The sequence below is a fragment of the Cyprinodon tularosa genome, unplaced genomic scaffold (genome assembly GCF_016077235.1).
Source record: "Cyprinodon tularosa strain WSP-4 unplaced genomic scaffold, ASM1607723v1 ctg244, whole genome shotgun sequence".
NCBI classification, from domain to species: domain Eukaryota; kingdom Metazoa; phylum Chordata; class Actinopteri; order Cyprinodontiformes; family Cyprinodontidae; genus Cyprinodon; species Cyprinodon tularosa.
In genome coordinates, this window is record NW_024038906.1 from 242,539 (window position 1) to 385,907 (window position 143,369).

General features: G+C 39.4%; 1 protein-coding gene across 1 annotated transcript; it reads right to left on the minus strand.

Annotated features, from left to right (window-relative positions):
- Window positions 1-21,496: 21,496 nt before the first annotated feature.
- kcng2 (potassium voltage-gated channel, subfamily G, member 2) lies at window positions 21,497-110,847 on the minus strand. Its single transcript, XM_038287729.1, has 3 exons — window positions 110,443-110,847; window positions 86,603-87,465; window positions 21,497-23,632 (listed from the first exon to the last, which is right to left on the minus strand). The coding sequence occupies exons 2-3, from the start codon at window positions 87,368-87,370 to the stop codon at window positions 22,805-22,807; spliced, it is 1,596 nt and encodes a 531-aa protein (XP_038143657.1). The 5' UTR covers window positions 87,371-87,465; window positions 110,443-110,847; the 3' UTR covers window positions 21,497-22,804.
- Window positions 110,848-143,369: the final 32,522 nt, after the last annotated feature.

Here is a 143,369-nt window from a genome sequence, read left to right on the forward strand (position 1 = left end):
TCATGAGCTTCGTAGCTATATTGGGATAAAGTCACCTAGCTTTACCACAGTTATTGTAATTATGATTTATTTTCATTTTTTTTACAACTATAAATTGGATAATAAGATGACAAAGTTTGACATAGTTTTTCTAATATTGCGTTAAACTTAGCATAGATTTTACACAAATGAAGAGAAGGAAACATTAAAGCTACAGTGTGTAACTTTTAGCGACATCTAGCGGTCAGACTGCAACAACATGAACATTTCCCCCCCACCGCTTCTCCCTCCCAACAGTACGGCGAGCGTCACGGGACAAAATGTCTTCCACGACGTCCGCATCACCTACCTTCTCAAGTGATGAGGTTTGTTTACATAGATAATTTTACAGATAGTATTTCATTAGTCTGTGTAGGGTATAGATTTCATGTAGAATTAAGATAATAAATATACCTGTTATTTTTTCTACATCGTTGTGACATTTTGGCGATCTCGCAATCACTAGTTTGTTGGCTCTGCGCTGCCGTAGCGCAAAGATGTCTGCCTCCATGGCTGCGAGACCCGCTCCTATGTAATTATAAATAACGAATTCTAAGGCAACGCAAATATTAAGGTTAAGAGGCTGAGCTCGTAGATGATGATAAATAACATAGTTATGTATAATATATTACATTTCTGACTGTATATCCCTGTAATTATTACACACTGTAGCTTTAAGTCACATTTACATCAATGTAAAAATAAGAACTATGACTGTAAGCATATTTTATGTTGGTCAATTAATCACAATTAAAAGTGCCAACCATTCTCCATCCTTCCATTTTGGTATCAAGGTTGGAATAGATTATAATTTAAATGGGAATGGTAAATTCAGGCTAATTCTTCGTTCTGTTTTATATATATTTATATATATATATATATATATATATATATTTATATATATATATATTTATATATATATATATATATATATATATATATATATATTTATATATATATATATATATATATATATATATATTTATATATATATATATATATATATATATATATATATATATATATATATATATATATATATATATATATATATATATATATACATATAATGGTGTATAATAATAAAAGGAATTAAAGTCACAAGCACAAGTCGACCATGGGAGCCACGCACCACTGCCCCCATGCTTACACCAATATCGCCCAAATCCGACCTTCACGACAGCAGTGGCTGCAATTTCCTAATCCATAGGGGGCGCAGTGAAAAGAAAGGACGTCCATTGGTTAAACTTGAAATTTCCTATTTTTTGTAGGGGGCGGGGCTAAAGTGATGTCATTAAGCTTCTTTGTATAATAAGTGCTGGTCTCAGATGCCACACAAAAAAAATTATATTCTTCTGATCTGACCTATTAAAGTTATAACACCCTGATGTTGTTTTGCAAGCGAACAGATTTTGATGCCCTGCTACACTCGCATGCTTTGATGCAGAATATATATATATTTTTTTAGATAACTTTTGATTCCCAATGCCCTGAGTTTTTCAACAGTGAAATTTTAATCTATAACTCAAAAGCTGTAAGAGGATTTCCCTTTTATGACATGAGTAAATAAAAGGAAAAGGCCATAGATTCTGCTTTTTCTTTAACATAATGGGTTATAACAATAATATGAGTGATTACCAGAGTTTAAGTTGTTGAACTATTTTGACAAAAGATAAATATGTCATCTTGCAGCGAGACGTGAATGTTCTGCCAGTGGATAGTACAGACAGAAAAGTTAAATTATTTATTTTAGATCTATCAGCATCAATTATATCCTCCATGGCTTTGGTTTATAGTATCTTTATGGTCATTGGTTCCTTTTCACACTAACTGAGGATCTTCTATGTAAGTCTATCTGTTGTATCTTTTTTGTTGCTGTGGAGAGATAAAGCCAAACCAGGGGAAGCACACTGTCAGCACTTCAGTGAACTGTGCACCAGGAGAGACCTCATTCTGTCCTCTTTTCCAGTATCAAGAAACAGAAACTTCTCTCCACATGGACCAGCAAAACGCTTGAATAGAAAAAAAAAAAAAAATCAGAAACTTCGGCCACTCTGAGGGAAACGCTGAAGTCTTTGCTTTTTTTTTTTACAATTGTAGTTTTCCATGTATTTTCTTATGCTTTTGTATTATTTTCTAATTGTAATGTGAAATGCTGTACAGCTCTTACTAACGTAAGGTGTCTCTTATGGGAGCAACATTGCTGCTAAATTATTTGCACGTGTTTGGAGAGTTGTGTGTCTGTATCTTGATTTGTGTGAGTGCAGCAGGCTTTGAAAATGTGTAAATAAATCTGGAAATGTGTGAGATTTGTGTGTCTGAGCAACAATCTGCAAATGTGTAAAACTATGCATTTGCAGGTTTCACATGGCAGAAATGCAGCTAAAATCACGTGTGTAAAGAGAGCCAACCGAAAAAAAGCTTGACTTGTAACAAATGATTTGTCTATATTTCTGGGTCTTGAAGTGAAAACACTTTAGACATAAGTGTCTCTGAGTGCTCACAGATTGAAACACACATTTGCAGATCTTAGTGCACATTTGCAGATCTTAGCGTGCATTTTCAGATCTTTGTGCACATTTGCAGATCTTAGTGCAAATTTGTGTTAGTGCACATTTGCAAATCTTAGTGTGCATTTGCATATCTTAGTGCACATTTGCAAATCTTAGTGAACATTTGTGTTAGTGCACATTTGCAAATCTTAGAGTGCATTTGCATATCTTAGTGCACATTTGCAAATCTTAGTGTGCATTTGCATATCTTAGTGCACATTTGCAAATCTTAGTGCATATTTGCAAATCTTAGTGAACATTTTTGTTAGCGCACATTTGCAAATCTTAGTACACAATTGCAGATCTTAGTGCACGTTTGCAGATCTTAGTGTACATTTGCAAATCTTGGTACAAATGTGCAAATCTTAGTACACGTTTATAGGTCTGAATACAGATTTGTGGATTGTTTTTACACATTTGCAAATTTGATTACACACACAAGTAGTTTTACACATTTGCAGATTGTTGTTCAGACACACAAATCTTCTCACTTATTTCCAGATTTATTTACACATTTTCCAAATCCCACTACAGACACACAAATCGAGATACAGACACACACACCTCTCAACACACGTGCAAATAATTTTGCAACAATATTGCTCCCAAAGTCTCTTGTTTCTTTCAAGTTGAGGTCAGAAACCAATCTTTTGTTTTTTTTTTATGTATCATAAAGATATAATTTACTGTTTGGTCTATATTCATCTGCTGTTGCTTCATTTTCTTTTAAACTCTTTGCCTAGCTCAATAACTCATAACTCATAAACAACCAGGGCTGTTTAAACACTGTAATCAAATGTAGTGTGGCATTACCTTCTAATAAAGACGACAATGGGGACGGCTGCACCTTGACTTTTTTATTATTTTTATTCCTCAGCATGCTGGATATTTATTTTTTTATTTTTTTTTTTTCATTTTGGCCACACATGCAGAGTTGCTCTGGGAGACATCAGTTGTCAAAGGTGGAATGAGCCCACCAGGCATGGTCTCTTTGGGTTCTGGGCATATGCCATCTGAGGCAGAGAATAGCACATAAATTATAATGAGCCTCTTCACATGCTGCAGACGGGAGACAATAAGACAAAAATAATCCAGTTGAGTCACAGAAACATAAAGGAGGGACATTTTCCAAATAAAGTGAACACTTTTATAATGTATTCCCTTCAAAACTTACGGGGCTCATTAATTGCATTAATGCAGCAAAGTAGGTTCCTTTTTCGTGCTCATTGGTCTAAAGCTAATCAGTACAGTTTCTTTGTCTCACCCAAACTCACATTTACTGCAAATTTCACAGATGGCTTCTTATATCTAGGGGGGAAAAAAGTTGCTGTGGTGAAAGACAGTTTAAGAAAAATGATCAAATGAAATGAACAAAAGAAAACATGAGGAAAAAACTTTTAATTAGTTCGTAACAGTTGCTTCATTTCAGGAGGAGCTGTGCTGGGTGGCAAAATGTCGCACAAAGAGATCAAGATTTATTCCGTTATCTGCCATCATTGAGTGCAGGGATTTATTTTTCACAAGTTTAGGATCTACAATTATATTATTTTTATAGATTAATGTTTAACCTGGAGGCTGTAATGGGCTTTCGGACAAACAAGTGACCAAGTCATTGTTTGCAGGTCTCAAATTCATAATACTAACACTTAAAATTTCAAGCCCTTTTCAAGTGTTTTTTAAACAATTTTGAAGAACTTGTCAAAAATATATAATTAATCATTAGTGTTCGATAGCCGGATCTGTGCAGCTGCTGCTATAATGCGGACGCTGCATCAGTATGTCGTGGTAAGGAGAGAGATGAGTGAAAACGCAAATCTCTCAATTTCTTGGTCAGTCGACGTCCCTAACCTCACCTTTGGTAATATAATCTGGATCATGACCGGAAGAACGAAATCCTGGATACAAGCTGCTGAAATTAGATTTATCCTCAGGGAGGCTGGGCCCCCCCTGAAGTCATAGGGAAAATTTCCAAATTCTCCCAAGTGGGAGGGCAGGATTGTTGTGGTGGAAGTTTCGCAACTTGGTGCTAGTAGGTTCCCAATGAGAAATTCCATTAGGACCAAGTAGCACTAAATTGGTGACTTAGAAACAACACTGTCAAGGAACACTAAGGACAGCGGAAACATGCAAGAGGAGGAGAGTTTTATGTTGGAGGTCGTGGATGAGTCTCCTCCGTCATACATTTTTTATTTAGAGGAGGAAAGATGTTGTGGAAGAGGACGCCAAAGCGGCAGAAGCTTGGTTTGGTGTAGAAGGCTTCCAGCCGTACATGTTTGAGCTCTTGCCTCGCAACGCTGCCAGTTCTGTTAGCTCTACGCCTGCTGAAGACACAGACGTCCATCCCTGTGAACACTGGGACGGAACTCAATGGGAAAGGAAAGGATTCTTATTTCAGCCGTTGCGTATATTAGCTGGGACATATGAATCAAGATGCTATGACCGAAAAAATTAAATCGGCGGATGACCGTTGATATATGATTGGCCGAATTTAGGTGTACAGGCTGACGTATAACTAACAAACCTGCATAAGATAATGTAAAAAAATAATACCACTGACTTTTTTTTATTTTTTATAGACATTTTCTGGATTTTGGTCTGATAAAGAGTACATTTATATACATGTTTAAGCCAGAATGATTTGACATGTGACTTCCCTATGACTTTAAAGATAGGGTGAGGAGCTCTGTAAGATTAGAGCCACTTCTCCTCCACAACAAGAGGAATCAGCTGAGGAGGCCTGGACATCTTTCTTGGACGTCTCCCTCAGGAGGTGTTCCAGGCATGTCCCACCAGAAGGACACCTAGAGGACGACCCAGGACACGCTGCAGGGACGATGTATAGGTCCCTGGGAAGAAGGAAAGTCTCTGTTGAGACTGTTGACACAAGACCCAATCCTAGATGACCTAGACAACAATGAGTACAAGTATTATTATCAACGTGGCAAAATCAGTGCTACTGAATATTGGCTAATAAGAAACATTGCGCACGTACATACAGATCTGAGAGACAGACTTTATATAATAGGTTTCCAGTTACCATGCTGAAGTCCAACTGAAGCCACGATTCTTAACTGTCCCCCCCCGATGTCAGGGTTTGGAGGACTCAAATGCAGAGGAGATTTCTTGGAGTTTAATGGGGCAAAAATAAAACCAAGACCATGACACCCGATATCTATATTTTTATTGGATTATAAGGATATAATACATGCCTTTTAATGAGGATACTTTTCTCCCCCCCAAATCTCTATGATGTCTGTTCGCTGCTAGCTATTTTAAAGAGGGTAAAGAAACATTTGTTTGTTCCTGATTAAGCAAATAATTTAATAAAACAATGATTTGGCCAAATAATGTTTTATTCACCTCATGGATTTTAATTGTGAATTGAACTGAAAACATTCCAATTTCTTTAAAATTAGTGAAAAGCTAATTTGATCACATTCCAAATTCTTCCAGATAAACTTTGGTTTCAGACACAAAATCCATCTTAAACTGTAATATGGTTTTCAACCATGTTTCCCCTTCCTCTTTGTACATAGTAGTTTAGTTTAGTTGAGTTTTACTAGTCTTAGTTGAGTTGACTTTCACAAGGTTTACATAAGAGTTTTAAACTGAAACATGTTTGACTTGGAGCTGAATGAATTTTGTTAATAAAATCTTATATTTTGAACAAAAGTTGTGGTGAATTTATTCCATGTTTGTGCAGAATTAACTGTTTGACCAATGATTTGTGCTCGAATCAATCTTTCATCTATTATTCTAACACACAGCTAGTAGGGCGTGTGTTCATAAACAATATATAACAGCCTGTAATAATATCTGATTAAATAAGATATTTACCACCCCTACTGAGGAGGTCAATAAACATCTTAAAGTATCAGAAATATAAAATCCCAGCTGGAGTATAACATAAATATGGCATCCAACATGGATGGGCATTGAACATAAAATCACAACACAACAAAGACCCGAACCTGGGTCGCTAGTGTCGAGGAGGTCTCCGTGCATAGGTCTATGCGCTAACCACTGCGCCACCGAAACATGCATAGATTTGTCTGACTCTGTATTGATTTAACCATTGAAAGGGAAGTAACTTCAAGTAAAATGCTTTTCTAAAAAATGACATTTAATTATTTAAAGCTACAGTGTGTAATAATTACAGGGATATACAGTCAGAAATGTAATATATTATACATAACTATGTTATTTATCGTCATCTACGAGCTCAGCCTCTTAACCTTAATATTTGCGTTGCCTTAGAATTCGTTATTTATAATTACATAGGAGCGGGTCTCGCAGCCATGGAGGCAGACATCTTTGCGCTACGGCAGCGCCGAGCCAACAAACTAGCGATTGCGAGATCGCCCATTACGCTCGAAAGTAACTACGGCAAGTTGAGAGAGATGAACTGAGACGGTACTGAACAATAGATGGCAGTATTAAAATTATCTATGTAAACAAACCTCATCACTTGAGAAGGTAGGTGATGCGGACGTCGTGGAAGACATTTTGTCCCGTAACGCTCGCCGTACTGTTGGGGGGGAGAAGCAGTGGGGGGGGGGGGGGGGGATGTTCAAGTTGCTGCGGTCTGCAGTCTGGACGTTAGATGTCGCTGAAAATTACACACTGTAGCTTTAAATTATAATTTTAATTTTTATATTGATCAAATGACCAAGTTCAATGGTTCACTTTACAATTTAATTGGATATTTGATAAAATGTTTTGCTTGTAATGGAGGCAGCTTTCCTGAAAAACTCGGAGCCGTGTCTGTACATCCTGATACAATAAAAAAAACCGACATCTGCTGAATCAGTCCTCAGATCAGGGCCGTCACTAGGTTTGAGAGACATGGGTGGCTTAGCCCCTAGGTAAGATATTGCGCGCGCGTAGTGCGCGCCGAAATTTTTTCAGTGCACTTTCTAAGGCGCTGTCTATAAATTCATTATTTTAAGAGCAACATACCTGGGAAACACTTCCCTCACTAATGCTACTTCACCAACTAAACTACACCAGTTAAAATGTGCTAAATTACAAAGAGTAAATGGTAGGTGCCATGCATTACTGCATAAATGGAAGAAGGCAAGTGGTTCGCCACTCATCATAATGGAAACCTTCTACAGAAGACAGTTGTCTAACCAACAGACTCCCAACATCTTCATAAACCCTTAACCTGGCCATTCATCTTTCCCCATCTCCCCTGCACCCACAACCTGTCAGGAACCCCTGTCTGCTTTGCAATAACCCTGTTTCTGTGTGTGTGCTTGGTGTGTGTGTGTGACCTGGACTTTGGCATGTCTTTCTCTACACCTGGCACAGAGAGAAACACATATATGTGAGGAACTTAACAATAAATGCAGCATTATTTTTGATAGATTTCTGCTTAATCTAAAGTTTAACCACAAAATACAAGTTGCATAAATGGACAGTAGGCAATAGGCAATAGCATCATTGCAAAGAAGGATATCCTTGAGACTTTTTCACATCAGTCTGACAAAGTTTTAATGCAAATAAAGGAAGTATTTTTAAGTACAATGTATTAATGAAAACACAAAATCAACAGTATATGAAACGTACAACTTAGAACTATAGTCAACCCAAGGAAGCACTACCATATCACACAGTGTCGCCCTATCAGACTGGTGGCACATAGATATGGGAGAATTATCCTGCCATAATGCAAGAGCACATAACTTCAATTAGAGAAAAGAATTTCATCTTCTTGCACTCAAAACTTATAATGCTCACACTCAAAACATGCGCTCTCTCTCAAATATTTTCTCTTCTCTCAAAAATCTTTGTTTCTTCTCTCAGATTTAAACAGATATTTTCTATATTATCACAGATATTTTTTCCTCTCGCTTGCCTCCATCTCCGCTCTGCACGGGTCTCAGTTACGCTCTGCTTGCGGATTTGTTTTGCTCTCTCAGACTGCAGTTGGATCGTTGCCTAGCAACCTTTCCAGCCAATAGAACGACAGCCTCGGAAAAGGTGCGCTTGTTTAACCCTACGGAGTGTGCCTGTGCTACTACGCCACTTATAAAGCGTCAGCTGAAACTGCTATTTACAGTAGTTTTGTGGCTGATTGTTGTTTAGAAATAGAAAACCTGGTTTCATTTCTTAGTTTTGCCCTGGATTTTGTAGCGTTTGTGGACGCTACGTCGCTACTTGATCAAAACAATAACGTCGCTACAGGAAAGTTACTTGATAAATAAAGCAGCGACGCTACGGTCAAGCTACTTGAAAATGTAGTTAAACTAATAGCTTCGCTACATGTAGCGGCGCTACTGCCCATCACTGCTCCTGTGACAAAACTATTATAATGATGCTAGTAGGCTACAACAACATCGTGTTTTCCCACACCACTGACTTTGTTCACCATGGTAACGTAATTCCTACTGAATCAGACAAGCTATTAGGCCTATATTGTCTCTTTCCTCACTCCAGGTAAAGTGAAGAAAATGTAAACCGCTGACATCAAATGGCAAACTCACCGTATGTATCTGCACGCAACCATAACTTTCCTAATCAAGCTCGATGACTGTGTGGAGATTCAAAGGGCGCGCTGTTGCTGCACTGCACAGCTGCTATGGTCCAGTTGATGGCCGTGTACCACGTGACGTGACGCTGGACGCGGAGCCAATGAAGGAAATGAATATCCTAACGATATTAATAATTGTATAAATAATTGTGTTTGTAAATAAACTAACAGGAACTTATCTTCAGATTAACTTGCCTTCTTGGTGGCTCGTTTTCAGTGCTTTACTGCAATTGTTTGGGGTTATATGGAAAAAAAAAATCAATAAATAAAAAAATAACAATAAAAATCGCAAAATAATTATAGGGTGGCTAATACCAACGAAGGGATGACTTCAGCCACCCTAAAATAGGTCTAGCCACGTCCCTGCCTCAGATAACCGGGTGGATTATTACATTTGTGCTTCTGTAGGATTGAATCTACCCCCAACAACTTTGCATACGAAACGCCGAGCTTCTTTATGAGACGGTGATTTGTTGGTGGCTTTGAGGAATCTGTCCAAGTACGTCCGTATGCTGCCCTGATGAACAGCTCATGTTTAATTTAACAGCTGAAACAGTCAGGTTTTTATTTTCCAGCCTTCTACTAAAAATGGCCTGACAGCATGTACAGTAGGTCTGCTTGGAGAGACATGTAATAATCCCATTACTGTGATTGTCTTCAACTTAAAATATGGTTTATCCATCTATCCTCCAGGAGAAAAGAGTTTATTCATTATTAATGACATTTATTTTAAAAAATCATGAAGCAGTGCCAATTTCAGAAGCTCATAGTACAGAACACAATCTTCTGACAGTTGAAGCGCATCCTTGGGTGTAAAACATTATTAAATCAAAGCTTCTTTTTTTTTTTTTTAAAGAGGAAAATGTTTATTATATTCTTTATTACATTTTCCAGAAAAAAAATACTCTTCCTCAGGCTATGGATTTATGATGCAAACTGCAAATTCATTTCAGTTTAATGCTTATTGCAACACCTCCACATCTGAGCTGAAAGAAAAAGCTGCTTGTTGCACAGAACAGTTTCAGGAGGGGGGATGTGCTCAAGTATTTTTCTGCCGCAGTAAAATCCAGATACATGGATTCTCAGTCTGCAGGGGAAACATGTTAACACAACCTGCAATCTGCTTCTTCTAATGGATCCAACACTGCTGCAGCTTTAGGGGATTTAGATTTGAATCTTATGCATCAGTTCAAGGTACCTGCATAGGAGAAAATGGTTTGCTGACATGCAGTAAATGACACCTACACTTGTAAAAATCAAACTTAGACAAAACCAAGTAAAAGCAGGTTAAAATCATGAAGTTAGAGGAGTTCTCAAAGATTGGTTGGCAATTGTAAACCTTGCTAGGATCATAGATTGAAGCAAAAAGTTTTTCCAGTGGTGATTATCGGTTGACCAGGACACAGCTCCCCCAGGAGGCAGAGCGATGTTCCTTTAAGGAGAGCAGAGAGAAAAAGAGCTCAAACGTATTTAAGTGTTTTTCTGTTAAGAGATTATGAATAGTCAATATCAGTCATGCATTAAGCCTCTTTAAATTTGTAGGGAAATCATATTTAAATGTCAAATCATTCTGGCTTAAACATGTATATAAATGTACTCTTTATCAGACCATATTGTCCCAAAATTTATTTATTTATTATTTATCTATTATATAATAAATAAAAAAATCACACCAAAAAATGTATTTATAATAAATTATAAATAATTTATTTATTATCTCTATTTTTGAAAAAAATCCTGTCTTTAAATCTGTTGGCTTTTTTCCGTTATCTTCTGCAGACCAGTTAGTTATAGGTCAGCTTGTACACTTAAATTCGGCCAATCATATATCAACGTCATCTGTCAATCAAGTTTTTTCGGTCATAGCACCTTGATTCACGTCGCAGCTAACACACGCAACGGTTGAAATCAGAATCATTTCCTTTCCCATTGAGTTCTGTCCCAGTGTTCACGAGGATGGACGTCTGTGTCTTCAGCAGGCGTAGAGCTAACAGAACTGGCAGCGTTGCGAGGCAAGGGCTCAAACATGTACGTCTGGAAGCCTTCTACACCAAACCAAGCTTCTGCTGCCCTGGCGTCCTCTTCCACAACATCTTCGTCCCCGCTTTCCTCCTCTAAATAAAAAAAGTATGATGGAGGAGACTGATCCACGACCTTCTACACAAAAGTCTCCTCGTCTTGCATGTTTCCTCTGTCCATAGCGTTCCTTGACAGTGTCGTTTCTAAGTCACCAATTTAGTGCTACTTGGTCCCAATGGAATTTCCCATTAGGAAGCTACTAGCACTAAGTTGCTAACTGGTTAGCAACGATGCTTCAGGCAAACCAGCCACAACCAAACTTGCTTGCAAACCTTCCGCCACAACAATCCCGCCCCCTTGATAAACAACCAGTCACATTCACTTTATTCACTCCTGTAAAGTCATGAGAATTTGAAAATGCAACGGTTGGAGTGGCGGTTTTCCTACAACTTTAACCATTATCACTTTAATTAAATAGAAACTAGATTTCTTGTCAATACTCCATAAAATAACTAAACATCTTCATGACAAGAAATCCACTTTTTTTTGCTTATGTTTGACATTTATTTACTTCAAGATCCATTCATTTGATTTAACAATTATTTCGATGAAGGTATATCTATTTATTTGGTAGAGCTATGTATTTCCAGGACTTTTAATTTTTTTAACCCAATCTTTATTTCATGCTCTCATATTCAAATGAAGGGGCGGAGTTTTCTCTGTGAGTTTACACAGGTTTAAATTTAGGTGGGATTAAAGGGTCATGAAGGTGAAACGCTGCAGATATTTATAGAGACGACAGCGTCACATGTAAAAAAAGGAACCTTGATCAGTTTCCATGGTGTGATTTTAGCACTGCTGTCACACCTCAGAAGGGTCCAGGGTTGAAAGCTGGGTCCTTCCAATCGGTGTTTGCTTGCTTTACCTTTTTATGTGTCCGTTTTCTCAAGGTTCTCTGGCCTTTTTGTAGAAGACAAAAACATTCATCTTTTTTTAATGACCCTTAGCCATGAATGTGTGCTTACACGTGTCTTTGTGGTGAATGGGGACTTCTCCAGGGTGTACCCCACCTCTTCCACAGGAAGAGGACATATAAGGAGAGGTAGGAATCTTTTTTAATGTGGCACAAATCCATTCTTATATTAAACCAGCTCTGGCTGGTCATTAAAAATGTGAAATATTTGAAATGTTCCACCAAAGTAAAAGATAAAAGAGCTGAGATCCTGTTTAAACCTTGAACAAATGGCTTAAAAAAAAAAAAATCAAAAATCTATTTAAGTGAATCACTGGGAAACATTTCTAATTAAACAGTAAGAATTCACATTAATTTAATCCAAATATTGTTTAATATTCATATTACTGTTTTTTTACACTTGGCATGCTTTCTATGTAGCATATCTGATGGATAATATAATGCAATCTAACATGACTCAGCATATGTTAGCATCTCTACTTAGAGTAAAAACAGGCTATACAGGAGATTTTACTTTTAGAAACCTGCTAGTGAGGGTTATTTTTATTATCTTACAAGCAAATTAAGTCTCTCATCCAATTAATTTTTCTGTCTATAATTGTCTTCTCTGCTTAAAGGTCATTGTCTAAACCAATTAGATTCAATTTAATGCATTGAATATTTTATCACTCCCACAGGGGAATTTTTATCTTATTATACCTGAAAGTTTTTTCCATCAAGTTGTTGTAGATGTCTGTCCAGCTCTGGATCTGAATGAGCGTAGTTGTTCACCAGTCTGATGAAGAGGATGCTCACGGTTGGCTATAATGTTCTTTACTTTATTAAGAATTCTTCTTTGACAAATAATCTACTGAGCTTCCAGAGGAGTTCATAGAACAAAGAAACTCTGTTATCTTTATCAGTATGTTGAGCTTTTTTTAACTCATTTGATCTGATGCTGTAAACCCAGCAGATGATGGCAGAAGAGATCACACTGTCCGGGAAGATATGTAGCATCTTGCTGCAAACGCCAAAGGACCCACGTTTCTTTAGGAAGTCCATTCTGCTCTGTCCTTTCTTTTAGACGGCTACACAGTTGTGTCTCCTGTCAAGTTTGTTGTCCAGATGAACACCAAGGTATTTATGCTCCTCCACCACCTCCACTTCTTCTACCATGATGTGTACGCAAATAAACTTGTTCCTGTTTCTTCTGAAATCTACAACTATGTCCTTTGTTTTGTTGACATTCAGGATCAGATGATTGTTTCAACACCATGCCACAAATTGAATCACCAGCTCTATGTACTCAGCTTCTTGTCAATCTTTGCTGCACCAAATGATTGCAGAGTAAACTGAGTATTTCTGCAGCTAAAAGGACTCTGTCTGGTACTGGAAGCCATTATAAGAAATAAAAAACAATAGTGAGAGTACTGCCCCCTGTGGTACTCCTGTGCTCATGACTACTTGATTAGACAGCTGACCCTTCAGTCTAACAAACTGTGGTCTGTTTGTCAGGTAGTCTTTGATCCATGTGATTGTTGATTTCTCCACATTATTCTTCTCAAGTTTCTCACAAAGAAAGTCAGGATGAATTGTGTTAAATGCACTGGAGAAATAAAAAGTTTGTTTTCTGAAGCAGGTGAATGACGGCATCTACAATGGGCATTATCTTGGGATTTGGTTGAAAACAAATGCATAGAAGCAAAAAGGTCCATTTCAGAGGTCAATTATAAAACCTTTGTTGTAAGAGGGACGCTTTGGGTCAAAGCAGAGTAAGATGTCTGTAGGTCCATTGTTGCTCTCTAAGAGATGTTAAAAGATGTTAAAATCAGAATATTAGAGTGGAACATGTTTTTTTTAGCTGAGTTAAAAAATGGTGAGAACAGAGGCTACGTTCACACCGCAGCCTGAAGTGACCCAAATCCGATTTTTTTGCCCATATGTGACCTGGATCTGATCTTTTCGTGGCTGTCTGAACAACACAGATCCGATTTTTTCCAATCCGACCCAGGCCACTTGGCTATGTCGTCCTGAATCTGATACGAATCTGATCTTTTCAATGTCTGAACGGCCAGGTCGGATTCATCCGACCTGAACGTCAAAATACCCGACAAAGGTCACGATTCTGCGTCTTGTTACGCAGATGCTGCAAGAAAAACAACAACAATGGCAGATGATGATGCTGAGGGCAGTATTTATGTTTAACCATCTTGAAGAGATCTATTTTTTTATGATTGGAAAGAGATGCGCGCTGGCACTCCCGTCCATGTTTTCTTCCGGGAAAAAAGAGCACGCTGGCCTGTGACGTCATTGCGTCCCCTACTGCGCATACGGGACACTTGCGTTGTATGACTGCAGTTCACACAGGAGATCACATACAAGTCGCATATATTTGGGAATGTGAACGGCAACTCAAAAAAATCGGATTTCACATAAAAATGGGAATCAAGCATGGCAAGCAAGCAAGGCCTGCAATGTGAACGTAGCCAGGGTCACATCTGTTCACAAAGATTAACAGAGTTAATTCCTTCAGCTATTTATAATGTTTGCCTTACTTCTATCAGCGCCTGATTATTCAAGCGTATTTGACCTATTTACAAACTCATAAGTATAAACTTTGGTTCTCAAACATAAAATCCATGTTGAACTGTGTTATATTTGCACCATTTTATTGATCATGGTTTTCAAACATTGTTCATTCCTTTTTAGCGAATTAGTTCAGTTGAATTTAATTACTTTAGCTGAAATATTTTTAAATCTGAATTGAAGTTGTGAATTTATTCAATATTTGTGCAGAGTTAACAGTTTGACAGTGATCTGAGCTCAATTCACACTTTCATTTGTCATGGGTTCACAGAACAATATATGACAGTCCAAATATTATTTGATAAAATATATAAAATCAAAACAAGATTCAATTGCATAACAACTTTAGCTTAAAAATCATCAGTGGTATAACGGGACTTCCTGTAACATGAAAAAGGTTGGTTTATTGTGGACAGAAATGGGCTAAAAACAGATCAGCAAGAAAGTGAAATGCCATAAATAGGTTTATTTATATATTCTTTTTCCTATTTCTGTTTTTCGATCACCCAAAGAAAAAAGGTAAATAGAAAGAAACAAGCTGATTAAACTCTAAAACAGTAGCTAGAATGGACATAAGTCATCGGAATAAACCGTAGATCAAACTGAAAATGCGTTTACATGGCAGGTTTTAGTCTGATTAACTGTGAGTCTGGTAAATCTGAATACATTACAGTCTGATCCGAAATTTCTATATCATAGCTAATACATAACAAGAGACTTAAGCTGAGAGCCACAGCTTGACAGTACGTTTGTGTGAAGGTCAGAATAAGCTCTGATTTACCGAAGCTTCTATATGTTTAATGTAATACCTGTAATACTGTAATATTAGAGATGGTGAAAAACACAACATAGTAAAGCCTACTTGACTGAAGTGCTTCACAAAAGTATACATGCCTTTAACTTTTCCTTGTTTTGTCAGACCAGAAATTTCAACATATTTTATTGGGAATTTACGTGATAGACCTTTTATGTTTTAACTAGAATGAGATTGGAACTACATTACTCAGCAATAGTATTTATGCCATATTATTTATAGTTGAATAATAAACTAATCTTCAACCTTTCAAGTTAATAATTTTAACTGTCAACTGTGTGAAAGAATTTAGAACTTCTATTATATTAAGTAAAACCTTTTAAAATAGCTTACTAAAATAGTAGGCAAGACTATACTAGAATACTAGAATTAAAACTTACAGTTAGATTGGTCCTAGAGTTATCCTTAGCTATCTCTATGCATAGTTATGCTGCTATATGCTTAGAATGCTGGAGGACATAGGGACCCCTTTTCATAATTCTTCTTCATTCTTCCTCAATCCTCCCATGCTGCACTATTTGTTAGGTTAACACACAATTCATACAACTCATCATAGTATCTTCAGCTGGGCCACTGTCAACGACCACTTTTCTTTTACTGTGACTGTTTGTGCTCTTTTACTTCTTCTTACATGGGAACTGGCTTGTAGCTCATCTGCTGGGTTGTGTCTATTCTGCGAGGGCTACCTGTGGAGCTAGTTAAAAGTCACGTTTTGTTTATCTGCTTACTTTTGTATGTCTAATTCTCCTTAAACTCCAGTCAGCCACTGCAGATAGCCGCTCACATTAAGCCTGGCTCTACTGGAGGTTTCTTCCTGTTAAAAGGGAGTTTTTCCTCCACTGTTGCTACATGCATGGTAAGTGCGAGGGACCAGCATGATCTCAGGCTATTTCCCTTTTTGGGGCGACTTTCCAGTCGTGTGAGAATTTTCCGATCGGGCCGACTTTCAGCCTGATTGTGCGTTGTGTAGTGTACAGGGGGTAACGAGGGGCCATTAGCCTCTGACGACCACCTCCTGATCAGGAAACATAAGGTCGGTCGGACCGTCATGGGCAAATCGCTCAGTGGGCATGCACAAACAAGGATTCTTCTTCCTCCTATCAGATAAAAACACAGAAGCATGGCGGGGATGCGATTGAAATAGAGTTCTTTCTGTAAAATTGACAGATACGTTGTCGCCTTTTCTTTTCAGCACAAAATTGCCCAAATTGCCAAGGCAGCACGTTTCACTCTAGTGAGCTCTATATTCCTCTTCTACTGGTTTGGCTTCCGGTAAGACGAGTCAGAGTAGCTCCATCTCACTGCGGAGCTGATGTCTTTTAGATGTACGTGGTTTCGTCATACAGTGTGAGCTCTACTCTAGCTGCGTTCAACAATTGAAAAAATCGCATAGTGTAATGCCCAGCTTTAGATACAAACTTTGAACCAATCTAACTGTATGACTTGATTAAATTGTTTCTGTAAAGTGCTTTGAGATGACATGTGTAGTGAATTGTCGCTATATAGATAAAGTGAACTGAATTGAATATATATGTATATATATGATGATATAATTCCTCTAGATAGGTATATCCATTTAAATGAACAAAACAGAATATTGGGATTTTTATAATAGAAAAACTAGAAAACTTCACGAGATCTCCTTACTATGCTGCGGCTCATACAGAGCAGCTGAATAATAGTCCCTTGGGTGGAGCGCTGCCACCTAGTGGCTGGGGTTTAAGAGTTATATAAAAGTAAATCAGTGACATGAATGTTCGCCTATAAATATTTTTGTTTGCATTTAAGATTTATTTTGTCGTACTTTGAATAAATACAAATAATTGGTATTGGATAATATTTGAATGAATCAATTTTTGTTCTTACAACCCTACTAAGCAATGATTTCTAAAAGAGGTTCGCTTCCCTGGATTTTTTTTTTTTTAGTATAACTTTTAAAAAGAGATTAAAAAAATGTTTTATATTTTATATTCTTCATCCATTATTTTCCTCCCACTTAGAACACAAACTAATTTATGAAATTGAATCACATAAAATCCCAATAAAGAGTATGTTTTACGAAGTGACAGAAACTGGAAAAGGTTTGAGGGGTGCGGATATTTTTGCGAGGCACTCTAACTGGGGGGTTGTATTCTTTAAATTATCTTTTTAATAAACAACCTCAGGCACTTATAAAGCATGCTGATTAACATCATCCATTCAATTGTGACACTTTAGTGGATACACACTAATAATAAACAGTTGAATTAAACTACATCTGTCCTGGCTGCTGCTTATTAAAGGGAAAATAACGTGATATTAGAAAAAAGACAAAAAACATTAGTATAAGGTTCAAGCCTCCTATTATGAAAGTGTTTCTGTTTACGCAGACTTAAAATTCATTTTAGCAGAACACCAGGATAAAACCCAAATCTAAAATTGGAACCAGATATTTACACAAACTGTATATAAAGAGATACATTTTTTTCAGTGTTATTTTCAAATATATAATTTATCTGCTGTAAACATTTTCTTAACTGTATGCCTTGGGTCCAAAATGTTCCCTTTAAAACCAAATGTTTGCAGGTATTTTCGCCCATTTCTCCTGACAGAGCCAGGCGTAAGGTTTGTGAGCATCCATGGTCACACACAACTTTTCAGATCTGCTCACATGTTTCGTAAGCAACTCGTGTCAGGGATTGTAATGGCTGCTGAAAATTATTTACGTTTTTGTCCTTAAGTTACTTTTTTTTTCTTCCAAATAGCATATTGGGTAAGACAACAAGGTGAAAATAACAAAAAAACAAGGTGTCTGACTTTCTAAATGTAAGTCAATAAACACAAATTATCTTAATATTAGTATTGTTCCTTGTTGTTAATTCATGCATAAACATATCATCAGATGTAAGAATACAGGATTAGTGTCATGATCTGGCCTGATTCCTCCACCTTAATTCTTTATTTCATTCACCTGCCGTTTCCCTCCCTGTTGTAATTATCATTTATTTGATTCACCTGTTTCCTTTGCCTTATATTCGGTTGAGCCTGAATTATTTGTTTTGTTTCCTGTTAGTCTGTCTGTTCAGTCTTTCCAGTTAACTTCACGGTTAATCTCCTGGATCCTGGTGGCCAGAGGAAAGTGGGTTCTGTGTCTGTCTCTTCTCCTGATCGTGCACTATTCCTTACATGCGGAGTCCTCAGGGTTTTGGCTTGGGATGCGGCGAGGATCAGTTTTTAATCCTGTAAGCCTGGCTCTAAGGAGGAGACCAGTTTAAAGTTTTCAGCATCAAGTTCTGGTTCAACGTCCTGTCTCTGTTACCTTCAACCACTGAGCCTGCCCGTCTGCAGCTGAGCCTGTCTGCTTCTGTGCATGTCTGTGTAGGCACGTTTCTGCACCTGTCTGACTCTGGACTCTGAGCCTGCCTGGAAGCTCTGTGGATTCCTGGAAGTCTTATCCAGCTGTTCCTGCTTAGGTGGAAACCTCTCATAGAGCAGAGGTTTTCTAAACTGCTCCTGCCTGCTCTGTCTTCCCCCGACATGGATCAGCCTCCTACATCTTCCCCGGGGCTGCAGCATCAGGGACACTCTGGGCGACACACGCCAAGTCTGGTTGTTAGCCCAGCGGCTGGATCGCACCCCTTTCTAGGGAGATGGACTGAACTGGGAAACCAGGTTAGTGACTCACTGAGTTTATCTTCTTCTGTCAGATGATCGTGGTAACTTACCTGTATTTCTCCCACAACTAGAGTTTGTGAAATAGGGCGGTGCCCCGCCCCCCTCCTGCAGCAGCCAAGAGTCGCAGATCCACAGCAGCACGCTTCTGTTCTGTTCATTTTAATAAACGTTTTGAACTTTCCTTCTGGCTGTCTCACCTTGAATACTGGGTCCATCAGTCCTTTTTATGACAATTATGAAGTATTAATTAAGTTTAGACGTAAACATGCATTCATTTCCCTCATTGTGTGCCTCTGCCCCAGCCAATCACCATCAAGTCCTCACTCCCCTTCAGCCCAACCATATTGTGAGGTTCTGCTTCAATCTCTCCAAACAGACTCTCTCCACTCTCCTGGTCTACAGCTGATCTTTAACACTACAGGTGAAATGTATTTTTCCAAGGCTAACTTTCATTTGTCAAGCTTGTTGCTATGTCTGATTTAAAATCTATCGTTGAATCTCTTCCCTGGCCATCTCACCTTCTAAGATAAAATGTTGTAGCCCAGAGTTCAGCCCAGATCTCTCTTCTGACTTTGCTTCTACCCTGTGGAGTTTAATCTCCGTCTCAACCCAGTCTTCTCATTTCCCTAGCATCCCCATCTCTGGGGAAACCCAAAAGGAAAGCATCAGTCTTCCCACTAAGCACCGCCTGGGTCATATCCTTCCTCTGCCCTGGTTCACGCATCCCAAACCCATCCTCGTTCTACTACACCTGCTTCAGCCGCAGTTCCATCTTCTTTGACCAATTTCCTTCACCTCTTCACCCCCAACATCAGTCCCCTTTTCTCTAAACTTAGCTCCGCCGCAACTCTTTTCGCTCACCTGCAGCAATTCGTGGCTCCTGGCTCTGCCAAGCCTACACATTGTCTCTGCTCAGTACAGATCGCACCCTCTCTATGTCAGACAGGCACGTTTAGATGGTACTCTCTCTATGCCTTGGCAGACATGTTCAGATGATACCTTCTCTATATCTTGGCAGGCACGTTCAGATGGTATCCTATCTATGCCTTGGCAGGCACGCTTAGATGGTTTCCTCTCTATGCCCTGGCAGGCACGCTCAGGTGGTACCCTCTCTATATCTTGGCAGGCACGCTTAGATGGTATCCTCTATATGCCCTGGCAGGCACGCTCAGGTGGTACCCTCTCTATGCCTTGGCAGGCACGCTCAGATGGTACCCTCTCTATGCCTTGGCAGGCACGCTCAGATGGTACCCTCTCTATATCTTGGCAGGCACGCTCAGGTGGTACCCTCTCTATGCCTTGGCAGGCACGCTCAGATGGTACCCTCTCTATGCCCTGGCAGGCACGCTCAGATGGTACGCTCTCTATGCCCTGGCAGGCACGCTCAGATGGTACGCTCTCTATATCTTGGCAGGCACGCTTAGATGGTACGCTCTCTATGCCCTGGCAGGCACGCTCAGATGGTACGCTCTCTATATCTTGGCAGGCACGCTTAGATGTTACCCTCTCTTTATGCCCTGGCAGGCACGCTCAGATGGTACCCTCTCTTTATCTTGGGATGCATGCTCAGATGGTACCCTCTCTATGCCCTAGCAGGCACACTCAGATGGTACCCTCTCTTTATCTTGGGATGCATGCTCAGATGGTACCCTCTCTATGCCCTGGCAGGCACGCTCAGGTGGTACCCTCTCTATATCTTGGCAGGCACGCTTAGATGGTATCCTCTATATGCCCTGGCAGGCACGCTCAGGTGGTACCCTCTCTATGCCTTGGCAGGCACGCTCAGATGGTACCCTCTCTATGCCTTGGCAGGCACGCTCAGATGGTACCCTCTCTATATCTTGGCAGGCACGCTCAGGTGGTACCCTCTCTATGCCTTGGCAGGCACGCTCAGATGGTACCCTCTCTATGCCCTGGCAGGCACGCTCAGATGGTACGCTCTCTATGCCCTGGCAGGCACGCTCAGATGGTACGCTCTCTATATCTTGGCAGGCACGCTTAGATGGTACGCTCTCTATGCCCTGGCAGGCACGCTCAGATGGTACGCTCTCTATATCTTGGCAGGCACGCTTAGATGTTACCCTCTCTTTATCTTGGGATGCATGCTCAGATGGTACCCTCTCTATGCCCTAGCAGGCACACTCAGATGGTACCCTCTCTTTATCTTGGGATGCATGCTCAGATGGTACCCTCTCTATGCCCTAGCAGGCACACTCAGATGGTACCCTCTCTTTATCTTGGGAGGCATGCTCAGATGGTACCCTCTCTATGCCCTAGCAGGCACACTCAGATGGTACCCCCTCTATATGCCTGGGCAGGCACGCTCAGGTGGTACGCTCTCTATGCCCTAGCAGGCACACTCAGATGGTACCCCCTCTATATGCCTGGGCAGGCACGCTCAGGTGGTTCGGCCGGTTCAATTTAAACTTGTAGTTGTAAATTTGTAACTTTACTTGTATATTTGTGATTCATTCTTCGTGATGTGATTTGTTCTTGTATTTTTTCCGTTCTAACTTTGTAACTTAAATTCGTAACTTCTAAACTTGAATTTTCAAATAAACCATCTGATGTTACATTTATAAGTTGACAACAAGAAACAAACAAAAAATGTCAAATATATTCATGTTATTGACTTACACTGACAGTTACATAACCCCATACTGGCTGCTTTGGGCCGTTTTATATTTAGACCAAATTGTGCCATTGCTTTCACTTTATGTCTGATATCTGGAGCATCCGGTCATAATCATTTTCTAGTGATGGAAGCTGTTTTATGAAGCTCACCAATATTTCCAGCACTAAAACACCCTTATGATACTAGAAACCGTAAACCTATCTTTCCCAGAGGTGACGGTCATTTGGGATTAAAAGTTTCCCCTTCTGTTCAGGGGGGAAAATGTTAAAAACTCAAGTCCTTCTCTGTACAATCACTTAATGTTGCGCACTTTACAGTACTGACACTGTCATCACTGATTTCACTGTATGTTTAATTGTTGGAAAAATTGGAAATTGGAAAAAAAAGATGTTCTGAACACAAAAAAAAGTTTCCCCTTCTTCCTTCAATTTTAACTTTGATCAGTATAGCCACACCATTCAGTTTTCATTATATAAGACTTTAGGACTAACAATAAAAATTAAGATCTTTGTCCCTGAGAAAATTTACAGATGGTGATCTTTCTTTGTTTGCTGTTGATGACTTCCTCTTTGCTGACAGGCCAATGTGAACTTCTGAACATTTAGTAAAAGAAAATATGAAGGCAATCCTATGTGACATTAAATCAGGAAAGGTTTCTCTACTTTAATTTTTAAATAGTATTTATTTATATACAGTAAATGTATATATCTGGTATCCGCTGTATTTCTTTTTCGATAATGGATCTTTGACAAGTAAGTAAACACCTTTATTTCCTAACAAAATGCAGTGCAGATTTCAGTCCAAGCACTGAAGAACAGGATGGGATGCTGTGGCATTAGATTTCCTTCTCACAAGCTTCCCGGCATTTAGTCTTAAATTTCTAAAGGTTTAGAATCAGGAATAAATTGCTGTTCAATTTTGAAGTAAGATTTGTGCAAAAGAGAAGAAAGATTTCTATGCCCCTTGGTAAGAATAGCCACCCTCAGATACACTGATGCTCAGGAAAGTCACAGAAACGTATTGAACTGAAGCAGGGCATTTAAGTCTGCATGGATGCCCTAATCTCAGCCGCCCTCTGAGCTGCCATGGACTTCCTCCTCAGCACTGCCGCCACCCTGGCCTCAGCGATGCCGTGGAAGCTGTCCATCTCCTGGGAGTCCTCGCTGTTCTGTGACTTGGTGCTGTCCTGCGAGTCCGGCTTCTGCCTTAAGGCCCGGTTCTGCTCCTCCTTCAGCTCCACGTAGGATCGGGAGAAGGTGTGAAAGATGGAGGTGACGGGGAAGGCCATGAGGAGGATGCCGCTTAGGATGCTGCTGAGTGCCACCACCTGGCCCGGGATGCTCCTCGGGACCATGTCGCCATAGCCAACCGTCGTCATGGAGATCACAGCCCACCAGTAGCTGCCTGGGATGCTGGTGAATTCCTGCTTGGCGCCCAATTCGCTCTCGGCGAGGAACACCAGCGGCGAGAAGAGAGCCATGGCCACGCAGAGAAACAGTAGCAGCAGGCCGAACTCACGTGTGCACCTTTTCACCGTCAGGCCAAGCGTCTGGAGGCCCAGGGAGTGACGAGCCAACCTCATCACGTAGAAGATCCGTAGGGCTCGGAGAACCCGAAGAACCAAACCCACCTTCTCCAGGTAGTTGTTCCCGGAGCCTGCTGGCTTTTCTCCCACAGACAGAGAGTCTACGATGAGGGTGATGTAGTAGGGGAGGATGGCCACCACGTCGATGACGTTCAACGGCGTATGCAGGAACATGCACTTGCTCTGAGTCTGAATGAAGCGCAGAAGGAACTCCAGGGAGAACCAGGCGACGCAGACCGTTTCCAGAACGAAGATGTTATAGCACCTCTGGGAGCACTCCCCCTGCAGACAGACGGAGAGAACAAACGCAGAAAAAAGGTCCAAGTGAGACATTTTTACAGAGAATAGACTTTTTTTTACTGCATCTAAAAGGGATTTATCGAAAATACTTATTTACAGTAAAATGACAGATGTTTTAGAAACTTTTCATAAACTGAAAAGCAGCCTGGATGATTTACCAAATTACATCAACGAGTCTTTTATTAAATTAATTTTGTTTCTTTTTGTTCTTATTGTTGCAAGCTGAGAACACATTCTGCAAACGGAAATAAAAAAAAAAAACACCTTTTGTGAATTTGAATATCGAAAAAATGCAATATAGAAAAATGTTTTAATAAAAAATGGTTTTGCGTAGCTTCTCAGATTTAGATTTTTTTTAAAATTCACATTTTTCAAATGTTTTTTTTCTACATAATTATTAATTATTCAAAATTATTCTTGCATGTTTTATAATTTCAAGATTTTTTCAAACTTATCCTTTTCAGACTGAGTTTTAAAAATCATATTCTTCTTAAATTGCATTTCACAGGTCACATTCTCTTTACTTCCAGCCCAATACAAACCACGCTTTTGATTCCCACTTTGACCAATAAAAATATTGCTTCTAACATCATCGCAGACCAATAAAAAAGCATCTTCAATCCCCACTCCAGAGGAAAGCCCTCTCCCACAAGTAAAGAGAATTTAATTTGGAAAAACCACTTTGAAAAGAATGCAATTCATAAAACTCAATATAAACTATATATATATATATATATATATATATATATATATATATATATATATATATATATATATATATATATATATATATATATATATATATATATATATATATATATATGTAAAATATGGAAATAAAATTTGAAATTATATAATTTGTAAAAAATACATTTAAAAAAAATACTATAAAAATATAATGAAAATAAATTAAAAAATATTACAATAAAGAACCTAAGAAACACTTTTTGATTAAAATATATTCAAATTCCGTAAAAGTTCAAAAATATCCGAGAATCTTCATCAGCCTATATTATTTTTATTATATTATTTCGAGATTTTTTTCCCCCCACAGTCTTTCACTCTATGTCTCTATTAGCTTTGCCCTATATTTATTAGGGCCAGGAATTACTTGCATCTGTGATTATCTCAATTTAACAAAGTGCAATTTTTTTGCATTGCAATTTTTGTCATATTACATTTAACAAAAGTAAGACACTAATTTTCTCTCTTCATGTCTTTTAGGTGGTGGTAATATACTTTTTCCTCATCATAACTTCATCTGATATGTTCCTGTTGGACCGTGACTCCATCCTGGAGAGAAATATCATGTGGGCTGCTTCCATCAACACCTTAGATATTATTATTATAAGGCCTGTTTTTTCATGTTTAGTCCTGTTTCTCTGTCCTAGACATAGCTATGGGCTCAGCTTTTACTCTGACTAACTGGATGTGCTCTTTGTTTTATGTCTTTGAGATGAAAACTGGTTCAGAGCTCATCTGCATAACTGTTCCTGTCCTAGATAGAGCCACTTATAAGGTAGTGTACCGTTACCAACCAGGTAAGTTGTCTCGGACAAAGAGTTTAGGTGGGCTCAGCCAGCTCCTCCAACTATAAATAAAAAAATAAAAAAAGAAAGAAAACACTTCATACTAAGTGATTTTTGTGAGGATTTTGGAAACGATTTACAATGTTGGTCCATCTAATAAAAATCCATATCAAAACCTGCCGTTTGTAAGGTTACATATGATGAAAACGTCTCCATCCTTCTTTTAAAGCCGGTTATTTCTCAGAACAAAGTGTTTTCATTGCTTTTGATGCAGCTCTTGAATTCATTCATAGACAAAGAAGATTAGACATCTCAACAAAGGAGTGGGAGCCTGCTCTCTTACACACACAAAAAAAAGGAGCACAGAAGGTGCTGAAAGATTCATGAAATGTAAAGCAAGGCTTTGATTGCCAAGTTTTAAAACCATGACTGACTCACACATCAAACCCAGGTGATCAAGAGATGAGAGCTGGGAAGGTGGGAGATGTGCAGATGTTAGAAATTAACTGTAGAAGGAGGCCAAGCTAAGCTCTCTGTTCAAATTCTCTCTTTTTTTGGCGACTGAATCCATTCTCAGAAACAATCCAGTTAATGATTGTAAGGGATTTAGTGTGTACTGCACTAAAGTCAGGTTGCAAATTGGAAACTGAGCAAATGAATCCTCCTTTTCTCCTGTTAGTAAATAATTTAAATGGTCAAAGCTATTTTCCCGCCTTCCTTGTCTTTTTCCTTGTGGTGCAGTTTTTGAAAACTTTAAGATGCAGACCCGTCACTGGACTGAACCCTTGGTTGGAGTCAACAGCGTTTAACCAGACTGATTTACACGTAATTCGGTCTGGTTAGTCAGGCTAGTCCTCATGGGATCATTGGAAAGCAGGACTCCAGACATTCTCTTTGAGGGCTTTTTGTTATTGTCTTACTATAAACTGTGTATTGCAACAAAGAAAAGAAACGTAGCAATGTGATACAGTTGGAGAGGATAAAATATATAAATATATAAATAAATATATATAAATATATATATATATATATATATATATATATATATATATATATATATATATATATATATATATATATATATATATATATATATATATATATATATATATATATATATATATATATATATATATATATGTCTGGGTGACCAGACGTCCCCGATTTCCGGGGACAGTCCTTGTTTTGGACCACCTGCCCCGGCTAAAATGTCCCCGATTTATGAATGAGGGGGGAAACGTTGCGTGTAGACTATATGGTTTTTAAAAAAGCGCCTGAGCATGTTGTGGGCAGAAAGATGATTAAAAGAGTTCACTGCTTGTCGATTTTAACAATCCTTATGGATCTCAGCTGCCATTAAAACGTGTCAAAAAGACCGCACCACTTTTTAAACAGACGAAGAAGTAAAAACAGAAGTTCGTTATCACAACCTGACACTACTGATGGGGAGCTGCCCTTTTATGGTGAATGTGTTAATCTATTCGTTTTATTTGGATTGAGCTTATCCCCTGATAAATGTTTGCTTCATGTCCTGTTTAAAAAAAAACTTTATAAAAAGAAGTAAGAAATGACCACGGTTTACTGCTGGTGTGAGTAAAATAGACATGGATTAAAAACTCCTTGTAAGGCGGCAATCTGGTACGGTGGTTCTCCAGGGTCCAACAAGAGTTTGTTTAAATATTTTTAAAACAAACTGTCAGGGCTCCTGTCTGTGTGTTTTGTTTTTGTGTTTGTCTCCCTTCCACCAATAGGAGGCGCCTGGTTCCGGTTCGCCTACTCACACACCTGCTGACGATTCCCTCATTAACGGAGTCCAGGTTAATCGTAGGTGGGCCAATCGCAGGAGGAGAGCTGCCCCTTCCTATCCCCGGGCCAGAACGTCTGGCTCTCCACATGTGACATTCCCCTTAAGTCCATGTCCAAGAAGATGTCCCCTAAGTTCATTGGTCCTTACGAGGTGGAGAGGCCCATAGGGGAATCTGCCGTCCATCTCCATCTCCCCTACTCTCTACGCATCCACCCCACCTTCCATGTGTCCCAGGTCAAGCCTGTCACATCGAGTCCCTTTAGCCCACCCGCTGAGCCCCCTCCCCCTTTGGACATTGATGGCCACCCCGCCTACAAGGTTCGAAGCATCGTCGACAGTGTTGGGAAAGTTCTCTTTCTACGTGAACTAGTTCAAAGTTCAGTTCACACATTTTAAAAAGAAACTAGTTCAGTTCCTAGTTCACAATTCCAAAAAATGAACTAGTTCATAGTTCTTTTTTTTCATTTTTTTTTTCATATATTGCTCAATTACACCATAGCCTACTGTAGAACCACAGACAGCAATTATTTTATCAGTTGTAACACTGAAACTGTGCATCAGATTTCATCTTCATATCCAGTTTTGAATCCTTATCCAACCAGGGTTTACATTAGCATTGAGGGGACAGCATTTCCCCATTGTTGCTTTAATGCTTTGTTGCTGTCCATTCACTTCACACTAGTAGCAGCTGCAGCTTTCACCCCTACAGTATATTCTCAAAAACATCAGGAAAAATGTGCTGCTTGAATGGGCTTTTTTATGAGTAATTATTAAAAGAAAAATAGGAAAGTAGTCTTTAAGGTGCAAATGTTTTTTTTTATTTTAATATTTTTTTCCATTTGAAATTCCATTTCAATACATACTAAAAAGGAATCCTGGAAAATTATACCAGGCAGGTTTAACAAACAAGTTACATGGATAGTAAAACCCTCAAGAACAGGGGTCTTCTTTTCCAGACCAAGGACCCCCAAACTGATGGCGAGATGGAGCGGGGACCCCCTATTTATATATATTGTATGAAATTGTGTCCTATAGTCACTCTATTACAGATAAAGTAATGTAAAGAAATTAATTTCTCCCTGGGATTATTAAAGTTTTTCTGATTCTGATTCCTGGTTGTTGTGAATGAAACGGTGCCCAGCTTGAAAGAGCTCCTGTGTGTCGCTGAATGTGAGCATTGATGACTGAAAGACATCTTCTGCCTCCATTTATCTGTTTACTACAGTGTGTTGATTTCATGTTAATGAGTATTTAAAGACATTTCAATTAGTGGGGGGAAAAAATGCAGGGGGGGGAATATAAAAATATCAACTAACCATGCAGACGCTCATGCAGTACCTCCGTAGACCCCCTAGGGGTCGCGGATCCCCTGTTGAAGACCTCCGCTCAAGAAGATTTTACTAACACAAACTGAGGGACCAGGCTGAGGTAGGAATTTAAGGTTACTGAAGTGCGGATTTTTTTACTGAAAGCCGGCGGGCAAACTTGTTGCCATCATCCTCACCGACCACCTGGTCATAAACCTGTTTTAAGTCGCCTCCATGCTGCTGTAGCTGCATTTTGTTTTGATGACGCACGCGGCTGTAGGCTACGACGCTGGTAGCTGCTGTTGCCAGATTGGGTGTTTTTCCCGCTACATATTAAGGCCTGTTTACGGTGTGATTTAGCCGGGGTTTCGCCTGGAGGGCTTTATAGAAATCTGGCAACCTGTTGAACTGAGAGAGCGTGCCGTTCACAGACGCCAGAATGAACGAGTTCACAATAACGTTCATCAGGCGATAATGCAGTACGTTCAGTTCACGTTCGCCCAAAATATGAACGAGTTCATGAACTTTCGTTCAATGAACGCGTTCAGGCACAACACTGATCGTCGATGCCCGTCCCCGTGGGCGTGGGTGGCAGTACCTAGTGAGGATCGCTCCTGGGTCCCGGGATCGTACATCCTTGACCCCTCCCTCATTAGGGATTTCCCTTTCTCACAACCCTCCGGTTCCTCTGGACCGCCAGGTGGCGGTCGTTGAGGGGGGTGTACTGTCAGGGCTCCTGTCTATGTGTTTGTTCGCCTCCTCACACACCTGCTGACGGTTACCTCGTTAACGAAGTGCTCTTAAGCTGCTGATTGCCACTACCTCGACGCCAGAGTGTTTGCCAGTTTTTGGTACTCTAGCCAAGCTGAGTTTTCTCTGAGTCAGACTGAGTTCTTGTCTCCCTGAGTTTTAATTTTGTTTTTTGTCTTTGCCTCTCGGCAGGAAGTCATCCTGCAAACTGGACCTTTTCGGACCTCCACCCCCAGGAGGGATCAACTGAGTCTAAACTGAGCCGGGGATCCAAACAGGAGGTTTGAATCCAGTCTACTTGAGAGGACGTTGAAATTACTCTCTGAGCAAGGGAATCATCTTCACCACGACCCATTCAAGTACAGCAGGAAATCTGAGTGGCAATCAGCGTCTCCGTTCCCCTACACCGTCCGAGTTCTAGGTAAACCCTGTTCCGCCCTCCACCGAGTCAGACAAACTCTGGAAAACAGCACACAGATTGGAGTCAAGGATCCTTCACTTCTCTGGAAACGTGAGTCAACAACCAGATCCTCTGCTTCGAATCAAATTTCCCACTGAGCCTGAACTAATAGTCTGTCTTCCCCTCATCTTCCAGTTCCGGCTGAGCAGAGTTCAGAGCAACTTTGCACCAAGCTTAACTTCTTCAATAAAATCCGTCAAACTTTTCATCTGTGTCTCTCTGTTTGGTTTCACTGCATGTGGATCCGAGCCTTGGATAAAATCATGACACAAATAGGTGACCTTTAGTTTATTTTTAAGAAAGTTAGTAGTTTATAAGTTGTTTTTCTGCTTTATGGTAGTGATTCATGATCATAGATGTGCTTTTCTACCACTCAGTTTGGGTATAAGAACAGTCAGTAACAGAAAAAACTAAGATACGAGTTATGATCTGTGTCATCTGAAAATGATAGAATGAGAGACAACTACCTGTTAAATTTATTATGCTGCTTTTGCTTCTAGCTCCAAATGTTAGGAAAATAAATATTGATTAGCATTTTTAGCATTTAATCAGATGAGATGATAATACTAATAATAATAATATGTTTTCCTGTTATACATTCTAATGTTTTTTGAAGTGATTTTGATTCATGTGTCTGTTTTAGAATATAGTAAGATTGATAGAAGAGGAGAGAGAAAGACGACTGAATGAGAGTGGAGGAAAACTGGAACACTGATGGGAAGAAAATTCTATAAGGAAGAGTGAAACAGAAAGCAGAGGGGCTAGAAAGAAAAGAACGTAGAGATGGAAGAACACAGAGAAGATTGAATGGACCAGATGTATTTACTTTTTTTAGTTTTTCTATTCCTCCTGTCACTCTCCCCTTAGGGGGAGGCAGATCTCTTTATGCCCCAAAGATCAGAAAGCCCTGCTAACCACCTTTGACCCCTTCACTCTCACTCATTTTCTATAAAAAACACTATCGATTTATTCATTTTATTAATCTTAAGAAAATATTTAAGAGACATGTTCCTGGTTATTACACTTAATTTTTTGTTGTTTAAACACTAATTTACTTGTGAAAAATAAATGAAACCATTCCTGTCCCCGTTTCCTAATTTTATCTTGATAAATTGTACTTTTTTTTTCTATGAGCAGAAAATTTCCCCAGATTTGATTTCAGAAATTTTGTCACCTTATATAATTACAAACACATAAGTAGTCATTTAGTAGCATAGATTAATCATCATTTTATCATTAAGGCAAGAATTGAGCAAAGACTCCAGACTCACTTTTGTACTTTTTGGCAGAAAAGTAGGGGAGCTAATAAATCTGGATGTTCCTGCTTTTAAAGGACCACAATATGACAGTTGCTAAAAACCTAAACATTAGGCTCACATTACCTCTTATTGCAGTAGAGGCTGCATCCATGTGTGAGTGTCCGCATGTGCAAAACTCTAGGCAAACCATTTACTTTTTCTCTTGCTCACTCTGCCTGATGCAGCTTTTAAAAAAGCTCACACTCAGTTCTGGTTATGGAATGCTGTTTTTCCTCTGCCCCTAGAGACCTGTAACTTGCTAAACCCATTAAGGAGCATGTAAATGACTGATGGACAAGGCCTGAGCTGCAGTCTTTCATGCAGTGGCAGCAAAAAACTACTTAAAAGTGAAGGTTCACACCAAAAGTGAGATGAGGTAGTAATTGGATTGAGTTTAGGGAGAATGTGGGGAGTAGAGTTTGTAATGAAAGAGTGGCACAGGCAAATTTGTCACACTGTGGGTATGCTGTCTAAACCTCAAGAGTGAAAATCAGGTTTGAATGTTTGGACGGATCTATTGATGGGGCTGCCTTTTATAGCTGCTTTTTGTGTCTCTGCTTCTGTCTCCTTGAACCCCAGTCGGCCTCGGCAGATGGCCGCTCACACTGAGCCTGGTTCTGATGGAGGTTTCTTCCTGTTAAAAGGGAGTTTTTCCTCTCCACTTTCGCTACAAGCATGCTTAGTGTGAGGGATTGCCTTTGAGTCAATGAAATCAACTGGTTTTACTTAGATAGAAAACTTTAAATCAATTTGACTCTATGATCTGGTTGAACTGTAAAGTGCCTTGAGATGACATATGTTGTGAATTGGCGCTATAAAAATAAACTGAATCAGGAAAAAGCCGGAGGTGATAGTCTCAAGAACGCCGCCTAACGTTGGTTCTGACACAAAATGTAGGAAAAACCAACACACTGTGGCACTTTTAATCAGTACGGACATCTAAGCATCACATCCCCCCTCCTTTTCTTGAAATGAATGCCCTTTCAAACCAGACTGTCTACTGCTTTTGAAAAAGTTTATATTTAAGCTAAATAAGCATCCCATTAATATGTCAAAATTAGAATTTTGCCTGTCATGTGTTGAGATAAGTGCAGAATAATTGCAGTAAATGGCAGAAACTTTTCTTTATAAACTGCTATTAGAATCATCCGAGGTGTCAAATGAAGCAGCCCTGATTACATACGACATCTATTCTTCTGTTTTCTGTAGCAGTTGATTCCTGATCTGGAACGTGGAGGCTAATGAAATCTGTCAGCGGGCGCGAGTTGGTGTGCATCACAAACTCAACCAAACATTATGCACATTCATCGTAAAGACAAGCAGGGGGCAGCAATTAACCTAAAAGGCAAAGAGAAACCCTGGGGGAACAGATACCGCACCCCGATTCTACACAGAAAGGCACATCTGGAAAAATCAATGAATGTTAGAAAATGAAGGGGTCTTCACCATTCAGAAACACATCAGCAGAGGATCCATCCTTTTTGTTTGTTTTTTATTTTAATTCAGTTACATTAGAACAATGTGTTACAACAACTGAAAGATGCTGCATTGTCCGCTCTATTTATTTATCTTTTAACAGTGTCCTGTCTGGCAAGGTGGCAATAAGAATAATTGTCTTGATGCCAAAAAAGAGCCCAACATGTTTTGCTTTCACAAGTGGAGCAGTATGGCTATTGTGTTCCACTTGCTTTATGCATATAAATAGCTTTATTATAATTCATGCAGGGAGTTTTACAGATTATATGGATACTGCAATGTAAGTATAACAAGAAAGGAAAAAACTGAAAAAAGGGAGAAAAGATTAAAGAAAGAGGAGATAAAAGAGAGATAATGGTAAAAAATCTTCAGTCTGCTTCATCACCTGCAAAGAGGGATATAAAAAGAACAACACAACCAACAGATAAAATATAAGAGATACAATAAAGTAGCACCTTGATACTATTGCTGAAGTATAAGTAGTATTATTTAATCTGACATGTACTCTGTGTTACCTGAAGATAAGAATAGCGCCCTCTATTGGCCAGCCGCCACTGATTGTAAGAATGGCCATGGTGGCAATGGAGAATACGACCGTCCATAAGCTGTAAACTGGAACATGTTTACCTCGGGGACGACACCCCAGCTTTCTAAATATGAGTTTGCTGGATAATAACGCACCATAAAAACATCTCAAAGCAACCTCATGTTGCAGCAAACTCAGATGTGTGCTACACTAATGTCAGCGTCAGGCTTTTGCAGCTCAAACAAGCTTCAGAGGCGACATAAGCTGGAAAATCTAAATAACTCAGCACAGACTGTCGGTCTAAGGAACTCTCCTGTCTCCTCAGTGGTGAATATGTGATGAAAAGCCATGAGTACGGTATTCTTTTTTCCACTTTTACAATTATTCAGTACTTTATGTTAATCTATTACATAAAATCCCACCAAATAAAGTGATTTTATTTTGGTAAATTAGAATGAAAACTTTTGTAAGGCACCTGGAACCACAGTGTTAACATGCAGGAGGAGGGTGAAACCTTTTGCTGCACAGTGAAGTGAAAAGAATGTGTGACTTCTGCAGAGGTGCACAGAAATGTGCCTGAAAACTTGCAGACTGTCAAAAAACCCGTTACATAGAGCAGCCATGGAACAAGCTTTTAAATGTCTGAGCTGGTGATAAAAAAAAATCCCCAAAGAGGCTGTAAGGCTGCACAGAAAGCCACAGAACTACTTTAGCAAACATTTCTCTCTAATGTAAACCTTAACATGGTAACAGGGGAAATACACGCTCACCACGAGAAACCAATTTGATCTTAATCCATGAGGTAAACTCTAATGCAGGTTGACACTAAGATTATTTCTGCCTCTGATTCAGATGCTTGGCAGGAAACCATATCAATGTTAGTGCGTGTTAACCCGCCACAGAAGCAGAGTGTTTATTCTCCATTAGTCAGCATTATCACAGAAAGTGTCTCCTAGCCTAGATCTGCACCTAAATTTAAATGACCAATCCTGTACTTCAGCATTGCTCAGTTTTCCCTGAACAGTTTCTGGCAGGCTGCAGGCTTGGCTCGCTAACGTATAAATTACTATGAGATTAAAAGCAAATTACCTGCTTTATTTTGATGGAATGTTCTGCTAAACTGGATCAGAAATTTAAAAGCAAAAAAATACTGTTGGTGTTTTTTCTGCTAAGCAACATTTGGGCATTTTACCAAACATACATACTCTTAGTAATTATGAATAAAGTGAATTTTAGAAATTTAGTTAATATAGTACATTTACTATAGTACATTTAAGATGACATTTTGATGAAATACAGAGAGTAAAAGTTAACTTTGATTTTAGTAGCATTACACTAGTGTTTAAACAAATCCAGCCTCAAAAACAACAAAAAAATCTATCCATCCATCCATCCATCCATCCATCCATCCATCCATCCATCCATCCATCCATCTTCCTCCGCTTATCCGGGGTCGGGTCACAGGGGCAGCAGCTTAAGAAGGGAGGCCCAGACTTCCCTCTCCCCAGCCACTTCTTCCAGCTCTTCAGGAGGAACCCCAAGGCGTTCCCGGGCCAGCCGAGAAACAGTCTCTCCAGCGTGTCCTGGGTCTTTCCCGGGGCCTCCTCCCGGTGGGACGTGCCCGGAACACCTCACCAGGGAGGCGTCCAGGAGGCATCCTAAACAGATGCCCAAGCCACCTCAACTGGCTCCTCTCGACGTGGAGGAGCAGCGGCTCTACTCCGAGTCCCTACCGGATGACCGAGCTTCTCACCCTATCTCTAAGGGAGAGCCCAGCCACCCTACGGAGGAAACCCATTTCGGCCGCTTGTATCCGCGATCTCGTTCTTTTGGTCATGACCCAGAGTTCATGACCATAGATAAGGGTAGGAACGTAGATCCACCGGTAAATCGAGAGCTTCACTTTTTGACTCAGCTCTCTTTTCACCACGATGGACCGGTACAGCGCCCGCTTCACGGCAGACGCTGCACCAATCCTCCTGTCGATCTCCCACTCCCTTCTTCCCTCATTCGTGAACAAGATCCCAAGATACTTAAACTCCTCCACTTGGGGCAGGACACCCCCCCTGACCCGGAGAAGGCACTCTACCCTTTTCCGGCTCAAGACCATGGCCTCGGATTTGGAGGCACTGATCCCCATCCCGGCCGCTTCACACTTGGCTGCGAACCGATCCAGCGAGAGCTACAGATCACGACCTGATGAAGCCAATAGGACCACATCATCTGCAAAAAGCAGGCCACCATCCTAAGGCCACCAAAACGGATCCCCTCAACACCTTGGCTGCGCCAAAATCCATTATAATAAAATAATTAGGAGCAAAATCCTTAGTAGGATAAATTCCCATGCTATCATAACTCTAAACCACTGGCAACAACAGGACAGGACCTTGTATTGCATCATTTACCAATTAGATCTAATTGTTAAGATGACCATCAAAGAATGCTCTTAATCAAGCAACAGAAATACATAATTATGCTGAAAGACCCACTTATTCGATTTCCCTTATAGTTTTGCACATTTTCAGAGATTATAATCCCAAACACAGAAATTTCCCCAAGCAGCACAGATTTTTTTTTTTTAACAGTGTCCTGTCTGGCAGTGTGGCAATAAGAATAATTGTCTTGATGCCAAAAAGAGCCCAACAGATTTTACTTTCATGCATATAAATTGCTTTTTTATAATTATGCAGAGAGTTTACAGTTTATATGGACACTGCAATGTAAATAGAACAGAAGAGAAAAAAGAGAGAAAAGATGAAAGAAAGAGGAGATAGAAAGGAGACAATGACAAAACATTTTCAGTCTGCTTCATCACCTGCAACGAGATGCAAAAAGAACACCACAACCGAAAGACATGGTACGAGATATACAATAAAGCAACACCTTGAAACTATCGCTGAAGTACTATTATTTAGTCTGACATGTACTCTGTGTTACCTGAAGATAAGAGTGTGGGCTTTCTCTATGGAAGTAAATCTCTGAGTACAGCACAGATCCTTAAGTATATTAAATAATATTCTACCGTCACAATACGCCGCTCTAAGAGGAGTGAATCCTGTAAAGTCAATGACATGATGCAATCAGTTGAATTTCCTTGGATAGAAAACCTTTATACCAATTATGGGTCCTGATATAACTGTTTCTGTAAAATGTCTTGGGATGGCATGTGTTGTGAATTGGCACTATATAAATAAAGCGACCTGAATTAGGCATGAGGAGCTGTTAATATGCCTATCTTTTGTTGCAGACCAAACCTGATTACAGCCACGTGATTAAGGCCATTACACCCTAACAACCAGCCGGTATGTTTGTGGGTTTAAGGATGGAAGAAGGGGAATACTCCACTGAGTAATGTCAACTCCCCACGGTTTATATTTGGAGATTTAGTGATAATGAGACCAGCAATCTATAGTTGTGCTGCTATAGGTTTAGGCTGCCGGAGGACTTAGAGACCCTTTTCATTATTCTGCTTCTTTCAACTTCCATACATCCATTTTCCCTCATGTCTATCCCTTCTGGGGTTGTGAGGGGTGCTGGTGCCGTTCTCGAGCTGTCAATGGGCGAGGAGCAGGCTACACCCTGGACAGGTCACCAGTCTATAGTAGGCTTCTTTCAATTCAATTCAATTGAATTCAGGTTATTTATATAGAGCCAATCCACAACGCATGTCATCTCAGGGCACACTACAGTTCACCAGATCATACTGTTGGGAGCTGGAGAAAATCCATCTTTCTCCAGCAGAGTCCGCCGTGGATCCTCTGAGGGAGCTTCCTGCACAGCTGCAGCTCATCTAGATCATCAGAGGATCCACTATATAAGCTGTCTTCAGACCTTGCCTCAACGCCGCAGTGTTGTTCCAGTTGGTCAGCGCTAAAGCCTAGATCTTTGTGTTATCTCCATGACTTTGAATCCAGGTTGGATTCTAACCTCTCTCCCTGTGTTTTCAGGAAACCCGTGTCTCCTCTGTGAAAGCTCTGGAAGAGCTAACCTGCCGAGCCGACCCTCCGAGCCAAACCCTGAAGATTCTCTGAGAACCCCCAAGCAGCTCAGGACTAGAGCTGGGAAACCAAAGCCAAGGTCTGTTCAAGCTAGACGTGAGACGCTGAAGCAGCAAACGGACTCTGCTGATAAACTCTTCTCCAGAACCAACAGTGACTCTCCCAAAGAGAACCTCAAGAACCCTCAAGGTACAATCAGAACTCACTTGGAAATCAAATCCTGTCAGCAGTCCATAACTGCTCTGTCTCTCACGCAGACTCCGGTGAAACCAGAACCCAGGCCCGAACCAGTCATCAGTACATTCTGTGTGTTGTGCTTAATAAACTTGTTAAACTTTCATCCTTGTGTCCGTCAAGTGGTGTTCTGCATAATTGGGTCTCCATTAGAGAACCCATCATGACACATACAGCCAAATTGATTCAAATTTTTCTTTCTAAGAAAAACCAGTTGATTGCATCGACTCATTCACTCAAAGGCAATCCCTCACACTAAGCATGCTTGTAGCGACAGTGGAGAGAAAAAACTCAATTTTAACAGGAAGAAACCTCCAGCAGAACCAGGCTCAGTGTGAGCGGCCATCTGCCGAGGCCAACTGTGGTCCAAGGAAACAGAAGCAGAGATACAAAAAGCAGCTGTAAAAGGCGGCCCCGTCCAGGAAACACACAGCCAGGCAGACGAGCTCTGAGCCAACTCCCATGTCAGAGGATGAAGAGAGCACATCCAGCCAGTCACAGTCAGAGTGTCAGGACTCCTGTTGTTTGTGTTTGTGTTTCTGTGTTTGTCTCCCTTCATCCACCAGAAGGCGTCGGTTCTGGTCCGCCTCCTCACACACCTGCTGATGGTTTCCTCATTAGACGGAGTGTTCCTAAGCTGCTGACTGCCACTGTTGGGAGCTGGAGAAATTCCATCTTTCTCCAGCAGAGTCCGCCGTGGATCCTCTGAGGGAGCCTCCTGCACAGCTGCAGCTCGTCAAGATCATCAGAGGATCCACTACATAAGCTGTCTTTAGACCTTGCCTCAACGCCGCAGTGTTGTTCCAGTTGGTCAGCGCTAAAGCCTAGATTCTCAGTGTATCTCCATGACTTTGAATCCAGTCTGGATTCTAACTACTGTCTCTGTTTTCCAGGAAACCCATGCCTCCTCTGTGAAAACTCTGGAGGAGCTAACCTGCCGAGCCGACCCTCTGAGCCAAACCCTGAAGATTCACAGAGAACCCCCAAGCAGCTCTGGACTAGAGCTGGAAATCCAAGCCAAGGTCTGCTCAAGCTAAGACGCGAGACGCTGAAGCAGCAAACGGACTCTGCTGACAAACTCTTCTCCAGAACCAACAGTGACTCTCCCAAAGTTAACCTCAAGAACCCTCAAGGTACAATCAGTGAACCTGTGGAAATCAAAGCCTGTCAGCAGTCACTAACTGTGCTGTCTCTCACGCAGACTCCGGTGAACCAGTATCCAGGCCCGAACCAGAATCAGTACATTCTGTGTGTTTTGTGCTTTAATAAACTGTTCAACTTTTCATCCTTGTGTCCGTCAGTGGTGTTCTGCATAACTGGGTCTCCTTCAGTGAACCCATCATGACAGAACACTGCGGCCAAACTCAAGGCCCAGCAGATCACCTCACCCGTCGTTTGGAGGAGCAGGATGCCCAACTTCAGGGACCAACCCAAACGCTCCGTGAGTTATACCATCTAGTTGGAACTCATAACCAAATGCTACAGAGTTGTGCTAATTTTTTGAACAGCGCTAATGCTGCACCACAATCATTTCCGGGTCCAGTCCCACCTCCGAGGTCACAGGCTGTGACGTCATCAGAGTTCCGTCCTAGTCTCCCAGAAAGATTTTCTGGCAACATGAAGGATTGCAAAGGATTTTTATTTCAATGTCGGTTGATCTTTCAGAACTCCCCTGGCTGTTTTTCCACGGATCACAAGAAGATAACTTTCATTCTCTCTCAGTTAACAGGAAGAGCCTTGGAATGGGCTCAGGCAAGATTTGCCGCTGACGACAGTTTAAATTGCTATTACTCTGATTTCATTGCTGAATTTACCCAGGTCTTCAACCAAGAAACTGACCAAACAATTGATTCTAGAGCTCTTTTCAACCTTAAACAGGGAAATTCTTCGGTGGCTGAATTTTCAATTAACTTCCGGGTTAAGGCGGCAGCTTCCGGATGGAACCAAAGCGCCTTGAAAGGAGCCTTTTTCATGGCATTGAACGAGCAGATTAAAGATGAACTCGCAACCCTCGATGAACCTGCCACCCTCGAAGATCTAATTCGCCTCTCCATCAGATTAGATAATAGAATTCGAGCCAGAAACAGTTCAAAGAGGCAGAGTACATTTTCTTCTGCCTCACATAACGTTACTGTTTGTTCTCCCTCTACAGAGCAGTTGCCCACTCAGAGGTCTAAGCCCCAGTCTCTATCGTTGCCTGTTCAGGCCTCTCATTCGGGCGAAGGGGATGTCGAACCCATGCAGGTGGGACACACCAGGCTCACTCCAGAGGAAAGACAGAGGCGTTTTCTAAGCAAACTATGTATCTACTGTGGTGAGAGTGGACACTTCATCGCCTCCTGCCCGGCTAAATCAAAAGCCGGGGCTCGCCAGAGGATCTGAGGAGTCTGGCGGGCCAAATAAACACAAAGAAATCTCCTCGACTGTTACTGCCTGCCACGCTTTTCTGTGATAATCAAAGCCTCTCTTTCTCTGCTTTTGTCGACTCAGGCTGTGAACGTAACCTAATCGACTCTAACCTCGTCCAGCAACTCCAGATTAAAACCATTCCTCTCTCTCAACCTCTCAGTGTATCCGCTATAGACGGAAAAAGACTCCATCGAGTTACCCACCAAACCCAGCCCCTCGAGCTACTTCTGTCAGGTAACCACCGAGAGACAATAACATTCTTTGTTTTTCCCTCTGCATGTTCCCCGCTGGTTCTCGGGTTCGAATGGTTGCAGAAGCATAATCCTCACATTAACTGGACTAAACGTCACCTGGAATCATGGTCCACTACGTGCCACGAAACATGCCTTCGTTCTGCTGCCCACGTGGTGGGGTCTCCTAGAGGTGGGGGGGAGATGGACTCTCCTGACCTTTCTTCAGTTCCCTCTGAGTACCATGACTTAGCCCCTGTCTTCAGTAAGGTCAGTGCGACTTCCCTACCTCCACACAGACCATACGATTGCGCCATCGAACTTTTACCTGGTGCTCCTCTTCCTAGCAGCAGACTGTATAACATTTCCAAGCCCGAAAGAGAAACAATGGAAAAATACATCAACGAATCATTAGCTGCTGGAATAATTTGTCCTTCATCCTCTCCATTGGGCGCCGGGTTCTTCTTCGTGGGGAAGAAGGATGGTTCCCTGAGACCTTGTATAGACTATCGGGTTTTAAACCAGATTAAAATAAAAAATAAATACCCCTCCCTCTTCCCCCGCCTCTGCCTTTGAACCAGTACGGGTTTTGAAACAGTTTTTTCCAAATGGATTTAAGAAACCTTATATCCCCTCAGGATCCTGAGGGGGATGAATGGAAAAAAGCCTTCAAGACACCCTTGGGGGAAATTTGAATACCTAGTGATGCCCTTTTTGGGCTAAAAATAAGCTCCAGCCCTTCCCGGCCTTTGTAAAAAGTTTCTCAGAGACCCTTTTTCAACGTGTTTTTTTTTTTCGTTTTACATTGGGGGACATTTCATTTACTTTCCCAAAAACCCCTTTTAGCACAAGAAACATTCCGTCCCTTTTTTTACAGAGACTAAATGGAAAATAAGCTATTCGTGAAAGACCCAGAAATGGAATTTCATCAACCTTTAGTCACCTTTTTGGGGTTTGTGCCTTTGAGGGGGGGGGGGGCCAGGGGAAAAAAACCCTTTGGGGGACAAAATCAAGGGGAGTCCCTTTGTTGGGCCCGTTCCCGAGAAAACCCAAAAAAAACTTTCAGAGGTTTTTTTTGGTTCGCTAACTTCTATCGTCGTTTTTTTAGAAACTACAAACCAGACCCCCCTCTTTCCCCTAACCTCCCTGACTTCTGTTTTAAAACCCCATTTCAAATGGGGCCCCCCGAGGCTCAAGCAGCATTTGAGAAAAATTAAAAACCTTTTTTTTCCCGAGCACCAGTCCTTAAATTTAACCTGATCCTGGAAGGAAATTTATTTTTAGGTGGATGCCTTTAAAATTCCGGTAAATTTGGGGGTTCTAAAACCCGAGGCTCGATTTAGACCAAAAATACACCCTTTTTGCTTTCTTCTCCCTAGGCTTTCATTCCGCTGAAAAGGGAAATATGATGTTGGGTTTACCGAGGGCCCCCTGGGTATCAAAAATGGCGTTGGAAGAATGGAGGGCATTGGCTGGAGGGGAAATGACAAACCCCGGTTTTTGTGTGGACAGGGCCACAAAAACCTGGCCCTTTCATCCAGTCAACAAAAAAGGGTAATCCTCGCCTTTCCCGGTTTGGGCAATCTTCTTCTCTCTTTCAAAAAACCCAATCATCTCCTTTCAGACCCCGGATCCAAGAACGTGAAGCCCATTCTCTCTCTAAACTCCCATTCCGGGCGATTTATTTCCCGAGACTCCCTTTTAACCTGTCCTTCCCGGGTTCATGTTCCCCGTGGGAGTGGTTAACTGGGGATAAAATGACCCCCCATTTAACTCAGCCCCTTTGGGCCCCTGAACCCGAAACCAGGGGAACGGGGCCACTAACCGTTAAAATATGTCCCCCCTTCGGGCAGGTCCCCCCTCTTATCCAGGGAAAGCATGCTGCCAAATTCTCTGCTCATCCAAGGGGTCAGTAGAACATAGCTCTCTTTTCCAAACGGGTTCTGGGGGCCCACTCCCACAAGGAGTTTAAAAGGGGTAAGTGGGTTTGGCCCTTTTCCCCAAAGTCCCGAAAAAAAGCTCACAAACCCCCTCCTTCTGGCCCCGCTTAACCACTTCCGTTCCCTCGCGTCCCCTGGGCCCCAAAAACGCCAAGATTTTGTCACCGGTCCCTTTCCCGTTCCCCCCCGAGGTATGCCACCCTACCACCCCCTAGTGGGGTTTTTTCGAAGTCCTGCCCTCTATTTCCCCCCCAAAAAAACTTCCCAAAGGGCCCTTTCCAGACTGCTCGCTTCCCCCATTAAACATGTTTTTCCCGGGTTATGGCATCCCTCAAGAGATTTCTCGGGCTAGGGCCCCAATTCATTCCTCCCAGGTATGGGAAAAAATTTTTTTGCTCTCGGCTGGCAAAAACCCCCTCCACCTCGGTTACCCCCCCCCAATCGAATGGTAACCCAGGCATGGGAAACCCAAAAGTTTTGGAAACCACCCTTCGCTTTCCTCACGTCTAATAACCCCGTGGACTGGAGCCAATTTCTCCCCATGGAAATTTAATTTTGTCACAACTCCCTCCGTTCTGCATCCACTGGACAGTCCCCATTCCAGGTCAGTCTCGGATATCAACCACCTCTTTTCCCCGCAGATGAGAGAGAGATATCGGTGCTGTCAGTCAATCATCACATTCGCCAATGCCAGAGGATTTGGAGGGAAACCATCGCCACACTCAATCAGTCATCAGCATCTGCAAAACGTTTCGCCGACGCCAAGAGACGTCCCGCCCCCGAGTACGCTGAGGGCCAGGAGGTGTGGCTCTCCACTCGAGACATCCCTCTCAAGGGGATGTCTCGAAAACTCTCCCCGAGATTCATCGGACCCTTTAGGATCTCTCGAGTCATCAACCCCTCAGCTGTTCGTCTCCAGTTACCTCAGTCCCTCCGGATCCACCCCACTTTCCACGTGTCCCAGATCAAGCCTGTCTCTTCGAGCCCTCTGTGCCCACCGTCCGACTCCCCCACCACCCGCCCTGGAGGTCGATGGCCATCCGGCCTTCACAGTGCGCCGCATCGTGGACTCCCGTCGACGAGGTCGCGGATGGCAGTACCTCGTCGACTGGGAGGGCTACGGACCGGAGGATCGCCAGTGGGTCCCAGACTCGTACATCCTCGATCCAGCCCTCATCGAGGAGTACGAGCGTTCCTGCCCATCAACCTCTTCCGGACCGCCAAGGGGCGGTCGTTGAGGGGGGGGTACTGTTGGGAGCTGGAGAAATTCCATCTTTCTCCAGCAGAGTCCGCCGTGGATCCTCTGAGGGAGCCTCCTGCACAGCTGCAGCTCGTCAAGATCATCAGAGGATCCACTACATAAGCTGTCTTTAGACCTTGCCTCAACGCCGCAGTGTTGTTCCAGTTGGTCAGCGCTAAAGCCTAGATTCTCAGTGTATCTCCATGACTTTGAATCCAGGTTGGATTCTAACTACTGTCTCTGTTTTCCAGGAAACCCATGCCTCCTCTGTGAAAACTCTGGAGGAGCTAACCTGCCGAGCCGACCCTCTGAGCCAAACCCTGAAGATTCACAGAGAACCCCCAAGCAGCTCTGGACTAGAGCTGGAAATCCAAGCCAAGGTCTGCTCAAGCTAAGACGCAAGACGCTGAAGCAGCAAACGGACTCTGCTGACAAACTCTTCTCCAGAACCAACAGTGACTCTCCCAAAGTAAACCTCAAGAACCCTCAAGCTACAATCAGTGAACCTGTGGAAATCAAACCCTGTCAGCAGTCACTAACTGTGCTGTCTCTCACGCAGACTCCGGTGAACCAGTATCCAGGCCCGAACCAGAATCAGTACATTCTGTGTGTTTTGTGCTTTAATAAACTGTTCAACTTTTCATCCTTGTGTCCGTCAGTGGTGTTCTGCATAACTGGGTCTCCTTCAGGGAACTATCATGACAGCCACTACTTCGATGCCAGAGTGTTTGCCAGTTTAGGGTACTCTAGCCAAGCTGAGTTTTTTGTTGAGTCCAGCTGAGCTTTTTGTCAACCTGGGTTTAACTTTGTTTTTGTCTTTGACTCTCAGCAGGAAGTCATCCTGCAAACTGGATTTCTCTGACCTTCACTCCCTGGAATGATCAACTGAGCATTCTGGGTAAACCCTGTTCCGCCCTCCACTGAATCAGACAAATACTGGAACCACGACACAAAGACGGGAGTCAAGGATTCAACAACTTCTCTGGAAACGTGAGTCTGCAACCAAATCCTCTTCCCCAAGTTCTCGAGTCAAATTCCCCACCGAGCCTGAACTAACCGTTGTGTCTTCCCCTCACTTTACAGTTCCGGTTGAGCAGTGTTCAGAGCAACACTTCTCCCTCTGCTAAACTTCTTCAATAAAACCCGTTAAAACTTTTCCGTGGTCTCTCTGTTCGGTTTTCTGCATTTGGGTCTGAACTCTGTAACATCATGACACAGAGAAACAGGAATACACTGAAAAATAGGCCGATCTCCAACATTGATAAACAAAGTGTAGGGATTCCAGTTTGTGGGGCTTGTTTATGTTCTTTTGCAGTTTCACCATGCACCCACTAGATGGTGCCATTGTCCTCTGTTGGTCTGGAGGGTGTTCCCGTTCTTCTCACCTCACACCTGCAGCCTATTGGGTCATCAGTCCCTGAGGAGTATTGAAGGAGCAGACTGTCTTTGCTTCCTCGCCAGAGTGTTTGCCAGTATTGGGTACTCTAGCCCCTCTGAGTTTGCTGAGTCAACCTTTGAGTCTAAGTGTCTTCAGAGCACTTCAGTCCTAACCTTATTTTTGTCTTTGATTCTTCAGCAGGATTTTCCAGATCCTCTGGATAAGCTGGCCCTTCAAGTCTGGAAAGGAAACACTCGTCACACTGAGAAAAGGAGACAGATCTCCTCGTCTGAACGCTGAGCCCTTCAGGAACCAAGAGTCAGTCTGCTAAGTTGCTTCTCAGGATTCAAATAGTCTGCCTGTCCGCCCTCCAACGAACTAAGCCTTCTACAGACCAAGCCTCCACAAACGGGAACTCACAAAACCCTCCCCAACTACCACAGTGAGTCCAAGATACCTTGTATTCAGACCTTCAGCCAGTATTCCCACAGTCCTTGAAGTCACCACTCTGATCTCCTCCTAAAGCTTCCGCTTCCGGTTCACCAGACCGCTGGAACCTCCCAAAGCTGAATGAGCTGTTTAACCTATCTGTGTACAGTTCCTTACAATAAACTGTTAAATATTTTTCGGTCTCTTGAAGTGCTTCTGCATGTGGTTCAAACACATTAGACCCATCATGACAAAAAAGTGTTGATGGCAGCAGCACAGCTGATATTTCAACTTTCAACTTCTGTTCACCAATTCTGCAGTATTTGTTAGTTTAACCCCTGATTTTATGTCTGCTATTTTCTTGTCACAGCAGTTACACCGATCTGTCCCTCTTTGATTATGACACCATCCTGGAGAGAAATATCCAGTGGGCTGTTGCCATCAACACATTGTGATTATAGATTATAGAGTTTGGCCTGTTTCCAGTGTTTAGTCCTGTTTCTCACATAGCTCTGGGCTCAGCTTTTACAGTGACTGACTGTATGGGCGCTCTTTCCTCACTTTCTACATTTAAGAGTTCATCTTCTAATTAACAGTTTCTTCCCAGACAGAGCCAACCATGGAGCTTTTCTACCGTTATATTTTCTAACGTAGGACATATTTATAGATCAGTGTTTCTATGGTCAGTGGGTAGCGCTGCTACCTTGCAGCGAGAAGATTCCAGGTTCGATTCCCGGCCTTTCTGCTTGGAGTTAGCATGTTCTCCCAAAGCATGCATGGGTTATCTCCGGGTACTCCTGCTTCGTCCTACAGTCCAAAAAAGTGACTGTTGGATTAATTGGCTTCTCTAAGTTCTTCTTAGGTGTGGGTGAATGGATGTTTGTCCTGTTTGTCTCTGTGTTGCCCTGCAATGAACTGGCAACCTGTCCAGGATGTACCCCGCCTCTCGCCCAGAGACAGCTGGAGATAGGCAACAGCACCTCTCGCGACCCCGCTTGGGGTAAGCTTGACAAAAAATGGATGGAGGATTCTATGTTCCTTTTGTATGTCTGCTTCTGTCTCTGCAAATCCCAAGTCAGCCTTAGCAGATGGCCATTCACAATGAAAAGCAGTTTTTCCTCTCCACTGCTCCTGCATGCATGCTCAGTGCAAGAAACTATTACACAGTCAATGACACAATGAGAGCAAATTTCTGCTGATGCTCATCCAAGTGCAGTTAATACTTTTAGGTCAACAACTGGATGCAATTTGTGTGTTTTCCTTAGATAGAAAACTTTTTTTTTTACATTCTGATGGTATGATAGCATTTTTTCTGTAAAGAGCCTTGAGATGACATGTGTTGTGAATTGGCATTATATTAATTACATTTTTATGTGACAGAACTAACTTAAAAAGTCAGAGGAACTTGTTTTTTATTTTTCCTACAAATGTGGCTGAATTAAAGGAATCAGTAAAAATCAGTCTGAAGGTCTGAGGACAGGCGTGTGACAAACAAGCAAAAGCAGAAGTAATCTTCAAGACAGCAAATATTTAATCACTGCACTGTACATACGTATTGCTGGTCTGCATCTGTTCCAGGGCTTTACAGTATATCATAAATTTATCAGTGTGATGTAAATATTGCAAATAAGGTTGTGGGTTGCAATAAATTATGTTAATGATATTCTGCTCATTATCTGAGGTTTACGATTGCAATAAACCAGAAGCAGACCGTTAGAGCTGCAGATTATTTTATTTGCTTTTTTATTACAAGTTAACACATACTTCATGTTTTAATATTTGCATATTTTCTATTCTGTCTCTGTACAACTAGGATAATGAGGCCTTTAGATAACTTGTTGATTTGCTAGATTGGCTGCAACTGTTTCAAAGCTTGATGTACTGTTCATGCAAAATGATTCAAATTTGAGCAAAGATCCACCCTCTAACCACATGCTACCGTTTTAGATCCAAAAAAATACTAGTCTAACGCCAAAATAAGTCCAAGTTCTGAACGAATTCCCAGAATCTCACACGCCGAGCAGTATGTTTCACACTTCCTCCGTTACTGGGTGTCCTCAAGGGAATCTGTCTGTTTGTAACACAAGCACAGCTCGTAGCATCCCCTTTCTTTCCGTTTGACCAGAGTATTTGTTTTGCTCTCTGTCAGAAGCTCTCTGGCTGAGTGCGTCCCCCCCTCCCACCCCCCACATATCTATGCCTCTCTAGCGTGCACATGTAGCACAGAGGATCAAATTAAAAGCACACAATTATCTGTCTGAATGATCAGGGGGACTCTGACCCTGTCACAGCTCAAGACAAGCATGCAAAACAAACAATCCAGAAAGGAACGCCTCTTTCTCTGATTCAACGCGCGGCGAGCTGTTTGTGGCTTTGGCACACTGGTGCTTTTAATGGATCTTTATGTTTATTCAACCCATTGAGCTTTGCTGGATGTGTGTGTTTGTTCGGGCTGTACATTTGAGTGTTCACTTTTCACTGCTCTTCCAGGAACTGTCTTAATAAGCCTTTTCACAAATCAAGTCTCAGGCCAGAGAGATTTAATGACTGCATGAAAAATATAACATAAAAAGACCTTTTTAATGATTTTCTTTTTCTCCTCTTTATGAACATCAACCAAAGTTTACAGCATTAAGAGGTTTGAATGACTGGAGAAAGCAATTTAGACTTGGAGGTTGAAAATAATTATTAATCTTAAAGGTGTACTATGAAATTCAATTCTATTCAATTCAGTTTATTCATATAGCGCCAATTTACAATATGTCATCTCCTGGCACTTTAAAGAGAAAATTCAACTAGATCATACAGTCAGATTAGTTCAAAGTTTTCTATCTAAGGAAAACCAGTTGATTGCATCGTCTCATTGTCCAGAAACACGCAGCCAGGTAGACGAGAAGAACAAACAGAAACAGAGCAGATAAAGCTACTATGAGAAAAAACAAAAACACAGAGAGGCCAGAGCATTAGAGACTGAACTAACTGATTCTGCAGAGTGGGAGAACAGAGACAGAATGAAGCAGAATGATGAAATGGGGGTCCCTATGTCCTCCAGCAGTCTAAGCCTATAGCAGCATAACTATAGAGATAGCTCAGGATAACCTGAGCCACTCTAACTATAAGCTCTTTCAAAAAGGAAAGTTTTAAGCCTAGCCTTAAAAGTAGACAGGGTGTCTGCCTCACGGACTAAAACTGGTAGTTGGTTCTAGGATTCACTAGTAAACCTGCAGATTGACAGCGAAGTGCTCTGTTAGGGACATAAGGAACAATCAGATCTCTGATATCAGATGGAGCTTGGCCATTTAAGAATTTATATGTGAAACAAAGGATGTTAAATTCTATTCTTTAACAGGAAGCAAATGAAGATAAGCCAGGATAGGAGAGATATGATCTCTCTTTTTAATTTTCATCAGAACTCTGGCTGCAGCATTTTGGATCAGCTGAATGCTTTTAACTACAGTTTATGGACCTCCAAATAAGGTAATATACACCAAGCGTTTGTCCAAGTGTTTACATTGTCCCTTTTGAGGCTTCATAGGATTGTAAGTAACCATAATAAGTTAATCCTATATAAATCTAAAATACATCAAATTACTTGACTTTAGATCTCAAGGGTGGAAGAACCCTGTGCTTAGCTGGATTTTACCTTTACAGCATTGATGTAGTAAGATATTGAAACACAGATTTCATCAAAATACATCACTGAAAACAGAAATGTGATAATATGGAATTAATTAAGTAATTAAGTGTTGTCAACTAAGCACTTTTGCCCTGCGACCAGTCCATCGCAGAGCAACACAGAGACACACAAAGACAAACAACCATTCATGCACGCACTCACACCTAAGGACAAATTTGAGAGGCCAATTAACATAGAAGTCATGTTTTTGGACTGTGGGAGGAAGCTGGAGTACCCGGAGAGAACCCACACATGCACAGGGAGAACATGCAAACTCAATGCAGAATGGAACCCAGAACCTTTTCTCTGCAAGGCAACAGCAATCGCCACTGCTTCACCAGGCAGCCCCATTTTAAACATAACATTTAAAATAGTTGCTTTAACTGCCACACAGATTTACACCAACTCTTTGGAGGAACTTACTCTGCCATAGTTAAATTAGACTTATTACACTTAAATAACACCGTACTTCATCACCAACACTGGAAGTTTAACACATTAGATTTTGCTGTGTATCATTTTTTATATGGAATATGGTTTATTCCCATTCCCAACCATAAAACAAACAAAAACAAAAATGGTTTGAATTCAAAAGGTTAAAGTCTGGTCTCTTTTCATGGCTATCATGAGCATCCATCTATGAGGCTTATCTCCAGCAAACTCCCTAAATGCTGGCTACACACAACCAGGCAGCACGGAGACACACAACTACACACACTCATGCCTCAGCTCAATTTAGAGTCACAGATTTAGCAAACCGTCATATTTTTTTATTCTAGGACAAAGCAGGCGAGTAACCAGAAAACCCAAACATGCATGGCGAAAACAACGAAAGCTCAGGCAGGAAAACCCTCCATCAGAAATCAAAATATAATGCTCCACCTTATATCTGTGGTCCTCTGAAGAAACACCAGATATTTATTTCTCTAAAAAATATTAACCCAGTCTGAGTGGCATGGAAAGAAAAACATCATGCAGGGGCAAAAATTTTCTTTTTTTTCTCTGTTTTTACTTTTGACTGACAACCTGACCAACTGCACTTCCAGCATGTTCTGGCAAAAGGCCCTGCTTTGCTCCACTGTGCAACGAGCATCAGTGTTTCTTTCACCCCCCGACACACAAGCCATCTGTATACTTTCACACTATCAGTTGTGTAGATATTCTTTTTTTAACCTCGTCTCCATTCCTCCACAACCTATAAACAGATTTTATGTCCCCATGTGCAGTGTTTCAGATTATTACAGGTAATCAGCCTTGCTGAGGAGGTACAGATATAATCTAAGAAGCAGAGTGATATAAAGACACCAGCTCAGGAGAGCAAGCAGGTAGTGGTACATTAATCCCTCTTATTACAAGAAGTCCCTGACCTATTAGCCTTCTGTGTTTAATATTATCCCACAATGACTAAGTATTCATGCATCAGCAATCATTTCCGCACTTCTTCCCTCAAACTCCAGCCTAGTACAATTTGATTTGACCCATTTGCTCAACTTTCATCCAAGAAACCAAACATTTAGATTGAACTCAATTCTAAAAATACGGTTATATCTGCAATTCATGTGGTTTCAGCTCTGCATCATGAGCTGATCACTGCCTTACTCTTTTTCAGGATGTATGACCTGTGCTAGTGCTGCTTGTTACTAGCAGGGCGTAATAGTCTTCAACTAAAGGAGCTCCTCTACAGACTGGTGCAGAGGGTGGAAGGTGTTGTCGTTGATGGATGTAAAGTTGGACAGCCCCCTCTTCTCAGCCATTTCCCCCACTGAGTCCAGAGTGCAGCCTAGGACAGAAACGGCCTTTTCTCACTAGTTTGTTCAGCCTCCTCTGTCCCGCTCTGTCTGCCCGGGGGCCAGCAGACACCAGCGAAGGGAAGGGCTGATGCCACCACAGAGTCGTAGAAGGTTTTAAGCAGAGGACGGCTTACTCAAAATGGAATAGTCACGTACGATTCATGTAAGGCAGCGGTAACCAATTAAAAATCAGCGAGGTCTGAATAAAGAAAATCAACAACCAGTAAAGCTCCGGAGACATTTTGATTATAATCTGTTACTTTAAACGGAATTTAACGCTGAAATAAAATTACACTTTTATGCATCCATGTTATACATTACATTTTTTGAATAAAAAATAAATAAATAAAAAATGGAACATTTGTTCATTTTAAAATCTAGTGTTTTTTGAAGTAGAGAACAACTATCGTTCAGTTTGGTATATAGACAATTTCCTGATTCACATATTTTATAAAACACCTGAACTGATCGTTTCTTTTTGTTTTTTTGTTTTTTTTATATGGCTTAATGAGAGCAGTGGGCTTCAGGCTGCCTGTCTGGGTTTGAATGGCAACAAAGCCATTCTCAAGCAGATATCAAGGTGCTCATTCCAGCCTTATTCTGGCTTTAATGTTGTACTTTCACAGAGCCACGGCATCAAGGTGAGCTTCCTCCTGAAGTCTGTCTCTACGGGACAAAAAAACATCCATCTTTGCTTCACTGATTAAAAAATCTAAAAGTCAGGCCTTGGGGTTGTTTCTTCTATTTTTGCAACCTCCTCCTATAAAAAGAGTGTTTGTAAAAACTGTCCCAAAAACAATAAAAACACTAATTAAAAGGCTAAAAATTGTCTTTGGTCTTGTGCTTTCCATAAAAGTGAGGAACACGTTTTCAGTCAGACAGCAGAAAGGACACTCATTTAAAAAAAAAAAACGATTAATTAAGAATAGAAACGAGTTTGTTGCCGTGCAAAATCCTCCATTGTAGATCGCCAGTCTGTTTTTTAATGGAGGCTTGTATGAAGTCCTCCACTGTGGCGCTTTTCCCTGAAGTTTTTCGGTCCGGATGCAGACTGGCCAGTTCTGAAGATGTCTTTGGGTAATTATCTTTTGTTAATTCCTACCTGCCGTGTTCAGGAGTCATTGGACAATGCTGAGTTTGTCAGGAAGCTTGCTAACTCTTTAAATTTTGCTAACATTTACTACTACGCTATGATATAAAGCCTACAGCTGCAGCAGCCTTACTAACCTTTTTAAATCCCCCAAAAATATCTGAGCATATTTAAAATACTTCACCAAAGTTGGCTCTGTAGTCCAAGAATCAAGGCTTATTGGTATTCTTCAACGCTTCCTCTTTGTGAGTCTTATATATAATACATCTCTAACAAATGCTTCACTGTTTTTGCATTTGGGAATACGGAGCGGCTCTAAGGCTCTTCTATTGACAATCTCGTCATGTTTACAGGTTTTTAATTTTACAACAGCAGCAGCTGACGGTATTGATTGTTAGGTAAGTGCGGCAGCCAGGGGAGGGACAGAAAGTGAAGATGTGTTGGTAAGATGAAAATTGATGAATCTGTTAAAAAATTGGATGCAAAAAAGCATCTAAAAGAGCATTGATATTGGTATAGTTTAAATCTAAACACATTAGGCATGAGGAAGCAGAGAACACAATATATTTATCCAGACACAGGGTTGTGTTTTAAAAGGTTTATTAACAAGCAAAGATCAGAGACCATTGCTGGGAGAATGCTTAGGCTCCAGGGTGAAGAGTTGAATGCTTACAGTAGCGGGTTATAGATGAAATATTAGAGGCAAAGATCAATTCCTTGGGGCAGAAGTGGATTAATTCAGGCTGTTTCCATAAAACAGAGGTTCAGGGTAGATGTCCCTCAAGGGCTTGGCAAGGCAGGGAAAAACCAGAAAGTAGGTTCAAGACCAGAGTATCAAAAACATGAAAAATAGGCAAAAATAACAGGAAAAGAAAGATTAACTAGATCAATCCTCAGAATAATCACACACTATCTAAGGTGGAGAAAGCTCCTCAATGAATGCATTTAGAGGAAAGCTTTGTAAATAATGTTTTAGTTGTTATAAACAGGGGAACCTATAAAAAGTCTTTTGCAGAGAGTAATGAATATGACACTCAGGAAATACCGGGGTTCCTAAATGACAAAAAAAATGAACTTTATTGATCTCACAATGAAGAAATTAATTATTTGCATTTAACCCATCCCCTTTGGGGAGCAGTGGGCTGCCACTGTGCAATCAGGGAGCAATCGGGAGTTAAGGGTCTTGCTTAGAGACCCAGAGTGCCAGTCTTTGGGAGTGGGTTTCAAACCCACAAATTTATTCCAAGCCCTAACCACTAGCCTGCCATTCCCAGCCAGCCAGCAAGCAGGACCTTATTCAGACTATATTCACACTACTCGTCTTAATCCTCTTCTTTGTTTTGCCTTGTTAATCACATTACCTCTGAGATGCTGCCTATATAAATCAATTGTGACTGTGTAGCTTCAAGCTGACCTGGATGTGCAAAACAACAGTATTGTCATGGACAACAGTCTTTAGTAGGAAACATGGAAGATTCAGTTTAATCATTTTTAAAAAAATGTCAGGAAAGCCATTTGTTGTGTCAGCGGTTGCTAGGTAAAATTCTGTATTGTAGCATTACAAAGCTTTGGCTGACAGTTGTTTTGGATCTGGGATGCATTCAGGACTGGGAGGACAGAGATTTCCAAAAACTGCAAAAACTATCTAGAAATAAGTAAAAATTTCTTAAATTTAGCCTTATTTACCCATAATTTGAGTAGGTAAATACGATGATTTGCCAATGGAATTAGTATTTTTACTCTAAAAATAAGATAATTAGATAATATGCACTTGAAATAAGACAATGCAGTTGTTTTTTTCTTACTTTAAATGTATATTGTCACAACCGATGGGTAGAGGAGGAGATGGCCCATCTTAAATTGGATGATTTTGAATTTACTTTACAGGGCAATACTAAGAGACTCCGGAACTGCGGAGGCATGTCTGGTAGTAGTAGGATCTGCCTTGTTACTAGTTTGTCTCTGTTTTTGACTTTTTTTTTATGTAAATTTTGAGCCTACTATTTTGTTCTGTATGTTTTAAATGGGATGTCTGTTGTTTGAATGTGAAAAATCAATTAAAACACTTTATTATTAAATGTATATTGTCTTGTTCCATTGGCAAAGTGTCTCACTTGCCTCCTCAATTCAAGACTAAATGCCCTTATTTTACATTTTTTGCAGTGTTGTTCTAACTGCAGTGCACAGTACTGTTGCAGCTGTTGTACATCTTACCAAGTGGGGTTAATGACAACGTTAACTGCAGGTGAATCTGCCTTAGTTGTTCCCAATAGAATCACATTCAATACCACCAGATACTAGTTGTATTTGGGCCAAATCCAAACGTTGTTTTCTAAAAAGTCTGACATGGTCAGTTGACCCCAAGGTCAGCAGATATCGGTAAATTTTAAATGCAATGGAAACCCAGATGGAAAAAAGGAGAAATGGCAAGTAAAGGAGAAGAGCAAAATGCCCCTTAAATTGTTCGTATGTACATAAAGTATGTACAGGTGCTGGTCATAAAATTAGAATATCATGAAAAAGTAGATTGATTTCAGTAATTCCATTTAAAAAGTGAAACTTGTATATTATATTCATACATTACATACAAACTCATATATTTCAGATGTTTATTTTGTTTAATTTTGATGATTACAAATGACAACAAATGAAAATCTCAAATTCATCATATCAGAAAATTAGAATATTACTGAAGACCAATAAAAACAAAGGATTTATAGAAATGTTGGCCAACTGAAAAGTATGAACATGAAAAGTATGAGCATGTACAGCACTCAGTATTTAGTTGGGCCTCCTTTGGCCTGTATTACTGCAGCAATGCGGCGTGGCATGGAGTCGATCAGTCTGTGGCACTGCTCAGGTGTTATGATAGCCCAGGTTGCTCTAATAGTGGCTTTTAGCTCTTCTGAATTGTTGGGTCTGGTGTATTGCATCCTCTTCTTCACAATACCCCATAGATTTTCTATGGGGTTAAGGTCAGGAGAGTTTGCTGGCCAATTAAGAACAGGGATACCATGGTCCTTCAACCAGGTACTGGTAGCTTTGGCACTGTGTGCAGGTGCCAAGTCCTGTTGGAAAATGAAATCTGCATCTCCAAAAAGTTGGTCAGCTGCAGGAAGCATGAAGTGCTCTAAAACTTCCTGGTATGTGGCTGCGTTGACCCTGGACCTCAGAAAACACAATGGACCAACACCAGCAGATGACATGGCACCCCAAACCATCACTGACTGTGGAAACTTTACACTGGACTTCAAGCAACGTGGATGAAGTGCCTCTCTTCTTTTCCTCCAGACTCTGGGACCTTGATTTCCAAAGGAAATGCAAAATTTACTTTCATCAGAGAACATGACTTTGGACCACTCACCAGCAGTCCAGTCCTGTTTCTCTTTAGCCCAGGCAAGACGCTTCTGACGCTGTCTGTGGTTCAAGAGTGGCTTGACACAAGGAATGCGACAGCAGAAACCCATGTCTTTCATACGTCTGTGTGTGGTGGTTCTTGAAGCACTCACTCCAGCTGCAGTCCACTCTTTGTGAATCTCCCCCACATTTTTGAATGGGTTTTGTTTCACAATCCTCTCCAGGGTGCGGTTATCTCTCTTGCTTGTACACTTTTTTCGACCACATCTTTTCCTTCCCTTCGCCTCTCTATTAATGTGCTTGGACACTGAGCTCTGTGAACAGCCAGCCTCTTTAGCGATGACCTTTTGTGTCTTGCCCTCCTTGTGCAAGGTGTCGATGGTCGTCTTTTGGACAACTGTCAAGTCAGCAGTCTTCCCCATGATTGTGTAGCCTATAGAACTAGACTGAAAGACCATTTAAAGGCTTTTGCAGGTGGTTTGAGTTAATTAGCTGATTAGAGTGTGGCACCAGGGGCCATCAATTTTGAACCTTTTCACAATATTCAAATTTTCTGATATGATGAATTTGAGATTTTCATTTGTTGTCATTTGTAATCATCAAAATTAAACAAAATAAACATCTGAAATATATGAGTTTGTATGTAATGTATGAATATAATATACAAGTTTCACTTTTTAAATGGAATTACTGAAATCAATCTACTTTTTCATGATATTCTAATTTTATGACCAGCACCTGTATACAGAGTGGCATAAGGGGCAAGAAAAATTAAGAATGAGAAAGGATAAAGGAAGGAGTGGTTGAATGGAAGGAGTGGTTGAGAATGTCATACTAACTGTCCTACTAGATACAGACTAACCTACTATATATTGTGGTGGTGAGAGGACAAGAAAGTTTAGAAATGCAAGGGGATAGAAGCATCATGGGTATTTACGAAAAGTCAAGGCCAAAGTGTTAGCAGTGGTCTGTATTTCTAAAACTTTCAGAACTCAATATAATCAGGAAATGCCAGCACCATTAAGCCACCACAGTGTTGGGTCATAATTTCTAACAGTGCCTCTTAGGCCCACAACACAACCATGGCTTCATGGTTGCTTGATGAAAAGAAACTCTTTGGGGGGTTCAAGTGGCTGATGTTTTTTGTGTGTGTTCTGGACGGGTAACGTTACCACACCATCAGCCACTTTTACAGAGACGATTAAGTTTGGTTTTGTTTTTATCCAAATTAAGAGAATTAAATATGATTTGTATTTCAATTGAGAGAAACACTTGGACATCAGATAAAATCCATGGCCTACCATAAAGAATAGTTGATACCCCCCTTGGAATGATCAATCAATGCCCAGACAGCAAAGTGCTTCCGTTGACCACACCGGGAAAAAGCAGATAAGACCACTTTAAGTGAAAGTGTTTACCAAAGCATAAGCTTCTATGGTAACAGCAGAAGCATTGTGACAGTGCTTAACAAAGTCAATGGCTTTTCTGGCACAAGTGTAGAGAGACATTGTTCAGCTGGGCATGCTTGACACTCCGCGGGGAAGAGCGATTAAAGAGACACACAGCTGGAGCATCCCTGTTGCAGAGGTAACGAAAGGAGAAGATAACCATACTTTTTCCCTCTCTCTGTTGCGTCTTGTCTAATCCTAAATTAAAATAGAAATAGTTATAGACTGTATTAACTTTCAAAAAGTCAACTGACTCTTCAATTCTAGCAGTATACTATAAGTGGCCGAAAACACCCAATGCAAGTGTAATTCCATGGCCACACAAATTCACCAATGCATCTTCTCACACTTATCCGTCAGGGTTGATATGGGGCAGGTGCCTATCTCGGCAGTCTATGGGTGAAAGGTAGGGTAAACTCTGGACAGGCTAGCAGAAAAATTAATCATTGTCAGGAATTACTAGATGCTATGATAATTCCTAATCAGAGAAAAGCATCACAAAGTTTTGTACAATATGAGGCATAAAATACAAAGCAGCACTATATAAAACACATATTGTCACGGTTTGGTATAGGTTTTATAGGACCCAAATGCAGAGACCAGGAAGCAGAGGTGAATCTTGCATATATAATAGGCAACTGAGGCAGAAATCCAAAATGCTGATAATGAAAAATAAGATTACATCAGGGAAAACTCACGTGGTAAGCCAGAGACAAGGGAAGAACAAAACAAAACAAAGAAACAGCACTGAGTGACTGCAGAAGTGTTTTTTTACGTATATAGTGAGACTGAACCAACTCAGGCTAAAGATTGGATTGGGAGCAGGTGTGAATGAACCAACTAGAAGGAAGCCAAGGGAAAAGGAAACAAGCACAAGAGGGCAACAGAGAGTAACTAAAGAACTAAATATGGACAGAAAACAACTAAAAATACAAAGAAACTAGGAATAAACCCAAACAGAGGGCAAAACCCTGACACATATAGGCAAAATAAATACAATCATAGCAGTCTATGAGTCTAAAATGCTTTGTTAAAAACAGTTGTTAATAGTTGTTTTCATTAAATAATTCATGGACACTACATAGAGCAAGATGTTGTATTATGTACCAAGGTGCTAAAAACAGATCCTCTGAGTCCTGTTAATTGTTTTGGTGTATGTTCCTAATATTCTATGGATTCTCAACTGGACTGGAGTCCATGGGAGTTGGAGACTGAAGGCCACAGCATATCTGTGAACCACACTGAGTCCACACACATTTAAGCCTTTATAATCAAGCATTTCTACATTTCTCTTGACAAAATGCCTTTTTTCCCACTCTACAATGGCATCATTGAAAGAGTTTGCCCTCTAGCAATACAAAAACAAGAGAAACAATGTGTAGATTGGCACCTTGGCTCTTTCTTCTCCCACCTCTCAGTGTGTAGGGGATAACATTATACAGAGAGAGCGGCAGCGCCGACCAGGTGCTCTATGTACTGTCATGTTTAAAACATTTTGAGATGAACACTGGCAAAAACGACATTGCCACCAAGCAGTGTAGCAAACACTTCTACGCAGTCTTAAAACGTTTGCCTGTACACACAAGGTCTGCATTAAGTCTGTGTGGATGTTCGCAGACACGTGTGCGCGAGTATGTAAGGACCTAACGCCAAGATCTCCTACATGCTTTCTTGCTCAAAAAAGTACTTTTGTTTTATAGGGGAGCATAACTTTGCTTACATGTTTCCATCAGTTTTTTTTTTTTTTTTTTTTTTTTACACATTTTGAAGTTATTGGCTTAATGAAAACAACTATTACAGAATTTTTTGAATGTTGCAAAAAAAAAAAAAAAAGTCTTCATGCTCACTGGTGGTGCTTTGATTTTTCAATAAAAACGTAAATGCACATAGCGGAGACAGACACACATTTGTGGAGTCAATTTTTGCCACCTCTATTTGTTGTTTATTATGCATGAAGGAGTATTAGGGCCAGGCTAGAGATTTTTTTTTCTAATTCGAGAATAAAGTCATAACATTATGAGAATTAAATCGTAAAGGTAACTGAAGTTGTAAAATTACAAGAATAAGTCATAATATTACAAGAATAAAGTTATATTCCATGAAAAATCTTACAAGAAGCACTGTCTTCCCTAAAATGAGGAATTTCACATCACATCATGTGAAGTTATACTTTGGCTCTGGTTTGACAAATAAGGAAATCTTTTAGCAGCAGCATCAAATTGGGCAGGATGTAAAAGTGGACTCAGGTTGCTGATTGGAGGAGCTGGTCGGCCGTCATCTGCTGGTTGGAGCTCAAGCCTTTCTTTCTGAAACGGGTTGTTGTATGATGACTTCATTCTCCTAATATTACTGTCAGGGTTTCGTTGTAGTTTGATGACCCAAATGCAGAGGCAGGGAGGCAGAGGTGAGTTTCTTGTTGATTTAATGAATGGTTCATAAACAACAGAGGCAGGAATCCAAAAAATCCATAAATCCAACAAGAAAAAAGAAAAAACAAACCAGAACCATGGAGACTTCAGGGGAAAACAGTCACAACAAGTTAAGACACAGTAAGATGGAGTTAGACAAGGAACCAGCACTGAGGAACTGCACAAGGAGAGTATTTATGGCTAATTGAACAAAGAGAGGAATAATGAGCAGATTGGGAGCAGGTGTGAAGAGAGCAGTCTAAAGAGCTAGGGAAAAAGGAGACCAACACAAGAGGGCAGCAGAGGGCAACAAATAAAAACCTGAGAACTGAAATATAACCAGAAAAAACAATAACAAAATAAGAATTAAACCAATAAAACTAGAAAACATGGAGCAAAGTTAAACTGAGTACTCAAAAGAAAACATAACAGAACCAAGACTGTGACAATTACGACTTTATTCTTGTAATGTTTTGACTTTATTCTCAAAATAAAATAAATAAAAAAATCTCTAGCCTGGCCCTAATATGCCTTCGTAATTATGGGCCACGCATTACATAAAGATACTGTGCTACGATATTGGCTGCGCATCGCCTGGTTAACTTTTTTCCAATTGATGGGAAAACGTGTAAAGGCGGGCATACACTGCACAAGTTTTTGCTCTTTTCATGCAATAATATTTTTTGATCGGTCTGAGTTTCAGCATCATCGTGTGTCCAACCTTGTGTAATATACGGGGGGTAACAAAGGGGGATTAGCCTCTAATGATCACCTCCCGATCAAGAATCGTAAGGTCGGGGGGGAAATCAAACAAATGTGAAATCCTTTCGGCCCTTGTTAGGCTATCCTGGGCGAATCCTGCTGCAGAAGTGTCATGGTTTTGGTTCTGTTGTCCTTTACTTTGCTCCATGTTTCCTAGTTTTATTGGTTTAATTCCGATTTTGTTGTAGTTTCTAGATTTATGTTAGTTGTCAGGTTTTTCTGTTTTCCTCTGTTGCCCTTTTATGTGTGTTCCTTTCCCCTTGGCTCCCTCGTTGTCTCCTCTCACACCTGCTCCTTGTCAGCTCGTTAACCCTGCCATTGTCTCAGTCAGCTACATATACTCTCCCTCTGCTGTCACTCCTTGTTGGTTCCTTGTTGTTGCTGGTCCTGTCGTTGCTGCTTTCTTCCTACCTCGTCTCTCCCTGGCTCCTCTTGATTATTTTCCCCTGATGTCTCCATGGTTCTGGTTTGTGTTAAATATTAAGTTGAATTTTGGACTCCTGCCTTTGTTAAACTGTTTCCTCTCATTAAAACTACAAGAACTCACCTCTGCCTCCCTGCCTCTGCATTTGGGTCCTAAAACACCAACCCAAACATGACAAGAAGCAGAGCTACCAGTCGATTTAGCAGAACCTCACAGACTGCACATATGCAAACATAGGGGTGTTCTTCTTCTTTTTCTTCCAGACTGACGAGTCTAACCAACGGCAGTCTCTCGACGCTGAGTCTGACATGTGGTTTTTGCATGTGCAGTGTGAGCAGTTAGAGCATCGGGCAGTACAGTGTAAGAACGTTGTGAGCTGTGAACTTTTTAACCATGCGGTTTCACCATACAGTTTGAGCTGTATCTAGGTACTGTCATGGTCTTGGTTCTGTTGTTCTTTACTTTGCTCCTTGTTTTCTAGTTTTATTGGTTTAATTCCAGTTTGGTTTTTATTTCTAGATTTATGTTAGTCATGTTTTTCTGTTGTTCTCTGTTGCCCTCTTGTTTGTGTGTGTGTGTTCCTTTCCCCTTGGCTTCCTCGTGGTCTCCTCTCACACCTGCTCCTTTTCAGCTCGTTAGCCCTCCCTTTGTCTCTGTCAGCTATATATGCTCTCCCTCTGCTCTCACTCTTTGTTGGTTCCTTGTCTTTGCTGTCTTCCTATGCTGTGGTCTACGTTCCTTGTCTCTCCCTGGCTCCTCGTGTTTGGTTTTCCCTTGATGTCTCCATAGTTCTGGTTTGCATTCATTATTAGTTGGATTTTTGCATTCCTGCCTTTGTTTACTTTTTGCCCCATTAAACTGCAAGAGATCTCCTCAGCCTCTCTGCCTCTGCGTTTGGGTCCTCAAACCTCAACTAACCCTGACAGGTACAACAATTGAAAATATTGTATAGTGTATGCCCTGCTTAAATGGAATTTCTTTTTTTTTCTACATTTTCAAAGCTTGCTCAAATTCACATGACATTTGACTGAAACCATAGTTACAGTACTATTTACGTCAAGGGTGGAAATGCTTGCAGAATCTAAGTGGCACATATTAAAGTAAAATTCACATGGAAGACATAAACTAGGGTTTCTATAATGAACATTGTTCAAAGAACAGGCTCTGTTTTTCACTAAATTTGATCCTGCAAATCACAGAAAAAAAGCAAGAAAAACTCCTTTTTTCAGCAACAGAGGTGGTCAGTATATAACTGCGATTTCTATAAGTCCTGTAAGTCCACGCACAGCAAACTTCAGTGCACTGTTAACTGACTCCACCAGAATTTGTAGGATTGGGCCACTTGTCAGTGTTCATGGTACTATGCCTTGAAGCTGACGGTGCCATGATTTGCTGAAGAAAGCTACAAAATCTGTACAGTTATGCAAAAACTATTTGCTATCCTCAATATGATGGATTGTGCATTTCTCAGATCCTGAACAGCAGTGTCTCTAAATCACTGTCAGCAGGAATAAGTAATGACCCCCTCAATTTTCCAGCTTTGACTACAGTAAAAAGATCTGTTTTCCTGCAGCAGTGCTCTGCCTCAGCGCTCCTATGTGATGATATGTGTCTCTGGTAAGGTGCCACTGATTTACATCAAAACAGATGGCATGAGGCTGAGAGGCCTGAGCAGAGTAAATGAGAGGTAAGATTCACAGGTGGTACCTTAAGTGGAGATAAACTTAAAAAAGAAAACGCACATTTTAGAGATGCATGTGAATATAGAGTCAGCAGTTGTCAACATCAGCCAAATGAAATCCTTATAGCTACAAATTTCCTAATATGACTCCAGTCAACTCTACTATTCATTTTCAAATCATAAATGGATTTAAATGGATTTTTATAATTACTATTTACAGATTGAACAAAATATCAAACTGTGTTTTTAGGGGATGCATTTTGAATATTTCATGCAAAAAACCCAAATCCAAAACAGCTTGACAATGATGTGTGTATGGTGTTCTTGTATTAGCTTCATCTTAAAGTCATAGGGAAACGGCTTTCCCAACCGTTGCATTTCCAAATTCTCCCGAGTGGTGCACGACTTTACACGAGTGAATAAAGTGAATGTGATTGGTCGTTTATCAAGGGGGCGGGATTGTTGGGGCAGAAGGTTTGCAAGCATGTTTGGTTGTGGGCGGTTTCTCTAAAGCATCTTGCTAACCAGTTAGCAACTTAGTGCTAGTAGGTTCCCAATGGGAAATTGGGAACACATCAATCAAGATGCTACTGTATGACTGAAAATATTTGATTGACAGATGACCTTTGTTATGTGATTGGCCGAATTTAGGTGTTCAGGCTGACATATAACTAACTGGCCTGCATAAGATAGCGAAAAAAAAAAAAGATTTTAAGACAGGATTTTTTTTTTTTAGAAACAAGAATGTTTCTAAATTTTGGGACAAAATCATCTGATAAAGAGTACATTTATATACATGTTTAAGCTCTGATCCATCAGAATCAGTCCTCCTTTTTAGGTTGGGGGTTCGATTTAGGACTACAACATGACCTGAGTTTAAGTTCAGGTCAGTTTAAGGCCGTACAGATAAGCAGAAAATGGAATATAAGGGATACAGATACAGCAGAGGTGAACTGAAGAAGCTGCAAACACCCTAACAAAAACAGAATTTAATTCACAAGTAATTCCCATCCTCTTTGTGTGATTCCCATTTGAAGCAGATGCGATTTACATCTGAACTGCATGTGTATCACATGAGAAAACACATGTATTACATGTGATTTACATGTTTTCACATGGAAACAAATGTGAATCACATGTGATACACGTTTTTCACATGTAATTTCCATTTGAAGCATGTGATTCACAACTGAGGCACTGAGATGAAATAAGTATTTGACCCCTAGCTGATTTTGCAGGTTTGCCCACTTACAAAGAATGCAACGATCAATAATTTTAATCATATGTACATTCTAACAGTGAAAGACAGAATCCCAAAGAAAATTCCAGAAAATCACATCATATGAATTTATTAAAATTGATAACCATCTGATGAGGAAAAACAAGTATTTGACCCCCGGGACAAACAGCATGTTAATATTTTGTAGAAAAGCCATTATTGGCCAGCACAGATGTTAAAGGAATAGTACATCCAAAACATGATTAGCCTTCATTTTCTACTCACCCCCATGCTGAACAACACTCTGGAGTACTTTTTTGATATCTCAAATGCATCTGGAGATCTGGGAGGCTTCTTGCTGTCTGCTGACATTCAAATAATGGAGGTCTACGGTGCCCGAGACAGAAAGGTCCATAAAAGTCCACAAAAAACGTTTCAATATTCCTCCATACTGCTCGTCCAATGTATTCCAAGTGTCCTGAGTGGGTAGCATCCAGAATTTACTCGAAACGAAGTCATTTAGAATGTTTTTAGAGCATAAACAGTAGTGTATAGGATTTCCTGAAAGCGCGAGCCTGCACGTTCACGACGCTACGGAAACCGCGGCAGACTAAACCAGATGAAAGTGCGCATTCAGCTCGGCAAAGAACTCATGCTCTTCCTCAACACTGAAGTCCTCAGACATTTTTCTTTTGTTGTTTCTTTCTTTGCACAGGTAAACAGCATATTTCTTCTTCTACGCTTGCATTATCGGCAGAGCAGACGCTGAATGCGCACTTTCATCTGGTTTGGTCTGCCGGCTTCCGTAGCGTCGTGAACGCGCATGCGCGCGCTTTCAGGAAATCCTATGCACTACTGTTTATGCTCTAAAAACATTCTAAATGACCTCGTTTCGAGTAAATTCTGGATGCTACCCACTCAGGACACTTGGAATACATTGGACGAGCAGTATTGAGGAATATTGACACGTTTTTTGTGGACTTTTATGGACCTTTCTGTCTCAGGCACCATAGACCTCCATTATTTGAATGTCAGCAGACAGCAAGAAGCCTCCCAGATCTCCAGATGCATTTGAGATATCAAAAAAGTACTCCAGAGTGTTGTTCAGCATGGGGGTGAGTAGAAAATGAAGGCTAATCATGTTTTGGGTGTACTATTCCTTTCAACAGATGTTTTATAGTTGGTGACAAGGTTTGTGCACATTTCGGCAGGGATGTTGGCCCACTCCTCCCTGCAGACAGCTTCCAAATCATTCAGGTTCAGAGGTTGTCGCCTGGCAACTCGAATTTGAAGCTCCCTCCAAAGATTTTCAATTGGATTCAGGTCTGGAAACTGGCTAGGCCACTCCAGAACATTGATGTGCTTCTTCTTCAGCCACTCTTTTGTTGCTTTGGCGGTGTGCTTAGGGTCGTTGTCGTGCTGAAACACCTATCCTTGACCCATCTTCAGCTCTCTCACTGAGGGAAGGAGATGTTGGTCCAGAATTCCACGATACATGGCCCATCCATCCTCCCCTCAATACCATGGAGTTGTCCCGTCCCCTTGGCTCAAAAGCACCCCAAAAGCATGATGTTGCCACCACCATGCTTGACGGTGGGGATGGTGTTCTTGGGTTGTACTCTGTGTTCTTTGCCCTCCAAACACGACGAGTTGAGTTGAGGCCAAAAAGTTCTATTTTGGTCTCATCTGACCACATCACCTTCTTCCAGGCCTCTTCTGAGTCATCCAGATGGTGAATGGCGAGCTTCATGTGGACCTGTACATGTTTCTTCTTGAGCAGGGGGACCTTGCGTGCGCTGCAGGATTTCAACCCATGATGGCGTAGTGTGTTACCAACCGTTTCTTTTGTAACTGTGGCCCCAGCTGCCTTCAGTTGATTCATCAGTTCCCCCCCTTGTGGTTTTGGGATGATTCCTCACCGTTCCTCACCCAGATCTTGTGTGGAGGCCCAGACTGAGGGAGGTTGGCGGTGATGTGGTGCTTCTTCCATTTCCTGATAACGCCACTAACAGTTGAACTTTTCTCTCCAAGTTGCTTTCCGATTCTCTTGTAGCCCATCCCAGCCTTGTGCAGATCAACAGTCTTGTCCCTCATGTCCATAGAAAGCTCTTTGGTCTTGCCAATGGTGGTGATGTTGGATGCTGGTTTTTTGGGTGTTGACAGGTGTCTTTTATACAGGTAACGAGGTGAGACAGGTGTATTTGATGTAGATAATTGGTTGGGATTGGGGCTGTGTCTTAAAGAAATACTAACTTGCTTGTAGGAGCCAGAATACTTGCTGTTTGGTAGGGGGTCATATACTTGCTTTTCCTCATCAGATGGTTATCAATTTTTATAAATTCATATGATGTGAATTTCTGGAATTTTCTTTGGGATTCTGTCTCTCACTGTTAGAATGTACATATGATTAAAATTGTAGATTGTTGCATTCTTTGTAAGTGGGCAAACCTGCAAAATCAGCAAGGGGTCAAATACTTATTTCCCCCTATATAAATCGAATGTGCAGCGAATGGCAATTTCACATGTGGTACACATTTTTGTTGCATGTGATTTTTTGACAGGATTGTTTGTAAGGGTGCATTCACTTCTAACCTTTCTGTCCGAATCTTCAACATATACCACTTTCACACTGGCCAAAAAAGTTTAAATAAAATTTACTTCAGTTTAATTCTATAGCGCCAATTCACAACACGTCATCTCAAGGCACTTAACAGTTCAACCAGATCATACAGTCAAATTTATTCAAAGTTTTCTATCCAAGGAAAACCAGTTGATTGCATCGACTTATTGATTTGCATGCAATCCCTTACACTAAGCATGCTTGTAGCGGCAGTGAAGAGGAAAAACTCCCTTTTAACAGGAAGAAACCTCCAGCAGAACCAGGCTCAGTGTGAGCGGCCATCTGCTGAGGCCGACTGGGGTTCAAGGAGACAGAAGCAGAGATACAGAAAGAAGCAGAGATATAGAAGGCAACTGTAAAAGGCAGAAAACTACCAGGCAGACGAGCTCCTAGCCAGCTCCCATGTCAGAGGATGAAAAGAGCACATCCAGCCAGTCACAGTCAGAGAAACAGGACTACACTGGAAAACAGACCGATCTCCAACATCTATAAACAAAAGGTGTTGATGGCAGCAGCACAACTGATAAAAAGAAAAGTTTAAACCTGGGAACAATTTGCTATTAGTGACAGTAGGAACCAACCCGCGTTGGATCTGGATCAAACCAACCAGCAAGTGACCAGAGTTTAAAATCGCCTTCAAATGGCTTGGCTCCGAATTACGAAATTATGAAAGTTAATACCACAGCAATGTGCTTTTTCTAAAGGAAATTATGAAATCAAAAGTTTCATCTATATAGCTGGGAACGGCCCTTTAAAGACTTGATAATGCTGAAGTGGCCCTAAAAATGGGTTGGACACCTCTGGCCTAGATTCTGAACTCAACAGCAAATAATAACCACTGGGCTAAATGGAAAACATTTTAGTTCATTTTTTTTTTTTCTGATGACAAGGCACACAGAGATGCGGTGTCCTCTGTTTTTAGAGATTTGGCCAATATGACATATGGGAATAAAACAGAAGATAGGCGACATAATGTGATAACCGAGTTAATACGGTGTAGAGATCTGAATATTAAGAAAAGCCTTCAAAGCAGCAATATAAATATATATATATATATATATATATATATATATATATATATATATATATATATATATATATATATATATATATATATATATATATAAATAAAGTGCACATAGTCTCCCATTAAAGATGGGAAAAATCAGCTGCCAGTGAAATAGCAAGAATTCAATGAAAATGGTGCCATTTTTTTTTTATTTGTGGTAAATTACATTTAGTCGACCACAGCTTGTTCTTTTGTTTGTTGTTTTCAGTCTTAAAAAAAAACAATAGCCTATTTGTTCAAAACTGTTTCAGACATCTTCAAAGTGTGAGGATCTGAAACCAAGCAAGGAACTTTCTTTTTTCTCTGAGATGGTCATCAAACAATCCCACTGAAGAACAGAAGAAACACAAATAACTGTTCAAAAAAGTCCAACTATGTGACTTGAAAAGCATATTTGATGTACAGCCTCTTTTTCAAAGTAAAGACAGAAATGACAATCAAAGGCAGCCAGAAAAATAACAGTTAAAAAAAAAAAAAAAAAAAAGATTGCAGCATCATTCTGCCTCTCTGTTTCCATTTTTTGAACGTCTGTTTGTATGAGAACCAGTTGGTGTGTGATCATAGACCTCTAAGACTAGATATCCATACAGGAGCAGAAAATTGGTCCCATGAGGCTTGGATTCTATCACAGCTTTTGTTTAGGATGTAAACTGAGATAAGAATAAGAAGTGAATTAGGCAATAGTGTGTTCACACCAAACATGTTTTAAGCATCAAAAAGGCGACTAATGCTTCAACTTGGATGCTTGTGCATTTTGAAGTCAGACGCTGTGGAGACTGCAGTTTTCCTTCTGTTTATTACATTGGCTTGGCTTTATTTGTTGTTTTGAGTATGAAATAAGTAGCTTTAGCATATTTTTAAGAAAGTCCACCACAAAACATCTTCTGTGCAGTCAGTTCATCAGGATTATGACCCCATTTTTATATCCTTTTCTGTCCAGAGCAGCAGACTATGGCGGCCCTGAAAATCTAAAACATTTTCTCAAAGCCCAAAACTAATTAGCATTTCATGAAACAATGACAAAACCAACCAGAAAGGGAATGTACAAACATGGCTGACTTGACTTCAATATTAATGGAATATTTTTGGAAATTTTTTAAAAGACCCGCCCTCTTGTAACCGTCTTAATTGTGTAGTATCTCTTTAAGATACACTTTAAGATATTTGCACATGCCATTGCTTCTCTGTAGTGAGAGCGTGGGAGACATGATGGAGAGCGTACTCAGACAGGTACTCAGACGGACATTTTAATTCCCTATTTTTCTCTGTAATGTTACAGGTTGTTTGGACTATGCTTAGTTTTCATGTATGACAATATAGCAGCCGTTCAACTGGCTTTTTATGGTTGGTGAAGAGTGTGTTTATTAAAGGACAATACTATGGAATTCCCAGTACCAGTGTGGTTGCGAGTTTTTGACCGTGCTCTCCTTCCTTAAATGCAAACCTAAGCGTTACACTCTCCACTTAAAAAAAAATGCACATGCACAACCTGCTCCTGTGTGCACGTGTGAGAGATCATGTATGAGCCCATTACTCCTTGTGCACGCACTGTTTAAAAGCTGCTGCTTGCATCACTCATACAAGCTCACTTTCCAAGAGATTTGCAATTTTTCCCATATGTCAGACTCACCAACGGTAAGTGAAAATGGGGACAAAGACGTAGGACTGCCTTACGTGAACATATCACCAGAATGATTGACAATTAGGAGGACCACTTATTTTGATAATCCACCCGGACAAATGACATCCTATGCTATAGCTTTAATAACTAGCAACATGGAAATAAGACTCACACATAACTTAACAGGCTGCCAAAAAAATATTAGTGCAGCACACTTCTTGGTGTCCATTAGACTATTATTATTACTATTATTCAATCTCCTCCCATCAGGCAGGAGATATAAAGTCCAACTGGCCTAAAAAACATTACAGGAAAGAAGCATTCATTCCAAACATATTTATAACCTTCAACAGTAGATGGATAAACCAGCTAATATGATTTTTCTATCTACATATGTGTACTTTAAATGCATTTTGTTGTGTTACTGCATTGTTTTTAATCTTTTTGAGAAATAAACAATGTCAGATAAAGTTCATATTCTATAAAATTCACAAATTTATACATCTATTCTAAATGCAACACTGTATACCCAAGGACATAAACATATTACAGCACAAAAGCACGTATTATTCTTTGAATTCTCTTTTATCGAAGAATAAATTTCCCTTTATCTTTTTTAAATGTGAATCTATGTTAATTTGTTTTGTGAAATGTACATTTGTTTGTTGAAATGTTAATTTGTTTTTATTAAAACTAGTTTTGTTTTGCAAAACGTAGACTTGTTTTGTAGAGTGTGCATAATTTGTTTTGTGACATATGTTTCTGTTTTTAGAAGTGTATTTTTGAGATGTAAATTTGTTTCCTGTTCAGTAAAAGTGTTTTGTATTTTGTAATGCTGGTTTTGCACCTCAGGGTCTCCGTAACAGACCCCCACATGCCAGCCAGCCACAGTGCGATGACATTATTTATTTGCAAAAAAAAAAAGTGAAAAATAATTCAATTCAGTTTATTTCTATAGCGCCAATTCACAACACATGTCATCTTAAGGCACTTTACAGTTCAACCAGATCATACAGTCAAATTGATTTAAAGTTTTCTATCTAAGGAAAACCAGCTGATTGCGTTGACTAGAAGGTTATCCCTCACACTAAGTATGCTTGTAGCGACAGTGGAGAGGGAAAACTCCCTTTAAAAATACCTTAAAGCAGTTCTAAAGAACTTTAAGCTTTGGTTGTGGAAATGGTGGGGAAATCGGACTTTAAACTTCTCCACAGCAGTATCTCAGACCGGCCTGGTGTGTTCCTTGTTCGTCATGATACTCTCAGTGCTTGAAACTAAACCTCTGAGACGATCACAGCGCAGTTGCAATTATACGGAGACTTGATTACACACAGGTGGATTCTATTCATGATTATCAATCATTTAGGTCAACATTGGATCATTCAGAGATCCTCACTAAACTTCTGGGGAAAGCTGCACTGAAAGGGGACAATTCATTTAGGAAAACTCATTTTTCCACCTAATGTAAAATTCGTTCCTAATGAAAATGTATCTGATTATAAGTAGAGATAATAACGCATTAATAATAACATATGTGGAAAAAAGAATCTGTTACTAAATCTCCCTTTGAATGTATTAGGTATAAATGTCTATAAACCAATAGAGATCTTTGGGGGTTGAAAGTACTGCATGTATTATCACCCATCACTGATATTGTAGGGTTTCCTCAGGTGCTACCTAGAACTGAAAGAGTAGATGTTCTGCATGTTTTAGTCAAATTGGATAAGTTTAAGTTAGCCATCAGGGCTCCTTTGTCACCACTCTAATTCCATAGTGCCCAATATGTGATGGAGTTATGAAAGCTCTAAAATTAAATGAAAAGTGCAGCAAGAGCTTATATAAATGTGTGCAGCTTTACACCAGAGGACTTGGTTGATATATTCGCCGTGCGAGAGCGACCTGCCTGAACCAGCTTGCAGCTGTGGCCTCATGTAGGGTGTGATCTTGTTAGGTTTGTTTTTATGTATTTCGTGCACTCTTCCTCTTCACTCTTCCTCTGCTGCCGTTCTTGCCGTACTTCTGTTTTCTCAATAGTAACATTTTGAATTTAACAGAGAAACTGCACTGACTGTAACCCTCAGGTTTAATCGACCTCTTTTCCATGGTGCAGGTGCAAACTGTCTCTAAGCGTAAATGGCTGGAATGTATCCATATTTTTGTTGAAAAAACAACCCTTAATGGTTTAAATCAGAAATATATGTTGCATTTACAGCAAAGCTGGGGAACAGAAGAACAAAACTACTTAAAAACACCAATCAGGCAGCAGCCTCAAAGTAAATGAAAATAAAAGAAACAGATTTAAGTTGTTCAAGTCATGACTCCCTATGCTATGCAAAATTTATATTTAACATAGCATGCTTCCCTCTATGTTCTTTAGATGGAAAGTCTGCAGCCTGATAATAAAACATGAGGTCATGCTAACCGTGCTGAATGTCATCTGGAAATAATTTACTGTTTGGCAAACTTTTAAATTAAACACAAACAGTAGTGATAGATATAGGTATAACTGGTATTATAACGGAGGAAATTGAAGCTTGTCTGAAAGAGAAGCATTGACTATGTGAATCAGTGCATACGTGTAATAAATACTCATACAAGCACTTTTATTAAAAAAGAACTTTAACTACTTTTTCACTGAGGTTGGAACGACCCAGAGTAAAATGCCTGTGATTGGATACTTTTAAGGAAATCAGGGCTCTTGAGATTGTACTGTTTTGTTCCTACTGTAGTTGCTGCCAGTAATACACTATATTGCCAAAAGTATTTGCTCACCTGCCTTGACTCACATATGAGCTTAAGTGACATCCCGTTCCTAATCCATAGGGTTCAATATGACGTCGGTCCACCCTTTGCAGCTAGAACAGCTTCAACTCTTCTGGGAAGGCTGTCCACAAGGTTTAGGAGTGTGTTTATGGGAATTTTTGACCATTCTTCCAGAAGCGCATTTGTGAGGTTGCACACTGATGTTGGACGAGAAGGCCTGGCTCTCAGTCTCCGCTCTAATTCATCCCAAAGGTGTTCTATCGGGTTGAGGTCAGGACTCTGTGCAGGCCAGTCAAGTTCATCCACACCAGACTCTGTCATCCATGTCTTTATGGACCTTGCTTTGTGCACTGGTGCACAGTCATGTTGGAAGAGGAAGGGGCCAGCTCCAAACTGTTCCCACAAAGTTGGGAGCATGGAATTGTCCAAAATGTCTTGGGATGCTGAAGCATTCAGAGTTCCTTTCACTGGAACTAAGGGGCCAAGCCCAGCTCCTGAAAAACAACCCCACACCATAATCCCCCCTCCACCAAACTTTACACTTGGCACAATGCAGTCAGACAAGTACCGCTCTCCTAGCAACCGCCAAACCCAGACCCGTCCATCAGATTGCCAGATGGAGAAGCGCGATTCGTCACTCCAGAGAACGCGTCTCCACTGCTCTAGAGTCCAGTGGCGGCGTGCTTTACACCACCGCATCCGACGCTTTGCATTGCACTTGGTGATGTATGGCTTGGATGCAGCTGCTCGACCATGGAAACCCATTCCATGAAGCTCTCTGCGCACTGTTCTTGAGCTAATCTGAAGGCCACATGAAGTTTGGAGGTCTGTAGTGATTGACTCTGCAGAAAGTTGGCGACCTCTTCGCACTATGCGCGTCAGCATCCGCTGACCCCGCTCCGTCAGTTTACGTGGCCTACCACTTCGTGGCTGAGTTGCTGTCGTTCCCAAACACTTCCATTTTCTTATAATACAGCTGACAGTTGACTGTGGAATATTTAGGAGCGAGGAAATTTCACGACTGGATTTGTTGCACAGGTGGCATCTTATCACAGTTCCACGCTGGAATTCACTGAGCTCCTGAGAGCGACCCATTCTTTCACAAATGTTTGTAAAAACAGTCTGCATGCCTAGGTGCTTGAATTTATACACCTGTGGCCATGGAAGTGATTGGAACACCTGATTCCAATAATTTGGATGGGTGAGCAAATACTTTTGGCAATATAGTGTATTAACACAATTATAAAAAGCAAAATAAATGAAGGCGTGTACATTAGGGGAATAGTGGCCTAGTGGTTAGGGCATGGAGATTAGAATCCTGAGTTTCTGAGTTGGAGCCCCACTCCTACAGACTGCCACTCTGGGTCTCCGAGAAAGACCTTTAACCCCACACTGCTCCCCGGGCACCGAACAATGGCAGCCCACTGCTCCCCAAGGGGATGGGTTAAATGCAAGGTAAATTTCTCCAATGCGAGATCAATACATTTCAATTATTATTATTAGAATGTGTCACAAAGAGTAAACATTAGCAAATAATGTATTTTTGTTCAACTCTGTGAGGTGGGCTCTGCCTGTTTGTTCTGTGGGCGATCATATAACTTAGAGCTGCGGCTGCCAACATTAGGAGGTTCCTAACTGCTGACACTAGAAGGCACCCTGCTTCCTAAACACATCTTCTTCCAAACCGCCAGCTCTATTCACATCGCACCTTTTATTACCTGATCTGTACCGGAAGCACGATCAGATATGCGCTAGCAGATATACAACCGGGTTGACATAAATAATGTAATTCTGGTATTAAAACTACTTATTTCTACCCTTAACCCGCTGAAAAATGCTAATACACATCTTTAGAAAAATGTTTTATGAATTTTTTGAGAATATTTTGATGCTTTTTACAATAAATTGCTTCTCTGATGTCATCATCGGACATGCTCGAAGAAGTCCGGCAAAATATGATTAAACCATGTTTATCTGCATTTTAGCTGTTTCTTTCTATAGATTAAGCGCCATATTCTACAATGTTGACATGAAAGGAAAAAATAAAACTCAAAAAATAGTAGATTTAGGTTTAAATCCAAAGCTGAAAAAAGTTAGCTCCTGAAAGTAGCGTAGGATATAATTTCTGGTACAGATCGGGCAGAGACGACTGATAAAACAAAAAGGATTTTAAGGCATTTATTTTCGCAGGAAATACATTATTAACCTTTTACACATTATAGTTTAGTAGGCTTACTATTTTTGGGGAAGGAAAAATGTAATTTAGGTATTTCTTACATAATAAAATTGAGGGCGACCTGGATGTATATCTGGTTGCGCAAATGAGCTGATGTTCGGGAACAGGTGACAGCACCTATTATGGCGATCACGGACGTACTTCCGCCATGGCTTACGTGTCCTTTCCGATTTGAGTTCACTGAGTCAATCGCAATAGTTGGTGAGTCAGAGCGATTCAGATTAATGAGAAAATAAAACTGAATATAAATATTTTTAAATGTTTTATGAAACATGTAAATATTTACAATCCATGGATGGAAGGTTTGAGCCTCACTTTTATCAATGTTTAGAAAAAAATATGTCAGGAATTGGTGTTTGATTCAACATGTCCTTATATATGAACTATTTAGGCTTTTTAGGTTGTTTTTGTGACATAATTTTACTTCCGTAAATTTTACTTGACATAAAGCGGGTGAGTCCAGTTAGCTTTACAGCAGTAAACAATGGATACCAATGCTAATTAGACAACAAAGAGGCTTTAAATGTCTACAACTACACATATGATGGAGGTAAACCCTATAATTATAAACTGAGAGACACCAGGGTGTGGAATCAATGGCCAAAGGAGAAAGATTTAGCATTCAGTGCAGTTATTGGAGGCAATTTATCTACGATGGTTTAGTCCAAGAAGCATCCTGCTATTTTTCTGAACCAAAGACGTCATTCTAAGAGAATTTTGCATGAGGAATAGGTAGAATAGATCCAATTTTTTTCCATTTATTTAAAGTTTCTGCAACCTTCATATGGATCCCAGTGAGTACAGGACCTTCTGTTAACTGAGCCATCTGTTATATTTGCATCAGGCCTGGAACAGCGTTGGTGTCTCAGTCCCCTAAGGAAACACGTTTCATTAATTTCAGCATCACTCAGCAGTTTGTGAAACCCCCATAAAAACAATAATATTTGACCATGTTTATGATCAATAAATCAAACTAAAACTTCTACTAAATTCAATGACACGTCCACCCGATAACTACCTAGTCTCCTCACAAAGCTAAAGCAGTGCTGACTGTTTGACTCTCCTACAAAGATGCACATTTTAGAGAAAGAAATGTAACTTTTATTGGTGAACTTACATTGTTGCAGCAGCCTAAAAACTTTACTTAATGACTCATTAGACAACCCTTAGTTTGCATTTTTTTCAAATATTTTACCTGTAATTTGCTTTTTTAATTGTGTATTATCATGGTATATTTAATTTTGAAATCAATGAAGGTCAGATTTTTTATGGATTATGCATTTTATTATGTAATTTGTCCCCCAATATTTGGGATCACAATAACTGTGAAAATGATTGTGCAAGCCCCTCTCTTGATGTCCAATGACACTGAGTGGGTCCCGACCTAGACTTTGAGAACCCCTGAGTTTCCATTTCATACTGTCCCTTTAAAAATGGTTTTGCTTGAGTGTTTATTTTTTTTTTGGTTTGATTATTTTATATTTTAAAAAATCCTGATAAAGTTTTCAAACACCCCATATTACATTTAGTTGTGAAACATCACAGGTCTTTCTAGGAAATGGAACTAGTGCGCTTCAATAATATAAAAAAAAGAGATGTTGGCTGACTCTGTCAGATACTTGAATGTTTGCGATTTTTAATAATTTCTTGTTTCAAACAAAAACTTAAAACATCCAACCTCATTATTCTGATAACCCTTGCATTTTTGTTTTTATTTTCACATCATTGTTATTATATTACATGCAGTGAAAGATACAGAATCCTTCCCAATCTCTAACTAACACTATAATGTATGACAGAGTATTAGGGTCAGGCTAGAGATTTTTTTATTTTGAGAATAAAGTCGTAACATTATGAGAATAAAGTCATCATACAAAAAAAAAAAAAAAAAAAAAAAAAAAAACAGTTTCAGAAAGAAAGCTTTGAGCTCCAATCAGCTCCACCAATCAGCAACCAGAGTCTACTTTGACATCCTGCCCAGTTTGATGCTGGTGCTAAAAGATTTCCTTATTGGTCAAACCAGAGCCAAAGAATAACTTCACATGATGCTCCACACTCCTCATTTTAGGGAAGAAAGTGCTTCTTGTATGAGTTGTCAAAATACAACTTGTTTCTCGTAATTTTAGGACTTTATTCTTTTAATATTACGACTTTATTCTCATAATTTTATGAATTTATTCTGTTAATTTTATGAATTTATTCTCATAATTTTATGACTTTTTTCTCGTAATATTATGACTTTATTATCGTTTATTCTCATAAATTTACGACTTTATTCTTGTAATTTTATGACTTTCTTTTCATTTATTCTCATAGTTTTACGGCTTTATTTTTTTAATTTTATGACTACATTCTCGTACTTTTATGACTTTATTCTCGTACTTTTATGATTCTGGTAATTTTATGACTTTATTCTCAAAGGTTTAGGACTTTTTTCTCTTAATATTACGACTTCATTCTCCTTTAATCTCATAATTTTGCAACTTTATTCTTGTAATTGTATGACTTTATTCTCATAATTTTATGACTTTCTTGTCATTTATTCTCATAATTTCATGGCTTTATTCTTGTAATTTTATGACTACATTCTCGTACTTTTATGACTCTATTCTCATAATTTTATTACTTTTTTCTCGTTATATTACGACTTTATTCTCGTTTATTCTCATAATTTTACGACTTTATTCTTGTAATTTTATGACTTTTTTCTCGTTATATTACAACTTTATTCTCGTTTATTCTCATAATTTTACGACTTTATTCTTGTAATTTTATTACTATTCTTGTTGCGACTTTATTCTCGAAATAGAAAAAAAAATCTGTAGCCTGGCCCTAATACTCCATCGTAATAATTAAATAAAATTGCAGCTTTGAATTTAAAAAGTTCTGGGACTTAAAAAAAGGACATTTTTAGATTAAACAACAAATAATGTTTAGTGGCAGATAAAATAAGAAATATGTTTTCCCGGTCAGTGTTTTGCTTTATTTTCCACCTTAGAAGTTCATATTCTTCACACACATGCAGCTTATTCCGCTCCAACTTTGCTGATGAAGCCATAACTTTCACAAAGCTAGAAACTGCAGAGCAGCTCTGTAATTACACTTTGGTCTACTGACATCAAAAGATGAATTAGAGTGATATATGCAAACTCTGCAGCCCGCATCTCCAAGGCTTTAGGAAGCCTTCTGGGAAGAAGCGGACATAAAACGTCTCAGGAGGAAGACTTTGCCAGATTTAATAAGCCTTTTTGCTTTTCTTTTCATGGACAAACACAACATGTGTAGTTAGTTGGAACAAAAGCCCCAGGTTGCAGTACTTATCTTTCTGCAAGATGAAGGCTGAACTCAGCAACAAGTGGATGTGCTCCGCTTTGACTCTCAGGCCTAATTAAAGAGCACAGACTGTTGGATGTCAGCATCGCCAAATCTGAGCCCAGAGGAACCCGTCCTTTGAGCATTATCAGCTGCGTATCATTTCACTTTTTTCTTAATTGCTGTTAGGCATTTTGACATTGATTCTCAGTGCATCACCGTACATTGATAAAAACACACAGCAGGAAATAACTAATGCAGAGGATAGTAGCTATTATGGAACATCTAGATTTACTACAATGTTCATTTTTAAAGACCTTTGTTATATAATAAATAGTGTTGCGCTGATGCCATTTTTTGGCCCCGATACCTGGCTGTGCAGTATTGGCTTAGACTGATACCATCTGTTTGAAATTGATGTGTGTGTGTATATATGAAGAACTGCATACTACTTGGATGTAAAATAATTGCCATCATGGCTTTGTCAAGCTGCTGCCTACGTTTGTGAAGCAGGAAAAAGACTAATACAAAGGGAATCCAGTAGAACTTTTTATTGCCTACCTGGAAGGGGTGACAATAGTTGAATAAACTTTTGGCTCTGAAAGGCCAGAATAGTGCAACATTCGTGAAATTATAACATGCATAATGGTAGTGCAACAGTAAGACGGTAAAATTACATTCATAATTGAATAATGTCTTTTAAACCCTAAGTCTTGGCTCTTAAATGCCAAAACAGTGCAACTTTCATGAACTTCTAGAGTAGGCTGCATTCAAGTGACATACAAACATCAAAATGGTATCGGTGCCCTATTTGTTGGTACTCACGAGGACAATACCACCATTTTAGTGCTGGATCGGGGACCCGCCTGATACTGGTATTGGTGCAACACTAATAATAACAATAATAATAAATGATGAGTTTGTCTTTATTGATGTAGCATACCCTATAAAAATATATGAAGTCACTGTATTACAGATTATGGAGTATCGCCAGAAAATATAATCAGAGAGGAAGGTGGAAAGTTTTGCCAGGTTCACAAAAAACACATTTAAGCAGCCTGTTTACATGCAACGTCTATGGTGAATGAACATCAAGAATCATTGAGAGGTCCTATGGGGTATTTTCAGTGATGGGAGTAACGGAGTTGAAAGTAACGGCGTTACTAACGCCGCTACCCTTTTTAGTAACGTGTAATCAAAATGATTACTCTTACTGTAACTATAACGCAGTTACAATTGCTGACATCCCGTTACTGCACGTTACTCAGGTCGCACAATTAACCTTTTTCATGATAGGACTCGTGCGCGCGTCATGAGAGAGGGGAGGATGGAGAGTGAGGAGGACTCAGGCGGCAAAACAGCGTTTTCCAGATGGAAATACTGGTGTTATGTCGAGCTGCGTTTCCCCATCAGATACGGTTTCCCCTGCATCTCCGCACAGCGTGGCGGCTCGATTCACAGGAAACGCGCATGCTCGCTAAAGGCGCGTAACAGCCCCCCTGTGCTCGCGCCACAGGGGAACTACGGAGAGCGTGAACGATCAAATGATAGCCTATATGGAGAAAGGGAGAAATCTGGATGGATGGATGGATGGATGGATGGATGGATGGATGGATGGATGGATGGATGGATGGATGGATGGATGGATGGATGGATGGATGGATGGATGGATGGATGGATGGATGGATGGATGGATGGATGGATATAGTTACATGTTGCAGTATCTATACCAAACCCAAACACAGGATTTCAGAATTAGACATCCCCAGTTATTAATTTCATACACTCGCAAAAGTAACGCAATAGTTACTTTTACTAGTAACTAGTTACTTTTATTGTGGAGTAGCTCAGTTACTAACTCAGTTACTTTTTGGGAGAAGTAACTAGTAACTATAACAAATTATTTTTTCAAAGTAACGTGCCCAATACTGGGTATTTTCATCATCGGTTGAGATTCAACATTTTCAAGAATTACAAGAAGCTTCCAAGTGTTGACGTGCAGGAAGTGCAGAGAGAAGACCCCCTGGCAAATGGAGCACCAGAGCAGGGTAGAGGCGGGTGCTGGCTGGGGTCTGCCCTGTCCTTGTCATGATCTCAATGCTGATGCAGGTCAGATCCCTCATTCTACACACCTGTCAAGCTCCAACCTCTAACTCTCTTCAGGTCCACCTGCACCAGCTGCTATATAACGTATCCTCAGCTCAGACTTCAGTGCCAGATTATTCAAGCATTCTTGGTGAGCAGTGATGGGACTAACGGCGTTGAAAGTAACGGCGTTACTAACGCCGTTACCTTATTTTAGTAACGAGTAATCTAACTAATTACTTTGACTGTAACTATAACGCAGTTACCATTGCAGACACCCCGTTACTGCGCGTTACTCAGGTCGCACAATGAACCTTTTTTCATGATAGGACTCGTGCGCAGCTGCGTGAAGCTGACACCCCACCCACGTCAAAAAACTCTCTAAATAAGCTGAATGGTTAGTGCAACGTTAGTGCAGATTTGTGCAGAAAAAAAAATTGTTTGTGCTACTTTTGTTTAAGAGATATTAAAGATTATTTTTTAGGTCATCCAGAGGTGTACGCGTTGTCATGAGAGAGGGGAGGATGAGAATGGCTGATGTATAGTGAGATTCCGTCTGTCAGTTGGGTAGGTGGGTGTTTCTGCTGGCGGGTGTTAACGTACAGCACACACAGAGAGATGGAGAGTGAGGAGGACTCCAGCAGCAAAACAGCGTTTTCCAGATGGAAATACCGGTGTTACGTCGAGCTGCATTTCCCCATCAGATACGGTTTCCTCTGCATCTCCGCACAGCGCAGGCGGCACGATTCACCGCGCAAGCGACAGGAAACCTGCATGCTCGCTAAAGGCGCGTAACAGAATTAGACATCCCCAGCTCGCGCCACAGGAGAACTATGGAGAGTGTTAAGGATCAAATGAAAGGGAGAAATCTGGATGGATGGATGGATGGATGGATGGATGGATGGATGGATGGATGGATGGATGGATGGATGGATGGATGGATGGATGGATGGATGGATGGATGGATGGATGGATGGATGGATGGATGGATGGATACTCTGCCTTTTCAACCTACTGTATTTTTTATTTTAAACATTATTTGATGGCCTTTGTGGCAGGGATGGAGATCCATATTTTATGTCACACACAGAGTATACATCTAGAGAGATAGATAGATAGATAGATGATAGATGTTAAAGTATCTATAACAACCCAAACACACAGGATTTCAGAATTAAACATCCCCAGTTATTAATTTCACCAGATCTGAACGCCCTGTTAAAAAACTTCACATGGCGTTCCCCCCTGATGTCATTTACGTTGAGTTGCAATAAATGCTAAACTCTCTGCAGGTTCTGGTCTTTGTCGTCCGCTCTATTCAGCTGGCTTTGGAAACACACCGCGAGAAGGTGGGGGCTGGGTGGTGAGGGTTACGGGGGCGAGAAACGCAAAAGTAACGCAATGGTTACTTTTACTAGTAACTAGTTACTTTTATTGTGGAGTAACTCAGTTAGTAACTCAGTTACTTTTTGGGAGAAGTAACTAGTAACTATAACTAATTACTTTTTCAAAGTAAAGTGCCCAACACTGTTGGTGAGTCAACCGAACTTAGTTTCTCCGCCTGCCTGTTTATGACCTGTTTTCCTCCTGATTCTCAGACCCATATCAGACCTGATTGTTTGGATTACCTGGCCTTTTTCTGTGCTCTGACCCTGCCTCTGGATTTTGCCCTGGATTTTCCTGATTATTCCCTGGATTTACTGGATTTTCAGCCGGCTCTGACCCTGTGCATGTCCCGTCACCGCTGCTTATCTGCCTGTCCCATGAGCTCGATCCCTGATTGCGCCCCAATCCGACTTCGGATCAAGAAGATTATCCCCAGAGACATAACCCGTCAAGAGGACCTTCCGCCTACCTTACAAGTTGAATCCCGGATTGTGTGAAGGTTAGTGACCTCTGTTATCTCTGTTGAACTGTGCCATAGTCTCTGCCTGGTCACTAACCATCTGTCTCCACTCCCAGGGGTTCCTGTCTCTGATGCTGGTGATTTTTCCCTGAGCTACTGCAGCCCGCCTGAAATAAACTGTTTAATATCTGTTGTCTGGCTGTCTTTGAGTCCTTCGGTTCTATCCAAAATAAGTTAATCAACTAATGCGCTCCTTCACTGCTCTAAATAAAAGAAACAATCAGAGTTCATTTTGTTCTGTTCTTTTTTACATCTTAATTTTGTTGCTTCTGGCTAAAAGTGGTAGAATACATTAAGGCAAATCTTAATCCATTCTACCACTTAAGCTTTCGCATCAGGTAGGCAGCCAAAATAAGAACTCAGATGCTGTCTTTAATTGTCTGTTTTAAAACAATCAGGGTTTTATCCAGAGGATCATTGTTATTACAATCATAGCCTTTAGGGACTGATTTTCAGTCTAATTGCAGATTCTGTGTCTATGTTTGATCAATGGAAACAGCTTAACAGCTTTTTTTGGAAATAGGCCGTACACGATGCAGTTTATGTGAGCAAACGAGGTATGAGAAAATAGAAAAACATGTCCAGGTAGTGCTGTGCAACGTGATAGAAAAATATACCATGATATAAACATCTTATAACATATCTTATAACAGTCTGTATTGTATTGACTGTATTGGGGGATAAATTTATCTAAAAGTAACCTTTTTCCTCTAAAATCATCCTGTATTTTATATTTTATATTCATCCCTTGTCTACTGTGAGATATGTTGTGTTAGTTTCAATTCAAGTTTTGTTTAATTATTAAAGTTCCCATATGTTATGCTTTTTGAAAACCTTTTAAGGTCACCTATAGGAAAACAAATATGATGAATTAATGACTTTAGAAACGACAGCACTGTTATAATTAAAATACTGATGCAGTTTTCTTTACATAACTGTTTTATGGCCACATAGATACCAAAAATTATGTTTTGAAGCTAAAACTAAGAAGAAGAAATGTTAAAACAACAGACAGGATAGATTGTTGTCAATAAAAATGCCTAGGCGTCTTCATTTTTAAAAGAATAAACATGAATACCTTTAAAAATTTTATTTATTACTATGATTAGTGAATGATTGTTGTTCTCTACTTCAAAAACCTCTTTAGATTTTAAAGTGGACAAATGTTCTATTGTTTTTATTTACAAAATCCAATGTATAATATGGATGCATAAAAACCTAATTTTATTTCAGTGTTAAATTCTGTTTATGTAACAGATTATAATAAAAAATGTCTCTGGACCTTTACTGGTTGATGATTTTCTTTTCTAATTTTTAATTGGTTACCCCTGGTTAAGAGGTTAAATATGAACATGAATTCCTGAACATGAATCAAATGAACGTAGCACTAGTGAGCTGGGACAGCACTGGGGGATTATATGCAGTATATAGAGTTTGCTGAAGAATTGTAAAAAAAAAAATCATATTTTTAAATACAAAAAGAAAACAGGGCACACTGGTTTCAACAGTAATTAAATTATTTATGGTACAGTATCAGATGCTAAGAAAGACAATGGTGATCCATCGTTCATCCAAGGCGGTTCCCCTTCTTACATTATTGACAGAGTAGATGGGTTATAGTGTGACAGAGGTATTTATCACTATGGAAGTCCCTAAACACTTTGTGTAGCAGTAACTAAAAGAATATTTACAGTTTAATGTTTATTCTTAAGCTGCTTTAGGGAGGATTTGTGTAAACAAGGTTTTTTCTCACATGGATACAATTTTCCATAATCAGAGTTACATAATGAGCTCACTCCATATTCATTCCAGCCTCTATCATTTAAATTTGTAAAAGCAGGTCAACAGAAATGTGCTGCATGTGGGAAATATTTCAGGCTTTTTTTGTAAAGACAGCAATAATAAGCGAATCCATCCGTGTCTAAAGCTGTGTGAAAACTTAGTTGGTGTTCGCTGTCCTTTATCTCGTGAATGTCGTGTATGTAAATAGAAGGAGGTGTTGCACCATCATTTGGTATTCAAGTAAAGGGCCTGCTGTCCCTGAGCCTTCGTCTTGGTTTATTTTACGATGATTTACAATAAGACACAGAAAGTCTCTGTATGTGGGCTGCTGCATCAACATATTCTGAATCCTACAGTAGCTGCTTTGCTGCATACACAACCCCGAGGCGGTGAGAAAAACAGAGGAATCCTGAGAACGGATTCCCTTCCCCTCTGTCAGATGTTTTAGAAACCATCAGGATGTTCATCCTGAGAGTCTGTTTAGTGTTTAGAGCTCCGCAGACACAAATTAAGTCCTTTATGGGAACAAATACCGGATTTTCATACACGAAAATAATGCATGAGCAGCCCCTAAATGTGTCCCTTATTTCATGATTACCATCTGCTTTCATATTGCACTGAAATTATCCAATCCATGATCTAATCTCATTTCTATTTAAGGTTGGATTTGTGCATTTGAGGACTCAAAGATGGCTATTTTGGTTATTTTTCCACATGATGAAAAGCACCAATTGTATGCATAGGAAGTGTTAAAGACACTGAAAGCTTTATTGTCATAAAACTGGCCATTAATGCTGCAGTGACATGCAGTAGTCATACATTGAATCCCTTCACAGTTTGTCACAATGGAATCCCATCCTGCTTTGTCTTTGCAAATAAGGAGTCATATGGCAGCAGCTTTATTTTCCATAACCCAAACCTTTAGAACTAGAGTTTCCACCTTTCATAATTGAAACACACATACACACACACTCCCTGTAAAACATTGCTGTATACACAGTAATCTAGTAAGCAATGAGTAAAAATATATAATACATTTATAAATAATATATAATACATGTGAAATAAAATCCGGCATGCACACTCACAGTTAATGCACAGTTACATATTGGTACAGTTTTGGTTCTGTTTAAGTTTTCTTTTTGAGTTTTCAGTTTCACTTTGATCCATGTTTTTCTTTCTTTTCTAGTTGCATTCGTTTTATCCTTTATGTGTTATTCTAGTTATTTTTGATTGTATTTGAGTTCTTAGGTATTTCTTGTTTGCCCTCTGTTGACCTCTTGTGTCAGTCTCCTTCTTCTAGCTCCCTTCTAGACTCCTCTGTTCACACCTGCTCCCAATCTGCTAATTAGCCTGGTCTTTGTTTCTCTCTCCCATATCTGCACCTCCTGCTCAGTCACTGAGGTGGGTTTGTCATCATTTCTTCGCCCCCTTGTTGTGAGGATTCCTGGTTCTCAATTTTTGTGAATTTTGTGGATTTATGTTTTTGGATTTTTGCTTCTGTTACCATTTTTTGTTATTAAATCTTCAAGAAACCACTTCAGCTTCAGTGTCTGCATTTGGGTGCTGTCAAACCTCCACCCCACCGTGACATATACAGAATATTCATTGTATAATTGACCACATGGCACTAAGTTTATTTGAAGTGTGTAATAAGCACCTATATATATATATATATATATATATATATATATATATATATATATATATATATATATATATATATATATATATATATATATATATATATATAGGTGTAGTTGAGAATGACCGAGCTAAGATCCTATGGGACTTCAAGATCCAGACCGACAAACAGGTGATGGCTAACCAACCAGACATCGTGTTGATCGACAAACAGCAGAAGAAGGCAGTAGTGATAGATGTGGCAATCCCAAGCGACAGCAACATCAAGAAGAAAGAACACCAGAAGCTTGAGAAATACCAAGGGCTGAAAGAGGAGCTAGAAAAGATGTGGAAAGTAAGAGCAGCAGTGGTGCCAGTGGTGATTGGAGCACTGGGGGCTGTGACCCCCAAACTGGGAGAGTGTCTACAGCAGATTAGAGGTAAAAAATTCGAGGTCTCTTTCCAGAAGAGTGCAGTCCTAGGAACAGCTAAGATACTGGTAATGGCTATATATATATATATATATATATATATATATATATATATATATATATATATATATATATATAAACTGTATAAATGAAATATAATCTGCACTAAATGTTCATTAAACTGTACTATGAGAGCTAGAAAACAGCATGAAACTCATTTGCATCCTCCATTACCACAAACCTAATCAATAACTCCCCTAACTCTGATCTCAGAATATTGCTTTTTTACAATGAAATATAAAATGCACAGAAAAATTGTTAAGACATAGAAATGTGCAAAAAAGAACAAATAACGCTGCAGTTTATTAATATAACTTGATTGATGATAAATAAATGATCAACTCCCCATAAACAATCAACAGAATGACAATAATATCATCATACTTTGCACCGTATTAGTCTCAAGAGATGGTCAGGGTATGAAGAACTGATTTTTGGGATTCTAGGTCTGTAATGTTTCTGTCCTGCTCAGTGGTGGTTCTAGACCAAATGTACCAGGGGGCCAGCGTGTTTTCATGGGGGCACAGAAAAGCATGAAACAAAAAAAAACAGGGCAAGGGATTCGAATATATTCAGAGAGCTGCAAGAAGTAAAATTTGCATTCAATTCGGTTTAATTGAAATTTCAACTGCAAATATTTATTTTTGACTTGAAAATGTTCATTTGGATTATTAAAATAAAAATCCCTAGCATAGCAAAAAAGCAACTCAAAAAAAAAAAACAAATAAAGCTATTATTTAGAATATTAGGTCAATATGCATTCATAATTTAGGAATTTTAATTTTTTTGACTAAATTAAAGTTAAACTTACAGTTTTCTATCAAATCTGATTTAGAAGTCAAATAAACTGACTATCTTTTTTTTATTTGTTTTGAAAAAAAAAACATTTAGCAGATGAAAACTGGGATCCTATCTCAATACCACTGAAGCTATCCCCTTTGTGTGTGGTTTTTTTTTTTTTGAAAATGAAATGAAATAGATCCAAAGGACCCATCAGTAACCATATCTGTTCCAGCGCATATCATCATTGGAATTTCTTTTAGTATTATGTCTTTGTTACAGGGGCCATAACAGGGCCCAGGACATGATCTATGGGGGCAGTGGCCCCTGTTGGCCCCCGTCTAGAACCGCCCATGATCCTGCTGAATCCTGAAGCATCAGTCTTGTGCTGTGCTTCAGTGTAAACAATCTTTCCTTGTCCTCATCCCCACTGTCTGTGTTCAGACAGGAACTCTTCTTCCGACCCATGTCTGTATTTTTTAAGGTGTTTCTTTCTGACAAAGACGTAGATTAAACATGGATGACAGCGAGCCTTAAGGCCAATTTATGCTTCTGATGCATAGCCTCTGCAACCATCAAATCTGTCTCTGGAATTGAAATTGTACTTCTAGGGAAACATGATATCTCGATTTTGGCATCGGATTCGGATGTGATAATTTTTTTTTTTTAATACATTAATCTTTTTGGGCCCTATATATGTAATGCACTAAAAGGCATCTCTCTAACTATCTATAAATATAAAAATCAGTGTGTGATGGTTCTCTTTTGTTTTCAACAGGAAAGCATTCATTGAATATATATTTGAGCTCATTTATGGAAAATACAAAAACCTAATGAAAGGGTTCAAGTTGAGAAACTGTAGGTCCATTAACCACCCTTAGTGTCCCCACCAAATTTCATCACAAAGTTACACCCTTGCATTGGATTAACATAAAAAGCACTGATCACTCTTAGTTTGCTGTCTTTAGTGAGCGAGCCTCTCCCTCCTCCAAAACACTGACAGTCAGACTACATAACAAACTGCTCACAGTCAGAGAGACAAGGCGTGTTGTTAGAGACTTTCTCAACAAATTAACTTCTATTTATTTTATATTTTGTAATCTAAAGAAGTATTCTATTAACATGTCTTTTTAGGACTCTATAGTCGGTGTTCCAGCATTTTCAATAATACCTGTAATTTCATCATATCACGTATAATATCTATAATATCAAATAGTCTGAGGCTGGCAGACAACTCAAAAAGTGTACTCAAGCGAGATTAAATAAACTTCACTATATTTTAACTTCAGTAAAACATATTAAACCAAGAAATGACTTAAGACTAAAAAAGTATTTGGTAAAAAAGCTGCTAAAGTAAGGACTAACTGACAATAACTTCTTATATTTAAAAAAGTAATATTAAAGACAGAACAAAATGTAAAATTATGTGCAATTTAAGGTATTTTTTTAATAATAATTAAAACAAGCAATTTATCTAATTGCAAAAACAATAGCGGATAAAGGAATCTCTTTTTCAAACCAATTTTCTTTTACCATAAAACATATGAAATCATTGACAATACTTGCTCCGTGCAGATTAGCTTGACCTCCAAATGTCATGTTAGATCCAAGTAAGTTTGTGTACAAAGAAGGAATTAAGAAAAAACATATATTATTCAAGAAAACGTTACAAGTATGGTGCAGAAAGTATATTTTGGTGAAAAGAGTAAATTTAACTGGTTACCAACCACCGCTGCTTGTAATCTAAAATATGCATTCCATAATTTCCCATCTACTTTTAATAGAGAAGAAAACTCACCCTCTCCTCCTCCTCTCTGAGGTCAGGCATGGTGCTGACGCACAACGTCACAGCAGTGATGGCGACAAACAGCACCGACAGGCAAGCAAAGATCTTCCCCGGTAGGCCTGAGTGCGGGTTCTCCACCATGTCCCTCAGCCTTCGCATGCAACCCCCTGAGAGGGTCTCCTCCGGTCCTCCAGGGGGCTGTTGGCTCTCCTCGCAGGACTGTGGGGCGGTGAGCTCGGCCTCCTCTTCTTCCAGCCTTTGCTGCTCCTTGTACTCCTCCTGCCTTAGACGCAGCTTCCTGAGGCAGCACCATTCCAGGTTATCATCCTCCAGGCCCCAGTATAGCAGCTCCTCCTGGAAGGACAGGGCGCACATCTCCCTCAGCAGCCTCAGCTTCCCAGCAGCCAGAAAGGTCACAATGATTCGGAAAGCAGACGGGTTCCTGTCGAAGAAGTACTCGTTGCAGCTGCCGTCATAGTCGTCGCACACGTCCATGATCTCGGCTTCGTTGCTGCAGCTGCGCAGCTTGCCTAATCGTGTCAGAGGGAACTCGTCCAGCGTGGACCAGGGGATGTGATACTTGATCCCACCGACATTGATTATGGCCGCCCTGTCATCTTTATCCTGCTGGTTGGGCTGAGGCTGGAGCAGAACCTGGGCTCTTTTGTAGAACAAACCCTTTTTGGATGTGACCTCCTGTGGATTTTCCACTCGGTTGTAGCTGAAGGTTTTGAACTGGTGGTCAGTGCTGCCTGCCAAGAAGGCCACCTCCTGGTACATCCCTGCAACCCAGCTGGGGGACCCTGCCCTTCACTATATGTAGAGTATATAAAGTGACTGAAGGCTTGTCACCCATTCAGCAACAAATATGGTCTCTGTGGAATGAAAAAGAAATAATATTTACATTGGAAATAAGAACAAAACTACTAAAAAAATAATAGTGAACTTAAGAAAATCCCTCTAAATGTTTGCTTTTATTTCAATTCAGTTTATTTCTATAGCGCAAATTCACAACACGTCATCTCAAGGCATTTTACAGTTCAAACAGATGCTTCAGACAGGATATCAGAATATTATCTGCAGTATGAAAGCAGCAGAATATGTGGCAAACCACAGACCTTTTTCTTTAAGCAAAGTTTCTGTGTTAAGAAGATCTCCACAATCAGACAAAAAAACATCTGTTAGAATTTAAAAATATTTATTTAAAAAAAAAATTCTATCCGATATTAAAAGTTTAAAAATGATCTAAAACAAAAAAGTATATATATACACTGCCGTTCAAAAGTTTGGGGTCACATTGAAATGTCCTTATTTTTTAAGGAAAAACACTGTATTTTTCAATGAAGATAACTTTAAATTAGTCTTAACTTTACAGAAATACACTCTGTGCATTGCTAATGTGGTAAATGACTATTCCAGCTGCAAATGTCTGGTTTTTGGTGTAATATCTACATAGGTGCATAGAGGCCCATTTCCAGCAGCTATCACTCCAGTGTTCTAATGGTACAATGTGTTTGCTCATTGGCTCAGAAGGCTAATTGATGATTAGAAAACCCTTGTGCAATCATGTTCGCACATCTGAAAACAGTTTAGCTCGTTACAGAAGCTACAAAACTGACCTTCCTTTGAGCAGATTCAGTTTCTGGAGCATCACATTTGTGGGGTCAATTAAATGCTCAAAATGGCCAGAAAAAGAGAACTTTCATCTGAAACTCGACAGTCTATTCTTGTTCTTAGAAATGAAGGCTATTCTATGATAGAAATTGCTAAGAAATTAAAGATTTCCTACAACGGGGTGTACTACTCCCTTCAGAGGACAGCACAAACAGGCTCTAACCAGAGTAGAAAAAGAAGTGGGAGGCCGCGTTGCATAACTGAGCAAGAACATAATTACATTAGTCTCTAGTTTGAGAAACAGACGCCTCACAGGTCCCCAACTGGCATCTTCATGAAAAAGTACCTGCAAAACACCAGTGTCAACATCTACAGTGAAGAGGCGGCTGCAGGATTCTGGGCTTCAGGGTAGGGTGGCAAAGAAAAAGCCATATCTGAGACTGGCCACTAAAAAAAAAAGAGAACAGCTTGACCGTATGGTACGCAGGAAGTGCCCATCCAACCAATCCAACTTGTGGGAGCTGCTTCTGGAAGCGTGGGGTGCAATTTCTCCAGATTACCTCAACAAATTAACAGCTAGAAGGCCAAAGGTCTGCAAAGCTATAATTGCTGCAAATGGAGGATTCTTTGACGAAAGCAAAGTTTGATGTAAAAAAAATCTTATTTCAAATACAAATCATTATATCTAACCTTGTCAATGTCTTGACTCTATTTTCTATTCATTTCACAACGTATGGTGTTAAATACAGGTGCTGGTCATAAAATTAGAATATCATGAAAAAGTAGATTGATTTCAGTAATTCCATTTAAAAAGTGAAACTTGTATATTATATTCATACATTACATACAAACTCATATATTTCAGATGTTTATTTTGTTTAATTTTGATGATTACAAATGACAACAAATGAAAATCTCAAATTCATCATATCAGAAAATTAGAATATTACTGAAGACCAATAAAAACAAAGGATTTATAGAAATGTTGGCCAACTGAAAAGTATGAACATGAAAAGTATGAGCATGTACAGCACTCAGTATTATATAGTTGGGCCTCCTTTGGCCTGTATTACTGCAGCAATGCGGCGTGGCATGGAGTCGATCAGTCTGTGGCACTGCTCAGGTGTTATGATAGCCCAGGTTGCTCTAATAGTGGCTTTTAGCTCTTCTGAATTGTTGGGTCTGGTGTATTGCATCTTCTTCTTCACAATACCCCATAGATTTTCTATGGGGTTAAGGTCAGGAGAGTTTGCTGGCCAATTAAGAACAGGGATACCATGGTCCTTCAACCAGGTACTGGTAGCTTTGGCACTGTGTGCAGGTGCCAAGTCCTGTTGGAAAATGAAATCTGCATCTCCAAAAAGTTGGTCAGCTGCAGGAAGCATGAAGTGCTCTAAAACTTCCTGGTATGTGGCTGCGTTGACCCTGGACCTCAGAAAACACAATGGACCAACACCAGCAGATGACATGGCACCCCAAACCATCACTGACTGTGGAAACTTTACACTGGACTTCAAGCAACGTGGATGAAGTGCCTCTCTTCTTTTCCTCCAGACTCTGGGACCTTGATTTCCAAAGGAAATGCAAAATTTACTTTCATCAGAGAACATGACTTTGGACCACTCACCAGCAGTCCAGTCCTGTTTCTCTTTAGCCCAGGCAAGACGCTTCTGACGCTGTCTGTGGTTCAAGAGTGGCTTGACACAAGGAATGCGACAGCAGAAACCCATGTCTTTCATACGTCTGTGTGTGGTGGTTCTTGAAGCACTCACTCCAGCTGCAGTCCACTCTTTGTGAATCTCCCCCACATTTTTGAATGGGTTTTGTTTCACAATCCTCTCCAGGGTGCGGTTATCTCTCTTGCTTGTACACTTTTTTCGACCACATCTTTTCCTTCCCTTCGCCTCTCTATTAATGTGCTTGGACACTGAGCTCTGTGAACAGCCAGCCTCTTTAGCGATGACCTTTTGTGTCTTGCCCTCCTTGTGCAAGGTGTCGATGGTCGTCTTTTGGACAACTGTCAAGTCAGCAGTCTTCCCCATGATTGTGTAGCCTATAGAACTAGACTGAAAGACCATTTAAAGGCTTTTGCAGGTGGTTTGAGTTAATTAGCTGATTAGAGTGTGGCACCAGGGGCCATCAATTTTGAACCTTTTCACAATATTCTAATTTTCTGATATGATGAATTTGAGATTTTCATTTGTTGTCATTTGTAATCATCAAAATTAAACAAAATAAAAATCTGAAATATATGAGTTTGTATGTAATGTATGAATATAATATACAAGTTTCACTTTTTAAATGGAATTACTGAAATCAATCTACTTTTTCATGATATTCTAATTTTATGACCAGCACCTGTAAGTGTGACTTTTCAGGAAAACACAAAATTGTTTGGGTGACCTCAAACTTTTGAATGGTAGTGTATATATGTTATTTTTTTTCCAACTCAAACAAAAAAAAAAACATAAATATGTAGCCCGGAAGCTAGTAAGGAATCAAAATAAAAACAATCCCTATTAAGAGATCTGTATTTATAAAACTGGAGCTACTCTGACTAATTCTCTTATAATTACATTTAAACTTGTTGAATTGAGAACAAAATACTGAACGAAAATTATAGTCAGACTGACTCGATTTTTTGACTCTGTTTTCACCAATTATGACACCTGAGCTGCTTTGATCAGGTTTGGTGAAACAGCTGATATCAGGCTGTTTTCTACATCGAGTCAGTTTTGATCTGTGTCAAAGCTGAAGCTGAACTCAGACATATAAGAAAAACTTACTTTTGGGTTAAAAAAAGTTTGTTTTACTTTTTAGTTGGCTCCTCAAAAAGCAGAACAGATCCCAGCGCAATTTTATTTTACTACCTGAGAAATTAAATATTTTCATGTAGCCCTTGCAATACACTCAGTGACCACTAGGGGTACTGCTACCCCCGGTTGGAAATCTCTGTTTTAAATTATACCAATACATAATGTTTTAACATGAAATATTCAGATTTCCAGGCGATGACTCCTTTAATGCTTCCATATCTGGGTCAGAATTTTTACCCCTGCACCACTGCTATGCTCAACAAAAGTAATTTATTCTTTATCAGGTTTAGTAAAAATTTTAATTTGACCTCAAATGTTCAAAAAACACACAAGCTCTTTATTCTATGAATGATTCTTAGTTCAATCTGTTTTCTGTTTGATGTTTATCAAGAAAGACTTCTCTGAAGTCGAAAACCCTGCCAATTTCTCCTAGGAGCGTTATGAAAAGAGCAATAAGAAGTTCACGCCCGGATCTCACAGAACATTGCTCAATCTAAGACAGTAAAGTTAGCAGGTCTAACAAGTTTATCAATGAAAACTGGACAGAAGAGAGAAGTTGGAGATGTTTATCTATGATATACGGCACCAAGTCTGGTAAAAAATCAGACCCCGAATTAGGGGTGGGTATTGCCATGGGTGTTGTGATACGACATGTCTCACGATACTTGGGTCACGATACAATATCACAATATTGCTATGCCTATATATTGTGATATTTTACCCAGCTCTCAAATTGAAAAGTAAGTGCTGTATATGTTCATCATAATCCATGTTGTTTTGGGGTTTGAGGCAGTCCATGTCCGTTTCTCAATATGTGTACTTGTGCGTTCTCATGTGCTCGTGTACTCGTGAAACGTCGTCACCCTCAGCCCTAGTACTGTTCCAATGCACAAGAGCACCAGACCGAGAACAGACAAAGTCCCAGATGTTGTTCTCACCCCTCCCTCTACCCAGTATACATCAGAGCAGACTTATCCTGTTCTTGAGATTAACAGCTGTCCCAGCATGCACTGCAGCAGCAGCAGCTTTCAATGGTAGGCTCGCAGAGCTCAGAGTATTAAGTCAAATGTTCATTTTTCTGTTGCAGTTGTTCAATAAAATTATGTTTTAAGATTATTCTAGGCAAGAACATTATACCTTTAAGTGTCACTATATGGCCCATTAACTGATTCCAATGTTGAGAGGACGGCGGCAACCAGTGGACCTCTGAGGGTAACAGCAGCCAGGTCTAATCCTAGCCCGTCTGCAGCAGCCCTCTCTCTGCATAGCCGTATGTGAAGGACCGCTGGCTCTGATGGCGAGTTTTTGTTTTATTTGGTAAAACTTGATTTGTGTTTATCTGATTGTGTTAATTATTATTCCTCCACTAAAAGAAAAAAGTCATAATAATTTTTTTTTTTAAAACATACTTTAACAATCCCTGAGGGAAATGAATTCTCTGCATTGAACCCATCCCCTTGGGGAGTGGTGGGCTGCCATTGTGCGGCGCCCGGGGAGCAGTGTGGGGTTAAGGGTCTTGCTCAGGGTTCCAGAGTGGTACTCTGTGGGAGTGGGGTATTGAACACACAACGTCAGGATTCAAAGCCCTATGCCCTAACCACTAGGCCGCCACTCCCTACTTATCTACAGACCATTAATAACAGGCGGTGAAATGCAGCTCCAGACTTGCTGAGCGTGTGATGACCTCACAAGTACGCCTCTGTTCCAATCCACCCATATTTATGCTGCGTGTTCCTGTTCTTCCTGAGTCCAGACTTCTAGAGTGGCGGTGCAGAGGTAGTCCATTTTCCCCTCATTGTTTTAGGTAAACATTTTTTTTTTTTTTGTAAATCCACATTAGGAACGAATAGATCGATATTATATTGGGCAGCCAAATATCACGATATATCGACAAATCGATTTATTTCTTGTAAAAAAGTAAAACATTTACAGTTTACCCAGCACAATAGTGTCAGGAGGATCATTTTCTGCACCTGGATCCAGCCATTTGCAATCATCATGTCAACCATGAACTCATGTACTTAAAAGTTAAATGTCAGACCACCTGTGAAGACATCTAAAGCCTGATTTAAACTGGGTTATATAAGGGTAATTCTACAAGCTACTGATTTATGGGTTGTACTGTCACTTGTGCTTAAAAAACACTTTTTTTTGTTAAAGAGTGGGAACAACCTCAGAGGGACAGCCATATGGCTTAAAGTTACCTCCTATTTTGACAAGCTTCTCCAATGACACAAGCAGCTCATAACTTATTTAAGATGTAGTAGTCTGACTCATGATCTGTTTAAAAGAATGGAAGTCTGACATGGATAATTTAGACATCGTCTGAATGTTTCTTTTTGGACAAAAAAACAAAAACAAAAGAAGAGCCAAGTTTTTTTAAGAGGAAATAGAAGCAGATTATTTTCATATAGGAAAGTGGGAAGCATGTTCTCTGTGCTTTAATTGCAACGACACCTCAAAGAAAAGCATACGGGTGGCATGCTGTGCTTTGAACTCACGCAATTGAATTTAAATTTGTTGCTCTTCTATTTACTGTATCCCCATCCTGCTCTGCTTTGTTCCTTTTTAAAAATGATGCTGTAAGTGCACTTCATCATTTCGACCTTATCGCTGCAGACCAAGGAAAATATGAAAACAAAACAGTCTCAGCTGTTGTGTATAGAAAACGCTCACATGCTGTATACTCAGTGTTTAATCTTCAGCAGGAGGGGTTTATCCATTTTTCATATAAACACTGACTCACAATCTATTATTCAATGCCGACTTTTCTTCCAAGATTAACAAGAATCTTTGTATATGCAAGGAATGGTTTTATATGGGCAGTTTAGACTGTAGCAAAGGATGTAATGTAGATCTGGAAACTATAATCTTACAAAGTCGTCTTGTCAGAGTAAATTAATGAATGGCTTAAAATCAAAGCAAGAGAATTCTGCAGTGGAAAAAAAACTTTTTCCATCATTTATATTTAGGCAGAATTAGAAGTAGGCTATTCATGGAAAATTAATAAACTCCTAAAACAAACTCTAGATCACCAGCGACCTGACAGAACAACTAAACAAGGAAAAGAGTCCCTTAAGTGTGGAACACAGGAAAATATTTGAGCGATATACAGAAGCAACTTTAAATCAAGATAAGATGCCTGAAGTGCAAGAAGAAGCTTGAGAGCAAGAGCAATACTAGAAATGTGTGGTCGGGAGTGGAGAAGATCCCAGACTTCAAGCGAAGGACGATCAGACAGATGGACAGTTCATATTTTAAAGGTTTAATTCAGGAACAAGCTGAGAAACCTCCTCTCCTGCCCACAGACAATCGGACAATCTGTCCTTTTTTGACCCAAAGCTTCTCTCTCACACCTAATATTTCATCTTTTATCTCTGCTGAGGACCTTTATGCTTTCATTTGCTTTTTCTAAACCAAATCAGACAACTCCACATTCAACCTTAGTGTCTCTAGAAGTCAAATGAGGAGGCGACTGGAGAGAATTACTTACGATAAATCACCAGATCCTGATAGTGTCAGGGTTCTAAAGGCCTGTGCAGAGCAGCTCCTCTACAGCAGGTCTTTAACTTTAGCCTAACCTAGGAGACAGTTCCAGTCATGTGGAAGATCTCCTGTGTTGTTCTAGTACCAAAGAAGACGCAGCCAACAGTCATCAATGACCATAGAGCAGCTGCCCGGTCATCATGAAGGTCCTAGAGAGACTTCTGTCAACTCACCTCAGCAACCAAACAACTACAAGCTATCAGGACCCCCTACAGTTTGCTTATCGCCATGGAAATTATGGTAGATTTCAAAAATAAAAGAAGCAAGTTGAATTCTATAAATGTCATTGGTAAAGAAGATCTGCGGTTGAAGATTATAAATACCTTAGTGTTCATCTGGACAACAAACTCTGTGAAGCCATCTACAAGAAAGCTAGCTTAGTTCCTTCCATGTTCCCATTACCTTGTCTGTGAACTTAATTCTCAAGGTATTTATGCGTAAACTGGACAAATGAATTGATGCGGTACCATTCCCACTTCAACCATTACAGACCAACCAAAAATGAGTCTGCTAATCACATTGCACTACTATGGTTTAAGGGGAGTGTCTGCAGCAATATGCAGCACGATGGTGCATATCTCATATAAGTCTCCTTCTTGAACCCCAGTCGGCCTCAGCAGATGGCCTTTCACACTAAGCCTGGTTCTGCTGGAGGTTTCTTTCTGTTAAAAGGGAGTTTTTCCTCTCCACTGTCACTACAAGCATGCTTAGTGTGAGGGATTGCCTTTGAGTCAATGCAATCAAGTGGTTTTCCTTAGATAGAAAACTTTGAATCAATTTAAATGCATGATCTGGTTGAATTGTAAAGTGGCTTGAGATGACGTGGGTTCTGAATTTGCAGTATACAAATAAACTGAATTGAATTGAAAATCTGTTGTGGATAGTCTCTTCTTCCATCCTCTGATCCAGTGACTTACAGGTGCTCAAAAAGCTAATAAAAATGGCCTGTTTCCTTAGAACCTGCTGTAAGTTCTCTGGAGATTATTTTACATTGAAAAGTTCTTCTTAAAATGTGTAAAATGTTTAAGCAAATAAGTCACTTATTCATTCTTTATCAAATGAAGAACATTATGGACAATTGTGAGCATCCTCCTAATCACACTGTCACTCAGACTCAGAGAACACAGAACTTCAACAAGCAGCTAATTTCCTCCAAAATATTGTGATTCCACATAAAGCTAATACCTGTATTCACAGAATCTATCAAAAAATTTTTGATCCAGATGGAGATCTGGATCTCCTATGAAAATTCAATCAAACACAAACAGATGAAAACAGAGACTCCTTGCTGGAGGTAACAAAAACACTGTGTTCAGTCACAGGCTTCTTCAGACATGACAAACCAACAACGCACTTCCTTCCTGTATTCAGCCATCAACGTCCACAACTTGTTCAAACAGCATGAAACAGATCCTGCAACGTTTCATTTCCCTTTGTGATAAAAGATTTTTCAAATGGTATCTGAATAAAATTAATTGGATGTCTTTTTCTCTTTTTAAGTAAAAAAAATACCACTGATCTTTCAAAACATCTGTAAAGAAAAATGAATTCTGAGAGAGAATCATCTGCTTTGATAGAAGCAATATCTTCTTAAAAGGATCCTCTTCAATTTTAATGCACATTCCAAAATACTTATTTACAAATGTCTAAATATGCAGAGTGGAACTGCAAAAATGCTGCTAATGAATGGTGAGGACCTAAGCCAGAGGAGGGGACGTAACAAGGCTCCACACATCATCTCAACAGACAAAGACAGCAAACCCACCCTGGGGGGGATTAGTGAAAAAACTTTACTCTTCTATGGTGAGGCCAATCATTTGAAAACGGTTCATTTTCTCCAGGGCAGGGGTGGATAGAGCGCTACCTTTACAGCTAGCCTGTAAAGTGCTTCTGACAGGAGCAGTTTATTGAGCATGACACTGAGCCCTGGGGAGACTTCAGAGGGACAGTGGGAAAGAAATTAAGATTGTATAGGAGGCACTCAAAACACAAAGAAATAAAAAGTCATACTGGTTCCTTTATATCATAGATATTTCTTTTTTTACAAAGTAGTAAACAAATAATCAAATTGGCTTTTTGAAAAGTGTTTGTCTACTTTTAAGTGTAAGTTTAAAACTTTCCTTTTTGATAAAGCTTATACTTATAGTTGTTCAGGTTATCCTTAGCTATCTCTATAGTTATGCTGCTATAGGCTTAGACTGCTAGAGGACATAGGGACCCCTTTTCATCATTCTGCTTTATTTTATCTCTATTTCCCCCCTCTGCAGTATTTGTTAGTTCAATCTCTAACTTAAAATGTAAAATCAACAACAGAATGGCTTCACTGCCATGAGCTAAATACTAAATTAATCATTATGCTGTTAATAAACAGACAGAAAAACGATGAGGTTTTCATTATAAGGGTTGCTCGCTTTAAGCTGAATAAAGACAGATATGTTATTTTGAAGAAAGAAACCAGTTTAGAAGTTTTGGATATATTTTTTACATCAGAAATTAGGCTACATACAGATGGCCTTTGATTATATTAATTTGCATGTCAAATATATGTAGCTTCTCGTTCCTCAACCTTGGAGCTGATTTACATTCAAGCATTATGTTCATGTGGGATGACGCAACAATAGAAATGGTTAGAGGGACCAAAAGCAGGCTGAAATATTGCTCTATTGTAGTACAGGTGATACTGCACCAGAAGTTCAGGAAGCACTTAAACGTATTATTTTGCCACCAGTTGCTCATGCAAACCAAATTTGCATGACACTTTGCATAAATCAGCAATCTACAAACCACTGATTCTCTCCCACATTTTCATCTTCATCTTTGCGACAACTCTGAAGCACTCATACAAAAGAAGAGCTTAAATGACACTGAACTGTTACTTTCGGACTGGTCTCGTCACGCCATTTCCTTTTCATTTTCATTCCATATATATCAGGACATTTAAGTCCCTTGGCTACAAAACCAAAGTTAAAAAAAAAAAAACAGTTGACAGATTTCTGTTTTGTAGTTTGGAAAAACTGAAAATATGTCAGCTAAAGTGTAATATGCATTAACAGAGTATGTTGGAAAGTGATTGAGGCGTCCCATAAAACAATGAGTCACTGTGATGATTGTGTTGAGAAAGAAGCTCTATTATGATTCAGTGTCTAATGTTTGTAGCTGGAAATGTAAAAGCTTTGCAGACGGTTTTCTCTTGTATGAATTATAAATATGCTAAATGGCTTGACAGTCTTTAACCCAAAGCCTGTTATTAATGTACTCTGAAAGCTCAACAACACAGCGGCACCGCTGTTCCCTTTATGAACAGACCTAAAGATTTGGAACACATCCAGTCCTGTGGCCGAGCGACACCGGCCCACCAGGGCTACATCACACCCAGCTTCAGCTATCAGCGTTTTGTAGGGAAGCTGGTTTTACGGACGGTGCGGGTATTCAGAGACATGCCTGGATGCTTCAAAGTGAAATCCAGGAGTCAAAAAATTATGGGCAAGTTCTACGTGACAGCTTTGAAGGCCAATGTGCAGTTTACTTTACAACAAATACTTAAATATTTATACTACTCCCATAGGGTTGGACTTGAGTCTAATAACTCAGAAGTCCCATTTCAGGCATAAATTCGATGACAATAAAAATAAAATACAATAATTCAAAAACGCAAAAATGAAATGATATAAAATTGTATAAAATTATAATATTCTGGGCATGTTTTGGTGGCGCAGTGGTTAGTGCACGCGGCCCATGTACAGAGGCCTTAAGCCCTGGTTAGCCCCCATTAGCAGTGTGTCGCAATGATCTTGTCGGAGATGTGTTTGATTTATGCCCAATATTGAAGCGTGGTTATTCCACGCCACAACGCAAGAGGGACAATCAGGAACTAGCTGTGGGTTTAGATACGGCCGAGGCGGTGTGGAAGTGGGGGGTAAGTTTGTCCCACAACGGAGGGAAATGAGGGCAAAAAAAAGCGGAGATCCAGGTGGAAAAAGGGTCCCAGTGTTCTCACGCAGCTCGCTCTTCTACCTTGTTGAACTTCACGAGTTGTTTTCCACAATGGTGGTCATAGAAACAAAACAAGCTGGTAAGGTACCAAACAGAAAATACACAAAGAGCCTGATTTATCAAGATCCAATTTTGCGTGGAATGACCCAGATTCAAAAAAGTGCAATGTTGCAAGGAGTTTTGTGATATCTGGTATTGCGTGGGTCCTCCTTGTGGCTGGCTCCAAATCCATTCGGAGTTCCCCCAACAGCTCCAAAATGGCAATGCTGGATAAACGATATGTTTTGATGATCGTTTCCTCGTTCATTGCAAAAATATTCACACGGAGTGAAAAAATGCAATCTCTGCGTCTCCTTGCTTCATTTCGATGTCTCCTTCTTGAGACAATAACCGCTGCCATGTGTGCGCAATTACGCATACAGACCATTTGCACCTTCTTTTGAAACGTGTTAAATATAGAGTCAGATATTGTTAGCAAAATTGCTTTCAGGTTTGATAAATCACTTTGCGAATGCTAAATTTGTATATTTACATGTTCTCCTCCCACAAGACGCACTTTTGCGTGTAAACGCCCCATATTGCATATTCATTGCAAAAGTACTAAATGGATAAGAGGCGCTATTTAGCACGTTTTAAAGACCAAATTCTTTTAGCACGCTGTTGATAAATCAGTTTGTACATTTTTTAGCGTGCGCAGTGAAATAGCTCACGTTTTTATACACGCAAACCTTTGATAGATCCGGCCCATAGTGTAGAGCGGATGTAGATTTGACCAATCAGAGGCCTTCTGTCTGCAGTCACCTACAATTTTGGAGAGGTGCAAGCAGAGTGTCTGTGTAGGGGGCGGAGGCAAATTTGCATTCACTGGGACACACACACAGATGAGGCTTTAGTCCTCGGCGTGGCCGACCCTGGTTCGAATCTGACCTGTGATTCTTTGCCGCAGGTCTCTCCCCCTCTCTCATCCCCCTTTGCTGTCAGCCTACAGTCCAAAAAAAACAAGCCACTATTGCTGTAAAAAAAAAAAAAAAAAAAAATTATTATATATATATATATATATAAGATCAGTGAAACACATCGTTGAAGACTCCAAATAAAAAAATAAAAATAAAAAAAGGATTCATCCATCCATCTTCTTCCTCACAAATGTGTTCTTTATATAATCATATAATGATAACAGCCCAAAAACCTACATGTTTGGGATGCTGCACTTTTTTATTGTTTTATACCACAATTATTGTTGAATATTCAGAATCCTTTAAGCTTTACATCAATCATACTTGAGCCAAATCTTTTTAACACCTTTACTTTGATATTTATGACAATTTTAAGACATCAGTCAGTTTATCTCCAGTGGAACAATCAACATGCTCATCATTCAGACATTAAAACTATAGTGTGGTTTTGCCAGTAAGTTCTTTCTGATTTTTGCTCATCATACTGCCAGTTTCAGTCCGTGAGGCAGACGCCCTGTCTACTTTTAAGGCTAGGCTTAAAACTTTCCTAATCGATAAAGTTTACAATTAGCGTGGCTCAAGTTATCCTGAGTTATCTCTATAGTAATGCTGCTATAGGATTAGGCTGCAGGAGGACATAGTGGCCACCTATTATTATTATTCTATCTCTATTCTCACATACTGTAGAAATATCAGCTGTACTGCTACCATCAAAAGCTTTGTTTATAGATGATAGTGTTGGGCCTGTTTTTAAGTCTTTAGTCCTGTTTCTCTTATAGACATACCTATAGCTTTTAATGTGATTAACTGTGTGCGTTTGTCATCCCTTTCGGCATGAAAACTGGCCGAGTCGGTTTTCATGTCAAGCTGTTTACTTTATTGAAAGAGCAGTTTAGTGATACCCTTCCTAATATAGAAAGTAATTATAAACCATTGCAAGTTCTTTTTGTGTGTGTTTTTTCTTCTCGGATCCCAGTTTGGCCTTCACACTGAGCCTGGTTCGGCTGGAGGTTTATTGCTGTTATAAGGGAGTTTTTCCTCTTCAGTGTTGCTGCATGCATGCTCAGTGCGATGGATTGCTGCAGAATCAACGTCAAAATACAAGAGATATCTACTCTTGCCACATGTTTATCCACAAAAAATGGAATCCTGCAAAGTCAATGCCTGGGTGCAATCAGCTGGTTTAGATGGAAAGTTCTAACCAATCTGAGTGAATTGACTCTGTAAAAAGCCTTGTGTGTTGTGAATTGGCTCTATATAGATAAACTTGTTGAAAACTGTAGAAAATTGTTCACTGTGTGTGAACACACAGATAAGAGAATCAGTTTTCCATTGTTTCCTTATTGCGTAAGTTAGATCTTTGTAAAAATCTGACATCCAAGGTGCACTGATGCACAAACTTTTAAGCAACGCTGTCTCCATGCCGACTGTTTCTCTTTTTTTCAGATGCTGAAATAAAAAATAAGTGCCCCAATATTGTTGCAACTGAACCCAATGAGTAAAAAAAGGTTTCTGCCAATAATCTGCACACTCAGGGATTTAATAAATGCATTACCCTGCTGAGTCATGCATTAATGTGATGCATCATGTGCATTGTGCCTTCTCTCAATGCGCTGCCTTTCTGCTGCTTTGTTTTTGTCATCAGATTATCAACAGATCTGCATTAACCCCTGCCAATTTGAATCAAAATGTGTCCAGTTAAATCTCTCCTTTAGGTAAAACCCTCTGGGAAAAAATTCATCATAAGCTGAGCGTCAGCTTCTTTTATCTTTTTTTTCTTCTTTTTTTCAATTGGATTTCATTACATTTATGCAGCTATATGCTGTTTGTCCTTGGGTATATGCCAGCTCCCATGAGATCTGTTCTCTACATCAGAGTTTATCCCTGCAGGCAATTTGTTTAGATCCAGTCTAACCTGATTGTTTGCTTTATTCTTTTGTTGTTTTTGTGTAGAGATGAACCAATCAGATTTTTATGACCAATTTCCATTTTTATAACAACCTTCCATCAGCCCAATACTGAAACAAATAACCTCTTCACAGATTCTAATAATAAAAACATTAAAAATGTATTATTTTCTGATTTGTGGTAATTACAATCATAGGTGACATCACACTAGGAGTGTAAAACAATAGAGAAGAAGGAGAACTCTTAAACTATATTTTATTACTATTTCAAAAGAAAATCAGTACTTTGAACAATAGTGATTTATGCTGTTAGTTTTAGGCCCATTAACTGTAAATATCAGAGTCTCTTATTGCATGACAGACATTAAAATGTCTAAAAATGCTGAAAAAACAAAACTGCATTTTTTTTTTTTTTTTTTTTTTTACTTATAGCTGGTATGGAGTGAAATTTGTTCCATTATTGTTGCAAACAAAGAATCTGGTTTGTAAATAGAAATTTGAAACAAAAATGCAATAAAGAAATTGCATTTTAAAACTTGACTGACTAACTTTTCAGCCTTTATAAAACATTGAGAAGGGTGGCAGTAACCCTGCCACAGAAAACAACTACAAATGTGCAGACTGCTTTACGGCATACGTCACGCCTTTACCTATTCATCATAAATATAAAAGTTGTTGCAACTAAGTTTTCTTACTAAGAGTCTAATGTGCAAACTGGGTTGATATTCAGGCAATGCAACACCTTCCTGCTGGGATCTATACACCTTTACTGTGAAATGATCAAACACAACATATTTATCTGATTGAAGGCAAGCAAAATCAAAGTTAAACGTTCCCTATGTTCAACATCATCTTATTAGATTGTTTTGCCAAAATTAGATTAATTACCTGATTGATATTCTTCTTCAACACAGCTACTGGAAACAGATACCTAGTTTAAAACAACTGCATCAACAGGATTTTATGGTGTAATGCGCTGCTCCGCATGAGAAATGCTGTCTTCCTTTAGGCGAAATATTAAAGCTCTTGTACACTGGGGGGAACCAAAATCAACCAAAACTCAAAGTCCTTTAGAACTGCTTAAAAAATAAAATAAAAAAGAATAACTTTTTAATAACATTTTAAAATGTGTTACTTCAAAGATGAATTTCTGATTGAGGTTTATTGGATTATTTTCGAAATTGTGTTTTACAGATTACATTCTCTTCTCAGGGTGCTACTAAAATCCATGGAAACCAATTGAAAAGCGTCTTTACTCCTTCTTCAGAGGAAAAGCCAGCCTTGAAGTCATTTTATCTGTATAACGCATTTAGAAAAAAATGCAATATATAAGATTCAATCTGAAAAACAGAAAAAAGGGAAAACATATAATCTGCAAAAATATGTTTTTGAAAGAATTAACTTTTGAAAAAAGTAAATATGGAAAAAATAAATACCAAATATGAAAAAAGAGCCAAGCTACTCTCAAAACCTTTATTATTTATAAAACACTTGTCGAAGTTGAATTTTTAAATTGCCTTTTTTCAGATTTCCATTTACAAAACGCGTTATTTGCTGAAAACAATAACGGAACAAAATTCCCTCCATAGCCTTGTCTTTCACAAATCTTGTTCATAACCTCTATGGACAGCATAGAGCGGTTGATTTTAGGGATCAGCAGATTATCTATGCTTTTAGTTAGTGTTGCACCGATACCAGTATTGGGCGAGGCCCCGATCCAGCACCAAAATGGTGGTATCTGTATTTGTGAGCACCAACAATAGGGCACCAATACCATTTTGAGAGCCAGAAGTTTATTCAACTATTGTAACCCATTCCAGGTAGGCAATAAAAAGTTCTACTGGATTCACTTTGTATTAGTCTTTTTCCTGCTTCACAAAGGTAGGCAGCAGCTTGACAAAGCCATGAAGGCAATTATTTTACATCCAAGTAGTATGCAGTTCTTCATATATACACATATCAATTTCAAACAGATGGTATCGGTATCGGCCAATACTGCACAGCCAGGTATCAGGGCCAACGATTGGCATTGGTGCAACACCACTTTTAGTGAATGTCGTGTGTCTGCTGGCTCCCACCTACCAAGACCAACAGCATGGGACGGTTTGCAGCTGTGTGCAAAGCAGAAGGAAAAAGAATTAGTTCCAATATACATCCGGTAGAAAACCACCCCATCTAAAAAGGAGAAAGATGCCTTTCCCTCATCAGGTCGGATGAGAGTTCCTGCCTCAACTGGAGGAGTTCAATCAAAAGGGGAGCATGGAAATGACAGACGGACGCTGCTGTCTGAAACTGAACCAAAAGACAAAGATCTTAATCTACCCATCAGCCTACATGCTACCATGATTACGGCTGGGTATTTTCGCTAAAGTCCTGAATCGATTCAATTTTGATTCATACAGTTCTCAATCGATTAATTTCGATTCAATCTGTTTTTACAATAATAAAAGTAGTTCAACTGCATTTCAAAATACTCATGTATTTTGTTTTTTCCTGTCACATTAAACACAAAGTGCAAACTTGTAAATCAGACAGTTTAAACATGAGATGTGAACAAAACTGTCTCAAAAGTGCAAACTAGTTTGTGAAAAGTGAAGCCTCACTCGAGCAAGCAGACCTAACACAGCAGACATGCATGAGCTGCATTTTCTTCAATGCACAAACCATATTTGCAGCATTGTCTGTACCAACTACAGGGTGTTTTCTGGTCAGCCCCCATTTGTTCATGTCTTCAGTCAACCTATGGCTTGAAATAAACTTGAGTGCATCTTTCCTGCTTATTTGATCGTGAACGTCACGTGGGTCACTATAAAATTTATCGATCTCATTCCCTAGACATTGATTTTGCAAAAAAATGTAAAGGAATCGATTGTTTTACCCAGCCCTAACCATGATATATGAGACATCATCTTTAAACACCTTAGTGCGGAGGTCTTCAACAGGGGGTCCACGACCCCTAAGGGGTCCGCAGAGGTACTGCATGGGGGTCGCAAAAGTTTTGGTTGATTAGACTTTTTTTATATCCCCCTGCAATATTTCCCACTAATTGAAATGTCTTTTATTACACATTAACATGAATTCAACACACTGTAGTAAACAGAAAAATGGAGGCAGAAGATGTCTTTCAGTCATCAATGCACACATTCAGCGACACACAGGAGCTCTTTCAAAGCTGGGCACCGTTTCATTCACAACACCTGTCCCATCAACCAGGAATCAGAATCAGAAATACTTTAATAATCCCAGGGAGAAATTATTTTCGTTACATGACTCCATCTGTAACATAGTGACTATAGGACCAGTTTGATAGAACACAATTTGATACCATATATATAATTAGGGGATCCCCGCTCCATCTCGCCATCAGTTGGGGGTCCTTGGCCTGGAAAATGTTGAAAACTCCTGCCTTAGTGTTTAGAAACAGCTAAATTTGAGCTGTCTTTCTTAAATAACAATATGTTTACATGGACACCTTCAGGTCTGTTTTGCTCAGAACCAACACTCCTCTTTGTTTTGTTTTTAATGAAGGCAAAGGTACTACATTTCTTCTGTGGCTATTGTAGGAAAATACAGAAACTCTGATTATCTCAGAGTGCGTCTCTTAAAATAAAGTCAGATAAATGTACATCATGATCAGATTAATTGTATATTTAGATTTTTTTTTTTTATCTGAACAAGGAATTTTGTATGAAACGTCTGCCCAATATTGGAGTTTCTGACTTTTAGGTCGGTGAAATTTAAAATTATTAGATTCTAGTCAGCTGATTTATCTGAGCATTTCAACTTATATAAAACGTCGTCTGAGGACTGAGAAGTCGAGTTTTTCTCTGTCCTCAGGTGACTTCTACTGTCGACATGCAATGTTTAGGGATAAACTCCCTCAACTTTATAATTTAACAGTTCCACCCCATAAACATTTGATAAGTCTGTTTCTGAACGTCAGCTGACTTCCCCCTGAGACCAGAGACTTCTTAACTTAATACTCGGTCTCTCTCTGACGCTTCACATCATTAGTGCTCTCAACAATCCCTAATTGAAAATGAAACCTTCCCTTTGAGTCTGACACTACGCGTCAATCAGCCGATTCAGAGAGTGGAGATGGATCCAGGCAGAAGGAGATAATGGACTTAATAATGTGCCTAAAAAGTGTCAAAAACAGAGAGCGGATGTGTTGATGGTTTACCTGAGAGAGATGCATGTGGCGACTGAGACAACGTCTTCATGCATTCAGTAAATCCATTTAAATGTATTCACCGAGCACATTTAAAACACAGCAAAGCGGCGTACATTAAGGAGATTAAAGAAGGGAAAAACACCCATAGAAAAATGAATCCACTGAATTTCACATTTGAAAATTACATGTGCAACACATATAAGGAATGTACAGTTAACATGTGATCCACATGTAAAAGCACATGTATACATGTGTATTTTAGAGTTTCATGTTAAAAAAGCAACACAAACATGTAAACTACACATGAAAAACACTGGAATAACATGTGGATCATTTAAAATTTATATGTGAGTCACATCTGAAAGCATTTGGGTCAAATGTAGGAAATATAAATTATTTAATTTCCCTTTGGGATTAATGAAGAATTTTTGAATTAAATTGAATTAAATTTTTACTTTTACTTTTAACTCACATGTGTATTGCATGTAATGCACATGTGAGTCCCATGCAAAGACATGGGAATCAAACATGATTCACATTTTTTCCACACACCATACACCCACATGGGATGTGTTTCAAATAAGATTCTAATAGGAATCACATACATTCTTCAAATGGGAATCTAATGTGATTCACATGTTATATACATATGTGATACACATGCATTTCAAAGGCGATTCACATGTGCTTCAAATGGGAATCTAATGTGATACATTTGTGATACACATGTATTTCAAACGCGATTCACACGTGCTTCAAATGGGAATCTAATGTGATACATTTGTGATACACATGTATTTCAAACGCGATTCACACGTGCTTCAAATGGGAATCTAATGTGATACATATGTGATACACATGTATTTCAAAACGCGATTCACAGGTGCTTCAAATGGGAATCTAATGTGATACATATGTGATACACATGTATTTCAAAACGCGATTCACAGGTGCTTCAAATGGGAATCTAATGTGATACATATGTGATACACATGTATTTCAAACGCGATTCACACGTGCTTCAAATGGGAGTCTAATGTGATACATATGTTGTGATACACATGTATTTCAAAACGCGATTCACAGGTGCTTCAAATGGGAATCTAATGTGATACATATGTGATACACATGTATTTCAAACGCGATTCACACGTGCTTCAAATGGGAGTCTAATGTGATACATATGTGATACACATGTATTTCAAAACGCGATTCACATGTGCTTCAAATGGGAATCTAATGTGATACATATGTGATACACATGTATTTCAAACGCGATTCACATGTGCTTCAAATGGGAATCTAATGTGATACATATGTGATACACATGTATTTCAAACGCGATTCACATGTGCTTCAAATGGGAATCTAATGTGATACATATGTGATACACATGTATTTCAAAGGCGATTCACATGTGCTTCAAATGGGAATCTAATGTGATACATATGTGATACACATGTATTTCAAAGGCGATTCACATGTGCTTCAAATGGGAATCTAATGTGATACATATGTGATAGACATGCATTTCAAACATGATTCACATGTGCTTCAAATGGGAATCTAATGTGATACATATGTGATACACATGTATTTCAAACGCGATTCACATGTGCTTCAAATGGAAATCTAATGTGATACATATGTGATACACATATATTTCAAAAGCAATTCACATGTGCTTCAAATGGGAATCTAATGTGATACATATGTGATACACATGTATTTCAAACGCGATTCACATGTGCTTCAAATGGAAATCTAATGTGATACATATGTGATACACATGTATTTCAAACGCGATTCACATGTGCTTCAAATGGGAATCTAATGTGATACATATGTGATACACATGTATTTCAAACGTGATTCACATGTGCTTCAAATGGGAGTCTAATGTGATACATATGTGATACACATGTATTTCAAACGCGATTCACATGTGTTTCAAATGGGAATCTAATGTGATACATATGTGATACACATGTATTTCAAACACGATTCACATGTGCTTCAAATGGGAATCTAATGTGATACATATGTGATACACATGTATTTCAAACGCGATTCACATGTGCTTAAAATGGGAATCTAATGTGATACATATGTGATACACATGTATTTCAAACGCGATTCACACGTGCTTCAAATGGGAGTCTAATGTGATACATATGTGATACACATGTATTTCAAAACGCGATTCACAGGTGCTTCAAATGGGAATCTAATGTGATACATATGTGATACACATGTATTTCAAACGCGATTCACACGTGCTTCAAATGGGAGTCTAATGTGATACATATGTGATACACATGTATTTCAAAACGCGATTCACATGTGCTTCAAATGGGAATCTAATGTGATACATATGTGATACACATGTATTTCAAACGCGATTCACATGTGCTTCAAATGGGAATCTAATGTGATACATATGTGATACACATGTATTTCAAACGCGATTCACATGTGCTTCAAATGGGAATCTAATGTGATACATATGTGATACACATGTATTTCAAAGGCGATTCACATGTGCTTCAAATGGGAATCTAATGTGATACATATGTGATACACATGTATTTCAAAGGCGATTCACATGTGCTTCAAATGGGAATCTAATGTGATACATATGTGATAGACATGCATTTCAAACATGATTCACATGTGCTTCAAATGGGAATCTAATGTGATACATATGTGATACACATGTATTTCAAACGCGATTCACATGTGCTTCAAATGGAAATCTAATGTGATACATATGTGATACACATATATTTCAAAAGCAATTCACATGTGCTTCAAATGGGAATCTAATGTGATACATATGTGATACACATGTATTTCAAACGCGATTCACATGTGCTTCAAATGGAAATCTAATGTGATACATATGTGATACACATGTATTTCAAACGCGATTCACATGTGCTTCAAATGGGAATCTAATGTGATACATATGTGATACACATGTATTTCAAACGTGATTCACATGTGCTTCAAATGGGAGTCTAATGTGATACATATGTGATACACATGTATTTCAAACGCGATTCACATGTGTTTCAAATGGGAATCTAATGTGATACATATGTGATACACATGTATTTCAAACACGATTCACATGTGCTTCAAATGGGAATCTAATGTGATACATATGTTATACACATGTATTTCAAACGCGATTCACATGTGCTTAAAATGGAAATCTAATGTGATACATATGTGATACACATGTATTTCAAACGTGATTCACTTGTGCTTCAAATGGGAGTCTAATGTGATACATATGTGATAGACATGTATTTCAAAGGTGATTCACATGTGCTTCAAATGGGAATCTAATGTGATTCACATGTTTTATACGTATGTGATACACATGTATTTCAAAGGTGATTCACATGTGCTTCAAATGGGAATCTAATGTGATACATATGTGATACACATGTATTTCAAAGGCGATTCACATGTGCTTCAAATGGGAATCTAATGTGATACATATGTGATACACATGTATTTCAAAGGTGATTCACATGTGCTTCAAATGGGAATAACATGTAAGATGAGGAGATTCCTGTATTTTTTATTTCAGGCACATGTGCCTGAAATGTGAATTGCATATGCTTCAAATGAGAATCTAATGTGATTGACATGTTTTACATAATGTGATGCACATGAACTTCAAACGTGAATCATGTGGTTCAGATGAGAATCTAATGTGATTCACATGTTTTTGCATGTGAGAATAAGGCAATAGCAGGTGATTCCTATGTTTTTTTTTCCCATTTGTCAAATGCATGTATCTTAAATATGAATCACATGTGCTTCAAATGGGAATATAACATGCAAAAACATGTGAATCGGATGTAGTTGCGTGTTTTTACATGTGATTCACATTTGAACATGTGAAAACATCCATGCTTCTCACATGTTACACATGTGTTACAAATGGGAATCACATATAACAGGACTCATATGTGAACACATGTGAAGCTAATGGGATTTTTATTTAAATACACAATAAAATGTACAAAAGGAAAAACAAATGATGTTGTGATGAACCCGAGGGAAAATAACGGAGTCTTTAAAGATGGAGAAGAATCCAAACATGTAGAAGGAACCATCCGATCAACTCTCAGCTTAGTCTTATAGAAGAGCACAGATAACTCACGTATAGAATACAAATAAAATACTTTTTTATCGTAATCACTCTGAGCCGATGAAGAGCAGCTAATAGTGTTTTTAGTTTTTGCCTGTGTAACCAGATTAACAGACAAGTTCTCCAACAAGCTGAAAATGAGAGAAGGCAGCATGTTTGACCCTGAAATACACATGAATAAAATCATTAAAGGCTTTAGGCAATAAAGGATGATTTTGGTTATTTGGAAAAAAAAATAGTTTTTACTTTAGAGTTATCTAACTTCACCCCCATGGGGGCAGTGGGAGTAAATTTCTCCACTGGGAGATCAATAAAGTCAATCAATTAATAACATAAGAACTCTTTAATCTTATGGAAGGTCTTAATTCCAAAAAGTTGAAATATTTATTATATTTATTTATATTTAAAACAACACCTTATTGGCTTTTAAACCAAGTAGTTTTAGAGTGTAGAAGAAACAATTCAGTTTGATGGATGCTCTTTGGGTTTTTGACCCAAGCAATAATGAACAGAAACAATAGGAGGTAGAGAGATGCTTTCAGAGCTGTGTGGAGTTAAAGCCATTAAATAAAAGAAAAATAAAGGAGCCATGTTACGCTTATTCTTCTCATTCTCCTGATGTTCTCAGACTCCAAACTCTTGGAGTAGTTGTGCTCAGTTTAAACCCACAGGACTCACCAGGTGTGCTGTGGGACATGCGTCCATCTGCTCCAGATCCTCCGCTCCATCGCGCCCCTCGGCTCGCAGCATGGCTTTAAGTTTTCCACGCAGATGGTGTGGGACATTGTTGTAAGATTTCACGCTGAGCTCCCAGGACTTCCTGATCTTCCCGAAAGTCCCGCTTTCATCGCGTGGAAAAGCTCGATCATCTGTCCGCAGGAAAAAAGAGGCGCAGCTGGAAATGTGCGTCAGCGACAATCCGCCGGACTGTCAGCCGGCGTCTCTGTCTCCATCGGTGGCGACGTGGCAGATATATATATAAGGACAGGAGTGGGAGTGGGTGTGAGGGACGATGATGGTCACGGTGCTGCGCTCGAGCCGCTCAGGTGCGTCTGGAGCTGCGCGCTCTGCGCTGCGCTGCGCTGCGCTCCGACAAACAGCGTCAGAGGGAGGGTCTGTCATCTAATGCCGCTCTGGGCTCCTCTAATCCCTGTGTTTTGATTCTGGGAGTATCTTATTTGGATGTCTCAATCATACGGAAGAGGCCACTGAAATAATAAAAAGTTAACTGATTTTTACATTTCATTTTATTATTATGAGAAAAAAAAGTCATAATTCTGACTTTAATCTCAGAATTGTGACTTTTTTTCTCACAATTCTGCCTTTAATCTCACAATTCTGATTTTTTTTTCTCAGAATTCTGACTTTATCTCAGAAATCTGACTTCGATTTCACAATTCTGACTGTTTTCTCAGAATTCTGATTTTAATCTCACAATTCTGACTTTAACCTCACAATTCTCACCTTTTTCCTCACAATACTGACTTCAATCTCACAATTCTGACTTTTTTCTCAGAATTCTGACTTTATCTCAGAATTCTGATTTTAATCTCAGAATTCTGACTTTAATCTCACAATTCTGACTTTTTTTCAGAATTCTGACTTTAATCTCACAATTCTGATTTTTTTTTTCTCAGAATTCTGACTTTATCTCAGAAATCTGACTTCGATTTCACAATTCTGACTGTTTTCTCAGAATTCTGATTTTAATCTCACAATTCTGACTTTAACCTCACAATTCTCACCTTTTTCCTCACAATACTGACTTTAATCTCACAATTCTGACTTTTTTCTTACAATTCTGACTTTTTTCTCACAATTCTGATTTTTTTTCTCTCAATTGTGACATTTTTCTCAGAATTTTGATTTAATGTCACAATTCTGACTGAATTCTGACCATAACCGAAGCCATGTCTGTTTTAGAGACTAGTTCTCTTGTTTTACAGTTTTTTCTGATTGCTTAAGCACATTTTTTGTAACTATTGGCTATTTTTGCAAAACTCTGCACACTAATAAGAAAACCTTTCACCCAATTATCAAAACATTGCAGTTCTCTTGCAAAAGCGAACACAGCTATATTAACTCTTCACACCTTTGTAAAAATGGTGTTTTCGTATCAAACAGTAAACACAAACCATCATCTACTAAGCACACAATGTGCCAACTACACACTGATGGTATGAATACAAACCACATCTGGCTTTCCCTTTCTCTGTGTACAGATGTCAATTTGAGGTCATACTTTTGTCATATTGTCATGTAAACATACAAGGATCCAAATTTTAAGTATTGCTGTTTATTCACACTCATCAAAACCAAGACAAAGTCAGAACACAAAATAGTAATTTCACAAAAAACAAAAAAAACAATCAGCCTACATCATGTCGTCTTTCTGGGTCCGGCCAAAAAATTTCGTCCACATCGCATGCGACATCCTCCAGTCCAAGGCACCAGGGAAAATATCTCCTTGAATGCCGTATCCAGGCCTGACATGATGCCTGGTCAATATCTCCACATGCCTCCTCCATTGTCTGTAAAAGGGCTACCTGTTGATGAGGATTGTTTGATGACATTGTCCCATATGATGCGATATCGGATACTGTATGCTCTGGTCTCTGAACAGTGAGCATGTCATGTAAGGTGTCCAGAAATGCAATAACGTGTGCAGTGTTATATGGGCCTATGGTTGTATGATGGTGAACAACACCATTTTGGCTTATAGCTAACTCTGTAAATTTGTTTCATTCTTATTCTGTGGTGTGCAAGTACACGACTTCATGAAGAAATGATTATTGCCTATTTTGAAAGATGGTGTCATTATCATTATTATTATTTATAGTGCTTAGGCTGATTGCAAAGTGAACTAATTATCTATAACAGTTTTCACATGTAAAAGTGTGCCAGACAGTTGGCAAAATAGTGTTAGTGATAGCCATACATGTGTATAATTTTGCTAGGAGTGTGTTGGAAATTTGGTAATAGAGTGTTGTGCAGTGAATTGTGCCTACAGTTTTGCAAAATGTGTATTACAAAATTGCAAACTGAGTGCAATGCAGTGTTTGTGCTTTTAGTTTCGCAAACTCAGTGGGTGGTTTTGCTATACGTATCAATAGTTTTAGAAATTGTGCTACAAGAATCACGATTAGCGCTTAAGCATTCAGAAAAAACTGTAATCACCTTCTGCTCCACAATTAATGAAATAGCCTCACTGGGGACCCCTCTGGTACGTAAAACGTCACATAATTCCGTCATTTTGCACCAATGTGTTACTAGCCCTTCCAAATAACTCACATCTTTGTCAGTGAAGCTGAGTGCTGCCACATCTCTTCCATCTACATTAAGATCCAGAATTCTGTCATTAAAGTCAGAAATCTTAAAATAAAGTCAGAATTCTGTTTTTTTTTCCCCCACATTAACTGAAATAATATTTATTTGAAAATCATTTAACTTTGTTATGTTTTCAGTGGCCATAATCCTCTTCCGTACAATCATCCCGCAGTGCAGAGGAAAAATATTTAATCCCCTTTAACTTTTACATCCTCTGTGGCGTTACAACTCCATACTCAATGTGTTTTATCGGCTATTGTGGCAGTACGTTAGTTTTTGGTCCAACCTTTGCACACCTAAAGTCAGTTTAAATAGACAGCATCTCTGACTGTTATTTAGTTCTGCTCTTTTATGGAGTAAGTTTTGTCCCATAATTGTTGCAACAAAAAAAAAAAAAAAACATGATCATCCGGAATTTAAGCTTAAGCAAATTTTCTAATTAAAACAAACAAACAAAACAAAAAACAAGAAAAAAAAAGTAGTCTGGAGGGTAACTTTGCTGTTTTCTCAGGTTTTGTTATTGCGTTTCCATCATATTTATTCATATTTTATTTTTTTCAAGAAAACAAATCCTAGAATGTTGTTTTTACATATTGTTTTTTCATTGATATTACCCCACATTCTATTTTATTTAATTATCCATTCATTTAGTTTTGTTTTTGAAGTCTTTCTACATTATTTATTTCCAATATTCTGATTTTTTAATATATTTTTTTAATTAAAACTCCTTGAAAGGTTTTAAGAGTACCATAGATCTCTTTTCTTCCTTTCTGATTTAATAAAAAAATATATATTTTGTCTATTTAAATAAAACAGTTCCAGTTGTCTTCACATTAAGTCCAATACAAATGCTGGCTTTTGCTGGCACATTCAAATAAAAATGGCGTATATATATCTAGATATATATACAAAAACAAAAAAGAAAAACAGAAAAGCATGCTTGAAACTCACATCACTTACAAAAAATATAATAGCTTACATCAGTAAAGCTGATGTTAATTAACATAGCTAATTAACATTTTTTTATTACCTAATTAACTTTTTCACTTTGCTTTTTATTTTCTTCATTTATCTTGCCGTACTTGTAATTTAATTTATTAACTTTTGTTTAAAAATAAGGTCCAGTAGCTAACATCTCATTTTGCTGCATCCAAGCTCCCATCTGATTGTCTTATGCCAAAATGACTGTCCTGCCATAGTGGCGTCTTTACTGATTGGCTGGAGATCGTGTGCTCCTTAACCTCATGAGGAACGTCTGTAAGGGATGCACCACATATGATAACTTGCATGATAAATGGTTAATATATAAATAACAGTTATGAAAAAGTAACATTTGAAAAAATGTATATTAAAACACAATTTGGGAAAAAAAATTAAATAAAAACAGCACAAAAACAGCAAAAGTTCTTTTTGGAACAAAAGTTTTTCAAAGGTTCTTTTCTGAAAAGCTTTTTTTATTATTACAATATAAATAATGTTTTACGAAAAGACTGAACTTTTTTTTTTGCAAGTTTGAAGACGTTTCGCTTCCCATCCAGGAACCTTTTTCAATTTCAAATGTTCCAAGCTTTATAGAGTGGTCCAACAAAGCCTCATTATGATTCAGGAAACATGTAAATTGAACCAGAAGAATGGGTCCATACCTCAGTAATGGGGAGTTGTGGAGTCTTTTTTTAGCCTGCAATACCCGATACTGGCCTATGCCTCTGAAAAGAGGTAGTCATTAGGGTCCTTGTTGGTCTGGCTGACCAGGTGAGATGTTTTGATTGCTGCATGGAGATGAGGATTATGATAGCAGGAAGGATTTAACTCTTTCGCTGTGTTGTAAGTTTTTGAAAGTAAGTTTCCTTCAAATGCCTCTCAACCCACCTGTCTTGTCTTGAGGAGGCCACTCTTCTGTGTTGGGCCATGTGTCTGAGGAGAGGTTGTTTTGTTTCTCCAATATAAATATCAGAGCATTCCTCACTGTAGTGAACTGCATCACCACTCCGCTCATACTTGGTCTGGGGGTTTTGTCTTTAGGATACACTTGTCTCTGTTTGGGCGTCTTGTTTGGTTTGAAATGTACTGGGATTTTGTGTTTGGAGAAAATCCTCTTGAGTTTTTCAGAGACTCCACCAGCATACTGGATGGGGATGTTTTTGCTTTTAATCTTCTCACTGTTATGTTCTGCTGCATCTTTTGGATTTCCTTCCTGATTTGACAAACGCCCAGTTCTGCTATCCACAAATTTAAGAGCATATTTTGTGTTTCTTTGTTCATCCCTTCTGTTTTAGTAGGGACATGCTCAACCCGGGGTTGTAAGGCTCTGATGACGGAAAGGTTATTCCAGTGGGGTTCCAGTGTTTAGGTTTCCGTCTATTTCCATGCTCACCAAACAGTCCAGAAAGGGTATTTCTTTTGTCATTGGCATCAACAAAGTCCAGTGTTTTTTTTTTTTTGTTTGTTTGTTTTTTTTTACTTTTTTGGAGTATTAACAGTGTTTTTTTTTTTATTTACATTTAAATACTCCTATTGTGGCTCATGTTATATACATTATGTAGGTTAATGTCATATGGTGTGACTGGTAGGTGAGCCCTGCTCTCTATTGAACGGTCTGTAGCATTCTCTAACAGGTTTCCCTCCCCTCATAGACCTGTATTTAGCAGAACTCATCCAATCAGACCTCTCCTAGCAGGAGAAGGCATGATAAAACCACCATCAGTTCCAATGGGGATATGTTCAGGGAAAGGTCCAATGTTAGCCTTTTCTGAGTGGATTTAAACCTCAGCTTATTTTTAATCTAGCCACAAAATCTTTACATGTTTGCTATGATAACCAGAGGATTGATTACAGACTTAAAAATAGACTTTGACAGCTTTTAACGGTTCTCCTCTGGCCACTCACTCAGCACTTTCTCTTACCTGAGTAGCAGATTTATCCGCTCCCCTACAGCTGCCATCTATGGAGTGAATTTTGTTCCATCATTGTTGCAAGTAAAGAGCAAAATTCTTTGTTCTTGAAATTAAACTTTTTAAACTGTTTTGCTCAGTGAAAATGTTTAGATTTTTTCCATTTTCTTACAGGTTTATGTTTTTTTATTTATTTTTCATTTCTCTTTTCATTTTAAGCATTAAGAATCGCATTCTTTCAGATTGCATTTAACAGATCATATTCATTTAAATTCAGGCGGCGAGCTTTGCTGTCGATTCAATAGCAAAGACACATTTCTACTAGTCCGCATGGATTTCAGCAACGTGTTTGTCAAGAGCAAGCATTTGTGTTTAGTGAAGAAACATTTATCGGTTAAACACTCTTAGTAAAAAAAGACATTCATAAAACTCAAGCTGAAAAAAAAATAGTAAAAAAAAATAATAAACTTTTAAATTCTTCTCTCAATTAAAATTCTTTTCAAAGTTTTTTCCTGGATTTAATTTTTTTATTATTATTATTATTAACATTTACATTTTTTTTTTACCTGCAGCAATAATGGAGCACAATTCCCTCCATACCAGTGGCCTCTCTGCTGCTTCCCTTATAAACGCTCTCCTCTCCTATCCTGTCGTCTGAAGTGATCTGCCATGTCATGGTAGGTTTGCGGTTGTTCCTTTTACTGAGGATGGATTAAAATTAGCTCACTGAAATGCTACAAGTTCATGATGATGTTTTTATAACCTATCTGTGCTTTAAATGCTTCTTCATCCTTCTGCCTGAAGCTTTTTGGTCTATAAATGATGCTCTCTGTTCACCAACGTTTTTTAACAAACCTGAGGCCAGAAACGGAGCAGCTGGATTTATAATGCGTTGATATAAAACAGAGAGTGATGCTCTTTACTAAAGGCATTTATCAACTATTGATTTTATTAAGGGGTAACAGACATTTGAAAACCAAATATAGTATTTCTTAGACTTTACGGTTCTTTATCTTGAACTTTCACACGTTTGTCACTTGTTGTGACAATTCCAAAAAAGTAAAAAAAAAAAAAAAAAAAAACAATCCAATGGACTTTGTTTCCAAGTTTGAAGAAGTTTCTCTTCTCATCCAGGAAGCTTTTTCAGTTAATTTTGAATTAAAAAAAACCTTTCTGGATGGGACCATTGTGACAAAATATTGACAAATTTCATAATCTGTATCATTTTTTCTATAAAACACACAACACATTTCAAAGCTTTATATGTTATCGAAGTGAAACTTATTTTAGCATTTCTATCTGAAACCTTTTGTCTTTGTTACCTGTAGTCAGTGCTTATTAAACCTTCAAATAGTGACCCACAGTGTTTGTTGTGCCATATTTGCATTGTGGTTGAACTTCCTCATTTGAAGCAGACACACCCAGACTCCCACCACAGGTGTGGCTTTTATCAGAAAGCAGCCATCCACCTGCTCAGAGGCCGACTTGCAGCCATAGCTGGAGGTTATCATCAGAGATAATAACCTGAGGACACTGATGGTGCTGAAGTTAAACACTGAAGCATCCATTGGCAGCATGAATGCCTTATTGAACTCTTGCTAACAGCTCTGCTGATGTGGTGACATTTAATTAGGGTATTTTTAAAATGTAAAAACATAGATCAGATACAGGGAGATATAGTTTTTTGGGGGAACTAATCTATTAAACAGCAAATATATTTCAGTTCTAAAGGGTTTGACACAGGGGTGAAGCTAGAGGGGGGCCAGGGTGCCCAGCACTGTAGATCCGATTCACCAAATCCAGAACAAGCGGTTCTACTCTTATTCCCAGATTTTTGAAATTTCTTTTGTTGGTGGTTAATAACTCTGCTGATAGCCGTAGTATAAATAATAAAATCGGTAAGGTAACTTGCTTTTGAACAGCTGGTCCAGGAGTCCAACCCTGTATATAAACACTGCAAACCCTGGTGAATAAGCAAATTACAGTTATAATCAATTAACTTGTACTTATCATTTGGTTTTAGCTTTAATTTGAATGACTTGTTAATGGACTTTAACTTCCAGTCCTAATTATTGATATATTCATAATCTTCTGGTAACATTGCATTACACCATAAACAATGAGAATAACTGTGTTTTAGGACAAGACTAACTGTCTCATGCCTGCCTCTTTTTCTTTTCCATGACACTCTCCTGGGGTTCAAATACAGTAGGAACGAGGCACAGGGAGTAGAACTCAAGACTGACCAAAGGCTAATGGGACCTAGTGGTTGACATCAGAACCAAATTGGTGCAAAAAAAGAAGCATTGCTTCCTGAGTTTCAGGACTTTCAGATGATGAGACTGTAGCAGGGGAATAGCCTTCCCCTTTTCTGATCCCTGCTGCTAGTCTGCTAAATGCTAGAGAAACATCCAAGATTTCCAAATGGATCCACAGAGGTTTGTAGGTCTGGTACAGATCTCAGGGAGAGTTGCTAGCAAAATGATTTGTTTCTTTGGTGATTTTTGACCATTTCATATCTTTATTGTTGGCCAGTACTGCTTTCTGGCTGACAAACAGTGCCAGATTATCAAAGGCTATTGTGTGAGTAAATGTACTCCTATACCTCAACCTTGGTTCTTCTCCATCCGCAGAAGGAAAGATATGCTAAAATCACATCTGCTTAGGCTCCAACTGTCTGCTTAAAGTCCTGGGTTGCGATTTTTTATTTTATCCCTGAGATCAAAGCATGTCCATATAAAGAAACAGAAATACACAGCTGCAGCATGCAAATACACAGCTCCTTTTCCTTCTATATCTAATACTCTCTTTCTTCAGAGGTCTGTCCGGCTCAGAACAAAATAACCCAATTTTCGAGGCAGAGAGAAAGCTAGGTCTTACAAAATGTTATTTAAAATGGAACTGTAGAGAACAGCGTAGGTGTCCAATGCAGGGACCTCTGCAGAGGTAGAACACAGGTTAGTGACCATGTCTATCTGGCGGAGGATGATAAAGAACACGTGAGTTACTAACCTGGTCTTAAAGTTCAGTCTGTGCCCAGAGGACGAGATTGGTTCCAGTCAATTGGCTACCAACAATCGCCGGACACCACCCAGAAAGTCCCTTGGGCTGAGGTCCCCGCGGTCTGAGAACAGGCAGGAGATCAGAATGGAGCAGGCGCAGGAAGGGCTGGAGGGTGAAGAGGGCGAAGCTAAAGTCAGGGCCGAGGACTTGCCTGGTAGTCAGAACCAGGAGATCAGAAGCCCGAAGGGATAGCAAACTGAAATCCAGGACAGCGTCAGAAATCAGTTCCAGGTTCTGTAAACAGGCAGAATCCACCAGGAGTCCAAGAACAGGTCAGGCAAACAAATCAGATTAGGAACAGGCAGGCTCAGAGGTTCAGAGGCAGAACAGGTCAGGATCAGGCAATCAGAAACACTCAGCTATGCTAGAGAACTCTCACCCCAGGCTCAAATAAGCTGGCCCTGATGACTGGATGAAGGTTGGTTAGACGGAGGCTGAAGCAGGTGGATCAGATGAACAGTAATGAGAACTGGGTTGAGCTAGGCAGGTGAATAGAAATGGTGAATGAATGGCAGGTGAATGGCAAGTGAATGAAATGAGTAATTCCAGTCATCAACACTAAGATCATGAGAAGGTACTGATTTATATGTCATTAGAGTGAAATCATGGCTGCCATTCAATCTTCAAACAGACATTTGAGTAAATATTTTAACTTTGTTCTATTATGTCTTCTGGGCCCTCCTTTATATCTTTCACAATGTAAAGAGGCATAGTGATGGCTTGGTACGTGGGTTTGCTACTATGTAGGAAAGAATAGTCTAAATGTGGTTGTGTCCCACTGTTATCTTTCAGCATGTGGCTGTGTGCTGAAATGGAAATAAAATATACAGTAGAGCCAATCAGGGGCCTGAGGGTGTGGTGTGGTTTCAGGCTTCAACGGGTATGGTCATTGTGAAAGGATGCATTTGAAGCATTGGTGAAACAGTTTTGGTGATTATGAAATCTAAATAAAGACCTTGGCAAATTTCAAATAAAACTGTCCTTGCTTTATTAGATCTTATTTCCAAAAACAAGACAGTCCTACAATGAATGCAAAGCTATGGAAAAGTGGCCCAGGTATGTTTGTAGACACACCCTGGCTTTTTTTAAGTGCCGGTCTATGAGAAATTTGTGTTCTCTCACTATTACAGTATTTCATGATATAAGAGCAAGTAAAGCAGTAAAACTAGAGACATAAGACAATATGTATAGGCTGCTATAGGCTTAGGATGCTGGAGGATATAGGGACTGTTTTTCATCATTCCTACTACATTCTATCCCTATTCTCAAAATCTGCAGTGTTAGTCCAACCCCTAACTTTATTTTCTCTGTGTATTTTACCACAGGGATCAGTGCTAGGACCAATTCTCTTTACTATATACATGCTCCCAATCGGTAGAATTATTAGACAGCATGGGATTAATTTTCACTGTAATGCTGATGATACCCAGCTATAGCTGTCTATAAATCCAGATGAAGCTAACCCATTACATAGATTACAGGCATGTCTTGAAGACATAAAAAACTGGATGACTCTTAACTTTCTGCTTCTGAATGCAGACAAAACAGAAGTTATAGTCTTTGGATCAGAGTCTTTGTACAAGAAGCTGATCAGTCAGTCATTTCATTTGTTTGGGATTAAACTGATTTCAGATAATTAAGTAAAAAATCTTGGTGTTATTTTCAAAAATGAGAAATCTCCTGTCCAGGGGTGATGCTGAGAAACTAGTCCATGCATTTGTTACTTCAAGGCTGGACTATTGTAATTCTTTACTATCAGGAAGTCCACAAACTGTAGTTAAAAGCCTTCAGCTGATCCAAAATGCTGCAGCCAGAGTTCTGATGAAAATTAAAAAGAGAGATCATATCTCTCCTATCCTGGCTTCTCTTCATTGGCTTCCTGTTAAATCAAGAATAGAATTTAAAATCCTCCTTCTCACATATAAAGCCTTAAATGGCCAAGCTCCATCTGATATCAGAGATATGATTGTTCCTTATGTTCCTAACAGAGCACTTCGCTCTCAATCTGCAGGTTTACTAGTGGTTCCTAGAATTTCTAAAAGTAGAATGGGAGGCAGATCTTTTAGTTATCAGGCTCCTCTCCTGTGGAACCAACTACCAGTTTTAGTCCGTGAGGCAGACACCCTGTCTACTTTTAAGGCTAGGCTTAAAACTTTCCTTTTTGATAAAGCTTATAGTTAGAGTGGCTCAGGTTATCCTGAGCTATCTCTATAGTTATGCTGCTATAGGTTTAGACTTCTGGAGGACATAGGGACCCCCATTACATTCTGCTTCATTCTCTCTCTATTCTCCTACTCTGCAGAATCTGTTAGTTCAATCTCTAACGTTCTGCTCTCTCTGCTTTTCCTCATAGTAGCTTTGCCTCGTCTGTTCCTGTTTGGCTGTGACGTCATCCTGGAAAGAAACATCAGCTGTGCTGCTTCCATCAACACCCTTGTTTATAGATGTTGGAGATCGGCCTGTTTTCCAGTGTAGTCCTGTTTCTCTGACCGTGACTGAGTGGATGTGCTCTCTTCATCCTCTGACATGGGAGCTGGCTCGGAGCTCGTCTGCCTAGCTGTGTGTTTCCTGGACGGGCCGCCTTTTACAGCTGCTTTTTGTGTCTCTGCTTCTGTCTCCTTGAACCCCAGTCGGCCTCAGCAGATGGCCGCTCACACTGAGCCTGGTTCTGCTGGAGGTTTCTTCCTGTTAAAAGGGATTTTTCCTCTCCACTGTCACTACAAGCATGCTTAGTGTGAGGGATTGTATTGTATGGTTTTCCTTAGATAGAAAACTTTGTATCAATTTGACTGTATGATCTGGTTGAACTGTAAAATGCCTTAAGATGACATGTGTTGTGAATTTGGCGCTATATAAATAAACTGAATTGAATTGAATTTTATCATCATAGTACCTTCATATAGTCTGGTGCTGTTTGGCTGTGACTATATCCTGGAGAAAACTATCAGCTGGACTGCTGCCATCAACACCATTATAGGCAATAGTGTTGGACCTATCTATTTAAATTACACTGAGATGTCTGTAATTTGCTTTATATAAATAAACTGAAAATTAATTGAATTATTATGTCTTCAACACGCCAATTTCCTTGACAGCAAACTTAGATAAAATTGAACACTGTACCATTCCTAATTTAAACCAAATAATCAATATGCACCCCATGCTTAATGATGTCAGAGGCAATGAAGAGTATCCACTATGTTCTGTGTCATCCTGCCAGCCACGTGTCATATACAGTTGAGTAAGCACATATCATAGTAAGCACATATTACAAGAAATCCTCTAATCTTTAAAGACAGCACCCATCCTGACGGGTGCTGACACTCGCTGAAGCCATAAATCTGTTTCTTATCTGACTGGGTCCCCATCTCTTTACTTCTTCTCTGCTGTCACTTTCAATATGTCTCTAATTGTCATCTTTGAATATTCTACCATAAGTATATCTTTTTCAAAATGTGGCCTGAGGTTGTAGATTTCATGCAGTGGTTGCTATTTTCTGGCAGTGACTCTCAGCTTTAAAATTTAGGCCCTACAGGTGTGTTTTGCCAGGGATACTGTTGCCCCATCCCAAAATTACATGAAATACAAAAATACAAAATAATATAAAAAATTAAAAACTTCCTGGAGAATTAAAATAACCAAACACTTGAAAAGAAACGTACCAATAAATTGGCCGGTTGGTTGATTGATGATCTTTAAAATTTCGATTTTATGTTGGTTTATAGAGTCTGATGTCTAGTGATTTTAGCATCTGCCAAACATCTGTCATGTATTGTTACACCTGGCTGTTTGAAACCATTTGTAATCTTAGTTGTTGTTTGTGATGCTGTCAACAAATCCGCAAAAGTTTGATTGTTTGACTTTAAAAAAAAAAAGTTTAGTTGTTGCACTGCAGTTGCATCTGCAGAAGCAATTTATAGGGGCTCAGGCACATTCTGACTCCTATCATCTATATATTGATAAATTGCTCCAAGTTTGCTGGGTGTAAAGTTGGAATATAGGTTTAGAAATAATTAGATTAAAAGAGTCAGTTGCTGGATAACTGAGAGACAACTGTAACACTGGCCTTTTAAATGACTTTCAATAAAGTACCTCCGTCTGCAAAGACTTTGAATTTTAAAACAAAAACACCCTTTCTGTGTCATGCAATGAGATGCAACATCATGTAACAGTCTGTACCCTGTACCTTCCCTGCTGCATAATTCACTGCCCAGCAAAGCCAGCATCTGTAAGATATGTTTTGAAAAGCAACCTTTCAATTTTCACAGGCAGCCAACATATACAGCAGTCTGACAGCAACCTATTAAAATTTATGAGGATTTTTCCACCAATGTTGCAGCCTGGCCTCCAACTGAGCCCAATTCCTCACAGAGATACTTTATTAAACCTTAAGGGAAATTAAGCAATGTTGAACTCTTAAAGGTTTATTTTGCATATTTTTACCAATGCCATTTTTTGGCACCAATACCAATGCCTGGCTGTGCAGTATTGGCCGATATTGATATAATCTGTTTGAAATTGAGGTGTGTGTATAAATGAAGAACTGCATACTACTTGGATGTAAAATAATTGCCATCATGGCTTTGTCAAGCTGCTGCCTACCTTTGTGAAGCAGGAAAAAGACTAATACAAAGTGAATCTAGAACTTTTTATTGCCTTCCTGGAATGAGTGACAATAGTTGAATAAACTTTTGGCTCTCAAAACGGTATCGGTGCCCTATTTGTTGGTACTCGCCAATACCAGTACCACCATTTTAGTGCTGGATCGGGGCCCCGCCCGATACTGGTATTGGTATCAGTGCAACACTAATTTTGCATAAACCTGTTGCGGATGTTGATGCCTGTGTCATGATGGGTTCACAAAAGGAGACCCAGTTATGCAGAACACCACTGACGGACACAAGGATGGAAAGTTTGACAGTTTATTAAGCACAAACACACAGAATGTACTGATTCTGGTTCGGGCCTGGATTCTGGTTCACCGGAGTCTGCGTGAGAGACAACACAGTTATTGACTGCTGACAGGGTTTGATTTCCACAGGTGTACTGATAGTACCTTGAGGGTTCTTGAGGTTTACTTTGGGAGAGTCACTGTTGGTTCTGGAGAAGAGTTTATCAGCAGAGTCCGTTTGCTGCTTCAGCGTCTCACGTCTAGCTTGAACAGACCTTGGCTTAGGTTTCCCAGCTCTAGCCCAGAGCTGCTTGGAGGTTCTCTGTGAATCTTCAGGGTTTGGCTCTGAGGGTCGGCTCGGCAGGTTAGCTCTTCCAGAGCTTTCACAGAGGAGGCAAGGGTTTCCTGGAAAACAGAGACAGAAGTTAGAATCCAACCTGGATTCAAAGTCATGGAGATACACTGAGGATCTAGGCTTTTGCGCTGACCAACTGGAACAACACTGCGGCGTTGAGGCAAGGTCTGAAGACAGCTTATGTAGTGGATCCTCTGATGATCTTGATGAGCTGCAGCTGTGCAGGAAGCTCCCTCAGAGGATCCACGGCGGACTCTGCTGGAGGAAGATGGAATTTCTCCAGCTCCCAACAGCCTGTAAGCAGAAAGGATCTCCTGTAGTGGTTTGTATTACAGCAAATGTGGAGAAGCTTCTGAGTGAAGACACTCTGCTCGTGTTTAACAGTCTGATGAAGAGGAGGCTCAGGGTTGATGTTTATTATGTCTTTCATTTTTAGGAAGATCCCCTCTTTTTATAGTTAATTCCAGAGTTCCCAGAGAAGTACAGAGAAGAGCTTCTTGAGTCACTGGTTCTGGTGCTGCTAACCAATAAAAGCTCTCACAGAGAACGTAAGTACAAAGGACCTAACCTTTATCTTAGAGGTAAAGCTGCTCTGTTCATTTAATTAAAATTTAATTCACTATTGATTGTCCTTTTTATCACAAGTAGTACAATATTCTTACTTTTTATATTCACTAGAGCAGGGGTAACAAATTAAGATTCAGTGGGGTCCAAATAAAGAAAATCAACAACCAGTAAAGTTCCGGAGACATCTAACGTCCAGACTGCAGACCGCAGCAATATGAACATCTCCCCCCCACCGCTTCTCCCCCCCAACAGTACGGCGAGCGTTACGGGACAAAATGTCTTCCACGACGTCCGCATCACCTACCTTCTCAAGTGATGAGGTTTGTTTACATAGATAATTTTACAGATGGGGCGATCTGGCAATCGCTAGTTTGTTGGCTCTGTGCTGCCGTAGCGCAAAGATGTCTGCCTCCATGGCTGCGAGACCCGCTCCTATGTAATTATAAATAACGAATTCTAAGGCAACGCAAATATTAAGGTTAAGAGGCTGAGCTCGTAGATGATGATAAATAACATAATGTATAATATATTAAATTTCTGACTGTATATCCCTGTAATTATTACACACTGTAGCTTTAAGGTTTAATTTTACATGGCTTTACTGATACTTTGAGTTTCCCAAACAAAATGATTTTATATTTTTAAATCAATGTGTTTATAATATATAATCTTACTAAGGTGTTCTGTTTATCATGTTGCTAAATTCAGTTGTTTGCCAAAGTGTGCTGTTGAAATTGTATATAAACAACCTGAAGTTTTGTACAACTGTAAACTGTAAGGAAAATAAAGCATGAAGCTTAAGCGAAAATTCAAACAGGAAGACTTTTATCAGTTGCCTGGATGACCAACTGATGTCCCACGTCAAGCTTCAGCCAATCAATGCCAGGAAGCCACCTCCTCTGAAGCCAATCATCTTTCAACATCCCCTTCATCTGGCTCTTGGACCAGCTTCTCTCTCCCGCAGTTCTCAGTCCCATTCACGCTCTGGCTTATTCCACCACCAGTGTCCGGGCTCTAGGCGGAAGATTACTCTAATCCTTTCCTTTGGTTACCCTTCCAAGCGAATGTTGATTCACTGCATCAAAGTCTTCTGCTGGGGTCTGAGCGCCAAAGAACTTAAGTCATACACGTCAATAAAATGTTTCTAATTGCAGCATTTCTCTATGTCCTGGTTGAAATGTTTTTCAAACAAGACATCTGAAAAATTGTCTAGTGTAATTTATCTCAGTTTTTGACACCTAGAAACACATGTTTGTGGCCAGCTCTGGCTTTATGTTGAGAGTTGTCCTTCTGCCACAAACTTGACAGGTTCATTCCTCCTACTAACTCAACTCATATGATTCCCTTTTCTTGCTAAAAAACAAGCCTGCTGATAAAACATACTTGCAGCAGCTTGATTTAACTAGAGATGGTGCGTTCACAATCATTTATTAGGTTATTTTTACAACATCGAAAATGCTGCATTTTGTTATTGGCCCAATTGACCAAGATTCATCATTTAGGTAGACTTTTTTTTGTTTTTTATCAAATAGATAAATAAATATATTGAAAAAATACACTTGCATTTATTCAGACTCTTTTTGCCACCCTTCCAAGTAAATGTTAATTCACTGCATCAAAGTCTTCTGCCGCGGCCTGAGAGCTAAAGAACTTATTTCATACACATCAATAAAACCTTTCTAATTGCAGCTTTTATCAGTGTGTCTCCTGGTTGAAATGTTTTTCAAACAAGACATCTGAAAAATAAAGTGCCCGATTCACTATTAAGTCTTTAGATTATCTCAGTTTTAAACCCATAGAAAGGTGTTTGTGGACAGCTCTGGCTTTATGTTTAGAGTTGTCCTTCTGCCACAAACTGGAGTCTATATTTTAACGTGTGACAGGTTCATTCCTCCTACTAACTCACCTCAAATGATTCCTTTTTCTGGCTAAAAAACAAGCCTGCTGATAAAACATACTTGCAGCAGCTTGATTTAACTAGAGATGGTGCGTTCACAATCATTTATTGGGTTATTTTTCCAGCATCCATAATGCTGCATTCAGCTCTTGGCCCATTTAGGTCGACTTTTTTTTGTTTTTTACCACTAATAAATAAAAACATTGAAAAACTACTCTTGCATTTATTTCGATTCTTTTAGTTTGTCATTTAAATTTATTTTCTTGTAGTTCTGTACCTCAGCCCCATGAACAAGCAACCTTTCTATAAAAAAAAATTCAGGTTTCGACAGGAAGGCATTTTGATTGGCTTCTCCAAATTTTCCCAACATAAAACGTGTTAAACCAATACATACAGTATATAATACATTGTATATTAGAGCAGGTTAAACTACTTCCAGTGATAGTTTACTTTTTGATACTTTTCACTGTTATTATCCACCTCTGGCTCCCATAATAAATCCATGGTGTGATACGGCTAACATGGCTATAAGCAACAAGCTATTAGGCCTATAACTGTGGACACGACCAAATAGGTTTAAAGCTCTAAGTTCTTTAGAAGATGAAAGGAATAAGAAAACACAATGTCTTGTTTACACCACAGAGAGAAAAATGCCACAAAACAAGGTTTTCCTTGGACTTCAAGCATCATTAGCTGAGTTTTCCTTAAACGGCAGAAAAAGCTGAATTGGGTAGATACTGTTTACTTGAATGTACCTTAGTCTGTCCTCACAGACACTACAGTGCTCTGCAATAGATCCCCTTTTTTGTCTGATTGATTGACTGATTTCAATACAAAATTTCAGGGTTTTTGACAAATTTCATGATTAGACCATCCACGTAGGGAAACATGGTGGTGGCAGAATCATGCTTCATGGGAGCAGAGACTGCACACAGAAAAAAAAAAGAAAAGGAAGCCTGCTGGGGTTCTAAAAGAATTAAAGATGCAGGAATCAGATTTTATTAACAAACTAAAGTGAAAGGCAATATGGTCTATGGAGTGACTTTTGCTCCAATATTGTTGCAAGCAAAAAACAATTTTTTTTAATATTGAAATTTGGGAGCAACTTTGCTATTTTATCTTTTTTCAATCTAAAAAAAAAACACTTTTCAGACTGAGTTTGCATTAGGAATAAATTAGATTTAGTCTGCAAGGATGTCAACAACAATCACTGCATGAAAAGTGAGATTTTCGTCCCCGTAAACCCCCGTAAACTCCCGCAGATCTGCCTGATTTTCGTCAGTTTCCGACAATTTGCAACCCGTGCTTGTCCGCGTTTGTCGTGCCACAAATTGTCGAAAACGTACCGTGACGTATGTGGAGAGCGATCAGCTGTACTAATGACCCTAATTAGCATATGAATGCAGCAAACCCGCGCGGCTGGCCAGGTCTGGCTTGAATAACCTTCTCAGTATTGGCTGAAACCACTATTCTCAAACAAGTGAAATCACTCGTGATTGGCAGCAAAAGCACACGTGGCCACGCCAGGCTTTAATTTTCTTACTGAGTATTGGACGGAACCACTTCTTTTTAAACAAGTAAAGTCGCTCGTGATTGGTTGGCATATATATATATATTTACATATATATATTTATTCACATATATATATATATATATATATATATATATATATATATATATATATATATTTATTCATTCATATATTTATTCATTCATATATTTATTCATTCATATATTTATTCATTCATATATTTATTCATTCATATGGTGTGTATTTATGTTATCCTACACTACTACACAATTATTATGCTACCATCAAGGACATGAATGAATTTATACAGGAAATGAACATTTGCCAGGAAGCTGTTTATGCAAAGAAAGAGCTTTATTAAAACACACACAACTATATACAACGCGTATCCAAACACATGCGTTTCTAAAAATTAAAAGTCCGTGAACGGTCCGTTTGCTTCCTCGGGGTTGGAGGTAACTGGCAGCATTCCCTCCGAGGCAGGTCCGATGTGCAGACGCCTACTGTGCGTGGCCCTGTACTTCGGCATCGCTTCTAACCGGGACTGCAGCTTAACACAGAGTTCAGTGAGATCCGGCCTACGAAATGGCGGCGACCGTACAATCCATCCAGAGACACCGCTGACGACGGCGGACTTCCAGAGTTCCACTTCCTCATCTGCTAGCACACTCTGCCTCGCTTTCAGCAGCTGAAAAAAAAAAAAAACTATGAATCAGCGCACTGCGTATGGACACAACACATCTATTAATGCACCTGAAAAATAGTCACCAAATAAAGTCTTACCCTCTTTCTTCTGGCCCGACTCCGAGCAGATAGCCTCCGCACGCAGCGTGTTGGCTGGCTGCGTATATCTGAAGCTCCTGCGTACCGTCTGAAAATACGTCTTACAGGCAGCTGGAAAACAATTAAATGAGAGTGGTATAAATAAAAAATCAAACGCAAGTCACAGTAACAAGGAAGGAGAAAACATTAAAACAAGTCACTTACACACAATGTCGTCTTTATCATCATCGTGCAAATCTGGACTTGCTGATTATGGCTCCGAGCAAAAAGGAGGTCTGTGAAAACAAAATGTAAAGCTATGATCGGTATCCATTACCTTTTACCGCAGAATGAAAGCATATTCTTTAAATCTTACCCTTGCTCCGGTTCATAGCGCCTGCAATTAGTCTCCGAGTTGTTAAGACGGCGTACTGCTTCCTGTAATCACAAAAAATGCACTTTAATAAAGCTTGTTCTTGCAAGGCTAGGCTAGATAGGCTAATAGCTAGGCTGCTATTAGCCATAGCTCAGGCTAGGCCGCTTTTAGCTTAGCAGGCAGTAATCGAACATATATTTACCGCTAGCATCTCTTCTTTGAGTTCGTCTTGTTCGATGCAGAGTCGCCATCGCGTCCAAGAGGAGTTTTACCCCGAAATCCCACATACTCCGTCTGCGCTCCGCTCCGCTGCGCTCCAGACCGCCTGCACAAAGCAAAGCCTACAGCCGCCGCTGTTGCTCCGTCCCCTCCGCTCTGAGTTCCTTGGAGATCGTAGAGGGCATGCGCCAGATGAACCAGGGTTTCCGCGGATCATTAAAAATAATTACAATTCATAATTCTTTTTTTAATCAAGGCCTTAATTGGCACTAAAATTAATTAAATATGTTTATCGTTGCATTTATGATTCTTTAATAAAAATGCTTCTAAAAACAATTTCGTCAGATATTATACCGCTATTAATTTGCGTGGAACTGTTTATAAAGCCGTATGTTCGGAAAGGAAGCTCGAGGCGGAGAAAAAGCTAGAGAATATATATACGTATATGTGTGTGTGTGTGTGTGTGTGTGTGTTTACATACATACAGGAGTCATGGAACTCTGCTTACAGCTCCTTCATATTTCATGTACACTAATAACTTGTGTACATGATTCTTGTTGATGGCATTAAAATCATTTCTAATAGCATTAAAATAGCATTAAATTAGAGTCACTCATTCCCGTATGAACCCTGTGAACGCTTAATTTAATATGACGTATTAAAAAAATCCCACCATCATCCAGCATATGTTCAGTTTCTGCCCAAATATATATATATATATTTTTGTAGATTTTTGTAACAGAGATAAGGATAATTCAAAACTGCTTTTTTTTTTTTATGAACTTGTTCTCTACAACTCAGCATCTCTTTTCATTCCTGTAATAAGGAGTTTCTTTTAACTGGATTTGATTAAACTTTAAGTCCCTCGGTATAAAATAAATATTTTAATGGAGATGAGAAATCTGCTTCCTGGTTGGTGAATAACCAATAGTTTGGATCCAATCATTTAAATAAACGGTGTTATTTTTTTTTTTTATTTTTTTTTTTTTTAGATATTTATAAGAATTGTGCTATAATTTCTAGTCACCAATCTGTTGCTGCTATATTTTAATTTGACGAACCGGAATTTGTCGATGTTCTTTTTCCTGTTTGGTGCAATTGCAATTGCGGATCTTGACCTGGCCAGACCGTATGACCACAGTGTACCAATCTTCTGATGGCTACTTCCAACAGGATAATGCGCCATGTTATAAAGTGAATCATCTCAGACTCATTTCTTGAAACTTTTCCACTTAAGTAATTGTGAATTGAGCATATTGACAGACAATATTTTATTTTTTATCTTAAATGCAAATTTTTTTTTTAAATAATTACTGCTCTAAATGTATTGCTCTGTCAGCTAAAGATCTGTTTTGGTCTCTATACTTTAATTAAATAAATCAATTCAAGCTAAAATGTAAGAGGCTATACCTGATCTCTTTGTATCAGAGATTTTCTTCCTCAGAAAGATGTCACTTGGGGTAAAACCCCCCCTGCAACCCTGGTTTGCATTTGTATAGCTCACAGCATGTTCATTTACATGTTAAAGCCTCCCCTAGAATTCCATGGGGGGGAGGCATGGGGGGAACACTGCCTAAGAAATTCCACGTCAATTTCTGACAATTTACGGGAGTTTGCGACGAAGCCTGCAAATTGCCGTAAACTGCCGCTAACCTGAAGTTCCACGACAATCTACAGTGCCGTATATTGACGAAAATCCCACTTTTCATGCAGTGAATGTTTTTATTGGGCAAAAGCAAACATTTATATTGGGCTTGCACAACCTCAATCTGAAAGAATGCAATATGGGTAAAATATAAATAAAAATATTTGAAAAGATGCAATCTGAGAAAATAGCAAAGTTACTCTCAAAACCTTTTTTTGGTTTAAGCATTTTTGTCAAATTTTAATTTACAAAATGTGTCCTTTACTTTAAAGTAATGAGAACATATTAATGCCATAGTTTAAGAGACACGTTTGATTTTTACAGAGTTTACCAATAGCCATAGGACAAATCAAAAGACAAGAAATTAAAGAAAAACGTTGGAGGACCTCGTCTCTTCAGCCAGGCCAACAATGCCCTTTAACCACGACCTTTCAGACACTTAGACGGGTATGGAGCATTGCAGGCAAACAAAAGAAGCCAAAACAAAAACAAGCCTTCGTTGGGCAACTGTATAAAACCTCGAACTCAACGCTATTCTTGACATTTTGAATTGGAAAAAGCTTCCTGGATGGGAAGCAAAACGTCTTCAAACTTGCCAAAAAAAGTCCATTGGATTGTTTTTAATTTTCTTTTTTTGGAATGACAATGACCTGGATGACTGAGAATCTTCACCAGCATTGTGATTAACATTTTTAGGCTAATTCAGATAAAGATAAGACCAAAAAAACCCTCTGAAACAGTATTATTTAAACTGATTCGAAAAATGTAGCTGTTCTATTAAGCACAGGTCTGTTTTCTGAACAGCGGTACAGTATTAGAGAACAAGCAAATAAACTACATCACTGCCCGATAAATCATCAATTTGAAAACATTCCTTTTAGGCTACTTTGCTGTAATGAATGTAGTTAAAAATTTAAAGACTAAACAGTTTGATCATTGCCGGTTCTAGACAAAGGGAGCTCAGGTTGGAATCACTATATATATTTTTTTTTTTATCATGGGAGCACAAAACAAAAGAATAAAACAAAAGTTAACAGAATATTAAATATGATATTTAATTGTGAAATATATTATATAAGCAAACTTGTGGATTTGGAGCTGCTTGATGCAGAGCCCTAATGTCGCAGATGGAAGCTGTGTTTCTATCTCATCACAGCTGACGGTAAAAGTGAAACACTTCATTTTTAAAAGGCAATAATATGAGAATCAGAAACAACTGAAGAGAAAGAAGGCAAAGAGCAGAGAAGCAGAAAGAATAATTAACAGGAGAAGAGACAGAGGATAATACAAAACTGTACATTGGAAAAAGAAACTATGATGCAATCCATTAACATTTAGACTAAAAAAAGGTAACCGAAAAACACAAACAACAGGGAAGAAAACGCAATATGAAAAAGAAAAACTCAAACTAAGCCTCATGGTGGGAGAGGCTGAATACCAGCCCCCCTACTGGAGACCATTAATTAAAACAAAAGAAGATCTGTAAGCAATAATATGTTACTTTCTCCATGAAAGTAAAAATGTGTTTGATAGTAAACCTCACATATTGGCCATTTCAGAGACAGTGATTTATTCTCCTGCTCTGTGGTCTCCTTCTCCAAGGCACAGCTGCACGGGGAACATCAGCCGCCTCCTCAGTGTAAATTATAAATCAGCTAACACCAGTTTTGGCCCTGAGATTATGCCCTGCTGACAAATTGGGATGCTCTCCTTATTCAAGATGCTGTCATGATACAAGACCTGCATGGTTTCAATATTAATGACAGAAACTGATGTGTTTCATCCCATTAGTTCATCAGGCCTTTTAAGGACAGACAGCCCTTTAATTGACACAGCAAAGAGTCTCAGAATAACTTCTGCTTCTGTTCTGAAGTAAGATATGTTGAGTTTGGTTTGGAATTATAGTGGGGGAAAAAATTATATTTAAGATTGATTGATGTTCGAGATTGGCATTCTTTGTAGTCCTGTTTCTCTGACTGTGACTATAACTGGATGTGCTCTCTTCATCCTCTGACATGGGAGCTGGCTCGGAGTTCGTCTGCCTGGCTGTGTGTTTCCTGGACGGGGCCGCCTTTTACAGCTGCTTTTTGTATCTCTGCTTCTGTCTCCTTGAACCCCAGTCGGCCTCAGCAGATGGCCGCTCACACTGTGCCTGGTTCTGCTGGAGGTTTCTTCCTGTTAAAAGGGAGTTTTCCTCTCCACTGTCGCTACAAGCATGCTTAGTGTGAGGGATTGCCTTTGAGTCAATGAGTCAATGCAATCGGCTGGTTTTCCTTAGATAGAAAACTTTGAATCAATTTCACTGGATGATCTGGTTGAACTGTAAAGTGCCTTGAGATGACGTGTTGTGAATTGGCACTATAGAAATAAACTGAATTGAATTGAAAATTCAGCACTTTTTAAGATCAGTTTTAATTGTTCATGTTCCAAATCACAACCAAATGCACAGCCTTACTTTATAGTATTTGATTATATAACTGATTCCAGCTCAAATTATGATCAAACAGTTAATTCTGCACAAATATGGAATAATTCCATTCAACAACATAAACATTTATTACATAATTAATTCAACTCCAACTCAAACATTTTTCTTTTTTAAACGTCTGACTAAAATAGTGAAACTTTGCTAAACTATTAAGCTACATGGTAAAATGATGCAATAATATCAGAGTCTGACATGGATTTAATGTTTAAGAACCAAAGTCTATCTTAAAGTTTGATATGTGGTGAAATTAGCTTTTAAACTTATTTAGGTAAATTGCAAAGTATTTAAAGCAATTTACAACATGAATCCCAGGTGTAAATGAGATGTTTTTGAAAGTTTTGTAGAAACCAATCACCTTTTAGATAATTGATTTGGGGTAAAGACAATAACAATAATGGCGCTAATAGCTAGCAGACAGAAGTAGACTCATTTTTAAGGAATTGTGGTCATATTTTAATTATTAAACATAATGAGCACACCAGGAAACACATAATAGCTAATGCTATGCTATGCTCTGTTTGTGTTAACTTTATTAACAGTCTGCTGTTGCTGGAGTTGCACCTACATTGACTTGCTTGATTGATTTAAGAAGAAAAACCAAGGTTTAACCAAAAAAAATAAAATAAAAAAAACAGCAAACACATTCACACATTTATAACGTCAAGAAGCGATTTATTGGTTTTACCAAAGCTCCTCTGTTGAGTTATTTTCCTCTTAAGCCTACTGTGGCATTTGAAGGTCAAGGGAATCTACTCTATATCATAATTATGACGGGGATTGTTTGTCTGATTATTGCAAACTTTAAGAAGGTATTAAACATAACTTTCATTGAGCCTTAATTTTTTATGACTTTTATTTTGTTTATGTAAAGTCCTTTTTAATCAATGTGTTTTCACATAGCAGTGTCATTGTTTAACAGGAAAAATAGCCCACTAGTAAAAATTGGTTGAAAAGATGGAATGATTAACGTCCAAACGACGTCTACATTTGCTTGAAAAGTAAAAGGTGAAAAGATGTAATTTTCAGATTGTTGAAAAGAAATTAAAAACTGGGTTTGAAACGTCTTTTTAGTGTCAATTATTAGAGTAAAGTGGGGGGAAAAAAAGATCGACCAAATACAGGCCAATTTTTAACAATTATTTCTGGATTAAAGAAAAAGTCTGCTGATATTCAGAATTCAAACTTCTGAAAGTACTTTAATATTAAATTATTACATACTGTTTTTTGTATATATATATATATATATATATATATATATATATATATATATATATATATATATATATATATATATATATACATGTGTCCAAATAAAAGCTACATCCAATGTATAATGGTGTTTTTTTTTTCTTATTTTTGGAACCTCAAAAAAACAATAAGAAACAAAAAAAACAAACCCACCCACCTCGCCCACTCTCTCCATAGCAACACATGTACACTGTAGTAGTACTATATTAAGCATTAACCATATTTTTGAAAGGTCAGAATTAAGAGAACAGAGCACAACAAAAATATTAGAATAACTGAAAAACAGTAAAGATTGATATAGATCAGTCTCTCAGGTCTAATCTGGTTAGAATGTACAAGAAGGGACTCTATATCTGGTGAAATTTAGCCAATGTCCCACGTACCGAATAGAACATTTTTTCAGGAGTACAGTATGACAGCAGTTCGCTGATCCAATGTTTGTTGTTCAGAGGCTCCATAGATTTCCAGTTTTTAAGGATACATTTTTTTGCTGCAGATGATACTAACAAAAGAAAGTATTTCTTGTAAGGATTTAATTTCAAGGAAATAACATCTCCAAGTATCCATATTCTGGATTATTACTTATTGTTCAATAAATGATGAGTGTTTTTAATTAACAGTCATTTTCTTTTGAATGTGCTTTACTGGAGGCATCCGTGTTTGTCAAAGAACACTACTGCCACCTACTGGTTTGTGACGTCACGGTGTGGTATCGGCTGTTGATCAAGTCCCAGTGCTGTATCTGGTGTTTGTCACAACGCGCTATTATCCAAGTCATCTTAAAAACATTCTTCTTCTAAATGTTGGATACATATTACGTTTTTTTCTCTGGTCAGAAGTTCGATGGCAAATCCTCCCTCTTCAAGTTGGCAATCCAACTATGAACCTGTCCGTGGAGGATCAGGAATCGAAAAGGTGAAATAACGCTTTTTTTTTTTTCCTACTTTTACCCGATGTAAAATTTCTTCCCTAAAATGAGGAATGTTGAGCATTATGTGAAGTTATACTTTGGCTCTTGTTTGACAAATAAGGAAATCTCTTAGCACCGGCATCAAACTGGGCAGGATGTCAAAGTGGACTCAGGTTGCTGATTGGAGGAGCTGGTCGGTCGTCATCTGCTGGTCGGAGCTCAAGGCTTTCTTTCTGAAACGGGTTGTTGTATGATGACTTCATTTTCGTAATGTTACAACATTATTCTCAACATAAATAAAAAATCTCTTACCTGGCCCTAATACTGTGTCATACACTGGAAAAAAGATCTAGAAATAAGTAAAAATGTCTTAAATTAACTGTATTTACCCTTAATTTGAGTAGGTAAATTAGATAGTTTGCCAATGGAATGAGTATTTTTCCTCTTAAAATAAGATAATTAGATAATATGCACTTGAAATAAGACAATTGTTGGGATCCTCAGGCTTGCCCACCAGAGGGCGCCGAGGATCCTCTTCTGCTCTTTGTTGTTTTCTGTTTGGACTGGAGTTACTGTTGGGATCTGGAAACTACCTTCTATCTCCAGCAGAGTGCGCCATGGGTCTCCTTGGGCTGGAATCTTCCAGCACACCTGAGAAGCATCTACTCATCAGGAGACCTTCCCTTTATAAACACCTGCCAGACCTTGCTTCTACGCCGCAGTGTTGATCTTAGTTTGGTTAGCAACCTGAGCCTCTGTATCAGAAAGAATCTTAGTTGTCTCTAGTGAGAGATCAGATTCTATCTCTCCTTTGTTTGTGCCTCACAGGAAACCTGTCGCTAGTCTGAAGCTCTGGGTGAGCTGCCTCACAGGAAGCCTGTCTCTAGCCTGAAGCTCTGGGTGAGCTGCCTCACAGAAAACCTGTCTCTAGCCTGAAGCTCTGGGTGAGCTTAACCTGCCAATCAGCCCTGGTGAGCCAACCTGAAGATTCCTATGTGGAATGTACCTGAAGATTCCTATGTGGAATCAACCTGAAGATTCCTATGTGGAATCAACCTGAAGATTCCTATGTGGAATCAACCTGAAGATTCCTATGTGGATATCCCCTGCTGTTCTCTGTGAAGAGCTGGAAGCTCAGATCAAGGTCTGCCATGCTAAGTCTGAAGCTAGACGCTTTAGCTCCTCGTGAACTCAGCTAACCAACAGTCTCTGGTCCCAGTCATGACTTCAGTGAACCAGCCCGGACCTATTCTAGATCCAGTACATAATCTTGTGTTTTTGTGAAACTTCATTAAACTCTGTTAAACTTTTACCCAGCCTCCGTTGTGTACTGCATATGGGCTTGAATCTTTAGACCCATCATGACAGAACACTGCGGCCAAACACAAAGCCCAGCAGATCACCTCCGTCGGTGGTTTGAGGAACGGGACGCTCAGATCCTTGGACATGCGCATACCCTCCGTGAGTTGCATTCTAAATTTGAACACCAGAATTAAATGCTTCAAACTTATGCCAGCTACATGGGTAATGCTAACGCCACGCCAGCAGTACGTCCAGTTCCGGATCCACTTCCGCCTCCTAGGTCACCTGCAGTGACGTCACTTCCTGTTCAAGATATTAATCTTCCATTCTGGTCAGAACCCAGCCCGTCGTTTTCAGTATTCAGCCCTTCACTGCCTGAGAGATTTTCCGGCAACCCAAGTAAATTCAGGAGATTTCTGTTCCAGTGTCAGCTATTTTTTGAGTTTTACGAGTCGAGTAGAGAAGAGTAGAATAGCTTTTGTCGTGTCTTTCCTGTCCGGAGAAGCCCTTGAATGGGCGGAGACCAGATTTCCGTTGAAAGCCAGTTTTAACTGTACTTATGAGAGATTCATCCAGGAGTTAGAAAGGACTTTTAATCAAGTCTCTAATAAGTCCATTGTTTCAAGTGGACTATTTGAAATTAAACAGGGAGATAGATCCGTTGCCGAGTTTTCTTTAGACTTCCGGGTTAAAGCAGCTGTTTCCGGGTGGAATTAGTCTGCGCTCAAAACCGCTTATCTCCTAGCTCTGAATAAACCAGTCAGGAACGAGCTAGCATTTTACGATGAGCCAGCTAACTTGGAGGACCTCATAGAGCTAGCTATTGGGCTAGATATCGAACTGCTAACCAGATCCAGAGCCGTCCAGCTTCAGACTCAGGATTCCAGTTCCCTTCTACGCCAGGTCCGTCTCAGCACACATATACTCGATCTTCACTTAGCTCCATCTGTTAAAGGACTCAAAATAGGCCCACAAATTACACCTCAAACAGTTAGAGTTCCCTGCCAGCCTGATCAGACTCCTGAACCCGTCACCTCTGTTTCTGAACCTGTTCCCATGCCTGATTTTCTTAGCCTCTGAACCCGTAATCCGTTCTGGAACTCTAATTTTTCAACCCGTTAACTTGTTGCCAGAATCAGTCATCAAGCCTGTTAGCTAAGCTCCAAGGACCCCTCGGCGTAAGAAACGGCGTCGCTGTAAGTTAGCTCTGTGCCGTCTAGAGACCCCTGAGTCAGCTCTGTGCCGTCTAGGGACCCCTGAGCCTGCCCTGTGCCGTCCAGAGACCCCTGAGCATACTTTAAAAAGGGTTTCGGAGTTGGTGGAAATATGCCTCCAAGAGCCTCTCAGCAGGGGCCACAAACCGCCAAGAGCCCTCTACAGGCGCTTCAAGCCTTTTCAGAGACTGAACATGTGCCTCCATGGGCGGTTTCCTCTGTTCCCGAGGAGGAGCCACAGTCGGTGGTCTCCCCTGTTCCTGAGGTGGAACCACAGTCGGTGGTTCCCTTGTTCCTGAGGTGGAACCACAGTCGGTGGTTTCCCCTGTTCCTGAGGTGGAGCCACAGTCGGTGGTTTCTCCTGTTCCTGAGGTGGAGCCACAGTCGGTGGTCTCTCCTGTTCCTGAGGTGGAGCCACAGTCGGTGGTCTCTCCTGTTCCTGAGGTGGAGCCACAGTCGGTGGTCTCCCCTGTTCCAGATATGGAGCCACAGTCGGCGGGCTCCCCTGTTCCTGACCCGGAGCCGCAATCGGCGGGCTCCCCTGTTCCGGACCCGGAGCCGCAATCGGCGGGTTCCCCTGTTCCGGACCCGGAGCCGCAATCGGCGGGCTCCCCTGTTCCAGTCCAGGAGCCGCAATCAGCGGCCTCCTCAGAGCCTGCTCCAGAGCCGCAGTCGGCGGTCTCCTCTGACTCAGTTCCAGAGCCGCAGTCGGCGGTCGCTACTGAGCCTGTTCCTGAGCCACTGAAGAGGGGACGGGGTACCCAGTGGGGGTAGATCCAGTACATAATCTTGTGTTTTTGTGAAACTTCATTAAACTCTGTTAAACTTTTACCCAGCCTCCGTTGTGTTCTGCATATGGGCTTGAATCTTTAGACCCATCATGACAACAATGCAATTATGTTTTCTTATTTTAAGTGTAAATTGTCTTGTTCCATTGACAAAATGTATCTTTTGCCTCCTCAATCCAAGAAAAATTCACTAGTTTTAAGAAAAAATTACTTATGTAGATTTAGATTTTTTCTCAGCTGTGTCCTCACACTGAGAAAAATAACTTAATTCCTTGTACTTAGTTTCTCTCAATCAGACAATATTATTTCATTTTTATTAGGATCAGTTTAGACAAAACAGAGCTAAACACACACAGACATACTGATTTATTCTTTCAGACATTAAACTTTTTTTTGTTTTGGGAAGCTATGAAGGGACGCCTCGACAGAAGAATAATGTGAAACGAGTGCTTTGCTCTGATGAGACGAGACAACTATCACAGTGGAGTTCATTTTTAGTCATCTTCCAGCTTCCATTTCACTTAATGTAGAAAAGATCTGCTCCTCAGACGTCCACCTCTCCGACATCCTGTCATCATTCGGAGCTAATGAGGCTTAATGGCAGCGGAGGAAGAAAAAAAAGCACTTTAGAGCTGAAACAGTTGCATAAAAGCATTTCATTTCGACCACTTTCCCTTTTCTTCTTCCATCTTAAATGTCACTTGGACGTCACAGCAGGTAGGAGCCAAGAGCACTAATCTGCGGCAGACGTGATGTTTCAGAAGAAGCTGAGAGAACATTTTGAGGCTACAGCCCCAGATCTAATGGTGGTTCAGTTTTATTTTCTACCGCAATGATCCGTATTATGATTTCAACTCCAACTGTGATATAAAACTATGTCTTTTGTTCTGAGGCTGCAGAACTGATGCAGTTTGCCTCTTCTTGAGGTTGTTTGTGTTTTTCCTGTCCTGTGCACATCAGGTGCCACCATGGCTGTTCTCTATAGCGGCCCTGGCCACAGCTGTCTCCACTTTACTTTGCCTCCCGGGTGCAAAGAGTGAAAGCTGAGAGATAAACTGAAACCAACATCATTTGCTGGCAGCAGAGATTCCTAAAGTGAGCTGAATGATGGTTTTTGAGTGTTGGTGATTCTTTGAAACGGTCTGATGTGTAACTGTGCTGTTTTGTTTTTCTCTTATAGTGTTTTTAAATGGGAAATGTTTTTTTTTTTTTTCTTTTCTCTGTCTGCTTTGTATTGTTGCTCATGTTAAGGTCCTTCAAATGGCCCTTTGCTGATGGAAAAACCTGACCCAAAGCATGATGTTTCCACCTCTGTGCCTGATTGTAAGGGAATCGCTTTAGGTGCATTTCACCTTCTCCAAACACACAGAGTCAAGTTGATACCTAATTCCTGAGGTTTGGGCTCATCAAAGCAAAGCACTTTTCCCCAAGCCTTCTCTGTAACATTTAGATCAGGGAACTAAATCTATATTTTTTTTATTAAGAGAATTTTTTTTCATCATTGTTGCAATGTGATGACTCTGGGTTTGTGTCCTGGCCCGGGGTCTTCCTGCATGGAGTTTGCTTGTTCTCTTCATACTTATGCCGGTTCTCTACTTCCAACCACAGTCCAAACACAGGACTGTAAGATTAATTAGCTTTTCTGAATTAGCCTTAAGGGCTGGTTATCCTCCCGCAGCAGTGTGTCGCAGTGAGCTTGTCGCAGATATTTTTGAGTTATGCCCAATATTGAAGCGTGGTCTTGTCAGGATTCTGTGTGCTGTGCTCTGCTGATTATCTTCCACCGGTGGCTGTTGTTGACAGGTGGGCGTGGCCACACACCTGCGGCTCGTCTGGGCTGCCATGGTGGGAGTGTAAGAGTGCTTTCAGTCAGCTGAAGGACGCCAGAGTGTTAGACCGTTGTGGTACGCCTAGGCCTCTGTCCTGTCGACAGATCTTCGTTCCTGTGAGTTAGATGTTTTGGATTCCCAGTTCTAACTTTGTCACCTGTCTCCCTCAGCTGGTCGTGCTTTGGATTTCTCACCCATGTTTTCTCTGTGTGTTGAAGACCGGTTCCTGAATCCCTGCTGTTCAGATTCTGCTCTGGCATTCGCCCCCTTGGTGTTACCAAGCCGGACAAGACACCCTGGGAATAAAAAAAAAGAAGAAATTTAAGTTTTAAAAAATATCTCAATAAAAAAGGAGGGTTTTGAGTGAAGCATTTTTTTTTTGTTTTGTTCTTTATTTCCTTTTTTTTTTCAACTTTTATATTTTCTTATTTTTTTCAGATAATTGGTAAATGGCCCGTATTAATTGTTTTTTTATGTCAGAGGACTTCACTAAAGCACTTTACGCTACTGATGGTGGCAAGCTACATTATAGCCACAGCTGCCCTGAGGCTCACTGACAGAAGCAAGGCTGCTGTACACTGGCGCCATCGGGGCCTCTGAACACCATCAGTAGACAATGTGGGTGAAGCGTCTTGCCCAAGGACACAATGACACCGAAAGCCGGAGCCAGGGCTCAAACCGACAGCCCTCCAGTGGCAGGGTAAACTCTTTCCTCCGACGCCACTGTTGCTACGATATTTCTACAGATTTACTTTGTTTCAAATGCGTTTAACAGATAACATTCTCTTCACTTCTAGCCCAAAATGCTTGTTCTTCACCAACGTTAGCAGACCGATAGAAATGCATCTTCTTCATTCCAGAGGTAAGCCCGCCAACAAACGTGAAAAAATGTGATCAATGTTAAAGACAGGCTCTCTGTGTTTATACCTCGGAGCTTTCTCTCACCGGTTCATTTTCCTGAAAAGAGATCACTTGAACAAACTCTTTAAATAACACTTCATAACATTTATGTATTATATAACCATGAGACATGACAACAGGTTCAGATAGAATTTATAATCTTACCCAGATCAGAGATATTGCTTAGAATATACAGAAGGCAGCTGCTCACCTCTGGGCTCACCTTTCAGGAAGTGGCGCCGATTAACAGTTAAAGAGGCATTTTAAACATCTCCAGTCTGCCACATCATCACATCATTACATCACACACATTATCAGATGAGGAGACATCCATGGCTCCAGCCTTATCAAAATATTACACTTTGTTCTTAGCTGAATGACACCGCTCTCATTCAATTCCCCAAATGTTTGCTACGTACAGAATGAAGATTATAACTGTATATCCGGACAGAGGAACTGTACTAATTAGATAAACTATTGTGGAAAACATCAGTTCTGACACGCAACAGGCAGCTAAGATTAAGGTGTAATAAACTCACACATCATCAATGATAATTATCCTAACATCAGTAAAATGCTATTTTCTGAGAAGAGCGCAATATATGAAACTCAATCTGATTAAGATAAATTTGAAAAAAAAAAAATGAAACACATAATGTTATATAGAAAGTCAAACATTTAAATATGGAGAAAAAAAAACAATAATAACATAAAAAAACATATAAAAAAGAATCAATTTTATAAAACATCAAAGTTACTCTAAAAACCTATTTTGATTGAGAAGTTTTTCCAAGTTTAATTTCTGGATAGCATTTATATCAAATTTCCATTTACAAATAATAATAATAATGGAACAAAATTAACTCCATAGTTATCTGACTGGTTTCCCTACGAAGGGTTCGGTGGGTAAATTGTTTGTTTAAATTCTTAATGATTTTATTTTTCTGGCCTTTCTACATAAACCATTTTTAGACTACCGCTAAAAAAGAGCAGATAAGTTTAAAATTTTGGTCAAATACCAAACTAAATAACAGCTAAATGTAACTTTTAATTTGTGTGTTTCCCTCATGAAACATCCAGGTGTTAGAGCAGTTTGCAGTGAGTTTAGTGAAGCAGTTTTTGTTTGGATAAATTAAAGTGTCGAAGGCAATGAATAATGAAAAACCTCCTGGTGTGCTTTCATTGTATCAGGCTATTAGGGAAGGAGAGTTTTTAACAATGCAGAGGAACCTTTCCAAACCGACGTGTTGTTTTTTTATTTAAACACGCAACTCGTTACATGACTAACATTTCCTTCCTGCTGATAGAAATCTCACAACTCCTGTTCTTTTCAGCAGTGATTGTCACATCCCTTTTGTACTGAAAGAGGTTTAAATAAATCACCAATATGCAAAGACTGGTT

Coding starts and splice junctions, on each gene's coding strand:
- kcng2 (XM_038287729.1), bottom strand. CDS start 87,370: ATGTACCAGGAGGTGGCCTTCTTGGCAGGCAGCACTGACCACCAGTTC. Junction 23,633..86,602: donor TCAGAGAGGAGGAGGAGAGG/GTGAGTTTTCTT, acceptor GTCTGTCTGCAG/GGGGAGTGCTCCCAGAGGTG.